The sequence below is a fragment of the Pelecanus crispus genome, chromosome 7 (genome assembly GCF_030463565.1).
Source record: "Pelecanus crispus isolate bPelCri1 chromosome 7, bPelCri1.pri, whole genome shotgun sequence".
Taxonomy (NCBI): domain Eukaryota; kingdom Metazoa; phylum Chordata; class Aves; order Pelecaniformes; family Pelecanidae; genus Pelecanus; species Pelecanus crispus.
Genome location: NC_134649.1, coordinates 26083353 through 26205248, shown reverse-complemented (window position 1 = coordinate 26205248; position 121896 = coordinate 26083353). Strand labels below are relative to the sequence as shown.

The window sequence follows — 121896 nt, the reverse complement described above, 5'->3', positions numbered from 1 at the left end:
ACTGCCTAGCATAAAAAAACTAGATGAGAATAGTTGTATTTTGTGTTAGGAGCTCTAGTAGTCTGTCATCACACAAACGCTGCAACCTTTTTTTGTAAATATACCACCACAGCAGACTTACAACAGCATCTGCACTTACACATTTTAGCTGTGTGCACCGAATGCAGGCTAAAGGAGGGACTTCCAGTGAGGATGCTGCAGAGATGCAGGCTCTAAATGAATGACGTAGAGCTGGGGACTATGTGGTTATCACAGTGGTATCACAGCTGTGAATATTAAGTTCTAAAACACTCAGGGACCCACCGTCACATTACCCGTGCCAATCTTGTGGCTGCCTTTCTGTGGACCTGTCCTGCACTGCCCGGCTTTCTTGCCTCTCTACCCAATTGTCCTTCTGTTCCTATCTATCCATGACTTTCTGCACAATTTCCAGAGGATACTGAAGGTCACAGATCCGCCAGCCCTCCCAGGAGTGTTGCCCATCACTAGGATAAGATATCACAGTGTTCGGGCTATTTTAGCTTTGGATGCTGGTACTGACACAGACACGGACTTGGCAGGAAGCTTTCCATAGGCAGCTGGGGCAGTAAACTTAGTTCTCTTAATAAAATAACATAGAAACTAATTTAGTTAAAACCATGTTTAAAAGCAACCTAACCTGAGGCAAGTGAAATGTTATCTGCTTACACTTGATATTGACATTAGGGTAAGTATAGCTGTATTTAGATTGACTCAGATATTAATTAGAAGAAATATCTTGCTATACTCTGATAGGAAATCATTCTGTGAACTGAAGCTTAAACAAAGAGGACTGCTGCAACCCAAGAGACTTGCATGAGACATTCTCAAACCACACACAAAAGCATTCAAATATGCCAGGGAACATATTCCTCTCCTACATGTTCTCCTAATTTTCTTGCACTGTTCCTTCTTTCTGTAGTCTCGTGTGCATCTTCGTAGCCCCTGGTGGCTAATAAATGTGCTAGCTGATCCCTTTAAGATGGAGAAATGCACACTATGCAGTCTGTACTACCAGGCTACACTAAACTGCCAGCTGCCTTTTTGGAATTGAGTTGTTCCTAGGCTTTATGCCAAACAATCCCTGCCCACAGCAGATCCAGCTGCTCCAAGTTGCTCAACAGTCCATCCTAGTCCATTGCTGCCATTTTTTCCTTGCTGCCTCTTTAATATTCTTGCATACCTCCCTCTCTTTTTTCATTGTTTGTTTTAAATCTGCCTCATGCTTACACCCTTTCCCCCCCAACTTTCTCATTTCTCCTCCTGCCATGTCCCCTTCTCCTCACCCCCCCCCCCAAACACAACAGTTTTTCTATGAATAGGTATTTGGGATTGGACCAGTAGCTGTTTTTGCTAGCTTTTTTTCCTGCCTCCATGAAAGTAACATCCCTTCTGGAACTGGACACTGGTGAAAACTGGCCTTCAGAGGAATGGGAGAAGCAGCGATGACAATTTTGCCTCTTACAAATGACACAGATGGAAGAAGGTATATTTTGTTGCCCCTTTGCTAGCAGATGTTCTGTCAGGTTTCTCAAAAGAGCCCTGAGATCCGTAGGTACGATGAAGCAGCAAAAGTGACAGTCTCACTTTACACTTCTGGGAAGAGCCTTCCAGATGAGAATGAAGAGTCTAACCCAAGACAGCAAAGGCATCAGGAAAGGTCATGATAATAATGACTCTAAGGGTAATAAAAAACAAAGAGGAGGAGAAAAAGGCATGCTCTTACTATACTTTCCACTGCCCAACCAGCTTCTGCAACTAGATTAGAAAGGCAGAACACGAACATCATCTTAGCTCTCAGCACTTCTCTGGGCTGTGATTCCAGTTCTGATGTGGACTGTTGATAATTTAGGGGGGCTGTGAACATCACTGAGAACCTAACTGCATATTTTACTGAGTCGATAAAAGATACTCTAGCCTCAGCATAACACTCTTAGAAGAAGTGTTCTCAGTTATTCCATGCCCTCATTATTCCAATTAAAGGCTGAACAAGCTTTTAGCAATTTTTTTTCTTACAGAAAGTAAACACTCAATCTGAAAAGATATAAATTCCTATGTTATTTAAAGAAAAAAAAAAATACCCAGGCTTTCATCCATATAGCACAAATGAAAAAAGGTAAAACTCAAAGATGAAAACTTTTTCTCTTCCCCTACCATTCTTGTATTGTACCTAAAAGCAGTAACTTAAGAAAACCACAAACCCTAAAACCCACTATCGGTGATACAGCATCAGGCATGTAGTTTCATTGGCAGCCTATAGGAAGGTGCAATTCAGAGACAGGTACGGGGTGCCACCATCTCTGAAGAATTGCCAGCTCCATAACAGAAGGTGCCAGCCACACTGAAGTGCCATGTAAAAAAGCCAGCAGGTCTTAGAGTAAGATGGCTTTGTTTCTGCAACTAAAAAACAAATTACATGGTTCCTAAAATTGGATTCATTCTTTTTCCAGCTGGTTCCTAAAGTAATGTCAGCAAAGACCAAAACTGATACTCAATGGCTGCTCAGTGGCTTGCACAAACCCAACAGCAGGACAAGAACCTGCAAGAGAAAAGCAGTGCTCACATTTGTGGTGAGATCTGAAGGTTAAACACTACCTTGTCAGGGAGAACAGATGGCAGGGAGCTTGGTCTGACACTTAACAGCAGTGGCACAGTGTGGTCAGTTTTCTTTTGACTCAGCTCTTCGAGCGTGGTCAGATGCGCTACTTCATCTCCAGCTCAGCTGGGTAGCTGCTTCATCCTACAACATGACAGCATCTTCAGATACACTGACAGAATTGCACACTATTCTGAATCTGCCCAGTTACCCGATTTATTATTCAGATTAAAGCACATGGAGTCAGGAAAAAGTAAACACCAGCTTTTTGCTAACAGATCTGAAGCACAGCAAACCTCTGGCATGTCAGGCTGTAGTGGTGAGTAAACTACCAGTGCTAAACTAACTAGCAGTAGTTGCAGCTAAAACCATGCAGGTGACTTACTGCCAGCAGGTTCCTGGGCATTGGCTGTTCTGGTCATGCTTGAGCTTTCTGCTGTTTGACTCAAGTATTTGCACTAACCCAAAAAAATCCTTGCCACCCTAAGCATGAAAAGCACGTGTATACTGGCAATAGCTGATAGCTAGGAATTCTATGGAGAAAGACAAAACCACAAGGAACTTGCTTTTGCAAACCAAATCTTATTTTTGAGAGCTGTTACTAAATAACCATGTGACTACCAGCTAAAAATAATTAAGCTTTCCCCATCCTAATAAGGCACAAGTTTAGGCTATTCTTTAGATCCAAGTTAAGATCACACTTTAAAAATCTCCTCCCCAAGCTGTCAATAGCATAGGCTCGACAGTCTTCTCCCTGACAGAGAAGCTGGTCTTCTAAATGGAGAGATATTAATTCTCAGTATCTAAGACTGATAATTGGCTTCATGAAGGCTCATTGTTCATTTGGCAGTAACAAGAAGCTAATGTTCTGCTGCTAGATCAAATACTTTACTCTTTATCCCTTGATAAAGCCTTGAGCTGCATTAATTTGAATTCCAGGGTAGAAGCCATACAGGAAAATACACTAAATAACATTTGAGATTAGTAGAAGCTGCCTGAATGTCTACTCAATATAGTTTGGAATAATGATACAAACTGTCCTAGTTAGGAACAGTCTCATCACCAGAAATTAAGGAAAAATTGTGATTATGAAATTGCCAAATTGAGTGTTTTCCTTAGCTCTGAGTTAGCATGCACCTGAATACTGGGAGACTGTTTTAACCTAAAATTTCTGTGTAGAAAATAGGGAGCAAGGTTTCAAGGAGAAGGTAAAGGAGAAACTGTCTTTTTAATGTCAAGCAATATAAAGCAGCATATACTAAAATGAACAGTTGTTTTTCCTTCTCTCCTTGAACAAATATGGAGATCTGTAATTCTTCAAAATTTTGTAATTCAAAAAGTTCTGTTTGAAAAGCAGAAATAATCAGTTTCAAAAAAGATAAAAAATACTATTATTGAGAATAATGGATTATGCAAGCACTAGTAAGAATTTATTTTAAAAAATCTGCTCTTTTAATACATACAATCACTTTAAAACTATATAGTAAATCATCAGTTTAAGTTTCTCCTGCCTGTTAAGCACATTACAGTATGTTAGCATAGGACATTCACAACTCAAATGTCCGCCTCCTGGCATTTTTAAAACTCAAATCACAGAGATATTTTACAAATATAAAGTTGTTCAAAGTTCTTGCAACATAAAGAGTATTGGGGAGGTACATTTTCAGCCTTCACAGAGTGTCCTTCTAACCTGACACTTGATTCAGTAAAAAGCCATAGTATTTGCAGGTTCTGCCCATAAAGTCATTTTCAGCTTAGTTAACCAACTTTGACTCTTACTTGCTAAGCTGGTGGAAATCTGGGTGTGCATACTTATAACTCACTTCAGCCTAGCTTAATTCACTTCATCTATATGTAGCTAACTCAAGCTTTGCTTATGTATGTAGCCTTAATCAGCAACTAGTACATTACACATATTGTCCTAGTTAAATATCAGTATATATTAGGTTTTAAGTAAATTTTAAACTTTCTCTGAGGTTTTCTCCAGCATAATCACAAAAATCAGCTTTCATTACATTGCTCCCTCTTGGTATATTATCTGTACTTCAGAAACAGTTTACTTCAACATCTAGAACCAGATCCAGCTTCATTTGTTGGCTTTTTTTTTTTTTTTTAAACACAGTTACTGTCTGGATCTAAGACATTTTACAACCACTTCACTTGGTAATTATCAAATCTTAGTTAAGACTTTAGTTAAGAGCAGTATGTCCCAAAGTCACAGGGTTGGGTAAGGTAAGGCTGGCTGATGCAGATTCAATGTACAAGATCAGGTCTCAGATTACCTTGGAGATACCATGCTCAGTATACAAGGGAAAAAAAGTTTACTCTGCAGCTATGATAGCTCCTTCTTGTGGAAATTTGCCTTTGCACTGAGAAGCAGCAACCCCCCTCCTTTACTGGGGATGGATAGCAACTCACTTGGAAGAAAAGAATGGAATAGGATGAAGTCATCTTTTGAGTAGTTTGTACATGAGTGTTTTTCCCAGCAACCATTAATGAATGTTTGCTTGAAGCTTTTATATATAAACACTCAATATAATACTCAAAATAATCATATACTGAAAATAATCATATTAACTAGCTGCTTTGCTTGTTTTTGAGCTAACAGAAGTGATCTTTATAGTTTTTTCATTGTTTTTGCTAAGTCCCTGGGTGGAAAAATACCTTTTCCTGGCCCTGTAGGTCAATCTACATCATTAGCCTTTAAAAACCAACATGCCCTCCAGGCATTTTATCTTTTTCTACATGGGAAGGAGTCAAAGAAATTGATGTTTTAATTAATAGCCATTCACTAGACAAGCTTCTAAGCTAAATACTCTCCTCTTGTTTTCTTATTTTCTTACTAAAGCATTTTTGAATCACACTGTTTTACTGTTTCAACAGGTCTGTTCTTGTTCTTCTGTCATTTGCATGCATATACATTTTTATAAAATGTTTCTCCTTTAGATCACACTGCAGATAAATCTCCCATTACAGCAAATGCAAAACTATACAATCAGGGTGAGTGTCCTAGCAAATATGCTCTGCTAGTTTACTGCACACAATTCAACAAGTATTTTCAATGCATAAGTAAAAATTGCCATATTGCTCTCCAGTGATAATATAAATTATGTTGATTAGCTGGTGTAATGCAACTGACTGCTACCAGGTATATAAACGATAAGCAGACTAGTTCTAGGAATCCTACCTGTGGACATAAGAGTTGCTAAACTATAGTATAAAACCATACTTAATATTTCTAGGGGCCAATATCAATTCATCGATCCAGGAATATCCTTGTATTGACAGGGCAAACCTTAGCCTCACTCTCAGACTTAAAGCATACTCCTTCAGGGGTTTTTTGGTGAGTTAGTTTGTTAATTCTACCAGATAAACATTACCTTAACACATTCCAGAGTATGTGAGAAATTAAGATCTAAGTTCAGGAAGACTTGTCACCACTGCCACCAAAACCATTAGTCCTACCCTCCCCTTTCCTGTACTGGTACAAGTGCTTGCATGGCTATTTGGTGAAACAGATTGAACTGGTCTGATCAAGGCTAAAAGTAATCCAGGAAAATGAAACAGAGGATGGTGCTCCCCAAACAAAATAAATTTTCTAATTCTGCAGCAAACAATTTTAAGTTTTCAGTTTGTCTCAAATAAAAATTAATATTTATTTAGCTCCACACTGAAAATAGCTGAAGATTACTAATTAAAATGGCGCCTTCTTAAAACACAAAAACAAGAAGGAGAAAACGCAATTCCTTTTCTCTTTTATTGATACTGCCATTGTGACTACCTTTATGCAGGCAGATTGCTTTCCTACATTAAACACTTTTTTATTAATTTGGAAGTAATGTTTTGCTCTCTATACGTCCTAAGGTTATCCAATTAAAACACAGTTATACTTTTAAGAAGTTTGCACATTTTCTCTTTAACTGTTTTTTTTTTCCAGATCTGTGTAAAGGTTACTTAGCAAGAATACATGCATAGACATTAAATGGAGACCAATCCACCACTAAAAGGTAATGCACATAAAACTTAATACAGTACTTTGACATCATTTCAAATAAATACCCACATACAAATGTAGTAATTTTAAATGCAACAATACTTCTTATGAATCAATACTGTAACAGAAGATGGAAATATAAGTCCCCACATCTAGGAATAATAACGCTTTTTTCCAGCAAACAGAAATCTTTTTCCCACTGTCAATATTATTTCAATTTGTACTTTTTTTGAGGAGTGGGAATGCTCACCCCCAACAAGTACCAATTTAATCATTCATGTGAGCCTCAACAAACAGTAGACAGATAGGTACAGCTTGTTGATGTGCTTCTCTGTTTCTGTTTCCTGAAATTACAATGATTAGATACAACATGCAAGAGAAGATATCAATGTTTTGTTGTTCACATTTGCAAACAATACTATGGTTAACTGCATTCACCACCATACAAAGCTAACATAACATCAATATTCCTGATACGTTCTCTGTCCTGTTACCACAAATGTGTTAATACATCTTACTCATTTGTTCAACATGAGTCCATTTGGTTCCCAAAATGTATTTGGGTTTGTTTAGGTTTGATGGGTTTTTTTTTTTCCCCTCTATACCCCTGAATTTGCAAATATTTGCATGATGAAATATCATTGACTAACAGAATTTTTTACAATTCTTTGAATATATAATCTCTATAGTAAGACTACCCATTAAAAATGTGCGAAAGGGGAGTTCACTTTGCACTTATTGCTCCATGTCTTTACTAAATTCCAAAACAGCCATTCCATCTCTCCTAAGTTACAGGACCTAGACTAAGCTATTCTAAGAGTCTCCCTTAAAATGATTAAAGGCACTACTGGCAATAATTAATGACTGAAAGGCGCTGATATGTAACACCCTATCATTGACAACTTTAGAATTTTTCTTTCTAAATGTACCATAATTTGGCACAATAAAATGAAAAAGTAACAAAACAATTCCAATTTGGAATTTAACTGGTATATTTGTATAAAATTCTGTTAATCAATAATACTTCAACTTCCTAAAACCCAGGAATTCTGGAATCTATAGGTAATACTATTTTTTTAATATTTTTCAAGTGCCTATTACTGTTTTAACCAGAGCAAAGTCAAGTTTTCTTCTTGTTACATTGAACTATTCCTAAGAATAATAATACAATATGAAAAAAAACCCCAGAATTTGAATACCCTGGATTTCTTAATGAACATGGCAGTCAAAAAAAAAAATCTGTAATTTAAACATATAAAGCTTAACATTTTATAATAAAAAAGCTGCTGAAGCACAGCACACAGTTTAGCAGAGCTCCTGTTTTTTGTTGAAACCCTTTTCTAATCACAATCTAGAGCTCCCCCCAAATCTCTGCCACATGCTGATGTAGAATTCGAAAATCACAAACCCAAGTTGGAGAGACTATGAGCACAAACCACTGCATTTATATAAACTCTTCTACATAAGGAATTACAGAAGCTAAAGAAAAATATCAAAATATCAAAAGTGCACAGGTTTAACAATCAGATAAAAAATTAGCATCTGCAATGAAATAATAAATTCCCCAATCCGAACATTTCTAGTAGATCATAAACTAACATGGTGATCATTACTTTTGAAGTAGGTTTCTTCAGCACTTGTAAGGTTTCTTACTGCAGCAGCACTTATAGGTAAAGCTTGTTTGTTTTATAGCTTCATACATAAAAGGAACGTTTCAGGTATTATATAGGAAAAAGGTGTTTTCAAGAGTTAGGATCAGGTCAGTGGTTTCCATTCTTTGTGCAATGGGCTACCACTTTTAACCATAATGAAAGAAGTTAAGAAATGCTGTTGCACTGTTGGAAAGGCCTTCTCCAGGGACTACTCTACAGCTGAAAAATGGAAAAATAAAATAGCATTAGGAAAAAAAAGAAAAATCAGTGTTTATTTCTCAATTAAAGAGCTGAAAACTTAAAACAATGTGCTTCAAAAGCAGGTTAGTTGGCTGAGGGTGTCTGTTAGCTTCCTGGGGTAGAAGCAGCTGGTTTAGCTCTCATGTGCTTTCCAAGCTGATGAAACAATGCTTTATGGGTTTAGCCTGGAAGCAATAGCTTTGCAGAAAGAAGGTTTCTTACAAGTACTGAATCAAGCTTTGCTGTTCAAGCACAAGTTAACAGCAACAAGTGTGCAAGAAACATTTTCAGTGAAGCTTTAGGTTCTCCAGAAACATGCAGGTCAGTATATCATGCAGGCCAATGCAGAGAATATCATTCAGAAAAAGAGCCTGCTTGCAGAGGTAGGTGATGTCTTAAGAAATTTTCCATGCTTTATCCCAGCCCATTGAAAGTGATATGAAAGACTTACCGCAAATATACGTTTCAAGAAATTGTTAATCAAGAATTACAAGTCTCAATTGGAAATATTAGCTAAAATTACAAACAGCAGGATCAAGTCACCTTACCACCATTCCTCATTTCTTATGTAACAGGTGCTAAAAGAAGTTAAACCATAACCTTGACAAGCTCAAACAGCAGTCAGGTTTCTTGGCCTTTTTGGTTTTTTTTAAAGATCCACAGAAATGAATGAAGATGGAAATGACTACTAAGACTATTGGGCTAATAGCAAAATTGTTCATACTTGGGAACTGAAAGTGAGAGCCAAGACTGATAGTAATAGTCACTGTCTGGTAACATTGAAATCTTTATAGAAAGTTCCAGTTAATTTGAAAAAACGTAACAATGCATTCAATTTGTTTCTCCAATTTGCCTTTTTGCCATTAGTATTTTGCAAAAATACTGCCATTAGAGACATGGAAACAGTGAAAACTGTATTAAAGCTCCCTACCACAGTGGAAGGAAAATTGTAACTGTTTCTATTGGAGCAAAGGAAGTTAGCAACTCAAATGCCTGCTTTTACAAAGTATTTTTAAATTACACTTAATGCAAGAATGAGAAGAATAAAGGCCTTTTGGAAGATTGTGCAGCAAAAAAGAGAAAAGCAGGATTGAAAACTTAAAAGATGTCTCGCGTCTAAAATATCAAACCTGCTATTTAGCAATATTAAAGCTCAAATTCAGGAGAATTCAGCGTTTTCTAAAAAAAGCAATAATAGATGCACAGGGCCTAGTTTCTAAAGTCAGAATTCCTATTTGTTTAAACTTCTCAAGCAGTGATGTTCCAGCAACATATTAGACTTAAATAATTTGGGGTTTTTTTCCTCCTCTCGGTTTTGGTAAATGTGATTCTGGCATTGAACTGTGACATTCTGTTGTTTCCCAGCTTTGTAGCAGGGTTTCTACAATTCCATTTGTTTAAAGTCACATTGTATGAGTCTAGAAGTCTTTTTCCTCCCCCCTACTCTAATATCTGGGAAGCCAAAGTCCCATGTGGTTTCCCCTCACTGGGAAAACAGGCTGTGCTCCTTATTACCTTATATTAGTACTGTGATATCTCCTGACTACTTATAGGCAGAGCGGCAATGCACAGGAAGCAAGCTGCTGATCATCTATAAGATATGGTAGTGAAATGAGGCAGTACCACACCAGGAATATTAGAATGGCTTTATAAAACATCACTATCAAGCAGACAACTGTGCAGTCTCACATTGCTTTTAGTAATACTATAGGCATACAAAATTATTTGAAAGAGTACAAAATGAACAGGGCTTTACATTAAAATAAAGTTTGAGGCTAGGCACTTTAAGACTCTGGTTTAAAGAAAAAAAGTGTGCCTTGTGCTCCACAAATTTTCCACAATTTTAGAAGCAACATTTTTAATCTTTTTCTCTTACGTAGGCACCAATTATGAAGTACACTTTTATATTATCAAACATATTGTAATTAAGTGGCTAAAAAGGCCCCTTAGAAGTTCAATAGCAGACAATGGTTTGTTTTTAAAGTTTAATATGTATACTAAGCTACTTCATAAATAATTATTAGCAGGATGATGTGGTTCAGTTTCATGTGCCTATAATGTAGAGCCCTGTGAAACATATGTTTGCATAAGGAATGTAATATCTTTTGTGTATTTAAAAAAAATGATCAGAGCTCTGAAATACTAACCTGTTCAGATTCATATTGAAAGCTCAGAAAAACTGTTTTGTGACTGACAATGCTAGACTACAGTCACATTAATTCTACACAAATATGTTGTGTGGCTACAGTAATATATAAAACAGGTTCTTTCCAAAGTATTATGCTTGCAAGGAGCAACATGAGACCACAAAGATCCTTTCAGCATATGACTTTTTTCCACAGCATAACTTCTTTAAGTGGAACTGTCTACCAGGTAGAATCCCAATTCTTAAAATTTTAAGTTTGATATCAGATGGGGTAAACATTGCATATTTTTAATATAAATGTGCAAGTTGTTTCTGGTTAACCCTCTGAAGAGAGGGAAGCAGAGTGTAAATAATGTAGCCTACCAAGTTTTATTCTAGCTTTTATAGCCTATAAAAAGCTTTAGGACTTTGGTCAGTGGTGATATGACAGCAAGTTCTTAATATCTTTATCTTAATATCTTAATATCTAATAAAAGATATTATATTAATATCTTAATAGACAAATTAATTTTGGTTCCAGTTTCAAAATGCTCTGCATTTTCAAGACATACCTCTCATTTTAACATTTGCTTTTCACCACTTCTTAAGCCACAGTAACAAGGAAGGTTTTCTGTTTGTTTCTGCCTGTGAAAGCATTTATTGAAGTATGTTGCAACCCTGGTGAAAGGATCACATTTGTGCTATACAAACTACAATTAGTAGTGCCAGATATAGTACTGTATCAGGTGTACTCTTTTAACACTTACCATAAACAGCAAATCCCATACATGTTAATTGTGGAGAAAGCTAATTCCTTTCCCATACTTACTTCCTATCCCCATACTTATGAATTAGTTACAGTTAAGACCACCATAATACAATTTGTATTACCTGGATCAACAACATACTAGTACAAGTCAACTCACTGCGACATTAGATAGTGGGGATTTACGCTGACAGTCACAGCATAAAATAAGATGCATAATATGATTTTTCTACACACCTGTCCTAGTCACAATAGATTTTATACTTCTCACTACAAAAAACCTGGTTGTTAAGGACAGACCCTTCAGACCTGTCTCCACAGAACCGAATATGACTTACAGTAGGGTTACTGCTCTTGGCTTTGGAAGCAGATTTTGTGCGCACCCTTTTGGACTGCTCATGGTCTAGCTCCAAATGTTCCAGGCGCTGGGTCAGTGCCAGTTTCTGCTGGATAGCCATCCGAAGCAAGGAGTTCAGAGTCTTCTTCTCATCCTCAGCTGCTGCAAGCTGCCGCTGCATTTCATCCAGCTGTGTGACATATTCATCACATCTGCAATGAAATATATCAATCTTTAGCAATCCTGTTTCCATCTCTAAAACATGAATCCCTTGTGACCGGCTGATATTAGCAGAGTGATAGCTTTGCAGTTGCATACACACTCTTTTAAATAGGAACTTCAACCAAACCCATAGAAAAATCACAATTAGTTTTCACTGAGGTTCTTTACAATCCCACACTCAGCACTTATGTTCATGCCTTTCAAGATGTAGTATAATTAACAGCATCCTTAGATAATGAAAGTATGGAGTCTGATATAAAAGTACTCATGTCTAAAGATTAGTAAGATGTCCTTCCATAGTGAGTAGACACAATGCAGTCAAATTAATTTTGTCTCTACTTACACAGAGACCACAATGGTTCTAAACTTTAGGCTGGACAGGAAGTCTGAGGGGAACAGTAGGAGTGCTGTAAAATGACCATTACTAAAATGGCTATTAATACCATTTGATAAGCACCTGAACTTTGTAGTTTGTTACTTTACAAATGGAGTCCAAATAACAAATTCCCAGTGGTGACTGAACAGCATTGTTTAAATAAGCATCTTTCATAATTCTACTTTAACCTACCCCAATTCCTGATGTAAAAATTCTATAAACAGTGTTTTATTACTGTTTTCTCTATAGCAAGTGGCCTTTATATAATTGTTTTCACCAACAAAATTAATTTTAAAACAATTAAACAAAGGAACTGAGTGTTACTGGGAACCCTGCAAGGGAAACTGTATAAATGCCTGCAAGCTGTTTCATCTACAGTCATTTTCACTGAGCTTGGAAGCTACTTAACTTGCACAGTGCATCTTGAACAATGTAAAAAATTAACATCTTTACATGTAGATGCATATTTACTGCACATAGAAGACCAATTATGCGTATGGGTAGAAAAATAAATATTCATAGGTACCAGCTGGAATTTACAATGGCAACATCTGTAAAATACAGCTTCTTCATAAAAGCAAAAATATCAGCAGAGAACTTCCTTTTAACATCAAAATGGAAAAGCCCCTGAATTAAAGAGACATCTATCATCATTAAGTAATATAAAGCAGACTGGAAAAAAAATACCACAGAACAAAACTGCATTAACATGCAGATTCATCAGCTGTGCTTACACTATCAAGTCCCAAATTCCGCTCTCCCTGACTTCAAATAGCAGGATTAGGCCTATATTCCTAATTATATTTGCTTGGGAAGAGAGAAAGGGAAAGGAAACAATAGAATTTTATTTTTAATACATATGGAGATTAAACAATAACCCAGAAATATTCATATAAAACCTGCATGAACTAGGACTGCAATGTAGCTTAGCATACCAGAATATTTTGAGTTTAGGGCCAATATGTGAGCGAGAATCTATCCACTCAAATCTCTGTGCATCCTGCTCTTGAGTTCATCACAGTCTCACTCATACTGTGGAGCACAGTGGAAACCCATTGTGTGAGGGGTTTCTCTTTTTAAAAAACAAAACCAGGAACCTTAAATTTGCTAGAAGCCTAGCACCTGCCCTTTTCTCTTCATAGCTAGGTGGACCTTACAAGGCAAAACCAATCCGTACACCTCAGTGAGGGGAAAGAGACCAACCAGATCTTATCCAATTTACCATTAGCACTAGAGAGGAACACAGACTGAAGTGGACCTAGGAAGTCTGAAAAGACAAATCTTGCGGGCATAACAGTCCTCCCCTCTTATGGATGGGGGCACCAGCTCCAAAATGAGGGCATGGCTACAGAAATGAATAGCTCACAGCATCACTGCTAACCCTGTGCCCTGTTGCTCTGGATTGTCAGATATATATTTTCTTCACTTGGGGGTGGGGGAGCAAGGCACAGACTAAAGATTACTGGGAGGCTTGAGGGCTATGGGGTTTCCCTCCAGTTTTCAAACACACTCATGACATCTGAGGTAAAAAGCACAAGTCTGGTTATATCACAAGTTACCCTTCTGCTTTCTTTTCTACCCATGCCTCAAACCTGATTCCTTCAAAGCTCCAATACTGCAAACCAGGGGAACATCCAGAAAGTGTTACCAATTCCTTGAGGAATGTAATGCAATTGCTTCAGTGAAATATGATCTGGCACTGAAGTGACCTTTCCCCATTACCCCCATTTCATTCTCAGTATTACCCTCCCAAGAGATTTGGGCAAAGTGAAATTATGGGGAGGTTTTTTCCCTTTTTCCCAGCTCCTCTCTTCTGAAACAAAATGTATCCACTTCTCTTGTACAGAACAGGAAGTTAATTTAGCCCCAAAATTTTCACCTCAGTGAAGCTGTGTCAAGATTGCTGCTGTCTGTCTACTCATTTGACTTCCACCAGAGAAGTGCTAATCAAAGCCAGCCAAAGCAAGAGTGGCAGATTTCTCCCTTCCCACCCCTGCCCCATTTAGAAACAAGAGATGAAAAGGAAACAAAACCATTGCAATAAAGCAGAGTGGGGACTTCCCACATGGTCTTCCTCATGTCTCTTAATCCTCTTCTCTAGGTGTTTCTGGTATTGCTCAAATGCCTCTTGATCAAACACAGTCAGTTGTGCCAAACCTGATAGCTGACTGGTAACACCAACAAATGCTTGTCAGAGTCTAGAAGGCAGTAAAGTCATTTGCACATGAGCCAAGCTGTAATTAAAGACAGGATTTTGACTCCAGAAAGTTATTGTAGCAAGTCATTATCTCATCAAGCTTTCTATTAGCACAAAGGTTTAAAACATCAAGTGATCGTCCTTAGAAGTTACAAGGCATTCACTATTCCGAGTATCTAAATTAGCTTTTTTTACCATAAAGCCCTATGCAGGGAGTTTTTCCTTCCTTTCCAACAAAAAGGAAGTGTTATCAGTGGCATACATGCAGCTGCAGTTTTTACTGTACCTGAGTAACTGTTCTCTCATATATAAGAGAGGACTGGGGAGAGACAGGAGCGCTAACTGCTATGACTACACACAGTCATGCATCCTGAACCTGTTTTCCTGATCTTTAAGTCAAAGGCAATGATACAGCCTCAAAACCAAACCTTCTCCTGCTGCAAGCATGGCTGTCCAGGGTCAGACGGTCACTACACTATGCAAAATACAGCAACTGTTCATCTGAACAGGTGAGGGTTGAAAAGTTTGCTAGAAGTGGATGTAGACATTGTGTGCACAGGTGGACTGGGATCTGCCCTACTTCCTTCCTTCCTGCTGTTCACTGACTCCCAATCTAATTTTCTCAAAAAAAAAGTTAGCCTCCCTAAGCATATAAGAAGACACAGCTGCTAGCACTACTTTAGCTTAATGCAAAGGTAGTAGTAGTAGCTATGGCAGCATATTTTTGTGGTATGTGTACCTATGTTTTCACTGCTTTGCAGATATATAACAATAGAAGATCCTTCCCTTTTACAGTTTCATTTGCCATGTGCTAAGCTACTTCCCAGCTGTATATTCAATGCAAAAATCATTAGAAGGTCAGAACAGAAAATGTCTTTGTTTTAAAAAAGACCTTTGAAAGAAAATCATTGAGCTTTTATGCTTTAAAGAAGAATATAAAATTAGCATAAGCCTGTTGTACATTTACACATTCACAGTTTTAAGTGGATAGTGAACAGAAGGCTTTGATGTTGCCTATTTTCTTATGACTGGTAATTAAAAACAACAAAAAAGGAGCTTAAGCTATATTTTTAAGAACAACACCAGCTAAAACAAACAAACATCCACACAGAGGAAATAAATGTAACAATGAGAAATAAAAACTAAATCCTCTAAAACACTATGGGAAGCCAAATTATTGAAAAATATAACAATGGGTTGTCTCATTTTCAAAAGCTGCATACCACTACTTCCCACAAATGCCAGTTGTGCCTTATTTCTACATACCATTTTATTTAAGCTTTAGCATGTACTATATTTAATAATATTTATAGTTAAATACACTACTGAATCAAGATCGGGGGGGGGGGGGGGGGGGGGGAAGAAGTGATGTAACCAAATGCACCTGTGTATAATTGCAGTTTTTCCTCTGCAATCAGTGAGGACCATATGACAACTTCCAAGAAAGCAAAACAGGTGTGACTGAAGGAGGCCTTTTGTGAGAAGCATCAACTACTTTAACTTCTACCTTGAGAGATTAAATTGTCAACCTACATAAGAAATCAAAACATGAAGGATTTAAATCACAATTTTTAGGCTTTTTTAAAAACTGGGAAACATATTAGCAGAGAAGCAGTTAAAATTACTTGTAAATAAGCATTGACTGTGTTCGGCTATAAGGGATATTAGTCACCTGGTACTTCAAACTGAATCTTTATATTAGAAAGTAATATCAAAGACTGAATTTTAACACCTTTGCCCAACCTCCCTCTTACCCGAACCCCTGGTGAAAACCAGCTCATCTGCAAAGAAAGTGACAATTTTGTATTACCAAAGGAGGAATATGGGGAAGAAGATTATGGCAGTAATAAAGGTACTGAATCTCCTTTCACAAGGTGGCCTTCCACTCTGCGTTGTGTGGCAAATGCAGATGAGCCCCATGATGTACCGCAGAGCTGTGCTCCTCAGCACCAAGGGTAAGATTAGCCAGTCTATACACTATCTGGATTTTTAAGTGGAAGAACACAGAAGGTTGTTACTAGGGATTCACAGCAGAGAAGAAACTAGATCATAACTATTATCTCACCCAATCTGTCTGAGCTGGTCTCCTCTGAAGGAACTCGCACTGGGCAGATTTTTGCATATCCATTAAACCAAATACATTTGTTTTTTAAAAAGTTGTTGAAGCAGAAGTATTAAAAAGCTTAACCCCACATAAGCATGCTCCAGGCAGGCAAGTTCACCATGTGCACTAGTCCAAGTGCAGCTGCAACCAGAACTCACACAGACCTGACTGCAGGACCAGGCCCTCTGCTCGGTCAGCATCTTTTAAACATTTTTAGGACGTATACTAAGCCCATCTCTTGCCTTGGTTTGCAGAGTTGTAAACTGTGCAGATCCAAACTCCAGTAGTGTGTCCTTCAAAAATCCTTGAAGAACAAAATAAAGCACAAATCTTGAAGAAAGCAGAAGAAAGAAGCCCCAGATTTAGGCAGTTTAGGATTATAGATAAGCAAGTTCAAGGGAATATCTAGGGAAACCTTAGCCAGCTGCTAATTTGTAATTACTTCCCCAGTACGTTGCACTGAAAAGTCATCCGAGTTGTATATTTGAAAGGAATAAATGCTGTGGCCTTCATTTATATAAATCATTGTGATTTCACTAAGAACAGTTTATAACCAGCTACAGTTTTCCAGAATGTTTGTAATCAGCCATGTGTAATCAATGCCCATTAGTAAGAGCTACTAAAGAAAGTAATCAGACCACAAATCTCTCTTGTAGTTTGAAACATATGGGAAGAATTATCTCCTGCACTGAGAGAGAACAATCAGACTCACATTGCTGGACACTACAGCTCTTCTAAATTCAACCGATAAAAATAGGAGAGATCGTAAACTTCTATGGCAAATTCCCTCTGCCTAGAATTCAAAAGAAAACTCCTTTCTTTTCTATATTTAAAGATTGAAATAAACAATCCTATGCCACTAGATTAGAAGTAATTTTAAAGCTATTGCACAGGCAGGACATTTTTCCCAGATCTTCACTGAAGGGAGTAGCAAGGGGTGGAGGATCTAAGCCTGAACTCTCCATCTCTCTCTGCCCTATACCACTGAAGCTGTGCACATCCTTTTTTTTTTTTTTTACAGACTACGAGCACTGGCACTTCCTATTAATTGGCAAATTAAACCAAGACTTGACTATCTAAAAGACTACGGATACAAATAACTGTGGCTGCAGTAGCCTCCCATATAAGGTAAAGTAACTTACTTTCCCTTTTTGATTAAAAACAAAAGGGCAGACAAACTACATAACAAGAGCTGGCATTGTCTTTACTCCAAATATTTCTACGGCAGCACTATTACATCACAGGAACACCTCCTGTGTTTTATCCTCCTTAACAGTAGGCATTCAAACAAAGCACCAAGGCACACAGGAATTAGTGTTGTGGACACAGCTACTTCAAAACATAGCTAGAAGAAGAGCGCGAACTCACTGTTGCAACCAGGGCCAGGGTCTACTGACAAGGGCCACCTTCACCAAGGTTGAGTCTCAATATATCCAGCATTACTTGTAGCAGACATTTTAATTGCCAGACACATTTAAAGTCTAGAGCAGGCACATCAGTTTTGTAAACATGACTACACACAAGACATCACTCGTCTTTTTGTAGCATGTCTATAAGACAGTCAAATGCCTTTGCCCTGCCTGGATGTCTCCTTTTCACATGGGTGCTGGCGGCCCAGACATTTTTCTCTCCAGACATCATTCATCACCTCCAGATCTAGCACGAGGAATAGGAGTCAAATGCTGTTACTCCCATCTGGGAATCCCATTCTGGAAATTTTCGAAGTCACATTTTCTGTGTCTGGCTCCTCTGAGCATTTATCCTATGGGATATTTTTAGAGAAGTTGAATACTTCTACTGTGAGGAGTCCAGTATGAAGACCCTTTAGCTATAATTCTCAATCCGGTAAAGACTACACTGTTCTCTGCATGAATTTAAATTCCTTTATATTCTGCAGGCCTTTGATGTCCATGAACACAAGAATATTTTCCCAAATGCTTCGGATACTTGGAAAACTGGCAGAGCTTGTATGATTCTGAACTGACATGTGTACTCATTTGAAACGCCTTTTCTCCATTAATGAACAACAGCTAGCTGCTAGTTTCTTATGTGTAATCAAGGTTTTGTTTCTTTATCACAAGCACTATCTCATAATTTTAATCTCTTGTTACATGCCATCAGTCTTTCCAGTATGTTCTAACACCTGCCACTTGTCCCCTTGCTGACTTGTTGCAGAGTTTGTCTCTCCCTTTATTTACAGTTTAGGAAACACTGGAACATGGGGATAGCCATTATTTACATCTAGGCATATTTGTTCTCTGCTTTTCAAAGCCACCTGCTTCTGCTAGATTTCTTAGTTACTCTTCTATCTTTATTTTAGAGGGATGAGAAATGTCTGTTCTCTTACTATCCTTGCTTGGTCTCAGGCTCTTGAAAAGAAACCGAAAACATAAGCAGCAAGGTTGAGAGAACTGTGTCTCTTCAACCAGAGGAGTGAAGATGTATCCTAAGCCACTTCTCAGAGCCAGTTTAAGATTTTAAGGGTTTATTAGGACAAATGCAACTTCATATAATTATTTGGTTTTGTTCCCTGACCCTGAGCAAGTAACCCAGCAAGGAGCCCGCTTGGCTGTTTTTAGCTTGCTTTACTCCATCCACCGCAAGTGTTTGGCTGTAACCTGTCACACAGGAGGTACCTCTAAAGACAAGAGATTATGGTGTCTTCCCATGAGTGCACGTAGTACTTAACATGCAAGTCAAAGAGATAAGAAACTTGCAGGCTATATCAAAAGACAGAAAAACAGCAGAAAAATAACACAGGGAAGAGAAAGGTGAAAAAACATGTTGTACTTTCATTGTGTATGGTTTCTGCTATTTTCTATATTTAGTAGAATTTTCTAAAGGATGCTTACTCAAATTCTAGCAAATCAAACTCATGGAAAAGATTAGCATAACAAAATAAAATAACCTTTGCTTTTTAAAGTGCTAAACTGTGTTTAAACTCTCTTCTTGTCCAATACATGACAAGTTTTTCTCAGTGCATTCTTTTCTTGGCCGTGAAGTGGTGGCCATACTGGCATCCTGCTCTTCACCTAACCATCCTTTAAGGACTTCAACCTGAACTGCAAGCTGATGAATCTGTGTACCTGTGCTTCATTATCACTTGCAGCATACTCCAGAAATTGCAGATTCAGAGGTGTTCGCCAAACAACTAGCAGAAACCTACAGTCTTCTTACTCTCTCCTTCCTTACTGAAATGTTAAGCTAAAAAACCCTCAAGCTTAAATTCCAAGCTGGATTTTTCTCATCTGTTTTGATACAGTATTTTTTTTCCCCCATAATCAATTTTAAGAAACCTAAGCTCTAATGTGCTTGAAAGTTTGAACGACAAATTGCTTACAGGCAATCTAGAAACATACCTTGACTAACCAGACAAGGAAACTGTGCTTTACTCCCACCCCAAATCATTAGAAAACAGGACATATTCACTTCAAGTTCCCTCAAAGCACTTGGGAGGAGCTCTTTGTCTAGCAAAGAAAGGAACCAGTCTTTCTTCTGACAATATTTTAGAGGAAGATGAATTCATTTATCTCAAATTTGCTACTAACCCCCCCTCCTCACACTTCAGTAGGGATTTCCATTTTTCTGTATTAAAAAAAAAAAAAAAAACAACAACTTTCCATTTTCTTAACCTACAAAATGAGAGTTAAAAAAAAAAATTAAGCCTACCATAAAATATTTTCGGAGGTTAAATATTTTTGCCAGGAAAACACAGCAGCAGCTCCTGGCTCTGTGCTCCCTATGCACCACTTTGAAGTGACCTGAATACCACCAGCAGTATCTACCTCTAGTCTCGGAACTCCTCACTCGCTGCTTTTTCCTTACTTGCTGCTGTTAACATGGGGCGATGGTCACATTAAACTCAATAAATACTCAAAAACCACTTTGAAAGTAGCCCCTTGATTCACATACACTTGAACAAAGACCTGAGTGAAATGAGTTAACTGCAAGTATGTGCTCTTTATACTTTGTTGTTATAGAGATGCAGTTAAAACTCAGAGACAGTTCAAACTCTGAGAGTAAACACTGCATTTTAGAGATTTATTCTGCCTTTTGTAAATTTCCATTGAAATTTTCCATTTGAAAACAAACTAGTTATTAGTTTATACTGTCTAAGGTAAAAATTCTAACATGAGTGGTTTGTGTGAAGCCATATTTTTTCTTTTGCCAATTTGCAAGGATTTATTCTTTAAAATATAGAACATACCCACCCCAGATATTATTGTAGTTCAATGTTGCAAGCATGCTGTAAAAGTGACTGCTTTCTTTACAATGTTCAATCTCATCATGTGAACACAAGCTATTCTGGTTTAAATTCCTAAGTAAATACATTCATAACCCCCTCAAAACAGTAACCACAGTAGTGCATTTTGTATGATGAATTTCGAGAATGGTTATTTTGGCAAATATTCTTTCAAACAGCTGCTCCAGATAGCAGGTAAAGTACCAGAGCCAGACGGTACCCATAAAGAGAAAGAAGTACCACTTCACATCTTGTAATAAAGCCGAAGGCTGCACCCTAATGAACATTTGCTGCATCACCATCAGGCCTTGTTTGTTTACATTTTGCAGCACCCAAGCTGCCTGTTAGCAAGTGCAAACCTACTTGACAAAGTAAAACAAAAAAGATGTTCAGCTTCTCTTCAGATTTTAAATGGAGAAGTGATTGTATCTTTTTCTTCTGGTGAAGAGAGAGTTTACTAATGAAACATCAAAATGTTTGTAATACAGTGATACATAAATAGCTATTACAATCTAATTAAACAGATAAATTCCATTTTCAGCTCTACAGGGCTGATTTTAATCTGGTTTCCAGTCTGTTGGTACATACAACAGGGATACGTGTGTTGATTAAGAAAAATCTGGACTTTAACAGATCAGCTACTGCATGTACATCTATAGTATGTTATGCATATCTTGATTTATTCCTTTGTATGACAGCTTAATTTTAGGCATACAGAGCTGCAGCAGTCCCTCAATGCTGGACGCTGTCAACCTATGTTTTGCAAGCTTTCCTTTGTCTCTAGGCTGAGGTCTTACTGTATTTTAATTACTTACTGAAAATAGCTGGTAGTATTGTCAAATTAATGGGATTAAGCTACTTTATATACATGCCCAGCCTTCAACCCTCATGTATTGTTACAGCTCTCTTGCATCCTACAAAATGGGCCGTTTCCTGTAGAAAATACAGATCTGTGTGCAGCACTCTGCCTCTTCCCACACTTGAACACAACATCAAAACAAACAGGGCGTAAAGGCCCCATCACTTGTTACTAGTCTCTGCTGGCCTCTTGGCCAGAGAAGAAACACGACTTACTGTAGACTGTTAAGAGGTGCTCCATTAGCAGGTTGTTTGTGATGGTGAAGACAAATTGGGCTGTTACATACTTCTGACATTTGAAACACACCTAAAAATCAGACTCCAAGACAGTTTTTGAGGTTATCTTCACCAAAGCACCTAGGAACACCCCTTCCAAACCTACCTTACCTGAAACAGAGACGTAGATGAAACAACCACTGACAGAGGAATGTACTCTGCCAACTACCAAGCTACTAATCCCTCTCTGACCACAGATCAGAGAGGAAAGGGGTGACAGTACCCTACCTGCAGTAATAGGTCTTGATAGCTATTGTGGCACCTGAAACATTGGGCACACTGGGAGAAAGAAGCAATTCTGCATGCTCTGTGCAACTGCCACTACCTCAGGCTAGATGCAAAATACAAGGCCCAGCTGTTTATCTGCCATGCAACGATCAGGAATGCAAGTGCTCACAAGATGACAGGCTCAGCAGCAAACCACAGTCTCCACTCATTCCACCCTCAGCTTTTTGAGTCCTCCTTTGCTCTTGGCCCCTTTTTTTTTTCACTACAGTTTCCAAGTAAAGCATAAATTCAGAAATTATAATTGTTCATTTAGGCAGGGGAGTCTGTTGTGCATCCCCAAACAGAGCTCACTCCTGACTCTAATCACCCACAAGTCCCTGTAAGAGCTCCGGGATAGAGCTCTTAAGTCTGCTGCTTTCAGAAAAAAAAATTATTTTGCCTCCAATATCCCCATGCCAAGAAATCTTCATTACCATCTTCCCAGTAAAATGACAAGATTGACCTCTAGATAATACACCAAGAGAAAGGCAGAGAGAGAATTACCCCGCTGGCATTTCTCTGACAATTCTTCCTCTCCAAACCAGTTCACAGTCACTCACTCACTTCCACACTAGGGCAGGAAAATTAACCTTGAGGGAAAACATACTGCAGTTACATGTAATCTAGACAGCTAACTACCTGCATCTAGGAAAAAATAACTGGAAGTTAACAGTATGCTTTTTCCTCTCAGCTTCAAGCTGATCTACTACTAAGAGAGAGATGGCAATTTCTGCACGTACACTCCAGAAAAGGAGAGAGGAAAGAAAGTAGGACAAATCCAGCCTGTACAAGGGCATTCCTTTCTCTAGTGCAATGACCTGCCACAATTCAGCCTTTAGCATTCCTTGGTATCCATTTCTCCTTTCCATGCTTACCCACATGCATAGATACTGCTCAGAAAGGCTGAATCACCAGGAAGCCTAAGATTACTCAAGGAACAGGAGAGCTGCTGCAGAATCACCCCCACAAAAGACCATACAGCAAAGCCTCAGGAATCCTCATGAACACCCTCATAATTCCTTACTATGGTACTTTTTAGCAGATGGCAGAAAGAAAACCTTTTTTTGGTTTTGGGTTTTTTTGAAGTGTCCAGAAGAGGAGCAGAGAAGGCAGAGAACGAAGCAGCATACAACACATACAGACTCTCCCATCCCCTTGGGTTAGCTTAAAAGCAAGTGTCTAGGTTACGTTAAACAGCATCCTTTACAGTCTCTCTTCTCCATCTTCTTTAGGCAATGCATGGAATACGCAGGCAAATGAACGTTGGCAGGGATGTCCCTGTGAGTCCCAATAAGCTGGGACTGACAACTTTTAGATAAAGCTTTTTCTTTTCCTGTATTCCAGAAAAATCTCCACACAGGAGCCAACTGAACATTCCTCAGCTGCGAAGCAGACCTTGTAACATGATGATGTTGCTTCAACATTCCCGAAAAGGAATGCGTAGACTTAAAGAAGAAATCAATGACAGTAGCAGTAAGCAACATGCAGATCAAAACAGCATGTATCACTTCTACAGCATGTGATGTGTCAGCAGGTATTTTTTGTCTGTTAACACCACAAAGCACAACTAAGAAGCAGAAGCAAGTTCCAAAGGCATGTGCAACCCAAATCAGCTCACACAGGTAAATGAAATGACAGAAATGCCAACTGCAGGATGGACAACCTAAGAATAAGATGATGTTTGCAACATCTTTACTTTTTTCTGGATCATTACAGGTCAAGCAGAGTCACATTTTCGTTGCATAATAAACGCTCATTTTGCATTGTTAAATGTCACTCCTTCTCAGAGTTAATGACTTCAAGAACCAGGGATAATCTCACACCCAAATTAAATAAATATTGCCACAACAACTTGTTGTTTTATAGCAACATACTATAGCCCTGGCATTTTCCTCATCAATAGGAACATAATCACAGACAAACACTGTAAGCAACAAACTTGGAAGAAGGCACCCCACCCTGCCACTCTCTGCATGGGTAGGTGGGCAGGATTTTCATCTCCTCCCCCAAAAAAGCAAGGAATGACATTAGGCAGAGTTCGTATGTTCTTTACCTTGTAGCAAACATTGCTCTCAGGGAAGAGAAGGTAGCAGCATCTTCTTTCAAAGCCTTCAGCTCATTTCGCAGCTTCATCATTGTCTCCGTAACCATAGCTTTCTCATTTTCATACTTGCTTTTTAAGTTGGCAAGGGCTACCTCTGCAGTCTATTGTTTACCAAGAAGAACAGAAACGTACTAGTTAATGAACTCTTCACAAAGTGGCTGGCTAAGAGATTCCTAATCGCTGTTCATATAATGAAACATTTGCTTTGCACTGGAATGTTAAACTTCTGGTCAACTTGTATGGATTAAATGAAATTTCATTTTTTAACACTGGAAACAGATCAAACATATGGGTGTCCTACTCCCATTAACCACACAGCAGCATCTAGGAAGTTACAGAATATACATTTAGTGACACCTATCTCTAACTACTAAAAGAAACTAAACTTTACATACTTCAACACAAAGAACAAAAAAAAGTCTATTTAGTATCTCTACAGTCAAACGCATTCATCAATCATTTACACAGTTCTCTAACCCTTAGAGCATTTTGCCTATCTTACATTTTGGGACACCTTTATTAAAATGTGCAAAAGAAAACTGAAAGTATGTATATACCTTTTTTTTTTTTTAAGACAACTTCAATTTGCATTACTTCAACTTTAGAGGAGACAATGAAGCATGTCATATGGTGTCTTAATGGCAGTTATTTCCATCTACTGCACTGCTAATACGCATCAAATGGCACAGCCCAATCCCCAAAGACTAATTTTACCTTTCACCCCTGTTATTTTGACCATGTTCTTCTATCACATCCTCATCCTGAAAGGCCTTCTTTTCTTTTGAAATTTAAGAGATGAGTACATAAGTTTAAGAACTCTTTTAAGGGTAACTACTAGAATTCTTTCTAGTAGAAAATAAGATTTACATCTTCATTTTAGGTGTCTTACATTAAATATAATCCAGTATAATTCAGACAAGCAGTAGATTGAAGCTACCTTAACAAAAAGGCTCATGAGGATGCAACAAGCAAAAGTCAGTTAAAGCCCCAGCGCCCAGCTTTACATTAGGACAGCTGTGTGCCTCTAATGAAACAGCCTGCCTCAGCCTTGTACCAAACAAATACCAGCAACAAAAGCCCAACTGAGTTGAAGGTATGGCAGTATGACCGCAAAGATAAATTCTCTTGTGTTTATGACCTAATTCCCTGACACTATAACCTTCACATCTGTAAGACCTGGTTACCTGTTTGTTGGCCTTCAGCACAGTTCTCAGAGTTGCTATCTGTTCTCTCTTGGTGCTCAGCAAGGACTTCAGCTTCAGGATTTCTTCCATGAGAGCTTCCTTGTCTTTGTCCACCACAGGTCCAAGTTCTTGAGTGGCAACACGCTGCCTGGACAACTCAGTTGTTCTGTCCACAGCAGCCTGCAGGTGTTTGATCTGATCCCGGATTATAGCAATCAAGTTGTAAATGTTCATTGGTTCCTTCTGAGGATCTGACACAGGAGACGGCAAAGATGACACTGGAGAAGGGCTGCTGTCACCGCTTCCATTCTCTGCCTTTCCTAGCTCTATAGTTAACAGCCCTTTAGAAAGAAGAATGGGAGACCTTCTTCCCTTGGTCTCTGGACTACTGCGTCCGCCTTTACCTTCCTTGTAGTAATCCAGCATCACTCTGTTTGGAGTTTCATTGTTGCACATACAGACATGGTGGTATAAATTGGCCAGTTCTTCACTGAAGGTGACTAGTTCATCCTGGGCCACACTGAGGCTGCCCTGTGTTTCTCCAGCAACATCACTGACTTTCTTCAGCTCCTTCTCCAGTCTGGCCACCTGTTCTCTATCATGCCTACCAGATTTTTCTAGTGAGGTGATCTTTTCAGTGAGAGCTTGGCTCTCAGTCTCATATCTGCTCTTCTCTTCCTCATACTTAGACTCACATTCTTTGTATTTTGCCTTAAGATTTTTAAGCTCTTCTTTTAGGTCAGTAATCTCTGCCACAGCCACTTTGTACTTGCACTCCAGGATCTCTGGCCCATTGATGTCAACTTCATAATAGTCTCCATCTTCATGGCTGTCTCGGTCCTTCTCATTGTCAAGGGCAGACTGACGTTCCTTGCTGACCTGGAGCTTCTTCATCGCATTCAGGTTTTCTGTGAGTCTGCCGACTTTCTCATGCTGCTCTGAGAGGGCCCCCCGTGTATTTTCCAGCTGCTTCTGAGATTCCTGTAGCGTTGTTAACAAGTTCACCTTCTCTCTTTCCATCTGAAATGCATGAACACAGACATCTACATAAAGGGAACCGTATCACTTAAATGGTTTTATTAAGAGACAGCAACTTAGCCAAGGTCCATAGGGTTACGGAAATCTGATCACTTCCACATTGTGGAAAAGGTTATTTAATTTATTCTAAAACTATCTCAAGCACAGCGTTCCTTGCCAATTCTTTCTCATTTCCACTTCAAAATGTGCATTTTTACACACTTCTTCCATAGCTGATGGTCTCATTGTGAAAATGTCCTTTCAGCTGAAGATAAACTAAAGTTTACTCTTATCTTGCAAATTATCAAGTAAATATTAGAAAACATGCAGCTAGTCCACGGTGGAAGCTTGGAGCTTCATGAAAGACTCAGAAATACCAAAACTTTTGAAGTTTCTCCTCTGAAATCCAGCAAATTTTTCCACAAAGGCTTTTTCTTACAGAACACTTTAAAAATGCTTGACAAAGTAACTTTAAAACATTTCCAGGGAACACAAGTATGTACCTTGTTTCAAACTCTCCAATAGCACAAATATAACACAGAAATGCTTGGTACTGATTAAGTACTTGGTGCTTTGACCTAATTACAGAAAACAGTTATGGTGTACAAAACTCCTTTTCATGAAGATGACTAGAGTAACTATCAATTTTTGAACAAAATACTATCTTTCTTGCTAGTGACATAATAAATTAGACACAGCATGTACTGCACAGAAGATGCATTACAACTTTCCTCCAAACATAGGACATGACAGCTAGCTTCTCTGCATTAAAAAAAAAAAAAAAAAAAGCAAAAAGCTCTGGTTTTCCACTGACAAACATTTAACATAAAGCAATCAGAACCTTTACAGATATAGTTCATACTGTATGGTGGCCACATGAGATATTGAAAAGACTGAAATTACAATCCACATAAACTCTAGCAGCTATTTGGAAGTACACAGTTTTTAGGAAACCCATTTACCTGAACAAGCTGTTGTTTCAGCTTCTGGATTTCAGAAATGTTTAATTCACTCAGAAGATCTGAAACCAGACTTGGGGCTGGAGGGAAGCTTTCATTTTTCTTGGGTGTTGATGTACTATTCTTGCCATTGCTGAGTTTGCTGAGGCAGTTTTGTTCAAATCCATTCATGATTTCATCATTATTGGGCTCTGTGGCTTCATCACTGAACTTCAGTCCATCCAAAGAGATGTTCAGGTGGCTGCTGTACATGGAGTCATTAATGTTCATGTAGTGAGAGAGCTCTTTACGAAGATTGTTCTTCTGCTCCCGCTCTGTCTTCAGCGTCTCTAAGGCCTCCTCAAGCTGGCGTTCGGAGATCTCCTTCAGCCGTATGGCATCTTCTAGCTGGCTGTTGAGAAATTCCGTTTCCTCTTCAAGTCTTTTGATTTCATGTTTCAGGCCTTCAAACTCCACCTGGAGATATACAAATAGAGGGGGAAAAAAGTCCTACTGAAAATGTCTGCCCACAAGGCACCAAGTAATTTTACTTTTGAATGTTTGATTTCACTAAATATGGTGAGAACAGAATAATTTTTTCAGTTCTGGAGTCCAGTTTTGGCACTCTGACTGTAAACACTGATTACATAATTTACCTTCAGAGAGACCATGGAATAAAATTTCTAAGCAAACCATCAAATGATCTGATCTATTCCAGCTTAATTAAGACAGGTGGGAGATACAGTGTGTGATACAGAGGCATCACAAAACAGGCCTTCCTAGCACATTATGCAAATTCTTTCTTTGTTTGATTAACAAATTCCCTGGCCAACCTTCCCACAAATTCAAGCTCAACATTTCCAAAACTCAGCACTGCAAAGCTATGCTTCTGACACTCTGCTGCACTGCTGTTAGAATATGCCACTGGGCTTGCAACTGTTAGGATGCACCTAGCACTCAAACTCTGCTTTTATACATTCAAAATAACATGTTTTATCATTTCTGTCATAATCATTTCACCACATCTTGAGAGCACTACAATTCAGATTCTACACTTCAGACTCATAGTGCTGGCTATATGAAATTTGATGGCACACTAACTGTAAGTTTTTAACTGTAAAACTGCATTTTTTTTAAACCTCTCTTGCACTGAAATTATGAACACCAACCATTAGTGTAAAGCCTAAAGAACACCTTTTCCTTACCTTGAAAGAAAGGAAAACATAGCACATGATATATGACCCTATTGATTTTTGCCAGCTGCTAAAGGAATTTTACATGCCAACATACACCAATCTGGTAGTGCTGAACGACATCTAATTTAAAAACCAGGAAACAATCATGTTAATTCAGTTTTGCAAGTTAAACCTGGGAAAACTTTATGGCTTCTTCTAGTTATGTCAGTGGGATAATTAAAGCTTAATAAAATTCATCAAGTAGGATTAGGACAAGGTAGAAAATTAAATAATCCAATGCCATGAAAAGAATTAGCTCTTGGTTCTATATATGTCCACTGAGCTCAAATATTTAAGATTGCAGTCTATTTTCAAAGGTTCCAGAATACAAACACAGTAGTCAATAATTACTAGCAACTGACAAGACAGCATCTGAGGTTAAATTTGGCTCAACCCAAAATGACAGCATTCTTAAATATTGTTATTCTAGAATGTGAACATGGAGCTGGGAACTTTCACTTGCTCCTCTGAATACGAGTGAGGCAAAAAAAGGTAAAGAACAAAAGTAACCAACTACATAGGTTGGATTTTACCAGATAACTACCTCTTCCAGTTTGCATCTAGGGTGTAATAGCTCCTTCATCCCTAACGCATGATGTCAGGGCACCCAAAACAGCATAATTAGACCAAATATATTCAGCTGAGAACAGGTCCAACCTGGAGCCCCCTTTTGGGCACACCAGTGAAGCCAAAGTGATAAATATTGACATGGAGCTTCACCTGGAGATAAATTGAATGCATTCAATATCCCAAACACCTCACTTGTTAGGGCAGCTTTCATTCAGAACACTGAAGGAGATCTGAAGCAAATCCTAATAAGCTTTCTGCTATGTGCTCACTACAACAGATGGTATTAACACTATTGTTTTCTTCAAGAGCTTTTATTTCAGGAATATTACACCATTTTCTCAATTGAACCTTGAGTTTTATTTACACACCGAGACTGACAGCTACCTGAAGAATAAAAATAGCAAGTCCCCAAGATAAGTGAACTGTGCAAAAGACTACATCTGATCTAATTACCTCTGCAAATGATAACTCAGGGAAATTCTTGAGTTGTTCCGAAAATGCAGTTTTCTAAATTTCTGAAAACAGCTGGAACTGTGCAATTAAACGTGACTTTTCAGATGAGCAGTCACACAGGGCTGACAGCGTAGAGCAACTATAACAGTAGTCCATGTTTAATGAAAGTAGCTAGAAGAGAGAAGGAGTACAGAACTGGAGAGATAATGTAAGCACTAAGTAGCAATATAAATATATGTTCAGAAATACACCCAGTTACAGATACTGTAGAGAGGATTGATGGATGGAGAGTATTGCAAAGAGACACTGAAAAACTAGTATAGCAAAAAGACTTAAACCAAGTAACAAAGCAGACTGGTAGAGGTTGCACTTCCACCAAAGAGAGAGAAGGCAATAGAAGGACTTGGAGGTCAAAGTAGAAGCCATAAAGTTTTATGACTGCGTGTAAACAGTCAGAAAGGACTTAAACATTTTGGGGCAACTCTTGCTACTGAAAGACAGACCTTATAGTCTCAAAAGCAGTACAAACATAGAAAAGAAGTGGTTGGATGTTCAAACGAGACAGAACCATGCTGTAGCACAGGAATTAACTGGTGGTACCAGAGGAATGCTCACTATTTTGAAAAACTTGCCTGATTTTGCTTCAAGACAGACACTTGTTTCTGGAGACAGATGTTTTCCTCTTCGAGCTCAGTGTAGTCTTGCAGCAAACGCGCTTCTCGGAATTTATATTCCTTAATATCATCTCGCAGACGGGCCCTTTGGATCTCCACGTTCTGATTCACCTGGAAAAACAACCAAACCCCGAAATGATGGTGATTTGGTCAGCTACAATTAAATTTCAAAATTTTATCTTTCCTTACATGCACTAATTAATTATATTCTATTCAAACAGAAACTCTTCACACACACCCCCCCCCAAATGAAATCACAGAAAAACAAGTCATTTACCCAACAATTAGATTTTGTTCTCTTGCTTCTCTTACAAATTCTCATCCTTGACTCAAAGAAAAGTTAATGAGCAAGCAGGGAAAGCAGCATTCACACCTATGTTGTCTCACTGGCTGCAAGCAACAGACAAAAGTTTTCCAGATCAGAAGTCAGTGCCCCAGTCTGTTAACACTTAAACAAGAAGGGCCTTTTCCCAAGAGAAAGACAGATTCAGATGATTCCAGAGGTTCTTATTTGGACATGTATTTGCTGCTGCTTTCCAACAGACCTTTTCGTTACGCCCTTTTCTTTATGCCCAGTGCAATAATTTGGGAATATGTACTAATGAATCCTTTTGGAGAGAGACACTGAGTTAAAGCTCAAATGAAATCCAAGATCCCAGGTAGAAAGAAATAGCAACTGTGGTTGACTTTTAAAATGTTCCCTCCTCTCAGCCCCAGGACTTATACAAGACGTTAAAGAAATACTTTAAAAAAAAAGGAAAAAAAATCACCATTATTGTTTCAGTATAGATAAGAAGTAAAAATCAATATATTGGTGTAGTATGATCTTTAGATCTTCTGTGAATATACACAGACACTTAAATAAATTGAGCTAGCACATATCCAGCTATGTGAATGGCTTACTGTAACTTAGCTCTATTTTTCTCCGTTATTTTCCTTCAAGCCATATTTTTAAATACTTAATTAAAACAAAGTGAAAATATGCTCTAAAACATTATCAGAAATATCTTCAGAGATAGGAAAATAGACAATATAGTTGCCTATAAAAATAGTATCCGGCTATTTTAGCAGCCATACCTGTGAAGTGACAGGATCATTTTCCAAACAATTCTAAATCAAAACAAACATGAGCTCATGAAAGAGGCAGCCTATCAATTTAGCTAGTTAGGTTATGGTATCATATTTCTGTTTTCATCTATCCAGCAGTCTAGCCCAGTAAGATTCATCCTCTGGTATACAAACTCAGATTCCCTTAGTGTTCTCTTAGTGTTTCTGGTTAGAAAGAAGAATGTCAACAATGAATAAAATATGGTCTCAGTTCTCTTGCAAGTGTGCAGCCAGAATACGCAGAAGTAATACAACAGGTATCAACAGGCACCTACACAAAGCTAAGAGATAAAGGAAATGTTTGCGGCAGGAGCATATGCCAAGACTTGAATCTGGCATGTTCTGAACACAAACACAGAACCTGCAACTGTTAAGACCAATAAATTTAAATTATAGCTCCCTCACACATCAGGGAGAGATTAGACTGTATAAATTTGTCTGCTTATTTTTAGCAATGAAAAGCACTACTTTGCAGCACACTGAGAAGCTAAAATAAACATTAATTGCTGAAACCAGACACTACAGTACAACAATGCAAATGAAAAGTTGCTACATCTCATATTCCATGCCTGAGCAAGTGTTGGCTCTATCTTTGCACAAACCCAGGGCCACAAGGAAAGATGCACCACGGGTAGCTGAAGGCTACAGGCTGACATGAATTCACATTTTAACTTCTTCTTAACAACTGCAATGAAGAGCTCTTGCCTTCGGCAGAGCGAGCTTCCAGCCAGATAATCCAAACTGTTTAACAGTTAGGACTGCAAAAGGCTCTTGCATCAAACCAAGTTTCATACAAATTAGGATATCTTATCTGTAATTTTCCCCACTCCTGAGTAAGTGAGCTGCAATGGAAGACCTCCCACAAAGCTACTGGCGAGCTTCTCTCCCCACCATTCAGGTTGCTTTACTTTTCTTCCTGCCTGGATGATCTAATCTTTGCAGAGGTCAATGCTTGGAGAAATCATTGGAGCGGGTCTTTTTTGGAGAAACAATGGTTTCTGTCCAATCCTGCCCATTTAATTCACAGCAACAGTAAGAGCTCATTATTTAATGTGAAAGCTTTGTCATGCTCTGTCTAGCACAAGAAAAATCATTCTATTTCAGTATGTACAGGAAGGCCAGATTTAAAAATAGCTCCCTTGTTTCCTGACTGGGGAAGGAAGATATAACCTAGATTTATTGGCTCTTTAAGAAGCTGTACATTCAGTTTGCTTTTAGCATTTTCTTGAAATAAACGTGCATGCTTGCAAGCTGCAAGGTTAAATTGGGTGCCATGCTATCTCATAGAACTGACCAAATGGTGGGAATTTTTCTGCAGGAAAGAGAAGCTACTACATCCTTCCTTGATCAGATTTTTCTATTACCCATGCAGAAAGTGGTATTCACATATTTTAAGCCAGACACACATACATTGCACATATTCTCACAGGTGGTGTTTTACAATTCCTGAAGTCTACAGAAAAGGTGAGCAGACCTACAGATGAGTTTGAACCTTTCTGTGACTCTTGTTGCTTCAGTGGCTTAGAGGCTTCTTTCTTCCTTCATCCTCTGCCCTGAGCAACCCCTGAGCACAGGGGAGAAGGTGGAACTGGAACACAGGGGCATCCCTGGCTAGGCTCTCAGCTATACAAAAAGTCACACCTCCACCCAAAGCAAATCATACAGCACTTCAAAATATCATTACCACTGTGTGGAGAACTGATGGCCATAAAATCCCATTGAGGGTTCATCTACCTGACAAAACCTCTCAACTTCTCAACATAGAGAATATTCCCACTACACAGAAGCCTCCCATCCATCCTGTCCAGGAAAAGACTGTGATCTGAAAGTGATTTTGCCTGATCTAAAGGCCATAGACCACCCTGCTGCTGCTACTAGAGAGCTTGTCTTCAGCGTTTTCATCCTCAGCATTGTCTCAGAAGAGTTCTGCAAGGGGCCCCTCTGAGCAGCACCAGTGCTAGAAATAGCAGGGATTTCCTTAGGACCAGTTTGAATCTGCCCTTGCCTGCATGTCAAAACCACAACTACTGTCCTTCATCACTGCCAAAAGCCTGCTCCTTAGCACCTACTTTTCTAGTACACCCCAGCACATAAAGTTATGTACAATCTGACCCCAAGAATTAAATTAGTTGAGAAAAAAAATCTCAGGTAGCCGATTCCCTCCTTCGTTTTGGGCACTGCACCAAACCTGGAGTTTAGCCTCCAGGTCACCAGCCAAAGGCTGATCTTGCAAGCAAAGCTGTGCCTCTAGCACCATTTCCGTTACCCTAAACTCCACCAGCTCATGAGGTCACTGGTCAGTTCGAGTTCCCCACTGTAGTAAACATGCTCAAACCTAATTCTGCGTGTTATGATCATCATCAAGAGTCAAAACTTAGTTCACCCAAATTTGTTACTAATTCTAGGATTAGATTCAGCACTTCATGCAGTAAATATTCTAGATATGATCATTCCTTCTTGTGTTCTTCATAAGAAGGATTCACAAAAAAGGATGCAGACTCTTTGGAAGAAACACAGTGCAGTCAGAAAGGATGGCAACTCTGTTTCTGTAAGGAGAAGAAAAGCACGGAATCATTTAGGTTGGAAAAGACCCTTAAGGTCATCAAGTGCAACCCTTAACCCAACACGACCAAGTCCATCAAAACAATCAATAAAAAAACATCTCTTAGACAATTTATTAAATATCAACATGAAAATTGGGAAGACTAATCCTCAGACACTTATGTAACTTAGCACCTTCTTCAGCACTTTTTTTGAAGAAGGCTATTCAGACAATGTTTTTCTGAACACTGCCTTCATACTTGCAGCTGTCACTCCAGAAAAGCCAACCTCAAAGCTACATCACCTACACAGGGTACCAACAGTGAAATTAAGACCTCAAAATATGGACCACAAAGCTTTTCTATGTGCAAAAAGAAAATTTCAAGTCAATCTCTAGACATTAACACAACTAACAAGTTACATTATTTAGGCTACAAAGACCAGCAGTTGCAAGTTGTGCGTGAAATTCACAGCTGCCCATCTGATTTTAATTGCATTTCCTCCGCACATGTGAGGACTGGGGTCCTGTGGCAAAGTATCATATAACTGTGCTGGGATATAAAATATTCCTAGAACAGAGCCAGATTAAGAGTGTGTAAGAAATCAAAAATAATCTTCCCCTAGTTCTCAAGTTACGGACTCTTAAATAATTTTTTTTTATTATAGATATAAAACAAAACACTAATATTTGGGAGGAAAAAAAAGATAAAAAGTTCCATTAGATCCAACTGTTTACTATATATGAACAAAAGGTTTGGAAACCTGTACTTTCACTACTGCAATAAAGATCACCTGTGCAACAAAGCCATTTGCAGTCCCTGGCAATGAGCAAATGCTTTCGGGGTGGAGAGGCAGACCAGCAGCCACACATGGCCAGCAGCACCTCCTGACAATGGCCTTCTCTTTCTCATCTTCCTCAGATGCAGGAGCTACAAGAGCTTCTTGTTTTTACAATTTTGCCCACTCTGTTCTTATAGTAGAAGAACTATAAAATAGTATTAAAACATTTAGTTAGTTTGTTAGTTTGCAAAAGAGAAATGCCACAGTGGCCTGGTTCTCCTTCCTCATTCACAGGAGAACCTGCCTCCAGTCACACCTGCACCTATGTTATCATGTGTGCACACGTATTGGTGCAGCATAAGATGTTCCTTTGTATGAGGAAAGCTTTATTAATAAAACACTTGTAGGTACCATGGCTCAGGCAACTTCAAGTTGGGAAAAGAAGCAGTTTTATTTCCCATACAACCCCTGTATAAATTTCAAGCTATATCACAATTCACACACATATCCCACACATTGAATGCCAGGAAATGAAAACAAGTCTGGTGGAGGCTAAGATACAGACACAGCTATACCTATAGCTGTTTTCTATATATATAAAAACATATAACAACTACCACCCCAAATTTGTGGTTATGACATTTGTTCAGCATTCAACTATTCCCACTAACATACAACAGTCACCAAGTTACTCAAATGTAACTATCATAGCTTTTATACTTCAATTCCATTTATAAGCTACAGACATCCCTCTCTGGCCCTGCACAACAGAAATGGACCATCTTTTGGATAGAAATCTTTGTTTTTTCTAATTGTATCCAGTACCTGTGTCCTCTTCTCCAGACACTGCATGTGAAATACTAAGAAAACAGTTCTTACAAGCAACAGAAAAATTAGTGTGCTCTCAGAAGTGTTTTACAACACAAACACATTCAAAAGAAATATTGCAAAAGACAGACAACCAGTAGAAAAGTCACTGTCTGCACCAGTCAGACTGTATTTTCCAAAATTTGTAGCACATGTTTTTGGTGTCTTGTTCACACAAGCCCACTGGAGAAAAATAAAGTAGCTATTATGCTAAACTGTAGTTTGGACTCTTCTCCACTCTTTTGTTGCAAGTCATGCTGTGACATGGTCTATCTGCCGAAAAGCTGCTCAACTTTCTAAGCCTTGGTGTGACTGCAGACAGAGGTAGATACAAAGGGAAGGAAAGAGGAAGGTGGACCACTGTGGTCACTTAGAAGCAGAAGAAATAGTGTGCTTTCAAAAGCAAAGTCAAGCTTTAATCACATTTCGTACAGAAAAAAAAAAATTACTGAGCCAAAAAAACCCAAGAGAGAAGTAACTCATATCCCAGCCAGTCTCCCTTCCCAGGTGCCCCTCTGAAATAATATTTCTCCTCTGGGAACAGTGGGGGAGAACAGACAAAAAACCCCACAACACCCCACAAACAAACAAACAAACAAAAAAAACACCAAAAAACCCCCACCCAGCAGTGGCAACTGCAGTCAAAAGCAGGCAAGAAGCTTCAAGCCCACCAGTGCAGCAGTTATCCCCAGTGCTCTTGCAGAAATCCAAACTACACTCAGATGCCGCTGCAGGCAGCTCCCAGCACAGCTCAGCAGCATGATGCAAGCCTCCCAAATACAGCACCAGGAACACCTGTGTTAGCATCCTGGGTTGTTCTGTAATTAATGCTAAAAGAACTTACTAAGAATGTTCCTCACCTCACCCCTTTTGATGTTTTCCTACACCTGGACCAGGTGTACGCCTATTTTCTGCCTTTGGAGTCAAAGCCACACAACGAATCTGACCTGATTTCTCTTTCCTATCAGAAGTTGTGGTCTTACTTTTTATTTTTTGGACTAGAAGACTGTGCTGGTTTTGGCTGGGATAGAGTTAATTTTCTTCACAGTAGCTAGTATGGGGCTACGTTTTGGATTTGTGCTGAAAAAATCATTGATAATACAGAGATGCTTTATTTATTGCTGAGCAGTGCTTACACAGAGTAAACACTTTTTTCTGCTCCTCACACCACCCCACCAGCGAGTAGGCTGGGGTTGCACAAGAAGCTGGGAGGGGACACAGCTGGGACACCTGACCCCAACTGACCAAAGGGATATTCCACATCAGATGACATCATGCTCAGCATGTAAATCTCGGGGAAGAAAGGGTCATTCAGAGTTATGATGTTTGTTTTCCCAAGTAGTCATTACATGTGATGGAGCCCTGCTTTCCTGGAGATGGCTAACACCTGCCTGCCGATGGGAAGTAGCGAAGGAATTCCTTGTTTTGCTTTGCTTGCGTGCGTGGCTTTTGCTTTACCTATTAAACTGTCTTTATCTCAACCCACAAATTTTCTCACTTTTACTCTTCCAATTCTCTCCCGCATCCCACCGGGGAGGGGAGGGAGGGAGTGAGTGCCTGTGTGGTGCTTAGTTGCCAGCTGGGGTTAAACCACTACAGAGACAAGATCTGAAGATCTCTAATTCACAAGAGACATGCTCAGTGTTCCCAAGCACAGTGAGGTCGAACTCCATGACAAATATCCTGTAGGGAACAAAGCTCAGAGATGGCAGGGAAGAAGTGGAATATATGCAACTCATAGCACATTTATTCTCCAGCAGGAAGTGGGGAAAAGAGCATACTAGCTACTTATAACTTATCCATAATGCTCCCAATAGCTCTGAAGTGTTAATGGAAGACATGCAGTGTAGCTACACTGAAACTTTGGTAGCAAGTGTGCACAATTGCCTGGTTTTTGGTTGGTGTGTCATGAGTGTGTCCTGGTCCCCTCATTATCCAAACACCTACCCCATGACAAAGCATCTTACTATGGATACATATGTCTGTAATTAATGCTGGGACACCACCCTACTAATGTACTCAGCTCAAGATTTATTGATTTTTTTGCAAACCATTAAATAAAAAGTTTTGTGAAGCTGTGACATTAAGGATGGGTTTATTGCAACACTGGAGAACAAAGAAATGCACTGTCATGGATTTCTTTTCTGCACAATATTAGAGACCTGAGCTGAGACTCAGTTACTACAGCATATCCTGGAGCCATTTAAATCTCTTATAACTACTTAATCAGCGTTAAGTCTTACTACAATAAGTATGTCCTATTGCTTAATGTGCCATTTGTTCAAACATTTGATCCAATCCAGAGTCAAATCCAAAGCACATCCTCCAAACCCTTTCTTTGTCATGCAATACACCACTTACTCCTGTTTAAGTTCCTTGTATAAGAATCCAGCCCTGCTCTAGTGATGCTCTCCAACTGCAAGCTTACAACCCAGGCGAGGATAAACACACCTTCCCCTGACCCACAGGCTTTAGCTGACCACCCAAATGGGTGCTCTTTGCCCTGTAGTCCACTGGGCACTAAACACAAGGTGTCTGGCACTGGTGCAAGCCCACACAGGCAGCTGCAGTGGTGTGATGTCTTCACAGAAACAAACAGATTAATGGTGTAGAAGAAGCTGGGAGGACTGGAATGAACCTTGTGTGATCAAAAGCTGGGGGCACTGATAAGTCTCCAAGATCAGAGGACAACTTTTAAAATGGGCTATTTCGGACAGATTTAAAAACTGGTATAAATCAGTTACTGTTAATGGTTCGTTTCCAAGGAGTGATCTCATCACTTATAAAACTGAGCCATTTTTGAGCTCCTGGGGAACAAGAGGGGATCCACTCTGTGCGTTCCCAGCCGTACTTCTTCGGAGACCTGGGCTCGTCCTCCTGCAGTGCCAGGGTGGCTGGTGGGCCTGGACTCTGCACCTCAGCTCCAGCTGAGCGTGGATGACCATGGGAGTCTGGATGGAAAATGTTAACCCAAACTTAACGACAGTGTTATGAATGGCACTGTGTAATGTTATTATTACAGTCTCTCCCTTCCTGCACTGAACTGCTTGCTAAGAGCAGTTAAACTCCAGCTGCTTTTCAAATCTCAAGTCCAAACACCTGGCAGCTTTTCCATGTCCTTCACTGCCACAAAGAAAACATTTAACCCTTCCGAGACCTGCCAATAAACTTTTAGGTAGCTGTCATCTTTTACCTCCAGAACAGCTGGTGGATCCAAGCCCAGCTCTAAGAAGGATCACTGTCACCCAAAACGTCCCCAAGCAACCACCCACAGAGATGGGCAATGCTCAACAGCAGCCTCGGTCACCGCTGCAGCCAGTGAAAACTGCCTGCCTGCAGCCTCAGCTAGCAGGTTTTGAAGGGTTTTCTGTGTGCTGTGTTTGTATTTTCAGATGCTAATGAAACAAGCTTGAGGTTGTTTCAACAAACCTCCCTCAAGCTGAAAGGGGAAGGAAGAAAAGAGCTCAGTAACCGAGACAACAGACCTCTGCATTCAAGAGCTTGCCCATCATTCCTCCAGGTTTGGGAGGGCACAGGGATGTTGTTCTCTGGGGAATAGCTGAACTCGGATATACCTCAAGAAATATCTGAACTCAAGCTCCGACTGCAGTAATTCTCCCTATGGATGCAAACTAGCAAGGGATTGGAAAGATGAAGCACGCTTCCAGGAAAACGAAATTAACAATAAACCAGATAGACTGACATAAGAAGCATAAAGAGCCTTTGCTGCCTCTTCTGCAGTTTTGTCTACAGCCCACACTTAGGGGAATAAAGTAGTACCAAAAACGTATTTCAATTAGTAGCTCTAAGTCACATTTAATTAAAAGAAGTATATTGTGACATCAAACAGAATTTTATAGTTCAGATTGAGACTGCTTATTAAAAGCTAATAACCAAAATCAGTCATCCGCTATTATCTGCACTCCTTAACAGAAAACAGCAGTAAAACCTACCAGTGAGATATTGCTCTGCCTGGAGAAGCTGCGGTGGCTCAAAGGAATTACAGAACAAGAGATCACAAAGCAAACTTTGAAACAGTAATTTGCTGAAATTGATTTCAGATCCTTGAAAGCTCTCAGGGTTTCATTTCCCAACTGAAGCACATAATCTAGACCCCTCTAATGCAGCAGGTGTCTTCAGAGAGTCAAACACATGCAATAATTTGCAATAATTTGCACTGCAACACCCTGAGATCATTTGGTAGCAAACTCAAAACAGACCAATTTCCCTATCTAGAAATTGGCCTACATCTCTGGTTTCATGAAGACACTCCTCTCAAGAGCAGCCACTCTGCTGGAATATGGCTCACAGTATATCCACAACAGCCCTCATCAGAACAGGGACTTTTTTTTTTTTTTGGTGATGTGCCAGTTCACTGTCTGCTGGACCTACGTGTTGTGATTCTCCCAGTGAGCTAACCCTACTCTGGCCCTGAACAGGTGCCAAAGGGGCCACTGGGGTACGGGTAAGCCTGCTACATCTGCACGCCCCATGCCCCAACCCCTGCCAAGCTGGGAAAGTCTTGCAGAGCAGTTGCTGCCAATGCTCCCAGGTACAGCACAGCCTCAGGACAGAAGCAGTGATGAGCCGTCGACCCTGGTGGGAAAGCAGCAGGGAATCCCTTCTAATGCCCTCGGACCTTTCCTTATCACATCACAGCAGCTGATGTCCTGAACAGTGTCGCTTGTCCCTTCCCAAGCTAAAACAAGTCTAATGTTTTAGTATTTCCATAAACCACTTTTTCTAGCCCACTGACAACTTCTAAATGCTTTTCTCCCTGGTCAAGTTTCTTTTGTTGTTACTTTTGTTTTGATTTTAACATCCTTTGTTAATCAGTGAACATTATTGACCAAAACTTCACACTTCAATGATATTAGAGAACTACTCTATGCTGTGCTCTGTTTTGTGCCTCCAATCCAAAACTGCAGTTTTAGTCTGCTATGTCCCTTTGCAAATCTGTGTTAAGTTTTCCTCATCAGAAATGTCCACAAACCACATATTTTCAATAATCATTAAGTACCAGTTTCTCTTGTTAATTAAAGCCTGCCCTCCTCTGTTACAAGGTCTGTTGGAGGCTCATTTATTTTCTTACTCATATTTCTTACTCTAATATTAAAGGCGTATTTTAAAGTTTCCATTAACCATTTCCAGTGGTGACAGTCCTTCTCGGGTAGATTTAACAATAGCATACTGCGGCAGCAGGCCAGGAGCAAGTTTATGCTATTTCAGCATTAGATACCACAAATCTGTCAGACTTAAAAAAAATTTACAATTAAAGTAGCATTGACAAAATATCAAAGTTAGTACAGCTATCAAAAATTAGAGGTCCCCTACTGACTTAATCTGGCCATAACTAATTTTTATGTAAAGCATGAGGTGAAACCTTTGGCTAAATTTATACTCCCAGCATCAGTAGCCTATTTTCACAAGGTGCCACACCTCCTGGATGTGAAAAGTGCTTAGTTTACACTACCCAATCCTACCAAGATACAAAGATCTCAAAACCACTGGCTTAGAGCTCCATCACTACTTCAAACAATTTTAATGAACTAAATCCCAAAGGAGTTATCTATCTAAATTAATGATACCTCTGATACCACTTTATAAGTAGCAGAGGAGTATGAAAGAGTTTGCTTTTAGATTTAGATTATGGAGTGGTACTTCTTTATAGAAAATGCCATGGAATAAGGAAAATGCTGCAATATTAAACAATATCATATGGAAGCTTTACAGAGGCTGGATAAAAAAAAAAAAAAAAAGAGATATTTTCCCTTTACAGGCATAGTACTTCTTGTGGAGTACAGCAGAGTGAAGAAGATGCCTGGCAGCTCCAAAGGACAAGAGGTACATGGTACAAGTCATGAAGTGATGCCCAGCCCTGGTCCAACTCACACGAATGCCTGCCAGGTCCACCCATGAGTTTGGAATCAGCACCCTTCCCTGTGCTGCCTGGGGCAATCAGAAACACTCGAGCACTCATCAGCTGTAGGAAGCCACACAACTAATGAATGCAGTAAGCTCTATACTGTGATTCTGGATAAAAAACATCATAACTCTTCTTCCTGAGTAGGATCTGCTAATGGCATAGTCCTACCAGTCTTCACTCACACGAACAGCCAACTTCAGCCAGGGTCTTCGACTGTTTGGCTGCAGGAACAGCTCCCAACACCAGCGTAGTCAGACTCTAGCAGGTTCATGCTGCCAAACTGGGATCACTCAGCATTCCCAATTCAAAGTTGTTTTCTAATCTAGCAGCAACATTTTCTAGTAATGCTTCACACACAATGACTTGCACACAGACTGCATGAATTGCAAGTGTCTCTAGTGCAATTTTTTATAATGAAGTAGTTGTATATAACTTGCATTAAACTAATGGCAGAACCTCTGGTGAGAGAAAAGGATCAAGTGAAGAGGGATGGAAAGCAAGGATGGAGTAGAGGGAGATCAGTATGGGCACAACCCCAGCTGCTGACGTATCACAACCTGCATTTCTATTTTCCAACATACAAACTATAGGTTACAACAGAAGCAGGACCCAAGCAGCTCAGATTTTCTTTCAGCAGCTTCGTTTACCACTTAGCAGGACAGACTTCGTAACTTTCTGATGACTTAATATGCTTACTTTATATATAGTATGACTAAATGATGAAGTCTCCTTCCCTTTTCACAATTGTACTTCAGACAGCGTGTTACATCTAGCTTGTATACTAGAAAAATAAACAGATGTGGGGGCACAGCAATTGGATCTTTGTCAAACAATAACTAAATGCTGTTTCCAGAGATTTCCTTTGTCTCTCGACTCTTATCTTATAGCTACAAGAGGGTTTGAAAAGCCAAAAACACCACAGGGTCAGCTGTTCTGAATGTATTTATGCCACAGCAGCCTCTTCCTTGCAGGACACGCTTTAGAAGGACCAGCCAAGTTCTCCACGCAGAATACAGTACGCTGAAGTTGTGTACCAGTAATTAGCAAGGTATTGTTTTGTCCACTCGTACTCAAAGTGCACGCTCTGTGCCTGCTAGAAGGTCACTGACCTATATTTCCATAAAGTGGGGTGGGGGGGAGATCAATCTTTGGCCATATAAGAGTAACACACTGCCCTCTTTCTATAAAAAAAGGATTATTTGCTTAAGAACTGTTTCGATAAATCACACTGAAATTATACTGTATAAACATCTACATGTAGGCGAAACTGGCAGCAGCAAAACAGAAGAGTCCCTTTGTCATGAAAAAAAGCTGTTCATTGACATGGTTTTCCTCCTACAAGAGCTTTTGTCCAAGTTCCTCTGAATTCGAATGGCTGAGACGTTGTGAAGATCAAACAGCTCTGTTAGAATAACCACCAGAACATATACTGCTATCATTAAGACACAAAAAGGGCAAGTCTCCATTCTAGATTCTGCATTTTAGGACAAAATACCACGACAGTAGAAGTGGTGGCATCCAATTCTTGGAAGCAGTTGTCAGTGCCTGTGCTGACACGACCATCTATATTGCTAGTTAGCCATAAGCTGTCCCAACAAATATTGCTCCTAGACCTGCTGACTATTTTCATATTGGCTACACAACTGTAACACCATGAACTTCCTTAGATATTCTTGAAAACCAGATCCAAACCAGTTATTTATCAGATTGAAATCAGAAATTTTCAATCTCCGCAGCAATAGAGGGTCAGGATAACCCAGATAAGAAAAACAAAGGATACCTCTCCGGCCTCCAGACCTAAGCTACACCATGCAGAAGCAGCCTGGATTTCATTGCATTTCATTACTCAATACCTGGTTATTCTGTTCAGTTTTTCCCCTTCAGTCCTGTCTACGTCAGGAACAGGTCAGACCAGTGCCAGTCAGACACGCAGAAAACAGGTAGCTTTGGTTCAGGTAAATGCCAACTACCCTGCGTTTCTCTCATCTGCTCAACTTTTAGAGCAGCAGACACCTTCCTGTGGGCACCCAAATGCTAAAAAGTAGCAAGAGTTAAGGAGTTAGCTGCACTCGCTAATGAAATAAAGGGAGAGAATACTAAGCAATGTCAATTAAAAAAAAAATCTGGACACCCTCCTTTATCTGCAGATGATCCAGTGGGCACTTATGGGGAGCTGGGGAGGAAGACGTGATACATTACCATCCTAAATTTATTTCACCTAAAAAAAAAAAAAAGGATAAGGAGGAATATCAGTAAGGCACATCACAACTAAACTTGAAAAGCAAAATACAGGGTAAAAAAAAAAAAAAAAAAAAGAATGGATACAGTCACAAGGGCAGCAACAGCACAGCAACCTTATTTCTGATACTACAGACACATCCCCTAGCTGGATTTGTGCCCAAGCGACATTTTGTCACAAGCCACGTTCTTAAAACCTACTATATGTGACTTGAAAACAAATCTCAGGGTGCAGTTCTGAGTCAATCTATCAGCACAGAACTACTAAGTGAAACAAGGGAATTTTTTTCCCAAGCATATTACAGTACTGCTTTGAGGTATACTGTAGTACACACTTTTTCCTAATTACAGAAAATGCCAATCTGACCCAAATCTTGCTTACATAGATGGCCACGGGTCACCTACTTTAATGGAAGCAGTGCCAAGCATAGGTGAAACAAAGCAATCTCCCTGCTTCTGCATCCTAAAATCACGCTACCAGCAAAGCAGTTTTCACAGGGGGGTGTGGGGGGTGGCACAGGTACAGGACACAAACCTCTTTAATTAACAGTTTGCAAAATAACTTCAAGCCATTGAAGTTACTGATTGGAGCGTTTCCAGCTACTCTTTCAATTGTGCAATAATGATTTTACATCTGTTACAAGATCACAGCTGTATAAAAGACACGTTCTCCCTCCACTGCTCATGCTAGTCAGAAACCCTGGGCAGACTAAAGGTAGTAATGAAGGTCACGAGGAGCTGTGACTAAAGAGAAAGACCCATCCTGCTATTACTGCAGCAGCAATAGGCACCCAGCAATTTAATTAGAACAATGAAAAGATCCCCCAGCAAACATGCTACCAGGTTAATTCCCAAATAATAGAGTATCGTGGAATCTTAACTGCTAATTGAAACTTTGAGAATCATATTTAGAGTTTTATAATGTCAGAAGAGCAAGACATTATTAAATATTATTTAATATTAAATATTAAAAATATTTCTTTAAAATCTGAAATCTGAAAATACAGTGTTCAAATGGTGACTTTCAACATACCCATTTTCAGTATTAATTCTTTTTTGGACACTGAGTTTCTAGGCAGCAGCCGTGACAGCAAGAGAAACACCGTTGTTAACATCTTTCCTCTCAATATATCAGTGCACAACAATAGAGAAATCACGAGCAGATGCCTCCTTGAATACGTGCAAAGCACATCAACTGAATTTCCACAACAATTCATCTTTGGAATGGATTTTTATTATGTTTCAAATGGATACAAATGACATGCAGTACTTCCTTTTTGTAAAAATACTCAGCTCCCACCATTCTTTAAAAAAAAAAAAAAAAAGAAAAAAGAAAAAAGGAAGCTTGCGGTATAAAAATCAACTTCAATGAAAATAAAAAGGTGGGAAGAAAACAGCTGCCATCTGCAGCCATCTGCAATGTGCTGAGCCAGCATGCAGCAGCGTGCCGCTATTGTACTGTTATCACCGCCTTTGAACTTCCTTCACTGGACAAAAGACAGGTCTGATTTGGGGGGGGGGGGGGGGGGGGGCGGTTTGTTTTTTAAATAAAACAAAACTATTCACACTGTGACCCTTCTAATTCTTTCAACACATCAGAGGACAAGAAATCCAGTCCTGCACACTAAATGTGATGGACTCAGTGCCTTCAAGAAACAGGCTCATCACTGCTTTGCTTTTAGAAACAGAGCTTTACCAATCCACAAACAGCCACTTTTACATTTGGAGCACGTTTAGCAGCTGATTTCTAGCCACACTGCTCACTTCAGACATAACTCTTGCAGTGTATTTTAGCATTATTTAAACATTCTTCCATATGTACAGTTCAAAAAAAAAAAAAAACCAGCAATGAATCAAGGAGTATCTTCTATATGCTGCTGTGTGGTATTATTTGAGCATTACACCAGGGCCCAGAATGGCCCTAAAAATCCACAGGTAATCAGCTCTGCAAAAGCCTTTGTGCTCAGAGGCTTTTCCATTAGAAGTTAAGGGTTGCCACAGGATCCTTGAACAAAGAGATATGGGGGAGAACCATCTTTATCTCCAGAGCATTACAATGAAAGCTGTGTCACACTGCTGTCTCACTCCCAAATTCAGTGCAGATAAACACATCAATTTCTATGAGCTTTCAGGGCAAAAAAGACAATGTGCAAATGCACCTACCTCCTGCAGCCTTTCCCGTACAATATGTGGGAATGGCAGTAAGTGATGTGTGATATCAATCCTGCAGCCACTCCTGTAGACTGGACAATCACAACATGACCGAGCAGAGCAACCCTCAGAAGGTCACACTTTGCAATTCACCAGGCAGAGCCGGGGAAACACTGTGCTTTTTACTGTTTTTTTTTTTTTTTTTAAACAAAATATCCTTTTCTCCATGACTCACCAGCCTGCAATCTGGTTTTATAAAAGTTTATGCAAAGTGCTCATCTCTCTTACACAATTCTGCTTGCTTGTATTTTTTTTTTCCAGCAACTTGGCTGTATAACTAACTGGTCTACCTCCCTCTGTGTCTACCTCTTCTGCTCTGGCTACCTCTGGATTGCACTGGTAGTTATACCAGCACTTAGGCAGCTTCATTTGGTATATAAGGCTGTAGCATAAAGCCACCCACAAAGCCCTGCTACAGAGGCTTTCTAGCAAAGCTCACCATATTCTGTAATGAAGACATGACTTTTTTTGTTTTAGCTCCTTAAACAAATGGAGCTCGCTCCCTGCCCTTTATCAACATCTGACCCCAAACCTCTGTTTTCTTCTCGCCTCTTTCCCTAGATCAACAACCCTGTTCTTGTTTCTCTCGTGACCTTGAAGAGTTTACCCCTCAACTCATTCTGCCTCCATTGGGTCTCCAATTCTCTGTACCTCCTAGAGTCAAGGTTTCTAGAAAAGCCCTTATTTACACCTTCCTTCAGTGCAACCAAAACTCTTACACTGCCAAAACTCCAAGCTCTGTTGCTCCACAGCAACCAATTCTACCATCAACTTTCAGAGCTTTTCAGCCCCCTTCACTCCAATTAATCCAAATATTACCACTAAAGTCATCTTCCTTCCCCTTGCTCAAAGTCATATTCTCCATGAAAAATGTGCCTTTTCCCCACTTTCTGCGTTTGACACCATTTTAATGGCATTCACATCTCTGACCTCTTTTTCCATTCTTCACACTTCTCTTCCAAAAGCTGCAAATCCTCCTCTGCTACTGTCCTTTCTGCTTGGAAAGAACTCCTCTAGAGATCAAGTAATTTTTTCTTCCTTTCTTCTCTAAGATTCTTACCATGAAAGACAATAAATCTTTCAGCACTTTCACTTCTCTAAGCTGTTCACCTGTATATGCAGCATTACAGATAATGGGGAAGGTCATTTACACCATTCAAGTGTGTACAGAAGGTAAGTCTACAAGCATATTTTTGCTATATGATTAACATTACCTCAAGTTTCTTTGACCTTTGCAATATATCCAGAATATTTTAGCAATAGCTGTGAGAATTTCACATGATTTCGTTGCATCAAAAATGCATCCCCCTCCTTCCTCCATTCATTTAAAAAGGGAAGAAAGAGCCCTCTTGATTTGCTACAGAAATATGGGTCAGACTACATGAACCACAAGACTCCAAATCTAGAATACACTGCAATAAGCTATTTGAACACACTTTCGGCCACTTACTAGTAGCGCACAGTCAGTAATTTAGAGCACAATAAAATGATGTTTCCATGTATTCTCTGCTATAATAAAACCTGTGCCTTCTTTAAGCATGACAGCTTTTAGGGAATGCAAAACATGGGGGCTTTCCTTCCTTTGGCTTCAGGGAAGATCTGTTGTGCATTTTCCTGTATGGGTTACCAGTGTGTTCAAGAGGGAGAAACAGAAAGCAACATAAAGGAATATTCAGCATCTTAGCTATAAATCCTAGCGGGAAAGAGAAGTGTAATCATAACTTTAGGAATACTGCTCCTTCACTGATGATGTTAACGAAACCTGGAGAACTTCAGCAATCTGTGTATTATACATATATAAATACATATAAATACTGTGTATTTATAGAAGAATTGTCAGCCATCATCGCTCTGAGTGGCCAGGGTCACACCTAACAAACAACTTAATGGCCTACCATGGTGAAAACACTGGCTCTGAAAAATAATTTCTGGGATTCCCAGAAATGTCTCTTCCACCTCTGTTCACATATTTTAACTGCAAGGCTCAGAAAGCTGATACAAACAGCCGTCATATTGCTATGTCCAAGGATGTGGAAATATGACTACAGGCAATTGCCTTACTGCACATGTAAGGCAGTCATGGTTGAAGTGGCCTGATCTAATACAGTACATCTTACGTTTCCAGTGGCTGAAGATCAGCTTCCACTTGAAGCTGTTCTCAGAGTGCTGGCAATTATCTGTGTGTCCTTCAGTGAAACATTTGGCTACCCACAACCAGAGACCAAGTTCTAGGTCTTCACTGAAGAATGAAGATGTCAGAGCTGGTTGGTTAGTTTTTCAGGTTTAGTCTGAGAGTATGGGTGGGCTTCATAAGCTGTAAACTTAGGGAAATTATTTACAGGATTTGACTAAAGCATGAGGGTTGTTCGAGTCACTTGAGACTATGGAAAAAAACCTCATGACCAACTCCTCCAATGTGAGGCAAGAGAATAGGATAGAGCGATAAAACTGACAGATCTTTATAGAGTTCTACGTGCTAGGTATCCCTTTTCTCTATGGTTAACAACAAACAAAATAAACCCCAGGATAAAAAACTGTGTCTGTGTTCAACACAGACCTGAAAATCCCAGCATTATGAACAGAAAAAAAAAGAGGGAGAGAGTCCCCTGCACATAGCAGGGCCAGGTAACTGCATGGTGTTCATTATCCTTCAGATTGACACACACTTTCTTGATAAAGCCTATTAGATGATAATGCAGAACAACAAAGTTTCTTCAGAACAAACCTCAGAAAAACAGCTTCCATTTTATAACCTTGGGGGAATAAAATTACTCATTTGTTACTGATAACTTGTGGAGGTTTTAAAACATGCTATTTAGTACATATTATATTGCACCATGTCACGTCAGCTTTTTTTCTTAATGTATAAAAGCACACACCTTAAAATATATTTCCTTCTTTGGTTTACATAATCCGAACACCTTTAGCTTTCCTGGGAAAGAAACATTTATTTTTCAGCTTTTCTATACTGGGCATGGCTACCTCATGACTTCACAGCCAAATCACCCTATGAAATCTGTTTTGATGCTACTAAAACACAGGAGAGATGAAAGAATATTAAAAAGGAATGGCAATTAGCAATTACTCAGGAGTAATTACTCCTTCCAGTGACTCTTCCAGGACACAGGAGCTGCTGAGCTAGCTAATGAGAGCAGTAAAACTCGTAATCAGTAACCACCCTGCTGGCCTGTCTCAACAGGCCAAAGCAAGATAATTCAACATTAAGTGTCAAAACCATTTGTGTCTGCTACAGCAACCCCAGGTGTACCAAATGTCACCCTTCTCCTCCCCAAAACAACTCATTGCTTCTGTGCAAGTGTCCTGAGAAGACACAAAAGGAATGACAGCCTCTTAAATGTGCAGTCTTGAATGTGCTTCCAACCAATGCGGCTCAACACCTGGTTTCAACCCACCACCACCACTATGGCCAGCAGTATCTCAAGAGGAGCTGCTGCCTGATGCACTCAACCATCCTCCTTGTGCCACTACTAAGGACCAAACAGATTTTTTCAAGAAAGCCCCAGCAACAGTAGAACTGTGTATCCTATCAGATAGCTACAAAACAGCAGATAAAAACTCCTGCAGCCAGCCCTGACAAGCAAATCTCCCTTAAAAATAAAGCAGAGATTCAGCCTCAGTTGATTTCCTGACCTTCCCCCCCCACCTTAAACTTCCTTTTAGTTTTGACAGGAGGAGCCCTCTGCCTGGCCAGAGGACACGCAATCAAGCATTTTCCACATCCTTCCTCTTAACTGGACCAAATCCAGAACAGTTGCAATGGAAGTAAAGTTTCCCGTTCCCCCAGACATCTTGCAAGTCAGTTCTCTCAATAGGAAATAATACAGGACTTCCAAAATACACACTATAAAGACTACATCTGCCTACAAACATTTTCTATAACTAGATGGAGAAGAGCCACAGTAGTTTTTCTTTCATCAGCAGTCTGAAAAAAATGAAGGAAGGAATTTCCACTATGTCTCTGAGGTATAAAACAGTAGATCATATTTCACCTTCATCCTCAACACTTTCAGACTACAGAAGAATTCTTCACAGCACGGAGTCCCCTTGGAATAATATCAACATGAAACTTTTACCATGAGGCAGTCTAAAGCTAAGCACAGCAACAGGGACTGCGGAAAACCACCCTGCTTATCTTGCTCACTAGCTTACAAGAGCCACAACATGATCTCCTTGATTTCTCTCACACAACACTTTCAAATTAAATTTGCTATTAGATCTACAAATCATCACAGAAAGCCTGTTCATATCCTCCCTTTTCCACTTACCTAGACAACAATGGTCAAATATCAACTATTTGAACTTCTGCCACTTTCTGATGCATCGTACAAGAGAAAAGCAAAGTCCCTCAAGATGGTCATGTTGACTTGGCTTTTTTGTGGGCCAGGAGAAGGCTGGTATCTCTGTTCATACACCCTGCCTCACTGTTCCCTACCAGTAATTGTAAGGCAATTCAAACCAAAATGCAATACACAAATAGGCATCTTCAGAGGAAAAGAATCCCAAACCACACATGGTCAAGTGGCCCAGATGTTTTCATTTTAACACTAAACCTTGCATGCCATTTCTTTTTCTCCTCCTCACCCTCTTCACCCCACCACAGTTTACCAGCAGCAGAAGAGCTAGGCTAAAAAAGGGAAGGAAAGGAGAATGCATGCACTGAAATGACACAATGTGACATGCAGAGAAAGCCCTAACTGCAAGGTTCCAGTTAATTACCACATTAAGTTTTGATTTTTTTCTTTAACTGAGTGCAGTTTCCATTCAAAGTTTAAATTCAGTCACATCCAGTTAATTATCATCAGCCTTTATTTCTAGTCAAGTAACTAAATGCATCTTCCCCTGTTCAGCAGAAGGGAGCTTAAAAAAAGTCTTTAAAAGCAATTAAAATCTTTACAAGAAACATGACATCACCCACTTTCCCTCTTCCTGCATGGTTCAGTTCTCACTGCAGACCATCTCACACTGCGTTTGCACACAATGGTGCATGGGTGAGGTGGAAGGACAAAGCACAATAAAAACACCACCCTAAAACCTTGCAAACTGACAGCTCATCTGAGGGTTGTGTAAAGCAAAATGCAGCTCCAAGCAAAGGTAGGTGAAACATGGCAGTATCTAGAAAGAAAAATCACCTTCAGCTGCAGTGACATAGGGACCTGGATTGAAATCTGCTGATCAGCACACTTTTGAGCAGCGTTTGGAATCCGTTACAGACATGATCTGGGGTAGGGAGCTTTTCCTTTAAGCTGTTCTTAAAGGTTAGGAAATAAAGGACTCTGTGTGTGCTTGCAGGGCCCGGTTCCTTTCCTAAGCAGAGCACATGGCCTGATTCCAGCTCTGTTATCCCACAGCCAGGACCCATGAAATTAACGGAGAGCTTGACTGGCCTGTTTGATCACCTCTGACAGTTTGCCCTACAAATCTCCTTCTCTGTTGTACCCCAAAGAGAGGTCCTACTGAACCACCACATCTCCACAGAAGTAACCTACATTTCCTCATTAATTTTATCACCAAATATTATCCACATATTTGTTACTATGTCCTAAAGAAGTTAAATCAGACACTTCTGATTTTCAGCTGTGGCCATGTAGAGTACATTGAGATTAAGACGTGGGCTCTTAGATAACCTCCCCTCCTGGCAGGGGAGGCTAGTCAATTATCTCAGGGCCAGCTGAGACTAGTACCCAACACTTCAAAGGAAGGTGCAAGAAAGCTCATGAGTAATAATTGTGGATTGTTTACCACATCCATCTGTGGTTTACAGTCTCTGTAACTTTTATCCAGTCTAAATTTGAGCAATGGTTTGAGCTATCAAAACAATCTTTTCTGCATTGGTGCCATAGAGACTCCTGCTGAGCTACAGACTTCATAAGTAATTAAACTTTTAAAGTCAATTTTCCAGCAATTATTTCCCCTCAGAAATAGGCAGTTTCAATACTACAACAATAAAAGGTCAAAGGTACTTTGAGGCAGTAAGTTAAGCAACCTATGAAAAAGTAAAAGCCATCATTTTCATGAGAGAAAACACAAGACTATGAACTTTATTATTACTCCTTTTGTGCAATTCAGTGTTTTGTTATGCTCCCACATCCTTAGAAGAATGATAAAAGGGAAAATATGCCCCAGATATTTTGCAGCAAGAAAATCTGTACTGGGAGTGAGGCAGAAAACATACATCCAAAGCGTCTCTGTGCTTGGACTAAACAGATTCCTCTGCTTTTTAAGGCAGCAGTTCTCGGACTGAAGGTATTGATGTGCAGTACCCACAGCACCAGCATGGCCTAGACATGCAGTCATGTCTCTGCCAAATGAGCTGGGACACAAAACAGCGGTTACTGCAGAACTAGTAGGTATTTGAACAAGGCAGAGTGAATTTGTACTGGGTCAGAACCATTGTGGCCATGACAGGCTGGTTCAGTGGATGGAACCAGAAAGCTGGATTTACTGTACTGTTGAATTACAGCTTCAGCTGGATGTAACACCTTGCTGAAGTCTCGGAGAGACAACCCATCTTAGCAGCTGCCAGTATTAAGCAGATATCAATCAGCTCAAGAATCTTCCTTATTTTGGTTACACAGCACAAGAAAACATAATCACAATACAAGCTGTGGTGCGCACTGTGCACCTTCACTCACCTCTTTCAGTTCCTGTGCAACAGAATTAAGGCGTTCATTTTCAGACTGGGTGTTGGCAAGGACATTTCTGAGCTGCTTCAGTTCTGTCTGCAACTCCATAACCTTCTTCATGTAGTACTCTTCCTTGGTAGCCGATTCCTGAATCAAGGTCTCCTCTCTGCTCTCTCCATCTGCTGCTACCTTCTTGTGGTTGGTATGGGCCTGCCCAAAAGCCTAGGACAGTCAGAAAACAAATCTTTTATTAGTAAACCCAGAATTTTGCATAAGTAACTTCCATTTTAAATAGTTGAAACTATTTAGCCTCATACTTCTTTGATGCAAAACAATGCAACCTTTTCCTACACCCTCCTCTTCTGGGATCAGACCTTTAAGTGCTATCAAGTGGCCAACACAGGGCCCTTGAAAGTAACACACAGCACCCAAACAGTGTTTTGTGATGCATAGCATACTTACATAGAACCTCATATAAACCCTTGTGGGAGGGAACAACATTGTATTGATTTAAGTCTGCTGTTCAAGCAAGACTTTGGTTTTCAACAAGATGACTGCAAGATGACCAGACACTTTTGCATGCACATCTTCTCTATAGTTGGGTCAGACTCACTTCTGCAAAAACTGAATCACTGAAAACAGATTCAGTATTAGCAGCCTGTTCCATTTCTTAGGCTGGGAGCACACTTACTCTTCCTCATCCAGCTGTACCAAAGAAACACATCACCACTGTCAGCTGCTCATTGCTGCAGATTACTGCTCCCTCAAACCTGCTAACCCACTGCAGCCATAAGCAACCAAGGTTAGCAGGGCTACTCCGTAACCAGGTTAAGCTAACATGGGTCATTCTGACTGAAGTAGGTCAGCGGACGCTCACCCAACCAGCTCTGCTGCCTGCTCTCAGAGACATCATCTCTAGCAGCATGTCAGTGAAGGGACTTAGAGGCAGGTCACAGAGATCTAACCTCTTCAGCATAGCATGCCTTTGTTTAGACCTGTCATTCTCATTTTTTACCTCCTCCTGCTTCTTTTTGGAGGTTTTCATTTTGCTTGAAACTTTACCAGGCAATACTCCTAGCAGCAGTGTTCCCTAACACACAAGCAAACGGCCCGCCCTAGTCACTGGACCGCAGCGTTTAAGAAACCCATCAGTGACTTTCACTAATAGTTGTTGTAAAGCAAAGTTTAACATTTTAAGTAGGTATATATTTGTAACACACAGCCTGGCAGATGCACCAAAGTAAATGGGATTAATGAATGCTATCTTTTAACTGCTGCATGTGTGTGCACCACAATCCCAAACCCCAAGATGTATTTGGAGCTTTCAGGTGCCACAGAATCTTTCGGGATGCCAGTGTCCATACGGCAGGTTTTCATAGACAACATTAATACCAGGCATCAAGCCAGGTCAAGGAGAGATAAGCATTTCATAAAACTCCTTGTCTACTCATGCATTACATTTTCGATTAATCGTCTTTTGCTAGCTCCTCAGCAATATACTGTCAGCACAGAAAAAAATCTGCTTTGAAGAGAAGCAGATTTCATTATTTTATTACTTCTGTGTATTAGACCAGATGCATTAATAGTGCAGTAATAACTGAATATACCAGGGCTGAAACAGATGATGGAATGTGCTAGCTCTGCCCACAGTTAAAGACACCCACATATTGCTCCAATCAGACTAAATTTTATTTCAGATAAGCAAGTCAGAGATACAGGAGACAAATATCCACTGAAGAAATTCTAGCCAGATTCACTGAGATCACCCAAGGGAAATTAAAAAGCATCACATTCCAGACAGAAAGTAAAGCACCATCTGCGCAAGTCCCTGTCAAATGAGTTTCAATAAAGCAGCTTAAAAGCCTAATACCTAAGATCTCCATAAATGTTAAAGGGATAGCAAAACACATGCAAGCATCTCAAACACACTATCTTTTTTTCCATGAGGAATTAAGATCCACCTTTTATAGACCTGCATTTATTACAAATCTCTGACGCAGACAAAGGGATTCTGGGTATCCATTTACCCAGTGAAGTGGCACCATTTTCTTGGTAGTGGGATGCCAACACAGAGCACACTGAGGCTCAGGATACTCAAAGCCACATTTGATCAGCCAGACAGCGGAGTCCAAGCATGATTCAATTCAGGAACTCAGTAATACTGCTAAGGGAGAAATTCTTGAGAATAATCACTAATTTGCTCTTAAAAATTTCGATGCAGATGCTAGGCCTTGGGTTTCTTTAACAACCTGTTGTGGTTTAGCCCCAGCCAGCAACTCAGCACCATGCAGCCGCTTGCTCACTCCCCCTACCCCGATGGGATGGGGGAGAGAATCGGAGGAGTAAGAGTGAGAAACACTCCTGGGTTGAGATAAGAACAGTTTAATAATTGAAATAAAATAAAGTAAAATAGCAATGATAATAATAACAATACAATAATAATAATAATATACAAAGCAAGTGATGCACAATGCAATTGCTCACCACCCGCCGACCGATACCCAGACAGTTCCCGAGCAGCAATCACTGCTCCCCGGCCAACCCCCCCAGTTTATATACTGAGCATGATGTCATATGGTATGGAATAGCCCTTTGGTCAGTTTGGATCAACTATGCTGGCTGTGCCCCCGCCCAGTTTCTTGTGTACCTGGCAGAGCATGGGAAACTGAAAAGTCCTTGACTGGCATAAGCAGTACTCAGCAACAACTAAAAACATCAGCATGTTATCAACATTCTTCTCCTACTAAATCCAAAACACAGCACTATGCCTGCTACTAGGAAGAAAATTAACTCTATCCCAGCCGAAACCAGGACACAACTGAAAAGAGAATGTTATCATTTTGCAGAAGCCACTACTGACAATGAGTATTTAAACACAGAAACTGGCATAGCTGATGCGGCCTTTTTTTTTTAAATCCAATATCCTGTCTTCTACACAGGTCAATGCCAGATGCCTCAGAGAAAGGTGCAATAAACCCCATAATCTCCCAGAGTTGGGGATTGCCTTAAGACTTGAAGCAGAATGCTTAATGTAAATTTGGAAGAGCTATTAACATTTAGTTACCCATGTAAAATATCCCCTTATTTTGCATGGTTTTATGCATTTTTGGCCTCAATAAAATCCTACAGCAATAAATTCTGTATTTTAAATCATACTCTTACATGACAGTTTTTTGATAGTTTACAGGTTTCCCATGTTTCATAAAAGAGAACATATTTTTGTTGAGAGCCTTGAAGGTGTGCTGTTATTCCATGATCCCCTGTCAATCATTCATTGTTTTTAGAGACTTCCATCACACCCCTCTATTCCCTGGTGAAGGTGAGGTGAAGTTCAGTAAGCTCTCGGCACTTTTATATTTGAGACGTTTTTTCCATGCCCTAAGACAAGTCGGAGTCCCTTTTTAGAAACTGCCTTCTATTACAGCTTGTCCCGAATGGCAAGACTAACCCAACCAAACAGGAACTGCAGATGTCAGCTCACATAGACAACTGCAGAAACAACCTCATGGAAGCTCACATAGACCAACTGCGGAAACAGCCTCATGGATCACCCCTACCAAAGGATGCTGCTATTCTTTGTGGACTCCACTTATTTCTGCACAGCAAGGTTGTTATTTGTTCTCAGCCAGCAAGCTTGTGAAGTTTCAGCAGAAACCCTACCATTAGCTTGATGGGATTACTATCCGGGGTCAGGAAGCTGAGTACAGAACCATGAGTAAATGGACTCTGACACTACACAGAACACAAGAAACCTTCTTAACAGACACAGTCATCAGGACAGGCAGCCTGGACAATTCCATCTGGGTGGATTTATAAGGGAACACTTAAAAACCACCTCCATTCCAACCAAGCTTCATTATCTCTCTTGTACGTACTTAGAAATGACCTCATACATTCATGTTACAAGCCATTTTCATAATTGCAACAACCTGTGTGGAACAGGAAATTTAACTTTAACAAAATTGTGCAAAATTACAGGGCAATGCAATTCGGTCCAGACCTGTTTTAAATCAAGCTATTAAAAGGAAAGCTGACTTTTTACTGATATGCATGAAACCCATAAACCTTCACATACCCATCCACTTTTGCTTTAGCATTATATAAAACCCAGAAATAAAAGTCAAAGTTACTCTGCTCTTCCTCTTCCAAACCCTCTACTTCTATCTATTAAGGTACCAAAATAGGGAAGAAAACTGTTCACAGTTATATCAGGATGATACTCTTTGGAGTATAATCTCTTCACAAAATAAATGAGTTTCTGACAACTCATTTGCACACACCTTGCTCGATTTGAGGGCTGCAAAGCATCATGTTCTGCTGAACAGCTGCCTCAAGTAGTTACAAGAAGACACTAATATTAAAGGACTAAAGTTCCCTTCTTCCAGATTTCCCAAGGTCAGATCAAAAGCAAAATCAAAGAGTTCATGAACCAAAATGCTATCTTGCTATTTGCTCAGCTAGATGCGCTTATCAGTACACTGGAAAACACTTTACACTGCTAGATAAAGGTACGATTAGCTTCCACCTATCTCTTCAGAAAGCTGCATGACAGATGGAAAGGCCTCCTTTGGTTTTAACACTACCTGAAACTAACTAAAACCAACCCCCTCCTCAAAGACACAGAACCTCAAATTCTGTATATCCATTTATCTCTGGACCAAGTGAACATGAAACACTTCCCAGCTAGGGTGCTCGCAGTTACGTGGTGTGAGGGCATCACACCCCACAAGGCAGCAAGGAGCGCACACTGAGCCCTGAGAAATGAACCAAATTATTCGGATGCTAATTATCACTTATTGCTAATAACCTGCTGCAAAGCTGCAGATCAACTGAAACCCTGACAAGTTTTCTCTTGTCCAGCTGCAATCCCCTACCAGCCCTACCAGTACATGTGGTCTTTCAGCCCTCCTCCCCCAAATACACCAGGGAATGCTGCCCAAAGGCTAATTATGGCACCCCTGAAGCCAATGGGAATTTTACCATAATGAGCTGACAAAGGTTCACCAAAATAAGTATAATCAACCAAAATGCTATTAAATCAACTTTCGTGTTTGCAGCATTACTTACATCAGCAGACTCAAAGCAATTAGAAAACACATGCTATCATATTCTTAAATAGCCCAGAAAATCTAGTTGCTAGAAATCAAGATTTCTATACATTTAATCTTCAGCTGATAATATCTTAAATTTCAAGAATTCAAAACTCTCCACAGTAATTACAAATGGGAAAAGGAATTTGGACAGCAAACAGATGAGGCAAACTCATCCAATAACTGAGATGAGACATCAGTTTTGATGATTTAATATAACAAGTAACATAATGTCGAGGCCAGTTAGTAGAGAATGAAATTTACCCTAGGACAAAGTGTTAGATAAAGCAGAAACTTATCACTCACAAAGAAATACTTGGGCAGCAGAGTACGGAATTTGACGCGAACTAGAAGAGTAGATGAGCTTTAAATGAACTACACTCATCTGCACAGAAAAAACACACCTCTCTGCGAAAATATTCTCACCTCCACATGAAAACCCTTACCCACTGCACCTGCGCAGTGAAATTATGGAACACTGGGTCTTTAAATCAAAGTGAAGAGACTAAGAACCAATGATGGTACAATATGCTGATATAAAGGAGTGAGATATAGCAACATAAGTATAAATATGTTAAAATATTACTGCAAGAGTGTGCTAGCTTTGTGGAGTTAGCACCTAGCACCCATCTCTGCACAGAAATGAAGTAAGTATCTCAACTCAGTGTGTGAATTGGATTATTGCACACCAGGTAACAAACTCCCTTTGTGAGACAGTAAAACCAGCTCACTTCAAATGAAGCCCTGGATCAAACTGCATTTAAACCAGGTTTAAAGTACCAATTTCCAAAAGACAGACTCAAGGTGAAGTTGCCTCTAGATTTGATGATTACACAGATTCATATGTGTATTTTGCAGGAGTAATCTGATCTCAGTCATCTTACAGATCAGCAGATAGTTTTTGCATTAAACCCATCACACTGAAAGAGACTTTCATACAAAACTCCAAGCTTTGAGAAAAAAGTATTCCTGATTCCTTGAAGATTAGCATACTTGTTAAGGTATCAAGTACTTCTTAACAAGCCTGTTAAGATTTTAAACCTAACCTTTTTGAAAAAGTTCCCTCAATGGGCAAGTGTTCATCAATCACATGAAATATGAAGAATCTCTGAAAGACACTTCTTGGAGAGTATCAAATGCTGCACGTCTCTCAGCCGCTGTGATACAGGAGATGCAAAAATTGATCTCAGACATGCTCAAAAGCAAGACTCTAGGCCTTGTGGAAATCCAGAACAGTGCTGCTTTGTTTGCCTCTTTCTTTGATCTGTCACTCCAGACCTCTACTTAGGCAGACACAGGTCCTAAACAGATGCACCGACAAGGAAGGAGTCACACCCTATCTCCCCCCCACCCCCCCACCTCCCCCCCCCCGCCCCGTGATGTTACAGAGGAACAAACAGCAGAAATAAGATCACCCTCTTAGTCGAAATGATGGGGAGGTTCCTGTGCATGAAAGAACACACCCAAGAGAACAGAAAACAACAAAATTATTTCAGTGAAGGAATTTCGTAAGATAAGTTGCTTACAAATTCATCTGTCATCTAAAACTGAACTAAAATGTTCTCCATTAAAAGAACCAGGGACCAGGGAAAGACAGCTGCTTATACATGATTTGAAGGATTAAGAAAGAGAGAGGAAAATCTTGAAGGGGCTAGGGCTCCACAATACACATCGACTTCTGGACAGTATGTGTCATCCTAGGAACGTACAAAATTTGACTCCTTCAGATAAAAAAAAAAAAAAAAAAAAGTACTTTGGCTGGTAACAAACATGAAAAACTTTAATGGGCTTTTTTTCCCCCACAAAAATGTTTTTCTTCAGCCTGAACACAAGCCAAAATGATCTTTTTAAAGAAAAATCTACCTTTTTTTTCCTTTGGTCAGCTTATCTCACATTCTTTGGTTGCTATGATAGAAACAGTTGAGAATCAACAAAAGAAAAACCCAACATACTCTATGCATCAGAAACCAAGGTCAGATTTTCAGAAAGATGCAGGCATTTGCTTAACCAGTTTATACATAGCCTAGAGCCAAGTACTAGGCATTGGTTATCATTCTGAGACAACCCCAATGAGCTTGCTAATGCCTCATCGTACACAGGACAATAAAGGATCATTTAGTCCTTTTTGAAACAAGCTGTCTGCTGTTTCACCACAATGCTGAAGTAGTACACAGCTTGTTCTTTGAAAAAAATAAAAACTCCCACATACTGATTGCTCACCCCAGTCAGTCATGAGGTACTGAATAGCCATCTCAGCAGCAGCAGGGGAAAAAAGCATTACAACTATTAATGATTTTAACGTCTACTCTGTAATAGCTTAAAATTTGCATTTACATATACTCATGAAATGAAAGCATTGCAAATTTGAATAAATCCTTCTTAGACTACAAAAGTCCTAACAAGGGCCCATAAGAAACCCCACATACAACAGTAAATTGCTTTTAATACTTTTAAATGAATGCTAGCCAAGGATATTTTCGACCTCTCTGTGGCTTTAACACCTGACTAAAAAACAGCTCCTAGGAGGGAGCCGGGGACTCCCCATGCAGCACGCCATCATCTCCTGGGCAGGGTAAGGCTGGAGCTTGCGAGAGGAAGTTTTAATACACCATCCTTCCGTGCAACGTTCAGGGATGTTATGACACCTTTCTTCCTCAGCATGTCAACAATGTCAAACGTTTCTTCAATAAACACAAAAGTTTTGAGTGTTTCTAAAGTTTTCCTCTCCATCTGCCGGTAGAGAGGACAGATGCCTTGGTGAACAGGGACAGCAGCATATCTTCCAGTGAATGACACTTATGCTGCCAAATTTTCATAGTGTTTCATGAAACCAGTTCTGTTTCCTTAAATGAAAACAGTTCAAGGGCAAAGAAGAAGGGGGATAAGGTAAAATTCAGGTAAACCATCAAATTTTTCCTTGTGCGCAGCTCCTGCTTGCTTGCAATCCTTGGAGCACATAAATTTCCAAGTTGGTAAAAACAGACATTGAGCAGAGTCTAAACGATGGGGTTGTTTTTTTTTTTTTGTCTTGGATTTTTTTTTTTTTGCATTACAGTATTTACAAAATCCTTAGGTGCTTCACAATCATATGCATGTGGTACTATACAGAGCATGTGGTTCACTGTTGAGAAGCAGGACACTCCTGGCAACCAAGCTGTATACATCCAAGGGACAGCAAGGAGAAAAAAGACTAAAATACAGTGTGGTTTTGTTCCTGATGCTTCACAGACCTAAAAATTAAGCTGCTGTTTCTAATCAAGTATAAAGAAAGCTTGAAAAATACCAACACATAAAATACCAATTAACATTTGAATCAAGAAGAAATCAGAAAGAGCAAAGCAGCATTATTCAAGCTTAATGTCATTAGCAGGTAGGCAGAGACAGAATTCAGCTGAGAGGTCTGCATCCTGGGCTCTGGAGGCAGACACATCTACAGGCTCCAAACCCAAACTCCCAAGACAGAGGGCTATGTGCAAGCAAGCACCCCTGCATCTCAGTGACAGAGGTGGATCCCATGGTAATGTCACTAAAAATCAGAAATCCATGCAAAACCTTGTACTTCAGAAACCTTCACTGGTTTACAAACACAGGTTTCAGTGGGATTTAGCTACAAAAAGCCTCCAAAAGAAAGGCTGCATGCCACAGCATCACAACAGAGAGAGCAAGGAAGAAGCAGTAGCAGAAGGTAAATTATGGCCATCCAGCTAGTCTTTGACCTGTCCATCAATCAGTCATAGACCTGGTTAGAACTGAGGGTGCACAGCCCACCTTCCATATGGGATAAAGGAAAGATGCACCTATGTGCCCCTTAGTGTCCTCTTAAAAATTTGCTGCCCAAAGCAATAAGCCTGTGGTATTGCCAGTCCAGAACTACAGTTGCCTGAGCCACAGGATTTGCTAATACTGAATACAAATACAGGATGTAAAAGGTGTCACTGGTTGCAGCTGCTTATGTATCTGCAGTCATACAGAAGAAACAGGAAAATAAGATTCTGAGCATAACACTGGGAGCAGAGGACAGACACCAGCTTTACAACTGCAATGCTCCAAGCTAGACAGAAACAGCAGAGAAGCAGTTAATAGAAAAACAAGACTGTGTCAAAGACCACTAGCATTGTCCCCAAGTTATCTCAGATAGGAAAACAAAACATCTAACCCAAAGCCTTCACATACTGATCAGGATCATGGACTCAGAAGGAGCCACACAAATGAAATCAGCTGAAACTGCTGGGGACATAACAAACACCACCGTCCTTTTAGGATTCATGCCATTTTTCAAAATGCTGGGTAACTGGATGCCTCTGCTACTAATAAAAGTTCCTATTTACATTTACACCTAATTTCCCTTCTTTTATAATTACATCATAGTAATGATGTCTGGCCCTGGCATCCCCCACTGACAGGTAGGGTGCTACCTCCAGCAATCCTGGTTTTTCAAAAAACCTTCATAGACATGCATTACAAACAACACAACCATCCAGCACCTACAAGCTCCAGCTTGCTTTAGACATGACAAAACTCTAGCATTGCAGGTTTTAAGATTATATACTTCTGAGACCAAGACTTAATTTTCCCCACTATAGAAAGGCTAAACCCAGAGATGCTCAACCTTCCTTTGGTTCCCCAAACTGCTCTGTTTGAGCCGCCGCCTTTGTACCGTAAGTTATTTTGCTACCTTGAGGGGTCAGGTTGCTTTATTCACATAAACATGGAGCTAGGAAAGCAGATATAGTTATATGCTCTCTGCTTATCACAGATTCCCAGCCAGCATTAATGTTTGGTATACAAGCTCTGGATAAGATCAACAGCATAAAAAAATCGTAAATCTCTTGCAGACATTTCTTGCTATTGATACTGAATTGTGAGGATGTTTCTCTGCTTATTCCACAAACCTGGTATGATAAAAAAAAAAAAGCAAAAAGACTTAAAAAAAAAAAGTCAAAGATCAATTCTTCAATCCTGCCAGTTATCTGTAACTGAAAACAAATCGGGGAAAATAGAACTATCACTGCAATGGAAAAGAAAAAGAAATGTGAATGTTTAACCACAAATCCTTCAACTGCAGGAGAGTCAAAATGTTAGTAATGTATTTGCAGTAAAGCAATTAACATTTTCTATCCAGCTTGGAATCAAAGTTATGTGCATTTCTGGAGTGACTACAAATTTGCTTTTACCAAATGCCTAATAGATAAAAAAAGGAAAAGACAAGTATTTCAATAAAAATATAAAGAATAAACCATAGCACATTGCTACAGGACATAGAAACAGATCACTGGGATGAAAATACCAGCAAGACATTGGCCATTTTTGCCCATAAAACACAGAAACAACACACGAGTGTAGAAGCAAAGGTCCAGACATTTTGGAAAAGTTGTTAAAGTTCAGGCATTAGGGCTTAAGATGGTCTCTAGTCATTAGGGATTGCTACCTTTTGCTGGTGACATTACTCTGCGTCTTCCAAATGCCTTTTTTCAGATGCTGGTCATTGGCAGAAACATGCTAGACTGAAGAGATGACAGATCTGGTTCAATATGGCAATGTATTCATATTCCCTTACCCCTTCCCACACTCAACAGCATCCTTGACTTTTTTTTTTGTCAGCCACCAGCTGCTCTTAAAATCTCATGCCCAAGTGCCATGCAAAAAAAAAAAAAAAACAAACCCAAAAAAACCCAACAACCAACCAAAAACAGGCACAAGAAAGGACATGAGGAGAAATGCTTTAATCAAGCCACCCATCCTGCCCATGGTGACAACAGCCACAGAGGGGCATCATCTGCATGAGAATTCTCCAGCACAGTCTCCCCCCATCTCTCCCCAGCCTCTAGCACCCCTGACCCTTCTTCCCATTTTGTGATTTGGGAGAGTTTAATCTGTATAGGGCAGTTTTGCCTTCAGAAGTGCAGACTGCAGCTTTTCTGAAGAGCTGTGTGTAAATCTACTTGCAATTTGAGTTTAAATATGCCTCTCTATTTTATTCTGAAAAGCATTCCTCATCAGGAGAGCTGGCCAGGTAACAGACTGGCTACAATTACCTTTGCAGGCAGTTTTCAAATGGTACCATGCAATACTGGTATTCTCCTCCCCCTATGTGAAAATCCCACATTTTCGTATTTTGCTCCTAGCAACTTCATTTTAATTATCAATATGTCTCATCAACATTAAACTAATCAGGATATGTTAATACGCATCAGAAGATTAATTAGCACTAAAAGCCACTGGAATTTTTGTTCGTTTCTGCATTGTCAGCCTGAATTTAATTACAAAATTTTAGCACCAGTTCAGCTCCTAATTCTTTCTGCTTATCAGATTGAAAATAAAAGATGTTTTCCATGGCTTCACCAAGCATTGCACTTTTTTCATAATAAATTCATTATGACCATAACGATCTAAAATAGCAATAGCAAAGTGCAAAAACACTGTTCTGAAGAGATTGACACCTCTTTACAGGGAGCAAGGAATTTAATAAAAGGAGGCTTTATATTCCTCTTGTGCATTGCATTCATATATTTTCATTTTAAATTTTCTTGTAAAGTGGCCATTTGTGCATTCTTCAGTTAATAGACCAGCGCTTTGACTAACAGCTTCTCCGCAAAGTTCTTAAATGAACGCACTAGACTTGTATCAGAAGCCTAAAGCCGCAGTGACACAAGCATTTTCATGTGCTCCCATAAACATCATAATCCTTTGATCATGACCTAATCCTACACTCCCACTGACTCAGTCCCTCTTGGCTCCCAGCTCCTTCAGCTGGGTGACCAGGGCTGAGGGCAGCATTGGCATGACAGGGGGGATGGAGGGAGGCAGGTGCACAAACAGGAGGGGCCAGAAGACACTCACCCCTCCTTCCAGCAACAGCCAGATCAGCTGCCCTGCTGAGACCAAAGCCCTTAACACCAGAGAGGCTACTGAGCTCCTTCACATTTCTTCTAAATCACTCCAGTACCTTTTAACTGGAGCCTTGCTTCAGCTCAGAGACCTCACTACTGTTCAACCCTCAGCAGCACTGGGGAAGCTGCAGCCTAAACAGAACAGGTATTTTGTGCCATTATATCACTAGAAGAAAGTGCCCTACAGGAGTTAATGCTTTTAAGAGACTGAAATTTGAGAGGAAAAAGAAAATAAAACCTCCCAAAAACAAACATGAGGTTTTGATACCACAATACAAGATTCAGATGACTCCTTGGTCTTGTGTTGGATGAATTATTCCCATGCAGGCTCCTATTTGTTCTCCTCAGAGATATGAGGGCAGCATGGCAGAGAAGTCCACCGTACAGTTTCCTTGCCCCAAACCACCAGCCACAGCAGACCAGAAGGGATGCTCTGGCAGTGCCAGAGAAGAACAAGCCAGGAAGGACAAGCTGGCAGCAGTGCAGTCAAGCTCCAGCACTCCTTTGCCTCCATTCAAGCTGAGCCAGTGTGATCATCAGACTTACACAGGATTTAACGAGGTTTCAGGTTCAGCAGGAAGAAATGCAAATGCCTTATAAGATCACTATGTTCTCCCTCACAGATTAGAGGGACACCGGACAGATGATTTAGAGGGATTTTTTTTTTTTTAATGGTAAAAAACACACTGGAGCCTGTATTTAGAATATATTGCTTCAGTGCACTGCTACTGGCATGAAAAGATTTGATGATAAAAGTCTAATTTAGCCTGTCAGCTTAGTTATCTAGACACTTAAAACTGTATTAATATGCACAGTCCAGAGGGCTAAATGCAATTGTGCCTAAATCAACAGCTAAGCAGCAACTCTACATACTGTTACAAGAGCTAGTGGCCAGATGTTGGCCATACTGGACACAGCTGGGAAGGGCCTGTAGCCTCCTCTCCTCCCTCAGTAAACACTTTCATATAACCCACCAAAAAAAAAAAAAAAAAAGAAGAAGAAAAAAGGTGACAGATAAAACACAGGCTAAATGAAGGCAGTAGTGCAAATGGCTCAGAGCAGTGCAGGAGAACACTCCACATAATCATCAGCACTTGACTTCTTTTGTTCACAGGCATGAGTGCTCCATTTCCATTGCTTTTGTGATTTGGTATGTAGGATCCTCTTACAGGCCTGAAACAAGAGGTCTAGAGGCTCCAAAGGGATTACTGAAGCTGAGAGTTTGGCTTCAGGTGTGGAAATTGCTGAAGCAGCTAAGAATCAGTTTGCTTCCAAAGTGAATTCATGTGAAAAGGTGTTAACATGACAGCTCTTGAGCCAGGAGCTTTAGAAATATGCACAAGATTCAGCATGAGGAGCATCGACAGCATTAATTTCTCCCAACACCCTCTCCTTCCCCTCCCTTGCAGATCACAGCTCTGGTGTGATGGAGAGCTGCTTCTCTGCCCATTCTTTCCTCAGCAAGGCTAGCAGCCTCGCCAGTGAGTCAATCTGGAAATTATTCTCAGCCATTTCAATTCTTGCCCTTCCGCTCCTTCATTCAGCAATAAAGCTTGGGCTCATTAGCAAGCAGAGTGTTAGAATCGGGACCACCTTAAAAAGCCCAGGCAAATCAGACAGCATGAGCTAAGCAAGTGCAGGCAGCAGCAGTGAAGGCACAGTCTTTTCACAAAACATTCATCCCCAGGTACAGAAGTTCAAGCTGACAGCTGCTTGGAGGGGAAAGAAAAAAAAAAACCCACACCACAACTGCAAACCCAAACCCACAATGCAAAAATGATAGCAAAAAAATAGTGTGAAGAGTGCACTGCAAAACAAACCAGTCATGCTTTTTCTGTGTTTTTTACGCGAAAAGGGTAATAGCTAGATACTTCAGGACTAGAAAAGTGCAATTTTGAGATCCCCCCCCCCCCCCCCCCCAAGAAACCAGAAATTTCTTTGGACACTTGTAGCTGTGCTCCTTTGGCACCGATTGCCCACTATTCTCAGACATTCAAATTTATTTCTTAATTTCAAAGTGTTCATGATATGGACAATAAACTATAAATAAAATAGTCTCCATTTACTATAATATATACACATAACACTAGTAAGGATTTACACATACGTCTTGGATTTCTGCCGCTCTCAGAAGATACTGGAACAAGTGAAGTGACAAGCGATTTACTGAGGCTTTGTATGTTACCTGTCACGTTTTTACACTCTTTCTCATCCTGGAAATTCAACTCTCACAGAAAAGAAGAAGTGTTAACAGGCCATTTTTCATGAGGGAGACTGAGACACAAGGAGGTTAAAGGCCTTACCCAAGGTTAAACATCAATCAACATGAGAGAAGGAACAAACCCAAAGCCTGTAGAGTCTCCTGACTAGGCAACCTTCAGCTTTATTACTCTGCCTCCCTACATCGAGAATTTATTCCTGTTGGCACACTTTATCACATGGTAGTATCTAGCTATCCTGCCCATGCCTGGTCACCACAGCATTGAACAGACAGTGTGTAACATGCAGAAAAGGTGGTGTATCAAGGCATCTGTGAGGGAGTATCGAACAGGTTTCACCTATTGCACTCTTCCATTATATGAACAAGCAGGTGAAACCAACCCAAGCACTAGTCCAAAAATGTACTTATCTCAAGAAAAGATTTATACACCCAACACAGGAGGAAGGATAAACTTCATCAAGGACAACGCCCCAGCACTTCTATGCTTTGCAGCAGTTTTCAAAGGCAATCCTTGCATTAGTAAGTTTTCTTCATTTAACTTTGTTATAAACTCAATTTTCCAGGAAGAGCACCTACTTGTGGACTTCGTAATGAACGCGAGAAGCTTGTGCTCACTCCTGACTTGCACCCTGAGTCATGACTAGTATTTCCCACATATTTCCATATGATCACACCACTGGCCAAGGGTCATCTCTTCAGAAGCATAATGTACAGAAGGAGCACATTTACGTTATTACATCCAGAATGAGACAATAGAATGGAAAGCAATTATACAAGAGTATTTTTTTATTCCAATTTGATCTTCTGTCCTGCAAATATCACCAAGATGCTCATGAAAACTAATGCATTTCTGCTATTCTTCAGACAATTACTTCAACAACCAATTTTCTGAGATAAAAAGTTAATCTTCAGAGAGATGGGGTGAGGAATGGGGCATCACTGACTGCCTACAGCCTACACACCCAAGTGTGCGTATTTTTTTCCTTTAACCTTTTCATAAAGGAATCGTGCAGAAAGACAGGACATGAGTGTCCCTGGTGCTCACTTCCGCTCAAGTGAAACCTACATCATCTGTGCCTGTCCTCCAGTGGTGTTAACCCAGCCAAGAAGCGCATTTCTCCCCATTTTCCAGGCTGCACATCCAGCCACACATAATGCTGAAATGTCAAGCAATGAGGGGCATGCTGCCCTTTTCTCTGCAGTGAAACACTGCTATATGAAGCTAATTGTACTCAACAGATCAACCAACATGAGGCATTAACCCTTGCTTTCACTCACCCAGAGATGTTTAATGGCTGAAGCTTGTTATCACAGTCACATCACCACAAGCAGCCTGGAACATGCACAATGTGTTCCTCCAAGAGGAATTAGTTTCAAACTCATTGAATAGAAAAGCAGGCATAGATACGGAAGAAAGGTGATAAAAGGGAGCTTGTCTGAAAAAAAAAAACCAAAACCCTTGCCTTTCTCAATAAAGCTCGAAAAGCACAGCAATGTCTGTGTGTGTGCATGCACCAGGAAAGCAGTATCATGTACGTACCGTCACTGGAGTAAACACACAACAGAGGTGCTTGTTCGCAGTTTGGGAGCACTCCAGTAGATGTGTTTCAGCTTCTTCTCTGCTGAAAATCAAGAAGGGTTTGCAGAAACTGCTCCTTTTAGGAGGCTATCATTAGCTATTCTTCCAGTGAAAAAGGGTTTTATCCATCAAAAATTAAATAGAACCCAAACCCTCAATAAAAAAAAAGGTGCAGTTAATCAAAAGGTCCTTTTTTTTTAAAAAAAAAAAAGGATAAAAGCCATGAGACCAAAAATCAAGGCATTTTCCTTCAGTTGTTCTTTACAACTCAAAGAGATTCAAGGCGTTTTTCCCTTCAGAAGGCTTTATATTGAATAGCAGAGAACACTACACATCCTACCCTCCTTCAACTACAGGCACAGAAATATGCTCAGAGTACATGCGCTCTCCTTTTGGTCTCAGTGAGCAAAGCCAGCCCTGTCAGTACTCATTAATGTCTGCTCTGACTTCCAAGGAGAGGGACTGGAGAGCTTGGAGTTAAAAGCCAAAGGACGTCAGTCACAAGGCATTTCATTCATTACTGTTCCCTCCTGCCATGAGGGGGAGCAGGCACGAAACACCCTGCCCCTGAAGATGCAAACACAAGCTAGTTTTGTTACACAGCTCATCCTATAAATCAGCATTCATATCTTCCTAAAACGTGTTCTGTGTCACACACAAGCACATGCAACTCCTGACATCAAAAATACATTTACTAACAGTGTGGAGCACTTCCTCAGCCTTCAGTGTCCTGCCCAGAGGACAATTAACAGGATGGTGCCCCCATGACCACATCAGAACCTGCTGCTGCCTCCACCATTAGCCATCTTCCTGGGAAAGCCACCCTGCAAGCATCAGGCTTCAAAGCCTGCCTGTGACTATGTGGCTACCCAGCAGCTGATCTCATTGATCTCAGCAACTGGAATGGGCATTCATCCCATCATTTGGGGTGTATTTTTGGTTTGGTGGTTTGATTTTTTTTTGTTGTGTTTTTTGTTTGGTTGTTGTTGTTTTTTAAGAAAAATTACTGTAAATGTAGCAGGGGTGGAAAATTAGAAGGCCCCAAATGCATTTTGCTGAGCTTAAATTAGAGAGTGTCCTGGTTTCGGCTGGGATAGAGTTAATTTTCTTCCTAGCAGCAGGCATAGTGCTGTGTTTTGGATTTAGTAGGAGAAGAATGTTGATAACATGCTGATGTTTTTAGTTGTTGCTGAGTACTGCTTATGCTAGTCAAGGACTTTTCAGTTTCCCATGCTCTGCCAGGTACACAAGAAACTGGGCGGGGGCACAGCCAGCATAGTTGATCCAAACTGACCAAAGGGCTATTCCATACCATATGACATCAGGCTCAGTATATAAACTGGGAGGGGTTGCCCGGGGAGCAGCGATCGCTGCTCGGGAACTGTCTGGGTATCAGTCGGCAGGTGGTAAGCAATTGCATTGTGAATCACTTGCTTTGTATATTATTATTACTATTATTATTATATTGTTAGTATTATTATTTTACTTTATTTTATTTCAATTATTAAACTGTTCTTATCTCAACCCAGGAGTGTTTCTCACTCTTACTCCTCCGATTCTCTCCCCCATCCCATCGGGGTAGGGGGAGTGAGCAAGCGGCTGCATGGTGCTGAGTTGCTGGCTGGGGCTAAACCACGACAGAGAGGAATGTGAGTTTTGGTGCACATACATTTGTGCTTTGTTCTTAAAAAAAAGAAAAGGAGAGCATGTGGGAGCAGGAAGGTGAAGGGGAGCAATACAGAAATCAACACAAAAAAGTCCTCTTTTCAGGATAATTTCACGCCTGATGAGTGAAGAAAAAAATAAAAAAGCTATCCTGAGGCATCTTTCTCTCCTCTGCATCATAACAGATCAATGAACTAATGGTCTTCTTGGCTGCCAGCAGACATCTGTACAACTCAAGACCAGGCCTCAAGGAAAAGAAAGATGCTGCCGTAGACGGAGCTGTGCAGGATAAGGAGTTAATGCTGCTGAACATCAGCACTGTTTAGTAGTTTCAGAGCAGGAGAGGCTCTTCTGCAGGCACTCAAGCTGAGCACCTGTGAGGACTAGCATAAAAAATCCTTTTTGTTTATATGTGAACATCTGCAAACAGTTTGACTGCAGTCTGGGGCATATGCACTGAGAATGTTTGTGGCCTTGCTAGAAGCAGGTGTGGCCAAGTCCCCCCATGGCAGCCTCTGATCTCCAACCTAGCACCAACACCAGTTTCCTCCAGAGCCCCAGCCCATGCTCAGACTGTGGACAGCCACCACGCAGGTGTCATACAGCCACATGGACCTCAACTCCTCACTTGCTCCTCACCAGTGCGAAAGTTCTCACATTTCCACAAGTTTGGGAGCAGGCTCTTTCTCCCACACTCAAATATCCCCAGGGGCCAAATGCAAACCTTAGCTAAGCAGGAGTAGATTCACAAACACCACCTCACTGTCGATCGAGTACCTATGGGGAAGTCATGAGGCTTTTCAAAACAACACATCACTTCCTATCATGCCAGCCCACCCCACACATGGTCACCAAACTCATCTTCCAAGGGGTGATGCAATGGTGAAGATTTGTGCACACACCAGGAAAGAGTCCAGCGTTGATCTAGCTTCGATTTTGTTAAAATAATGGTTTATGCTTTCTTCAGTGAAAGCCCAATTAATACACAAAATAATTCTAGATTGCCTTTCTATAAAATATTATGGTTTGAGTTGTCAGAGTCAGGAACATGGAGCAGAATCAGTCCTTCCGGAGCATCACAGCAGCACAACCCTGCAGCAGAGCTCACTTATCATTAGGTTTCTGTTAAGTAACAGACTGTAATTTTGAGGAAATGAAAGGACATTGCAGAAATTTGGGGTATCAGGCTCCTCATCTACTCCCATAAAAGCCTGCTGAATGTCCTTCAACTTGATGGGTTAACAATTGAGAGATGTTGCTGCAATATTATGAACTACTTCATAGAAAAGTAGTTCACAAAAAAAAGCATAAAGTTGGCATAAAAACAAAATACAAGACATAACTCCTCGTTCTCACACGAGAATGATTACTTATTAAGTATGAACACAACCTGCTTATGCGACCAATGTTTAATTGCGGAGTTCTACAAGGTCAACCAAGAATTTAAGTCGGCACTGAGGGAACTGCTCCCTGGCTCAGCACCCAGGCCCAAGAAATTAGACTTAACCTCTCTCTTACCTCCTCTGCCCCAACCCAGCTTTTGCAATTAGAGAACTGAGAAGACTATTGTTTTAACTGTGAGCAAGTTTGAGCATTTAGGGATGAGAAGACACAGCCTTCACTCACTCTTTAATTATTGGTAACCAAAGGAACACCCACGTGCACAGACTACAGTATTAGAAGCCTCGTTCCATTCTCTTCAGTACTGAGACTTAGGTGCACTGTGGAAGGTTTTACTCCCCAACAAATGATCTTTTATTTATACAGCTAACAGTGAGCATGAAATTCTGCAGTAATACTCATGTAATTTTTTTTTCTTTTTTTTAAATACAATAGTTAATGGACAGTAGCATCTCATTGAATGAGGAATCCTCCTGACTAAGAACAATGCTTGCCTGCTGAGTGGGCACACCCACTCGAGAAACAACAAGAGGAAGTCACATCCTGCAAAACATATTTAATGTAACACTCATTACTATGCTGCTTGTTGAACAGGATAGTGGCTTCCTCTGGTGTGGCAATAATAGAGGCTTTCGTGAACAAACCCTGGTCCACAAGGAGTCAGAAATATGGTTGCATAAACACAGCCCAGCATATATAAATACCTGTGAGTTGTTACTACCAGAATGAACCAAGACATGAGGCACTTTGGGGGAAAATAACAGGAAAAAAAACCCTCAGACTAATTATTTAAAATATCAAAGCACACTTTTAATCACTGAAGTAGTAAAAGGAGACTGAATGGTAACTCTGGAATTGCTTACTACATATGTTAAAGTTACCTGTGCTCATGTGAACTCAGCTGCTCATTTACCTCGTACACAGAGAGATTTATAAAAACCAAACCTAGTAGTCAGGCTTTTTGGTCTTAGTGGTCTTCAACCATTCTGACACACACACACAAGACAGCCCAAGGCATATCATCAAATATACCATCAGCAATTTCTGCACTACAAAAGCAGACTTTTTCTTGTTATCTTAATAGCCTTTTCATTAAAAACTCCTTACATCTGAAGAGCAAATTTATTTTCCACTTAGAACCTGAGCAAGGGCCCCAAGAATTTGATCCAACTACAGTTGCATAATCTTTTGTCCAGCTAGTACAGCATTTACAACAAACTCCAGATGAGTCTCTTGATTCTGTTTCACATTTCTTTGCTTGCAGCCTACATCCAGGCTTCACACTGAACTACAGCATATCCTCTTACCATTGCCCATTATGGTTGTATATTGCTTAAAAAAATAAACATTAGACACAGACACATTTGGGCCTTTATTTTAAGATTTGAGTTTAAAAGCAAGAAGGGAGGGTGAAAAAAATGCAGCCGTCTCCTCATAACACAATTTCTACAATCATACAGTAGACAGCAACTGCCAGCTGCGATAGCACACATGGCCAAGTCACTGGTGTGCACCATTTAATACAAAACACACAGCTGAATCAGCGCTCAATACAGCTAGAGGGAGTGCTGTTGGCATACTTGCCACTGCACTCAGATGTCTAGCTGCTAGTGATACCAGTGTCAGAAACTATTCAAGGGCAGGCTCTTTCCATGATTAAAAAAAGGTAGGACAAATGCATTTCAATCTACACAACTCCCTTTCTGGAGGAAAGGGAAGGATTGGGGAAGAAAGAACTACAAAATACAGGAGAAAATGAAGCATTGATGCATTACTTCAACACTGGCAAACAGGAAGCAAAGGCTTCCTTTATAGCCACATCCCTCCCCACAGGTCCCACCAGCAAACCATGCAGGCAAGGAGGAAGCAGCCCCATCACATGACATCCCAAACATGCTAATAGCTATTTTTACATAGCCTGGTCAGGGTTACAGCAGTTGCTGCTTATTTCAGAGCAGAATGCCTGTCAAAATACAGAAATAACATACACTGTTCTCACTGGCAGATGGAAAGAGCAAGAGGTTTTGCTAAAATGGATAGCACAAAAGACAGACCTGCACACAATCACATACATGCTGAAGTGATTAGGGATCCCACCCCTTCGTTCAAGCCCACTTCAAGCAGCATCCACAGTACCCAAAGAGACTGCACCCAGGCCCATTTATCCTGGGATGTGTTACTGTTCTGTAGCCATCTGAGGGGTCCTAAATCACCAAATTCTCATGACGCTATACCAGCAGCAAAGCAAGTGCCTCCTCTTCAAACATGTAAATATTTCTCATACTTCTCATGATTTAAGTTCATTTTTGTTCTCCACCTTATGAGCAAACCCACAGTCTCCAAAACCCAGACTTGACAGTGCCATAGGCTGGTTTGGCACCTCTTATGTAGATTCTTTCAAGTACCATATCGATTTAATAATTAGAAAACATCTGCAATTACTATCATTAGAAAGATTATGTCCCTGGACCACTCCTTGGAATAGTTAGGAAGTAAATAGTTATTCTATACTATAAATTAAAAAAAAACAAAACACAAAACAAAAAACATTATATCAGCTAACATCCATTTTCCTCAGTTTTGTAGATACACGATCACTGTGTACCCACTTACCTTGTGTGCAGACCTCAGACTTTATCACAGGCTCCACTTAAATAATAAATATGTCCGCATTTGGCACTAAATAACAAGTAGTAGCTTAATACCTGTTATCACATAGGCAACCACAAAAAATCCAACCTTCCAGCACCAGGCTCTGCTCATTAACATTGGATTCTTCAAATAGCAATTCTGTAGAATTTTAAAGAATTGTTGAGGAACACCAAGATACTTTAATACGTTGATGAAATCAACATTAACACAAGCCCATTCTTTTATTTCCTTGACATCAAGGCTTCAGCACCTTGACATGTAATGGCATCAAAAGGAGCCACAAAATTCCACGTGAAGCCAGAACAAAAGGCATCCATAACATTAACTACCTTGACATTCCCAAACAAGACCTGAGGTCTTTTTTTAAAGCAGGGATAGTCTGCCTTCCTTATTTGTGAATTCCTAATGAATGTCAGAGCCACACATTAACTAGTTGTGCCATGGTATGAGAGAAAGGCATCTTTCTTCTGCCTACTGAGTAACTCCAAAGCATCACAGGAGCAATTTAAGGACATTTGTAGTTAACTATTGACAAATAACATTCTTGCCATTTCCAGCCATAATTGCTGCCTCAAAAATACAACTTTAGAGCAAAATCTTTCTTGTTCCCACTACCTGCCCTAAATGTTACACCAAGGGCTTAAGTTCTGCTTTCATTTACAGGAATGTAAGTGGAAGATGATAAAGATTTAGACTGAGAAAAACAAGTACAGAAAATAGACCATATCAGAAGAGATACGTAGCCTTCATACACGTTACGCCGTTAGATTCTGTTTGTATCACAGAAAGAAACAAGCAGTCAGTACATTTGAAATCTTCCCCAGATTTGCAAATACGCCATTCTGGTAATGATTTCTTGCCACTTTTTTGTACCGTTGCTGGTTTTAGTAAGACAACTTAAACACACCCAGGAAGCCTCACTCAATACAGATGCTAATTTTTTTCATGGTCAGTGCTAAAAAAAAATTCATCAAACAAAGTCTTCATTCTTCAGCTCTTAATGATTTTAATAAGCATCATGTGTTGTTTAGAATTACAAGAAATTACCACTCACAGCTGTGAATGCAAAAGTCCTGCTGCTATGAATTACAGATCGCCATTAAAAGCATTGATCCTTTAGCATTTGACAGTCTTCCAGCTATGCAAGGCCCTTGTGTTTAAAATGCTGAGCATCCTTAAATTAGGACTCTCCAAACGACTGAAACCATGTCGCTTTATAGAATCTTGTAGCCCCTTTGGCCAATTCATTTTTCTTCAATTAGATCTAAATTTAACACAGAGTCTTACAAATTTTCAATTTATCTATTACCCCTAAAGGGTAGAGCTCTCCTCACAAGGCTTTAGTCTAACACGCACGCACACACACACAAAAAAATTGCCATTATTAACAGAAGGGAATCTTCACTAGCACAAAGCTGCTGCAAAAGCAAAGCTGAAGCAATATGAAGTCACCTGCTACAATGTCCAGCTTGTGCTCTGCACGCAGGATGCCTGTGATAGGAGTCCACACTGACCACGCTGAGATCAGCAGCCAAATATAGCCCAAAGGCAGCCTCCCTACGTCCTCCTCCCTGACAATACAGCAGAATGGCATTGATCCAAATTGATTGCATTAAGACATTAGACCTTATGTTATTTTATGTACCCTGCCTGAACTGCTAGGGAATAAGGTTGTTGGAAACAAAAACAGGTTAGAGTAAGAATACAGGTGAACAGCCAAGGAAGCTACAAGCTAGAATGCAAAACACACAAAAAACATGCACCCAGGTGCAGGGTGCACAAAATAGTAAAGACTTTAGTAGGTATTGGATTTCTATTTATGAAATATAGCTACACCAGGAATAATCTTGTGCAACAGCAATCAGCTGGCAATCATCAAAAGCACAAAGCCTTTCAACAGAAGAGCAGAAAAAAGGTGACAGACAAGTTAGCATGGAAACAGGAATTAAAATCAAATCAACAATCAAAAAAATTTAAATCAACATACTCCTAGAAATTCCATGACCGAGGCCACAGAGTCTTGCGTTTGGGAGGAATTAAACAGTGCATGCCAACCCAAAGATCACCAGACCTATGATTATTCCTGGCAGCCACTTTTCAGAGCTGCTCTTCCCCATATTTATAAAGGAGGGCTTCATGTCTCCCTGAAGTTCAGTCCTATAAATACAGACAGCAAATAACAAAAGTGACTTCTGGCACTTCAGGTGGAAATAACGGTCTTTGCTCAAATTGCACTAAACACCATAATTAAAACTGATGAGAAAAAACAGATCCCATTCCTCAGAAGTGGCCAATTTCTCAGCCAAATACGAGTCAGAATGTGCCTGCACAAGTTGTATGGCAGAATTAGTTCTTTTACCTACTTCCCCCTCCCACCAAAAGATGTCAGCAGGGGAAAAAAAAAAAAAAATCCATCTTCTCAATGGCTTTCCAAATTCCTTTTATTTCTAAAAATAAAAGGCAGACCAGTCAGCATGGTCCATGCATTGGAAGTTCGAGTCCCAGAGTTTACTCAGCACAGTTTATTTATATGGATGTGACTCCACTGATCACACCAGACACATTGCAGATTTGCCCTCATGCAAGTAAATGCCAGATCATACATGTAAGACAGCACACGCCTTCCATGTGATGGGCTCCTATGGCAAACAACACACCATTGGGATTGGCAATGAGGACACCGCAGTTTCCACTTCTGGCAAAACAGCGCGCTTTCATTGCCATTGCTAAGTAGCTAATTAGGAGAATGTGATTTAAGGACAGACACAAACAAGGATTTACATGTTCACACCAGATTTGTGCATGCCCAGAATTAGTCATGTTCAAGTAGACTGTGAAGAGGACTGAATGGTAAACTACTTTTATAACAAATGAGGCATGGTCTAAGCTTCTACCTGAGAGCAGCTACAGCTCTAAGAAAACTGAAAGCCTGTTATGTATTTCAAAGATTTTCAAAAAGAGCAGTTTAAAACACAGACTTTTTTTCATACAGAAGTTTCTCAGTTCCACCAGGACAGATTTAAGCTTTGCCCAGGGGAGGGGAGGAAGTGAGTAAGTCTCATCATTTGCAAGACAGAGCTGCTAAGTGCATCAGGAGACTCTTTGTCTAGCCACCTTATCACACCAAGGCCCAGTGTCTGAAATCAGGATGAACTCAGAATTCTCCAGACTGGATGTAATCTGAGAAACCCAAAGATGGCCTGTGAACATGGTCTATTCCTGACTTCAAAAAAATTTCAGAGGAATTGTCATTTAAAAAAAAAAAAAAGAAAAAAGAAAAAAGAAAAAAAAACCACACCCAACCAAACAAAACCCCACACCAAAGCCCAAAATGGGTCTTCAGGGAAAAACAAAACAAAAACAAGTCAGTCAGTAGCCTGTCCTTGCCAGCAATGCAGCAGCAAGCAAGCAAGCAACAGGGAAAAGTCAAGAAAAAGCTGTCTTCAGACTGCAAATTACTTGTACACAATCACAGGCTACTGAAGAGACCAGTATTATTTACAATAAATGACTGAATAATAACAGGAAAAGAGCCTGATTATTTTTGGTAATGCCAAAGGGGGGTTTTTGTTAATTAAAAGACTATGAAGAAAACTCGTGTAGGTTTTTAAATTATTGGGTGAATTCTAAAGTACCTCAGCAGAAAAGGAAACCATTAAAAAAAACCAACCAAACAAAAAAAATTCTTCAAAGTTAAAAGATGCATCAAAACTTGCAGGATTCAACACAGAAAAGATGGAATTATTAAACTCTTCAGAGAATTGCTCAGCAGACATTTAATACCCGCAAAGAGCAGTTTAACTACAGTTAGAAATTAACAAAAATATAAATCATTACAACAAGTTCCAGAAGCGTGTCTTGAAAACCTCTGTCTTGGAAGTCCAAAGCCAAGGTCTGAAACCTGAAATGACACTAGTGCTGCAGAGGATGCAATGAAGAGCAATAAAGATGTTCAAACAGCATGATGGATTTGCACATAGTGAGAAACTGCAAAAAACATTACAAAGAAAAGGAGTGGATCAAGCTTTAGCAATCTGTTCAAGATTATCAAAGAAAAGAAACCTGAATAATCTACATTGTTACTTTATTCCAAAGCTCCAGACATTCAGAAATAAAAGGCAGTAAATTAAGTCTGAATTTTGGATTCTCAGAAAGCAGATCACCATTAGAGCTCCTAAAATAGCTGAGGGAACACATCTGTTTATAGCTAAGTGAAAACATAAATGTATCTTGTATTTCATTAAAGAATTAATTTCCAACTAACAAGACTGAGACTTCGTACGTACATCTAGTGAACTGATCTTCTTCCCCATCCAGACAAATTTAAAAATAATTACAATATGCTTCATCATTTCAGGAGATAAGACACTCAATTTTGCTGCCTTGCTCCATGGGTAATTGTTTCGAACTCTTAAGTTTATGTACGAAGTGCTACTTATCCAGATCCGGTATGGTTGTACAGCTACTGTGTGAAGGTGTGCAGAACTCTGTGGTTTGCATGGCAGACAGTAAAAACAGTCATGATGATAAACTTAAAATGCTGACCACAAATAGCAGATGCGAAGTTGCTTGTTAAACAACACAAGACAGAACTGCATACGCAGAAACCCAATAAAAAGAGGTAAGGGCTAAGTTCAGACTATCTCTTTTTAAGCAGTACTAATGAAGTGATGGCAAAGTAGTGTTTAAAAATAAAAAGGAAGTACTTTTCTTCCTCTGAATGGATCTAATTTTATTTTCTTGTGTCACAAGTTCATCACACCCCTGATTTCGGCAGGGCAGGAGACTGCAGCAAAGCAGAACAGCAGGAAGCATGGAGGAATGTTTACATTCCTCAGCAGTGCTCTCACCGACTTCCATACCACTAAAAAGAAACAAATGTCATTATCAACTTTAACAAAATGCATACAGGAAACTTGATTTAGGATTTTGGACATGTAAGGGAACTTCATTTCTTAACTGCTGCAAGGACTAATTCAAAGGCCACTTTTCATCAGCACAGCTGTTCAGCCAGCTCTTCAACTTTTCTTATGTTTTGGTTTTCTATGAAGGAGTGACTGCATCAGTGGTGTCCTGGTTTCGGCTGGGATAGAGTTAATTTTCTTCCTAGCAGCAGGCATAGTGCTGTGTTTTGGATTTAGTAGGAGAAGAATGTTGATAACACACTGATGGTTTTAGTTGTTGCTAAGTACTGCTTATGCTAGTCAAGGACTTTTTCAGCTTCCCATGCTCTGCCAGGCGCACAAGAAACTGGGAGGGGGCACAGCCAGAAGAGTTGATCCAAACTGACCAAAGGGCTATTCCATACCACATGACGTCATGCTCAGTATATAAACTGGGGGGGGGTGGCCAGGGAGCAGCGATCGCTGCTCGGGAACTGTCTGGGTATCGGTCGGCGGGTGGTGAGCAATTGCATTGTGCATCACTTGCTTCGTGTATCATTATTATTATTATCATTATTATACTGTTACTATTAGCATTACTATTTTACTTTATTTCAATTATTAAACTGTTCTTATCTCAACCCAGGAGTGTTTCTCACTCTTACTCCTCCGATTCTCTCCCCCATCCCATCGGGGTAGGGGGAGTGAGCGAGCGGCTGCGTGGTGCTTAGTTGCTGGCTGGGGCTAAACCACGACAGTGGACAAGGGAAAAGCAATGGATGTCGTCTACTTGGACTTCTGTAAAGCGTTCGACACAGTCCCCCACAACATCCTTCTCTCTAAATTGGAGAGATATAGGTTTGATGGGTGGACTGTTCGATGGATAAGGAATTGGCTGGATGGTCGCATCCAGAGGGTCATGGTCAATGGCTCGATGTCCACATGGAGACCGGTGACAAGTGGGGTCCCTCAGGGGTCCGTACTGAGACCGGTGCTGTTTAACATCTTCATCAATGACATAGACAGTGGGATCGAGTGCACCCTCAGCAAGTTTGCAGATGACACCAAGCTGAGTGGTGCGGTTGACACACCAGGAGGACGAGATGTCATCCAGAGGGACCTGGACGAGCTGGAGAGGTGGGCCTCATGAGGTTCAACAAGGCCAAGTGCAAGGCCCTGCACCTGGGATGGGGCAACTCCCACTATCAATACAGGCTGGGGGATGAAGGGACTGAGAGCAGCCCTGCAGAGAAGGACTTGGGGGTACTGGTAGATGAAAAGCTGGACATGAGCCAACAATGTGCGCTTGCAGCCCAGAAAGCCAACCGTATCCTCGGCTGCATCAAAAGAAGTGTGGCCAGCAGGTCGAGGGAGGTGATTCTGCCCCTCTACTCTGCTCTGGTAAGACCTCATCTGGAGTACTGCGTCCAGCTCTGGGGCCCTCAGCACAAGAAGGACATGGACCTGTTGGAGCAGGTCCAGAGGAGGGCCACAAAAATGATGCGAGGGCTGGAACACCTCTCCTATGAGGCCAGGCTGAGAGAGTTGGGGTTGTTCAGCCTGGAGAAGAGAAGGCTCCGGGGAGACCTTACTGTGGCCTTTCAGTACTGAAAGGGGGCCTATAGGAAGGATGGGGACAATCTTTTAGCAAGGCCTGTTGTGTCAGAACAAGGAATAATTAATTTAAACTAAAGAAGAATAGATTTAGACTAGACATAAGGAAGAAATTTTTTACAATGAGGGTGGTCAAGCACTGGAACAGGTTGCCCAGAAGAGGTAGTGGAGGCCCCATCCCTGGAAACATTCAAGGTCAGGTTGGATGGGGCTCTGAGCAACCTGATTTAGTTAAAGCTGTCCCTGCTCACTGCAGAGGGGTTGGGCTAGATGACCTCTAAAGGTCCCTTCCAACCCAAAGCATTCTATTATTCTATGAATGTCTGTTCAAGATTTTTACCATATCTCCAGCCAGAGGCCCTTCACATGGGTGCAGCCCACTTTCTGAATCCTTGCTACAGATAGCAGCTGCTAATTGAAACCCCATCTTTAAACAAGTAAACACATCTTGACTCAAGTTCTGAACTCACATTTAGTAGGAACATAATGCAGGTTTTGTTGCTGTTAATTATAATCCAGACATCTGTATAAAGGTTCAGTTGTCTAAAGTCACCTGCCCAAGGTTATGCATTTGAACTCATCTGCCAGCATCCTAGCAAGAACCACCAACTCTCACATTTCAGTGAGACCAGGCTATTTCAGGAGTCATCTAGTCCTGGAGCCTGTATACACACTAAGACAGACAAAACCAGGTCTGATCTTTGTAGGAATGCTACAGACATTTATATATCTGATCATAAATGAACACGAAGAAAAAAAAAATCTTATATAGCAATAGAGGATTTTATATAATAATATTTTATAGTACTACAGGATTTCAGATCCTATTGCTGGAATCATCCCACTGAAATTCGCTAAATGATTTGTTTTCCCCAAGGAACTTGCATTAAAACATGGAATAAAAGGAAGCTTCTGGATATGTTTTGGAGTAGCACATTTACTGATGAGGTGGGCACCAATTTGTGCCCCCATTCTTGCCCCCTCCCTCCTTACTACTCAACTGCATTTCCTTATTTAAGAACATTTTTGAAAACAAATCCACATATTCATAAGCTAAGTTTTGATTGCAGCTTGCCCTACAGACACAGTAGTTCACCTAAAAAGAGGCTTAAAAGCCTACTGTTAACAAGTGCTCAAAAGGCAGTTCCCTCCTTTCCCCGAGGGTGAAATTTGTTGCATATCATGTTTATTAATCCAGATCAGCAATCCCAAAAGAGAGGTCAGAAGTTAACCCCCCTCCTCACTGATTTATGTTGTGGCAGTAGCCTTGTGTCAAACAACAGTGATTGAAGCTACAGTTTCACCCACACAGTTGTCTTAGATTAAAACAAACCAACCCATGCTGCCAGGACTGTTTTCTTTGACATAATGCTTACACCATACATGGCCAGTGACTCATGAGGCTGCCAGCACCGACCCAGCACATGGGTCATAGGGATAGTCATCTCCCCACCACCATGGCAGCCAGGATAAGGATTTCAGCAAGCAAAAACTTCTCCCAAGTTTCAAACCAAATGCAATACAAGGAAGTGGTAAATAACTAATCTACTTCTCCATATCCCCCATAGGGGATTTTTGAGTAGGATCTACACAGACAGACCGACCAAAAAGTTTGAGTCCTCTCAACAGACAAATTATCCAGACCATTGTGGTACGGGTCGGTTGGACAGTGGCCCAAACAATAAGCTGTTTTTAGAAACCCGGGGATTCATCCTCTTATGTGGCATGAGGGAGGGATTTAGCCTTAATTTAGCGCCATTTAGAAAAGATTACCCTTTAATTGCAATAGGAGTTGGCAGACACAGGCAGCAATGAAAAGCTTCCAACAGGCCAGCAACAGCTCCACGGCCAGAAGCAGAGAGCCGCTCCGGGCTGTCCCCAGCCAGCCGCGAGGCTGGGCAGGACGGCCATCCCGGGCCGCCAGGACCCAGCAGGGGCGAGGGAGGGGAGGCAAGGGGCACCCGGCGGCGCTGCAGCTGCTGGTGCCTCTGCAGAGTCAATGGCGTCCACAGAAGACACAAACCCCTCATTCATCGGCATGCAAATCAGGAAGAGCCTGCGGTGCTGAGGGGCAGAGAGGCTGCGACAATGCACAGGGAGGAGCCGCGGCCTTTTCAAGGGCTCAGATGTAAATAAAACATAGGGCTGAGACGGGCACTGGCTCAGCTCGGGGCCCTTGGCTGGTTCAGGCTAGATCACTTATGGGGGGAGATGCCAATTTCTTCAATTTTGGTATCAGTCTGGCCACATCAGCAGAGGCACCTCCCCAACAGACCTCGGCTCGCCATGCCACTCTGCCATTGCCTGGTGACAGGGTGAGGCATCAGGCTGTATTTTCAGGCAGTGCTCTCACAGTGCTCTCATCTGCTGGAGCAGATGCACGACATGCCTCAGGTGTAGGGTTGCCAGAGCCCTGCCAAGATCCAGTAGCTCATAGCCACTCAGGAGCCCGTTACAAATGTCATCTAATTTGGAGCAATCGTAATGCTCTTCCAGAACAGCATCCAGGAAAATTTAATTCTTGTTCAAACAGATTTTGCTGCAGCAGTAACCTCTGCTCAAACAATAAAGTGGAATAATCCCAGTTTAGGCTGGCATAGGACATTGCAGAGCCTACTGCACAGTTTAATCCAGCTTTATTTTTAAAAATTCAATGACAAGTTGTAATTTCTATGCATAGACAAGGCCCTAAGCCAAGGTTAAACCTCCTCCCCCTCCACTTCTTATCCATGCTTGACAGTGCCTGGCATTTCTGATAGCCTCAGGCCTGAAAGATGATGCTACTTGCCCAGCTGGCTGAGCCATGTGAACATACTGGGAACCAGGGAGGGGAGAAAGAGGCTTTTCAGCAAGGAGGCTGGGAGCTGGAGAAGCAAATTGTCAGGAAAGGACTGATTAGATGAGGAGCCACAAGAACTACTAGTGTCAAGGGAGAAAGCAAGTTTTATAAGGAGGAGGCAAAGAGCATATGTCCACAGGAAAAGATAAGGGAAGACAGTCAAGGCAGTGGCACAGGATAACAGCAGGGGGATGAAGGGAACCTGCATGGCAGAGACTGCAATGGACTTAAGGGGGAAACCAAGGAAGAGGAACAAAACCAAGGGCGGGAGGAAGTAGGAGTGGGAAGGAGAGACATGAGCCTGTATGCTCGACCACATTGCCCTTCAGCTATTAATGGGCAGCCAAGTGTCCTCATCCCCTTTGTGCGGTAACTGCTTCCAACTTCTTTGCCTAAGGCTAAAGTTTGTCTCCCATGCTGGTATCCAAGGTAAAGATCAAAAAGCACAGCCTCCAACAGAGCTGTGTGAGAGTCCTTAAAAATATCACACATTAACCAAATGTAGCTAACCAGCAACTGTCAGACATACAAGTCTATTCAAGACATTATTTCAGTCTAAGTCTTTACATAGGACAGGGAAATCATCCTAGCCAGGACAAGGAACAGTGTTGTTTTAAATGTACCAGTATGCGAGAACTACACTTCCTGTCTAGTTTTCACACACGCAAGCAGATAATTTCTGACCTTCTTTCAGCTGCATCAGAAGCTAGAGAAGAGAAAGTGGATGACCAAACTTAAGTTTCAGCAAGTAAGCACGTACTAGTTTGAAATACTGTGGGTTATTTGAAAACAATACCTGACTTGAATAATTGTGTCATTTGCCCTTAAATGTTCCCTAAACGTTTAAGTTCCCTTCAACACCAACTAGCCTGGCACTGCACTCAAAAATGCCTTGGAAGACACTTTAGAGGAGCAAGCAGTAGTGGGATTTTGACTTGCTTGGCTTTGTTTTTTAATGAGTGATACATTTTTGCAGTTATATATTCAGACTGCTTGTGTAATATTTTCTGACTGAATAAATGACTGCAAAGTACCACGTTCTTGGCACGCTGATAAAATAAGTTAATTGCTCTGCCACTCTCCCCAGGACTGAATGTGAAGCAATTCCACAAGCTCTGTTGCAATTGCATGGATGCTGAAGGTATTGCCAACAGATGATTGAAAGCATCTAACTACATTTAAGATGTAATGTGCTAATAGACATGCATTACACATAGACAGAGAGTGGGCCTGGAAGGAAACCAGACCCCAAATATTCACTGTGTATTTAATGCAGCCACACAGCAGGGACGCAGAGATATTTACAGTGCCATGGAGCGTGTTAAGCTACACCTCTGTGTTCAGCTTCATGAGTTGCTGTAGGACATCTCCATTCATGTTTGCCCTACTCTGGTCACAAAGAGGTAATTTATCAAAGGTGCATTTTCCCAGATTTAGAAGTAAGCAAAAGACTATAATAAAGAGCAAAGTCAGGACAGAAGTAAGTTTTAAAGCTACATTCTTCAGTGTTTCAGAATCAAACACATGGCTCTTCTTAAGGGCACACTTAATAGCACGCTACCCACCATTCCTTAGATACTATTACACTTCTTTGCATTTGCTGCCACTGCTGCTGCTCTGTTGTTCATTCTCAAATGAACACTGGGTATGTCTACACAGGACTAATGTCTAATGAATGATTAATTCAAAACCAAACTACAATCCCAACACAGAGCTGAGAGAAGCAGAGCCCCATCTTGCGCTCAGTGACATACTGAAGCAGATCAGTTTTATTTTTTAAGACTACAAGGAAAAATTCTCTGTCTCTCCAAGAGCTCATTTCACATTTAGAGCTGGAATTTGAGCAAGTTGATTTGGTGCATTATAAGTAGACACTGTTTTGAAGCACATGAAGGCCCCAAAGAAAAACTAAAGAAAGGGAGTAAGAGGAATTCTACCTGTCCCCACAGATGTTATTCAAATTCCTCAAATGTAGCTTTTCTATTATTACAGAAGTTTTCTGCACTTCAAGAAGAAAGAGAAATAGAAATTTCAATACATTAGATCAGTAATTCCAATGGGAAAACACTATAATTACGCTCTGCCGCAACACCAGTTCCAAAGGCAGCATTAAGACTGATATTAAAACACAAGAGGAAGAGTTAAACAATCAAAGCCTGTGCACTGGAGAGCATTCGCGTGCACACAGATGCCAAGTACTGGGAATAGCTCTGGCAATCTTTTACAAGTAAAATCTATCTTTAGAGCCTCATTGAACCAAGAGGCAATGGAACAAAACTCAGATCTGCATAAACTCCACATCTTGTGGAGGCTCTATTCCCTTGTAGAGCACTGTCCCACTGAAGATGAAGGCCACATTCTTCATACAAAGCCTAATACTACATGCTGTAACACAGAGCTAACACATGACTAACACAGCATAGTACGATGCAGCAAATAGAGCCCAGGGCAAGGGAAATACTTTCATCAAATTAATCACTTTCTGTGGAGATGACCTTGCCAAAGAGGAGAACAATGATAATAAGGTGAGAAAATACATTCCTTGTGAAGCACACATAGAAATACAGTGTCAACCTTAATGCTGTTTCAGGCCTATTGTGAGTAAGTACAGGACAGGCCTGTTGTGAAAATAAGGGCATACACAACCACGCTGATGAAGAAGAGGCACAGTAGACCACAGGGTCAATAACCGCTCTTTGAGGCTGGTTCTCACAATTCCCAGAGCCAAGAACCTTAAAACTGAGCAGACACCTTGCAGGGGGTTCACCAGCCCTGAAAGCCTCCCCAGATGAGCCAAATTCCAAGAGACATTCCCCAGCTGCAGTCCCACAGGCTGAGGAGCATGAAAGGAATGAATGCCTTACTATGCTCCCCACAGACCCTAACAATGGGGAGGTAAGAGGGAACATCAGACTGATTTTCATGTTAACAGACTTTGTGTCACATTAAAAAGGTCCATTTGCTTCAGTCCCAATAACTCATTTATATTTTAAGGCACTTGGCCACACAGGCTAGATTAGAACAACCAGCTACAAAAGAGCATAGTAGCTAATGTAAATCCACACAGGTTTTGTTCTATGCAGATGTACCTGCAGATATGAGCAGCTCTCTGTCACTGCTACATTTCTTACTGTACTCCTGTTGTTTGGTTTCAACTTGTTTCCCCAAGTCAAACAAGTAGGCAACAAGGAATCTTTAGAGCTATTTCTCTTCCTTGTCTCCTTCCACAGAGGATAAGATCAAGCTGATTTATTAGTAAGTCCTTGGGTGAGGGTTGTCTCAAACATGAAACTGCCAGGAAAGCTATGGTCTCCCTACCCTATATGCATGGGAGACTGAAATACAGAACATTTCGATGGGAAAGTTTTCCTCCAAAATTCCAGGCCAGCCCGACATTCAAGTCCACTGTCTCAGCAACCCTGATGCAAAGCCCACACCACAGCCCTCAGAGGCTCTCTCATCTTCCTAAAAACCTCCCAGAATTCATTAAAGAGGAGTCACAAGATCCATACTTCAAGCCTGATTCTACTGGCCATGGACAGTCCTAGGTAGTGTCTTCCTCCAGTTCACTACTGTGCTCACCTCCACTGCAGACCCAGGAGGACAGGAAAGTATAATCAACCATGGCTCACTCGAGTCAAAATGAATCCTGGAATACAGGATTTTTTCCATCCCAGAACCCCACAGAAGTTAAAGGTAACCCGTAATTCATGCATACCATTCTAGGAGTTAAGTAGCAGTTTGCAGGGATAGAGGGGTAGAACGATGTAGAAGACATGCAGGGGTGAGAGGAGGGCTTCAAAACTCCTGAACATGAGAGTGATTATTAGGATCACTGCAAAAACTTAAATCCAGGAATAAAACTATGAAGCCTGTGAAAGGCCAGACACTGACAGAAGACAACCCATCTCTGCATTCCTTTCCTAAGAGATAATCCTGCAAGTGTCACAGCAGTCAGCATTCCTTCAGCCCTCCCGAAATCCAGTTGAACACCTAACATATCTCACATGCTCCACTTGCGAAAATCTAGATTCAGCTACTCAATCCATCAGCAAGTATTCACTGCCTAAAAATAGCTGGAGGGGGGGAATCATGAAAGTAAGTTCAAGCTTTTGAACTGCATCCTAAACTACGGGGCATATTATAAAGCACAGTATGTTAAAAATAAAAAAAAAAAATTAATATATATAAAAATAAATAAAAGTAGGGTAACAGAATCACAGAATAGTTGAGACTAGAAGGGACCTCTGGAGATCACCTAGCTTAAAACAGCGTCACCTACAGCAGGTTGCTCAGGATATTGTCCAGTTGGGTTTTGAATGCCTCCAAAGATGGAGGCTCCATAACCTATGGGCAAAGAATAGAAAATGAGAAGATCAGTTAAACATGTCACATTGTGTTTGCGGTTACTTATGTATGTGTTATGGTTCAGTCTTTAGTTTTTATGGACTGTTCTGTAGCAACACAAATACACTAGAGGCTGGAGCTAAACAACTCCACATCTGGATTTGTTCCAAGTGACTCAAATGTGCTCTTAAAATGTTTCTGTGATTACTGAAGGACCTTAGAACAAGACTTCATTGTAACCAGTGGGGGAGGGGAGAAACATTTTAAAACACCCCTACTCCCCAAACACTGCTCTAATTTAGCCAGTTAAGTGCAAGCAGTCTCATTTCCCAGGGATTAGTTTGGATATTTTGGCTTCAGCCCACCTTTAAATAGCTTCCTAAATTGGACTCACAGAACATAGGCTGCACTCCTGCAAAAAAAAACCTGCTAATTACTAAAAGAAGAAACTTACATTAATAGTTGCCGGGGGTGGGGGCGGGGGGGAAGGAAGTGACAGGTATCAGGCTGCAACACCCTCCATCACCACAGGTCCAGGAAGGAGGTTTCTGTTGAACACAGTGCTTGGACAGTCATGGGGAGTGTTTTGATAATACTCAGCATAAATGAAGATTTAAAGTTACAAGCTCAGATCTCATTTTTGCCCTTCCTTGCCCTTTCCCCCCACTCAACTGGCAGCTGCCAAGATCTACATAAGAGAATTATTTACACATACTTTCATTATATATATAAAAAAGTGAATTATCATAAACATCTTTCAACATACATTCTTAAAAAGAGCAACAGATTGAAGGTATTTTCTTCTTGTGTTTAGCTATTGTATGCAAAAAAGAAAGACTAGAGCTTTTTCAGTCTTCTCATAATGCTAGAAATTTGCCAGACATGCATATGTACACACAGAAAAGGAACAAAAATACAAGTGGCTGCCTCCTTTTGCAACATATTCAGTACACATCTATGCTTTATTAACTTCCAAGGTAATACAGAAATCTATGTTGTGTTAGTTGTGTGTCATGGGGAAATTTGTGTTTACAATTAGGTTTGATGTGTTCAAAGAGATTTCTCAATGCATTTCACCAAGGTCACATTAAATTAGCCAAGTCCATCCATTCAGCATTTAATTGCCTGTACTGTAGCACCAATGTGAGAGAAAATGCTAATCTCATATACTGTATTTAAGGGAGTTTTATCAAGAATTGCTTAAGTACATTAAGTTTCACTTGAAAAAAGATTTTTGGAATTTCAGGATGTATTTCCTTTCTCAAGAAGGGTATCAAGAATTAGAAATTCTAACCATAAACAGAATTAAAGAAGGAATGAATGTTAATTTAAGATTAAACTCCAATAGCAAAGCATAAAATCTAAAATCCATTTCCTTCGATTTACTTTCTCACAAATTTAATGAGGGAAAGATCCTTAATAGCCTTATTGACACAGCACGCAAACTTGTGATCCTGTAAACTAAGGATGCAAGAGGACAGTTTAAAAACTAAGTCTGCTGTTTCTAAAAACGAATGAGCTATTCCAATTCCATGAGGTTTTTTGCCATTTCCGAAAGGAGAGAGTTCAACACCCTTCCACTGGTTTAAGTTTATTTAAGACAGCTGCACTCACAAACAGCCATTCCTATTTCCTGCCCATAAAACATTCCCAACCCATTTAAAATAAAGGAGGGAGAAAAACCAAGACAAAAATCTGGTGCTGCAACTGCAGAACAAAATCCAAGTATTTACGAGGGTATCTCACTGAACTTCCACGTTGCAGCACGCCTGCTCTCCCACCAAACACTGAGGCACAGCTCCAAGGGAATGTTAGCACATAATTTTCTGTTGTCGGGGAAGAGAGGTCATTGCAGTCCTGGTCATTAGGTTTCAGGGTCCATCTGCATTCCCATTAAAGCTCCATTTTGTAAGTAATTACAGCACAACACAGACTACACTTTTCTGCTGTTTTTAGAAAAGTTGCAACAAAGGCTCTTTGAAAGCACAAGTCTTAGCTCACATTAAACTCAAAGCAGCTACAGAGTTAAGGGCATGATTTTGTGCATGCATTTGTTTATATTAGGGGCTTAGAGGTACAAACATCTGTACAAGGTTAGATGCTCAGTTAACACTTCAGACATGCAAATACCAAACCACCTCATGAGTATCACAGGTCTCAAATTGGCATTTAGAACTCAACTACTGGAGTTATGTAATTCATCCTCTTCAGGAGAGAAGGGGAAAATGCAGGGGCAGTTCAGGTACTCTCTAGCCTCTGTTGGTGCACAAAAGAACAAGTCAACCTCACTCTTAGTTCCTCCTTCCTCTATCCTCACTTCAAAAAAATGTAGGCACGGGTTTTTCTAAAGGCACAATTCCTGATATCTTGGCATTTAAGACTGGCAACACTGCCAAAAAACAGGCAGTGTGCAAAGCCAAGATTTTGGCTTTCTTGAGGCTAGCGGGGCAGCTTTTTCAGGTTTGTCTCCTCTGAACAGGTTTGCTGCGCAACTATGGGCACAGATCTCGGTGCATCCCGTGCAAGCCCAGCACATGGCAGAAAAGAGGTCTTAATGTTTTCTTAAGTCCCTCTCACTTCAATTCATTTTTCTGGCAAGACTGTCGTAACTGACCTATGAAACAAAGTCATATTGGACTGGTCTCTGTTCCCAGAGGATCTCATCACAACTGAGTAATCAAACGTTAGAGGGATCTTACTAATTAGGAAAAGTTATAATTCTGCCCTCATTGGCTCTATGTAACTGTTGCAGTTGACATGAGGAGACAGGTAAGTGCCTTCCTGCCCACCTGAAATGGTTTTATCACAAAAATGCCAGGAGACCATTATATGCTAAACACAAGCAGACTGAAAAATTCAGAAATGTTTGCTAAAACCAATGACAGAAAAAAATCAGATAAGTTTGGATTGAAAGTAAAATTCTTATTAAAGATACACAAGGAAAGAAATTGTGAATCAAGACTAGAAATAAGTCCAGTGTAATACTTGAAATAGCAATCTACTGTACCTATCTTCTCCTTCCCATCAGGAAAGAAAGGCCTCCACATAAACACACAAGCAATGCCAAATAAACCTGCCATAGCAAGGGGATTTTCCAGCTTCACAAAATATTCTGGTTTTAACGTGCTTGAAGTTATAACTCATTTACACTATTTAAATGCAGATTTCGTGTAGCTATATGGTATGTAAAGATCCCCCTTTCACATTAGGCTTACTTGTTATGTACACATAAGACAGATTTTTACATGACAGGATCTCATTCATCTCAGAAACCAACTAGTCATTCAGATTTAAAAAACACCATCTATATTGTTATGAAAGACTGGAAAGATGGCCAACAAAAGCTAGAGCAGTCAAATTTATTTAACACAAAGCTTATCACAAATAGATCACAAAGCTTATCATTCCATTATAATTGGGAGAAAAGAAAATCAGCGTAGTTTTCTAGAGGACAAGGCCTGGACAAAGCCTTCTTAAGGGTACTAACGCTTCAGAGGGTGCACAAAGATTTGCATTTTCTTACACATTTCGTCACACTAAATATGTTGCTGCATTTGAAATGCAAATTCTTCTTTAAAACCCTCTGCCTACCACCACAGCTGTAAGATGTGGGAGAATATCCCAGTACTGCTGAGTGACAGAATGAAAACCATTACCAAATGTGTAAAATGGACTTTTGTAATGAGAAATGTCAGAGATTGAAGCCACAAAAGTTTGAGGAAAAAAGAACCACACAGAAGAAGAGGTATTTGATGAAGGGAAAAATGACACCTCTTGTTATAGCTCAAGCCTCACTGTAACTGACATTACAGCTGTTAAATTATGTAGATTTATATAAATTTGAAGGGGACAGAAGAAAATTTGAGCTGGAAATGAATAGATCAATCCCTGTTCCTCACTTCAAGAGGAGTTATTTTTGTGAAAAAATGATTACCCGATTTTAACAGCTGAGAACATTTGAGTTTAATCACTTCTTGGTTAAAAACAAATACTTTATGAAAGCATCACCAAAAAGGAGCCAAGTAGAATTGCTTGCACAGCTGTTGAACACAGTGAACTAAGATGCAAGTCGGACTGGAGCCTTTATTCGCATAAATACAAGTCTCAGAAAGCTACTGGATTAACCTGTGCCAGAGAAAAGTTTAAATCAGTACCAATGCTGAATTATTTCAGCTAAATCAGAGACCAAAATTTATTTAGGGAAGTATGTTTTGGCAAAATAACCTTTCTTCTTTTGATAGTACGTACCAAAGCTGAGGGCACATGCTACATGATACTGCTTTTTCTGTTGATTGCCTCTTGGGGACAGTCACATTCATCCTACAATAGCTGATCCCCATTTCAAAGGCCAGAATGTCCCCTCCAAATGACATCAGAGCAAACCACAAAATAATTATATACTGACTGCTTGAAAATGCATTCTCTCTGTTTCCTTCCCAACATCATACTGTCACAAAGTTTCATTCACAGCTAGTGGCAAGGCACCCACTGCCAAGCTCTAGAAAGAGCTAGGGAGCTGGGCTGGACTACTGACATGTCATGATGTTCAGCCACACTGGGCATCACAACCAAATCTCTCCTTCAAAACACACACAGCCTTGTGTGCAGGGAGTACAAGAAAATCCCTTCTACTTTAGAGTCATCAGTTCATGCAACAGAACAAGCTCCAAACAAGCATGATCCATTGATCACTTGAAAACAAAAAGGATTTTGACCTTGAAAAGAGACTAAAATCGAATGTAACAAGCTCTCTGTGCATAGGAAGCAATGAAGCTTGTTTGGCTTTGGCAGGTTAGATGCCCGTTCAAACATCTTTTTAGTTTGTATAAATACTGAAGAAATTAGCTTGTTCATCCATTAGGTCAATACACTTCTCTGCCTTGGAGCCAGAGCTAAACTACAGGACCAGTTCTGCTCAGCACTGACAGACAGCACATGCAGAGAGACTTCCTAATGAGTTTACCATAATACTACCTCATGGCCTACAGCATAGTGCTCAGCACCACTCTATAAGCTTACTAAGATCCAGACTGTACATTGGCAGCAATGAAGGGGTAAAAACAAAAGATTTAAGGAGACAAAGGACTGTGGCATACCACAGAGGCCGGGCTATACAGCATGAGTGCAGCACACCACTAGACATGCCATTTGTTTTTCACTAAGAACTATATAGGTCCTAATGTGGCATGGTCTTCCCTGATCCAAGGGCCAAACATGGCCACAGGACTGCAGAGAAACCATATCCATTCCCATGCCATGCTTCAGCTATGTCTGGGCCAAACATTCCAAATCAGGCTCATGTCCAGGCACACAGACTCCAGAGCCAAGCAGTTTTTTGTGTAAAGGACCCTCTAGACGCTATGTGGATCCCTGCTTCCCCAAAGCCCCAGGGTCAAACCCATCTGTTTTACAGGCAAGACAGCCCACACCTTTTAGGGACCTACTTGAAAAGTCTGCACCTACCCACTCCAAAGTGACATCTGTCTGCAGGGCGAGCCCAACACATGTGGAGGCAGACCAGTGTGTATTTCAGCCAGAGTAGGGAAGACAGCTGGGGAGAGAGGAAGGGAAGGAAAGCAGGAGGTGGAAAGAAGGAAGACAAGAGCTCGAAGAAGGGGAAAGTAAGAAAAAAGTGACAGTTCCACAGCTATTACACTTAAAATTTCAGCTGTTCTCCAAAATGGTGGCTCCTGCATTCATTTGGATGGCAGAGTTTATTTATGTCACTTCCCTCTGCTAAGGTTTTGTGGATCATATTTCAAACCCACGTTATATTCCTCTGTTGCTGGGTTACCAGATCTGTACAAACAATTCTCTGCAGTCTGCCAAAAGCAGAGAAAGCAAGCAAATGAATGCCTGGAGGATGCATCACCCTCTGGAAGTCATCTGATGGCCCCATGCTGCTACAGATTAGTCACAACCTCACATACAGTAGAGCAAAAGAGGAAATGGTGAATCCATTAACTCTGGGGCAGCACACAGATCCGAGAACTGCTATTCCCACACACTCAGCCCCCTCCTAGGGAAACCCGGCAGTTTTCCAAATCATTAGAATTTTCTTTCAGATTAGAAGAAAAATGGTCGTAAATTCAAAGAGATAAATTGGGTATTAACACCCCTGAAACTAGCGAGTTTCTTCCAGCAGATGTTGAAATGGCAAGCAAGAATTGCTATTTGAAATGAGTAAACTGGGTGCCACGGTAGCAGAACTGCATGAAAACCCCCCTGTGACAAAACATTGATGACTGTAGGTTTGAGACTTTGAGTTTCCAGGCAGGATGTCTGCCACATCATGGGCTGCACAAACTTCCGCTTCAGGAATGTAGGAACACACAGCCATCACCCACACAGCGTTGCCCAGAAGCCCTCCAGGTTCACTCAAGCCCTCAGTAACATTGCTTTGAAGTAATCTTCCCCTGCAGTACCTGTGGAGAGAGGCTGCCAGAATGCAGTAGTTGATCCGGTGTTTCTCCTGCCAAGACTGCCTGTCCCCTGCTGCTGACCCCATTGCCATGCTCTCTGAACACCCAGACAGCCCTCCAGCCCACATGCAGAGCCTCAGCTGTAAAGCGCCCTCATCCAGGACTGCGCACTGAAGGATGCCAAATGCGACAGTGTATTTGGGTAAAGACAAAAAGAGTTGCAATAGAGACTACATCCCAGTATAGACCCCTACCGTAACAGCCAGCCCAACAGTAATGCTGTTGCCACTGCAGCATCCCCAAGACTGCTAATTCCCAGCAGTCAGGCAAGAAGGACCCCACAAATACTGTGCAGGCTATGGTTTGTGCTGTTCAGGCAGCAGTTTCACCATTGAGCTCAGCAGCAAGACTAGCTTAAGATGCTCCTCTCATCCCCTATTTGCTGCCGCTGTAACACACTCTCGTTGAGGTGGTACCTGCACAGCCACGTACAACGCGCCTGTGACCCAAATTGGGGCACTGACCTAATTCAAAACCAAAAAGAAATTTGCTAACCAAAAAAAAAAAAAAAAAAAAAAAAAAAGAGGAAAATCTGGTTCAGTTCTACAATACAGTTCACTGTATCCCCTCCACCAGGACAGCAAACACCCAGTGCTGCCACACTTCCAGGGGAAAACAATGTAGTAAACGGGACTACTGCTGCCAAACTTTTGTTTCATGAAAGCTTTGGTTTAATCTAATGTTTGCTGGAGGGTCAGGGACAGCCCTCATTCTGGGCCAAGGCACAGAGAGGCATCACAAAACAAAAATAAAACATCACGTTTCACCAAGACCCACCTCTCAGCTGAGACTATGGCAGTTTAGGGAAAACCACTACTCCAGAAACATGGGGTGGTTTTAATAATTTAATTCCACCTGAAGGTCCTTACTACTCACCTGAATATTTATGGACATTCTATTACATATGGTGTAGTGAATTTTATCAGAAAAGGCCCAAGAAGAAACTTTGGCAATTTCATAAGTAATCTGAAATCATCACTTTAAGATTATTATTATTTCTGATTTTTAAGAAAGGCAGTTCAAGCAACACTGGCAAAGAAAATGAAGTTGGCAACATGAAGCCTTACAGGTTACTATTTCTAGTACAGCAGGAAAAACCGGAATGTTTAACTTTTCAGGCTTTGTCTTCTCCAAAATAAGGACATATAAGAAAAGTAGCTTTTCCAAAAGAAAATAAGCACAGCAGCACAATTAGTAACATGCTTTGAAAGCAGATAAATCCAGTGAGGAAAATCACTGCTACTTCAATAACTAGCTTATGTGTCTGTCTATAAGGCAGACAGCAGTATATAAGGCAGACAGCAGTATATAAGGCAGACAGCAGTATATAAGGCAGACAGGAAAGGGAACAATTTCTCCTTCACTTTTGAAGGTGTACAGTTAAAACATTACACCAGTCTGGATGAAGTATCATGTATCCAATTAACTGTTACATATGTAAGTGAATTAAGCAAAGCAAAACTTCCATCAGTGATCACAGATACTGTACACTCCACCTGAGCAGTACATTCAAATAAACAGCACAAATACTACAGCCCGGGCACATATCTCCTCAGTTGCGTAGTACACCCCACTTTAGCATAATGGGAAATGAAGCAGCTCAAGATGTTTGAACATTTCTCTCAAAGACAGCTTCCAAGTCTACCCAGGAATCCTCTACAGAGAATTTATGTCATGGCATAAAGTCAATACACAATCCTTAAAGGCAAAAAACAGAAACAAGAGCCACTGCCACCCTACAGAGAAATGAAGAATCATGTACAGATCATTGCCACTCTGCCTTGTAAGCTTCCTCCCCTCCCCCCCTTTAAAAACCATATACAACAACAATATACATCACATTAACTGTGATGTGCTGACACATGCTTTTAGACTTTGAAGACAGACACAGTCTACCTGCATACTTTTACATTATTACAGAAATTAATAATTCATAATATAATGCCTGTGTTTTCCAGGAGATTTAAACACAAGTCTACCACCACTAATACAACGTAAACACCTAATCAGAAAGAAGCTTTGGACAGCAGCCAGTTTCATAACTGAGTTAATAGCTAGTTACAAATCTAACTGACATCCGTCTCAAAAGCAACTTGAAGGTACTGAGTGAAGCAGATAACCCCTTTTCCAAGCTAACCTTCCATGCCACATTCCCCTACAAATCATCGGGAATACCAATAACTGAATCCTCAGACAATCACTTTTGTGAGCTGGAGCGCACAAAGAGCTAATCCTACATATCTTCGCTGTAAGTACAGAAATCCTGGCTCAGGCAGGTAGGCAGCCCTATAATTTATACAATTAGCGCCATCGCAGACAAAGGCTTGCAGGATGACTTACTAGTTGAACACAGCCTACAGAAACAACTCTTTATTACTACATCCCCTAGAGGGGAAAAAAAAAAAACAATAAAAATTATATGTATGCAATGTGATGTAGTATTTCACTACAAGAAAGCCAATATCTTATTTCTCTGAACTAGGGGAAAACTGTGTTATTTAACTATAGTGTTTAATAAAAATTTGAAATCAATTCCCTTTTACAAAAGCAAAGGTGGGACTCAAGATAACCAGTAAGTTCACTTGGGGAGACAGTTTATATTTAGTTCTCTCAAATGAAAATGATAGAAGAAATGCAGCACATATTACCGTGAAACATATGAGATCAAGTCAGCATGCAAGCAGGTAAAAGGAAACTCAGGGAAGAGTCTAAGAATTTATCAAGGACCCTGACTAAAGAGAGGTTGGTGTGGAGCCCCAGTGCAAGGTCAGGACAGCTCCCCAGCTTCACCAAGAGGACCTGAACTGCAAATACTGGGTGTATACAGACATCTTTACAAAATGGGGTACAGCTCTGGGGATGCCATCTGCACTCACCAAAGGGATAAATCTGTGGAGGTTAAGGCTGTGACATTCTGCCGCAACTGGTGATTGTGTGCAGGTGGGAGAACCTGACCAGAAAGCTATGGAAGATCGGATGACTGTATCAGAAAAGCCTGTACTTTCAACAAACTATATTACAAAGTTCTCATGCTCAGAGCCCATTTACCTATGGTATGAACAGGGCCATGATACAGGGTTTTTCATAACATTAAACACATTAAAGTATATCCAAATCTACAGCACCCAGCAGGACAGGAAATTTTGCTGTATGCCTGCACAGCACTCGGCATAACATGGCCTTGTGCTATTGAGGTCTCCAGATGTAGTAAAGAAGAACAGAACAAGATTTATAGAGACTAGAATTGCTGTATTTTAAAAGGCTGCATGAAGTCACAATTAAGAAGCAAGAGATGGAAAGAACTCCTGCTCTACTCAGACATACCACCGTCAATCCCCTGCCTTTCCCAAGAACAAACTCAGGTAACTCAAGGTGGAGTCCCTTTAGGTTGAAGTGTGGCAAGTCTTGTATGCAAGGCTCCTGTAGCTGCGCCTTGGAAAAGCAATAAGTTGCATAAACAGCAAAGAAGATAAACTCCTCCTCTGAGAGCATGCTTCATGCATCTGCTAAAGGTTTACAAGATCTAATGCAGACCAGATTCCTCCACAGCATCTCAAGAAAGCTAAAGGAGCAATGTTTTTTCCCTGTGTAGGCTAACTAGAAGAGTCCTCAAGCTGTTCCCAGAATTACCTACCTCCCAGGTTTTCACTTAATTACAACAGGACATGCACACACAAAGCAAGTCCTTCAGAATGTTAAAAGCAAAAAGGAGCAAATCATTGCTGATCCTGCCATTTTCATTTTTTTAAAATCTCTTTCACAAGCTTCTGAAGTGTTCCAGCCCTAAAAGAATGAAAAAAAGTTGTCTTCAAGCCTTTTTCCACCTGAAAGCAAAACCATGTAATGCCCAAGTGTACACGGCACAGCCCAGTGAATAAAGCGCTACCTGTGACTGAGGCAACCTGGCTTCCATTTGTGGGTCAAGCGCTGGCTTGCTGAATGAGGTTGGGCCAGTCCCTTCACCTGTCAATGCCATGTTTCCCATCCGACCTACCAAATGGGTTTACTGACTTTTCTTTCCCTTTAGCACAACTCTATGGCTCTCACCTTCTTTTCAAGACTGCCCCCATCCTTGACTTTCACATAGCATCTCTGCTACTGCATGCTGCTGTGCTGGTCTCAAGTAGCTTTAGTTATAGCAGTACATCACTTCAGCTTGCATATTAGTTAGCAAGTTTATAGCCATGTAATTCAAAGTAGTAATTAACCTCTTTTGTTTATGCTTGTTTAACATCATAAAAGCAGAATAAAGCTTTATTTACAAAACCAAAAGACAGATAGGATGCAGGAAGTGAGGGTGTTCACAGACTCAGCTGAATTTGTACCGGTCCATTTACAAGTATTTACTTTCCCTTTGAAATAGCGTATTTTGATGTTACTTCAAATCGATTTCAAGCTGAATGAGCTAAACCAAAGACCCATCAGATACAATTTGCACTGGTCAAATAAATCCACATATATTCACCTCTTAGGCTGTATCAGATCTTTTGCAATCAAGGCAAGGCCTAAATCAGTTGAAAAGCAGCACAGGGTTTGCCTGCATGGAAACAGTCACCAAAATAACCACAGGTACAGGCAGACAAACAAGTTCCCATGGGACACACCACATAGTAGACTGGCAGGGGATCAGCTATGCTCTCATAAGGAGAGCTAACCACGTGTCTACATATCCTGGCAAGTGCCACTCTGTGCACGGTCTCTTCCTGAGACAGCACTTTTCCTGTGTTCTAGACCTGGAGAAGATGTTACATGAGAAAAGCTTACGCATCAGTTGACCTACAAAAACAGCATTTCTTCTCACAAACCTTAGTCCATGTATAGATTAGATGTGATCTGAAGTTTCCTTTTTTTTTTCAAAAAGGCCAACAACAGGGAACTCCACCAAAACAAAGCTGTGTGAACTAAAGCCCATTATATTATTTTCGTGGTGGTCCACATTAAGGAAGTCGTTAACATCACTGCAATTATTTCTCCCTCCACACAAAAGCTGCCATGTGACAGCCGTCAAAGAGGCATACTGGCCCCCATCAAAACCCAGATCCCCATCCTCTGCCCTTGCCATGCACTGCCTGCTAGGGTCCCCTCTCTGAGGAGGAACGCGGTGACAGCAGCGAGCAGCCCCAGGTCGGGAGGCAGAGCTGCACTGGTTCACTGGGGGCAGCCAAGAGGCTCCTCTCCTGGCTGCGGCCCTGAGGCCGACCTGCTACCAGAGCCTGAGGCAAAATGGGACGAGAAGAGAAAGAAAAGCATTCACCCGTTTCCCTCACACATCCCCCTGGCACAGGAGAGGGGCTGGGGGCAGAAAAGCCTTTTTTGGGTTTTTTTTTCCCCCTTTCGTGGTCTGAAAGGTAAAGGCAATCGTCTCTGAGAGCTGTCATTTTGGAGAAGGAAGGCTTTAACCGCGCAGCCTGGAGCAAGACTGAGGCCTGGTCGCCCCGCTCCAAATTCTGCCGGGCGGGGTGGGGGGGGGGAAGGGGGCTGACCCTCCGACTGCCCCACAGCAGCCCCGGGGCCCCTCAGCCCACCACCCTGGGCTCAGCACCTGTACCGCTCCCACCTTCCCCAAATCCCCTTCGCCCGCCCCCCCAACCTGCAGCGGCCGGGCCCGGGCCGCCCCGCAGGGCGGGCACCTGCCGCCGGGCCCCCCACCGCCGCCTCACCTCCTTCAGCTGCTCCATCTCTGTGCGGATGGTCTCGTACTCCAGCTCTAGCTCCTCGTACTGCTGCTTCAGCTGCTGCTTCTCCTCCAGCACGGCCAGCCCGTACTCCGCCGCCTGGATCTTCTCCCGGGTGGTCTCGCCCAGCTCCTGGAACAGCCGCTTGATCTCGCTCCGCAGCCACTCGGGCTCCGACTCCATCACCAGCCTGGCGTACTCCTCCTCCTCCATGGTCAGCGACATGTCGGCGGGAGCAGCCGCCGGCTCCCAGGCGGCGAGGCGGGCGGACAAAAGTGCGAACGCGCAGCCCTTCTGCCGCTCCTAACAGCGCCGCGACCCGCGGGCGGCCATGGCAGAGCCTTTTCGGGCTGCCATCAACGGGCGACACACCCGCTGCACTGCGTCGCGAACCCCTCACGCCGCGCCGCCGCCGCTGCGAAACTCGCCCCAAGCGCCGACCGCAGTGAAATCATTCAAAAGGAACGGCCGGCCCGGCGCCCCGCGGCACGCTGGGGCCGGTAGTCCGCGCCCGCCGCCGCCCCGCGGGCCGCGTCGCCCGCCGGACTACAACTCCCAGCATGCACCGCGAGGGGCGGTGGCGGCGGCGAGGGAGAAGAGCGGCCCCTGCAGGGCGGCGACGGCCGTGCCCGCGGAGCGGCGTGAGTGCACCGCTGCGGGGGGGCGGCGGTGGCAGGAATACGTCCGTTGGGAAGGGCTGAATATAAACTTTAACAGTCTGATCTGTCAGCTACGGTATCAAAAGCTAACCCTAATGTAGCCCAAGCGAGAGTGCAGCAGAAAATGCACCACCACGCACACATCTCTGGCGGCTAGCTCCTTGCTAATAAGTACTTTCAGGACGGTTGGAAGTCAGGAGGCGTTAGAAGCAGTTGAATATAAAAAGGTGAGTACTGTGCAAGGGAGATCTAACAGCAGCCACGCGTGGGGACAAAATCATGGTTGTGGTTAGATGGTTCCCATTTGCCGGAATGGACAGTATCATAGGCTATGCCAGCATGGAAAGAACAAAAGGTTAACATGAGAGGTAACTGGTGTCAGCCCTCCAGTCCAAGAGCTACCAGTATCTCATTCGTTACCGGTGTTCCACCTCTCCAGTGCAGTTCCTGCTTCGAGTAGTTCTCCATCCGCTGACGGGGAATAAAAACTGTGTTCCCTAGCTTCATCCTGAGGATAAGCACATCCACGGGACAAGATGCTCACCTACCATCGGACTGCCTGATAGGAGGGAAATGTCACAGCAAGTTCAACTGGCATAAATCGTTGTGAGAGAGTAATACTTGGGCACCTTTACCATGCTGCTTGAAAAAGGAGTTGCCAATCTGGTAGGAAAATGTGATCAGCTGTTGCTACAGGTTACACCATTGGGCAAGTATGGTGGCAAAGGCACAGCAATTTGGATACTCATTTCTCCACCATGGGTAGAATTAATTTGTAAAACATAATGAAGGCTGAACAGAGCCAAACACCTCTCTTAGCTGGACCATTATAATTCCTAAGCAGCTCCATAAAGGCAATGTGAATGTGCCCCTGCTTTACACCTGGGCAGGGGAGAGGACTGGATCACCTCCCCATCAGCAGGAGAGTTTGTCTGGCTCCCCTGCTGCTTCACCCTCCTTTAGTGTAGCAAATGCAGCTCAGAGTTTCTTGCAGTATCAAAAATAACTGGTAATGAACTGGTAAGCAAATGCCAAACATAATAAAAACAATTATGTGCTTGAGCACTCCACAAGGTCTAGAACATAAAGCAATGTATTTGCTCGCAGCTGCAGGGTTTTTTCAAGCTACCTTCAACTTCTGCCTGTGTTCATCACACTCTGCCCTGGTACATAGAAACCCTTATCCCTTTAATATGCTGTATAATGGCTGAATACAGCCTCTTAGTCAGAAACTGCCTCAGCCAATTTTTCTTCAGGGCTCTTACACTGCCTGGAGCTCCCCATGCCTCATGTGCAGGGATGTGTTTGTCTTGTAAGCACGAATGTTGTTGTCCCAAATGGGGCTCGTTCACCCAATGTGCAATAAGCCAGTCTTCACACACTGAGACAAGATACTGTTTATTCACAAAGTTGTGCAAGTGTGGGTGCTAGGTGGCTTTCCACAAAGCTAGCACACCGAATCATCAAGTCAGCATCTATTGATACACATTCATTACCATATTTAATTCCCTAATACATATGCAGTGCTATGATTGGTTAAAATCTCTTCATCTAGTATTTAAATTAGTGAGCATGTTCACTTGTCCTTCAATTTGAGTCTGGGGTGTAATTGTGGTAGGGGGCTCATGAGTCAGTGGTCACGATCCCCTGCTGCTGGAGTTACCTTTCCCCTAATTTCCTTCTTGGCAGATCTCAAGCAACTTTTCATGGTTTACTGATCAAGTCAGTAATACATCACCTAGACTTCTGCTCTCAGACAATCTGTTCACTAAACAAAAGCATAGTTAGGGTACAATAGACATCTATAGCAACATTGGTTTTGGAGAACAATGTTACACTCAAGTCACCTGGATCTAAGAAGTAGCAAGTCGATGTCCTCAGCCTGCAGTGCGTATGTGAAATTCCTTTAGTTTTTTATTTTCAGAATTCCTCAGGGAAGGGTTGTTTTTTTTTTTAATAGCAAATAAATATCTGGTTGGCCTAAGCCAGAAAATACTTGCATACCCACTCTGTAATCAATGTTGGTATCAGTACGGTGTCAGGTTTTTATGTTCCTCTGAAGCCGTGTCAGCTGCATGTGCCAAAGCTCATTTAAAATTGGCATCTGTTACTTTTAGGTACTACCTGGGGCTGCCTGTCCTCTTACATAATTTTCAAATGGTGCAAAACACACCATTGTCCTCAGTAGATTTGAACCATACAGCCTATATACAGACTATAAAAACTCCAGGCAACCCCATTTCATGAGAAACTATTGAAATATGCTTCTCCTCCATCACCTCCTAAGAGAACTGGTAGGCTGGCAGCAGCCAAGGACAGGGAGAAGACCATCTCTGCTTCTCACTGCCCCAGCCATGGACTGATGGAGAAGAGGGGTGGCTGGTGGGCACAACTGCCACGTCATCTTTCTGTCCTCATTTCTAACTTCTACGCAAAACCTGAGACTTCAGCTGGTTTTTTTCAAGGAATGTGCTGCATTGGCAAATTCTAGTATTACACCCCAAAGGGATCCATTAAAACCCAGGCAGTTACTTCATCACGAATTGTGCGGATTTGGATTTGGATACTGAGAGGTGCCTCTGACAGGTGTTCTCAGTGGGAGAAGATGCATCTGATGAAGAACAGATTAAAGAGATAGGCAGAGTGTCACTGAGAGTCACTTAAGTCTTATTTCCTCAGAATTGCTTTTAATCCCTCAACTCAGGTGTCCCTGGGAATTAATGTGCCATAGGCAACACACTAGGAAGGCAGACAAATATATCATAAATGAAGTGTAAATTAACAAAATCCTCTTCTTCCAACTCAAACCATACTACAGCTCTGTGGTGGGAATCTTGCACCAGCTCAGAATACCTTGAAACCCACCAGGGAGGTGAGGGATGCGGAGGCAGCCCTGGGCCTGGCAGGGGACCTTCATTGGACCTCACCCCCTAAAATCCTGCCCCAGGGACACTCAGCTGAGGTGGCAGAGCCGTCTCCTGCTCCTGGTCTGCTCAAGCTCTCGTGGCCTTCAAAGCAGTGCTCCCCCATGGAGTTATCAAGAAACGCCCACATTAAAATGGCAGTAGCTGCAACTCACCATTTCCAGATGAGATTAATGTGAAAACAAAACTTTAATGCTATTTCCATAAAGCTGAATTCTCATGTAAAGGCATCGTCACACTCTTGCACTGGATTTATGCTGCTGTACCACCACGACCATCACTGTGCAACCTAGAACATTTTTAAGGAGTCTAATCATCCTGATTCCTTTTCAAACCCAAGTGAGGGAAATAAAAACATTGTATCTCAGATTCTCCTCCACACTATATTTTTAAGTATTAGGATTTCTTCTCAAAGCTGTTGCCGATCATGTTTTTCTTTTGTCTGCCCCTGCTAGGTAGCATTGCTAATCCCACACTTTCTGAGCCTTCACTGTGCTCAGGTTTTTCTCTGCAACTTCAGACTAGAACAAATTAGCTACCCTTCAGTGCTCCTCCCCTTCCAAAACTGAAATCTGCATATAGTGTCTTGCTCTCAGGACACAGAGCTTCAGTTCACATCCTGAATATTGCTGGGCTTACAAGTAAATTGTGAGACCTGACCAGTTTTGGGGATTAATAGAGATGAGCTGATCAACTCGTCATAGCACAAATGACTTCATTGGTTAATTATTTGTTTTCTAGGTAATTTTTAAAACTAAGATCTGTTGCTAAGTTTCACACTTTGTTATTTTGATAAACTGCCCAAGATGCAAATGCAGCAGCGATTATAAATATTATAATATTATAAATATTGCAATAGCAATAGCTATTTCAAAAACATTTCTGCACAGTTTTAGAAAACTGGAGTGGCCTGTCAAAGCTAAGGCTCTCATCATCGTTCAAGGTAATGATGCAGCATAATAAAACCGTGTAATGAGTGCACAAGCGCAGCCTGGTCCATGCCCATTGCCTCCTCCTGGGCACAGCCAGAGGCCACTGCCCATTTCCGGCACCGTTCACTGTCCCCAAACCCCATTAATGCAAAGGCTTAGCTGTTACCACACTGATTCAAGGTGTCATGGCCAAGTGCATTTACGGTGCTATAAGCCTTACACAATAGGTGGAGAAGGCAGACTGACGGTCTTTTTTTACTGCTGAGATTTTAAAGCTAACCACTGAGCATAAGGTGGTAGAATCACACAGGAACCATCTTGAATACTAAAATAAAGTTGGGTAGTGTTTCTTCTTGTGGGAGTTAACCCACAGAAAAATTTTTCCCCATTGGAAAAATCACAGTAAAGGCAAAGCCCTGCAATGCTAGTTTTATTTAATCTGAGTCCAAACCCCTAAGCACATAGGCACTCTAATCCAATGCTGCAAAATATTCAGGTATCTACAGGCATGATCAGCTTTGAAAAAGCTGAATTTTCTGATAATCCCTGCTGAATGAATGTGGAAAGCCAGCCTAACCTGTGCCTAAAATTGGGATGACTGCAGACATTAAAATCCTCAAAAACACCTTTCTTTTTATATCTTACTTTGGATTAGGTCAAGTGTACTGACATAAGGTGTACTGACATCATTGTTTCATTCTCCTTTTATCCACCTCATTTGTGTACAGCTCAGCTATAGCAAATATCAGAACAAAACATCTTTAAACTGGCCCTGAAACAGCCATAAGAAACCCTGGCAAGCAGTCCTCAGTTCCTTCTCTAGTTTTCTATTTTTTTTAGTTTTTCTAGTTTTCTAGTTTTTCTATTTAAGAAAAAAAACCCAACAAAACTTTAGGGGTAAGAACACTTTGGGACTGTCTAGGTATGGTAATGACTGTTCTTAAACAAAACATGCTTCAAAATAAGAACCTGAAAGGCTCAGATGGCTTTATTTATATATTTATTTTCAAGAGTCTGGTGAGTTCCTGGCAGAACGCTGCTGGGGGTAACATCCACATGCAAGAAATGAGCAGAGGAATTAAGAGACGTTTGTCATGAAACTGAGTTTTTAAGACGTCTAAGAATCAGGAGAAAGAGGCAAACTTAAACTTGGACATTTGATGGAATGCCTGGGCTGGATTTGGGGAGCATACAACAACCATGGGGATTGCTCCTTGACCTGAATGGTTGGATATCCAGCCTGATAAGCACTTGGCTTACTGCCAGAAGCTGCAAAGGAAGAATGGCTGGAGGGTCCAAATAACAGCATGTCTGGCTCACTCTCTGCTAGGTGTAGCAGAGAGCAGATGCTCAGGATACTTCCTCACTCTGCCAGGAGGGAACAAGCCAGAGAGGAAAAAAACTCACTCCCTACCCCCCAAACATCTCCCTGTTTTCTCCTCCTCCCCCTTGCACTGCAATCAAGCCCAGCACCTCCTTCAGAGCTACCTACAGCTTCTCTAGACCATGCTGTGCCCTCTTGCTTTTCAGCATTTTTCTTCCTTGGTCTCATTCACCTGAGAAAGACTCTCCTGTAGGTCTGCAGAAAGGGACAGGTCATTCCAAGTGGTTGACCTCTTCTCAATTGAACTGCAGTAAAGGACCATGTTTATGCTTCATGCTGCTGAAAATGTTCCTTTTAAATCATCTTTGCAAATCTGATTGACAAGCAATAAATGAGCTGCCATTACTCACTCTCTTTTGATGAGGTAAACACACCCTTATTTGGATTTAAACCAAGCCTGTTTCATTTTAGATAAATCATTTAGGCACATGTTTAAACTGAAGCACAAGAGCCCTCACAGCAGGGTGTACCAGTATAACCAAGCAGATCATTGCAATGCTATTTCTCTCTCTCTTTTTTTTTCTCCCATCTTCATTTTCCTATTATAACTCAAAAGGTCCCAGGTGCAAAAGGTCACCTATGAGGGAGAAATACAGTTATGCAGACACACAGAAATGCAGCACATACTTTGACAGGACAGATTTTGCTTTTCTCTGTACAAGTAAGAAATATTTCTACTTACTTCCACCAGTGTGAGAAAAGTTTGTATATTTTCCCTCTTCTCATAAGCTCTGAAGTGAGACAGGCGTAGCCAGAGCCTGCTTTTGGCTGCACTGTTACACACAGCAGGAATTTCACTTAAGTCAGTTGAATTACCCCAAATTGATGTGACATGGGTAAAATCAGTGGGTCAGAGTTTTGGCCCCGGAGAAGATGCTCTTATAACACCAATGCGACATAACAGCTTTGGTGCCTTTGAAGAGCGTCTCTGCAACCCTTGCAAAGTGCCAGAGTCCCAGGATTCTGCTAGCACCTCCTCCTCCATCATTTTTGCTGAAGAGCTAATCTGGGAGAAACAGCGAGGCAGACATTTCTGCATTCGGGTGGTTTCTTCACGGCTAGAACATCTTCTTGGCAATGCCAGTTTTCCTAATATAAAGCAAGGCCCTGGGAAGTGCATCAGATCTGCTGTCGATTCAAGGCAAGGCTCACGTAAAAGTCACTTTCAGAAGTTTCTCTCTACTTCCAAGCAAGCACATTTCTGTGGAACCTTACGTCTGGGCCAGAATTTATCTATTTTGAATGACTTAATGTCATGCAATAGATGATGCATAAGTTTAACATAGAGCATTTTCCCCACATCAGGGAAGCCAAACTGTAAATTTCATCTCTTGCTGATACATTCACATGCCCATTGCACTGCTAAGCAGCTCAACAAGGCAAGAAATGGCTGTTAGTCCTTCTCTACTCATTTTACCCTGTACTAAACATAGTATTCCTCAGTGCCAATTTTCTAGATTAGATTAAGGAAAAGCTTAAAAAAAACCCCAAACCTAACTGGGGCATCAATTTCATTATTTAAAAGCTATTCAACTAAATAATTCACAGTAGGTCTGAGGTCATTGTTATTTTCCTCTGTTATATAAATATAAGAGTCCTCAATGACAAAAGTATCAGGTTTAAATAAAGAAAAATCAGAAGGCTGGTGAAGCTGTGTAGGCTGATAGCGAAGTGAAGTTTCTGCATTTTGGAAAGATGTAGAAGCACATGGAGAGGTCACACTGTGCAGGGACAAAGCTGCCAGCCAGCCAGCTCAGTGGTATGGTAACAGAACCAGGGTGTGATCCAGAACCCAGCTGAATTAGTGTGTGCTTTTAGCACTGAACTAATGAATTATGGAACAGAAAGGTATTGCTTTTTGGAGAATGTTATTTCCACTTATGCATTTTGGGAATTCACAGGTTTCACTGACATCTGCTATAATTCCTGTATTAATTACTAATAACTTGAATTCCTATTAAATTCCTATTATTCCTAACTAAAATGTTCTATGAAAGCAAAATGTATCATTGCGGTCAATGTCAGCAGCTGGTAACTGAGGCAGGGCTCAACTTTAGCACTTGGAAATATTGCTGTGTGGATTTAAGATTTTAACACTAGGTTTCTGCTTAGAAATGAATAGACTTATACCTTAGTCTTTGTCTTTTGATGTCTATCCTTCTGCTCTGGCCTTCAGATAATGCTGCCTTTTGAGAACTGATTAAAAACACCTGCTATTAAAAAAAAAACTACAACGAAACCCCAAAGTCCAAAAGAAGGCAACCCCAGGCAACTGAAAAAGCATCACATATTTTTCAGGGATAACTCTAATGTGTTGATATGGGCAGTGTTTTCACTGGTTCATATAAAATCTACAATTAAAATATAATAAAATGCCTCATTGCTCAGTACAGAGCCACCATGGGAGGTTTCAGGAAAACAAGGAAACAGAGAGCCAAGATAATGGCACCTTGTGAAATGTAACCATTTAAACAACTAGACCTTAATGGAGTACTTTCTGTAGCTACTGCAGTTTTATGTCTGAATTATTTTCCGAAGCAGCTTTTGTGTATCGGCAAAGCAGATGCAGGGGTGTATTGGTGCAGGATGTACACTCACAGGCTGCATAGCAGGTGTCATTTCAGACTAGTTATAGACAAACAGAGCTGTAGTGTCTTCACTGGAGATACTACTGGTGCACAGTCAGGTCCCTTCTACAGAGAGACCTGCTTAAAATGCAAGAATGAGCCTACATTTACACTGATAAAAAAACAGAGGTGCAGAAGCACGTTTGTACCCAGCAGTCAAATTCTTTGCTGCTATAAACATAATTAATTCCATAGAAAGATAAAAGCAGACATGCCGCCGCTTTTCCTAAGCAAAGTCTGTGGGACTAGATGCCTTCATCCATAGTGTCAGCCCACCAGACTGGCCACTAGGACCATGCAAGGGAAGAGGTGTGCTTTCTTCTTAGCACCTGCCCCATTTCTTTTGGTAGCTGAATAGGGCTCCGCATATGATGGTGGGCTGTCAATAACAGTTAAAAAAAGAAAACTGTTGGCAAAAATATGAACAAAAATAGAATTAGATTTTTGCTTTCTTCTTCTGTCAGGAAATACTATAGGCTGGTCAAAGCATAAGCTACAGCTTTCATCACCATATCTGGAAAAAGACTTGTACTGGAAGAGCTGGAAGCCAGAGATAGCCTGATGTGAAACCACATCCAAACAACTGCAACCTTCTATCACCTTGTCATGAAGAAATTCATACTATTATACAGGTAACATCATTCAACATGTATCACAAATAAACGTTAATGGTCCTGTTGTTGACTGGAATACCTACAATTCTTATAGATGGTAATGAAAGCAAATTATGTAGTAATTATAGCCCACCATTACAATGAGAAGGCCCACTGACAAAGTGCTACCATAAATGAAAACCCACTTTGCATATGATGCCAAGAACATAACCAGCATTCTCCTGTTTCCATCTAAGGATACCTTCCATGCAGATATCCCATATATATATCAGATCTTTCACACTTGAAAAAGATGCTCCACGTATTTGTCACTTCACTGAAACTAGCTGTATTTTTTATGTCATTGTGGCTGTTAGTTTTTAAGAGTACAGCATTTATCAGTATTTCACCGATGTGTTTTGCTTTTGCAGCCTCTGTTTCTTTCCCATCTTCCTGAGCTCTTCTTGCTTCCTGTCTTCCCCTGCTCAGCTCAGCGTAAGGGACCAGGTTTCAGTCATCCAGAAAGCTCCTCTTTATCTCAAACATGCATAGTCCCTGCCACAGTGCAGTGCCACTCACAACATTTCTAAATCCATCAGCCTTGTCTTTACCTGTCAGCACTGAATATTAAACACCTAGTGCTGTAGACCTTTTGCAGATCAGCAAGCAATGTCACACTGCTTCCTGAAGACATTCTTATGGAGAGAAGAGTAAATCAAATGTTTTATTTGGCCAGCTGATTATGTACTGCTATGTAACATCTTTAAAATGACAATTTATTCTAAGTATGGAATCATAGAATCATTTAGGTTGGAAAAGATCCTTAAGATCGAGTCCAACCATAAAGCTAAAACTGACAAGTCCACCACTAAACCCTGTGCCTAAGTGCCACAGCTACATGTCTTTTAAATACCTCCAGGGATGTTAACTCAACCACTTCCCTGGGCAGCCTGTTCCAGTGTTTGACAGTATAATTCAGTACAAAGAAATAAACATTAAGAAAAATTAAATAAACCAACTGGAATCATCAAGTTGGGCTTTGAACATTGTATTGGGTTTGCGTGGCAAGGTTTCGGTAGCAGGGGGACTACAAGGGTGGCTTCTGTGAGAAGCTGCTAGAACCTTCCCCTATGTCTGGTAGAGCCAATGCCAACCAGTTCCAAGACAGACCCACCGCTGGCCAAGTCCAAGCCAATCAGTGACAGTGGCAGTGCCTCTGTGATAACATATTTAAGAAAGGGAAAAAGAAAAAGAACCTGTACAACTGCAGCCAGAGTGAGGAGTGAGAATATGTGAGAGGAATGACTCCGCAGACACCAAGGTCGGTGAAGGAGGAGGGAGAGGAGGTGCTCCAGGCACCGGAGCAGAGATTCCCCTGCAGCCTGTGGTGAAGACCATGGTGAGGCAGGCTGTGCCCTTGCAGCCCGTGGAGGTTAACAGTGGAGCAGATATCCACCTGCAGCCCATGGCGGACCCCACGCTGGAGCAGGTGGATGTGCCTGAAGGAGGCTGTGAGCCCATGCAAATCCCATGCTGGAGCAGGCTCCTGGCACGACCTGTGGACCCGTGGAGAGAAAGGAGCCCATGTTGGAGCAGGTTTGCTAGCAGGACTTGTGAACTTGTGACCCTGTGAGGGACTCACGCTGGAACGGTTCATGAAAAACTATAGCCCTTGGGAAGGACTCGCAGTGGAGATGTTTGTGGAGGACTGTATCCTGCGGGAGGGACCCCATGCTGGAGCAGGGGAAGAGTGTGAGGAGTCCTCCCCTTGAGGAGGAAGGAGCAGCAGAGACAAGGTGTAACGAACTGACTGCAACGCCCATTCCCCATCCCCTTGCGCCGCTTGGGGGGAGGAGGTAGAGAAAACCAGGAGTGAAGTTGAGCCTGGGAAGAAGGGAGGGGTGGGAGGAAGGTGTTTTAGGATTTAGGTTTTATTTTCTCATTATCCTACTCTGATTCGACTGGTAATAAATTAAACTGATTTTCCCCAAGTTGAGTCTGTTTTGCCCGTGATGGTTAATTGCTGAGTGATCTTTCCCTGTCCTTATCTCGACCCATGAGCTTTTCGTTATATTTTCTCTCCCCTGTCTAGTTGAGAAGGGGAGTGATAACGAGTGGCTTTGGTGGGCACCCTGTGTCCAGCCAGAATCAACCCACCACAAAGATGTATTTAGGAATAAGGAGATGTCAGAAATTAGGCCCAAGCTAGGACCAAAGAAAGCAGTTTTGACTGCAAGTATCTGTCTCAAACTGCAACGCTGATTAGGCAAACCACAGGCCAATTTCTGCAAACGGTTCTGTATTTGAGTAACTTCAAAGATCTTATTGACATGAGTAAAATTCCTTACCTAAGTGTCTGCATGATCATGCAGGTGCTAGCATGGCTGGAGAAGTGTTTTATTTTGCTCCTTAACTATTGCTAGTCCAGTGCGGAGGGCGATGCAGTCTCCCAGTTCAACATAACCAGATAAAAGCTCATTAACTTGTCATATGTCATGGCATTTAATGTAAAACTAAACCAGCCTAAATGAAATTGTATAACTTAGTGTACCTTCTTTTATTACATCGCACACCCAAATGAAATGTCACTGCAGGACTGACTTTTTGTTGTTTGGATGCCAATCTTGTGCTCTTCACAGCATGTCCCGTACATTGTGTTCTCATATAAGGTACCTATGTAGGGAAGGGTTGTTCTTTTTTAAAAGCAAGAAAGAGTCCCTCTTACCACATAGGAAATTTGGTTTTGAGTGTGGTGGGTGAGTATATTTTGTCTTTTGTGGAAAAGGTGAGTCAGACCCATGAAATACAAACTGCAGGTGAAAAAGCCCTGAAAACAAATGATCTGCTGAAAGGTATGCTTCACATTTGTGTGACAGTCTTCAGATAAGGTTCACAAAACTCATAATGATTATTTGATATAGATAACTGCTATTTATATAGCTTGATATCTATATGGATAGCCATGTAACAACTATGAAGTATAACACCTTTCACATAGAAGTATACATTCATTTCTGGGAATGGCTCTGCATTCTAGGTGCTTTGTGTTTTGAATTTCCACTCCAGCTCTGGATGTTCAGTAGTGCTAAACCTAGTGGGAGCTGCAGATATACAGTAAATCCAGCAAACATAGGGACATGCACCCATAAGCCAGGTACGGAGAACCCTCTTTGAAACTGCTTTTTGGCAGGTAGTCACAATGCACTCAGCTAGGAGGAGGTCCAAGAAAATCACAATTTCCTATTCTAATCTCTAGAATACTCTTCTCAGAGATAGATGTATTTAAAAAAAAACAAAAGGTGACTTGTTTCAGGGGCAAGGCTAAAATTTAATGTCATTGAACCCTTCAAATAATATAACCCTTATCCTCTCTAGTAGTTGGATGACTGACTGCTTTGTGGAGAAGGAAAAATACCTCCTTTCCCTTCTCTACAGCACAACACATTCCCCACACAAAAAGATTTTTTTACCTACCACTTTTTCGGTCTGGTGTAAATAGTCAAGCAGTAACTCAAGGTGGTGCTCACCAACAACATTTGGGCATTGCAGCCTGGTTATCTGAGGGGAAAGCTGGCCAAAGCCAGGACCCTGCTGTTATTTGTATTGGGTGACCCAGACACCCCTGGAGCCTGTACAGTAAGAGAGAAAGATTTCAAAAGTAGATGGAGAAATTGGACCTTGTGAAAATCTCTCCCCAAAGGCATAACTCAAAAAGCTATTAATGGGGTAGAGAAGCATGTTTATTGCATCACTTTCCCCTGAGGAAAATAGCACCCAGCTGCGAAATGGAAGGCAGTTAATGGATTGCAGCAGCAGGAGCAGGAACTAAATATATTTTCTCCTCTTCTGTAAGTACAAAATAAAGAAGAAACGGGCCAGCACAGGCACTACCCATAGAGGCTAACTGCTGCTCTAATTCCCCAGACACCACAATCAGTTTTACAGCTTCTCACAGAACTTTGCATGTTACCAGTGCAGGTGCTCTGCTCTTGGAGGAGGATTGTTCCTCCCTGAGTAACACTGACTGAAAGACTCACACTAAATGGCTGTGCACAAAGATATCTGAACAGGCTGGAGGAGACTTAGTGGTCCAGGGATAGAGGACTTTGACAGACAGAGGGTTTGTGGGATGCAGCCTTCCCCTCTAGCCTCTCCTACAGGCACAAGACCTGCACCCAACCCTGGGTCACGGAAGGGCAGGTTGGAAGTATGCACCTGGGAGGACACAGTCCAACATCCCACTGGAAGATCAGGTCTCCCATAGCTTGGTTCAGCTACTCCCAGCCTCTCTGGATAACCTCCCACTTTGCTGCTTCCCCCCTGTTTAGGCAGAATCACTAGCATGCAATGGCCTCTCTACCAATTGCCCAGCTGTGACTACAGATCGTCTACATCCTTGTTAAAGGCACTCTCAGGCAGCACATTTCATTTCTTCAGCTTGCACTGTGTAGAAACCTGCCACCCCACCACCCCAAATTGGCCCCTAAGATAAGCAAATCTGCCCCCATGCACAACAGCTGAGCTCTGGCCATTAACGAAGAGGCACACCAGGATGGAGGTTTACAACTGAACTTGCTTCAACAGCTCTTGCCAGCCAACTCTACTGCCTGTTGACCTAACAGGAAAGAGCAAACAGAGGAAAGAGATCATTATCCTGAGCCTGGCACATATAATTTCTATATCTTGTTCTCCATAGCTTCTTTCCAGCAGAATAAAGCCAGGATATCCCCTATCTGAATTATTCATGCAGCTGTGACTGTTATGCTGATGCTGTGGCACAAGCAAACAGAAAGGAAACACTGAAGTGGCAGTGTAGGAAGGAGAAAGGAAATGGATTCCTCACCCAAGTCTTGGAAGGTAAGGCAAAGCCAGAAGGTTTCCTGCTTTTAGAAGACTCATATATATTTTTAACAAACTAGCATACACAGGAACTGTAATTAGGTATCTTGACTTCTTCTGCTGACTTAGAAGATACCGACCAGAAGGTTGCAATTTGCATAGAGGTGCTTGCATTTATCCCCTTTAGAAAAGAGCTGAGATTTGAATCATGAACATCTTCAGCCTGGGAATCAATGCCGCTCTGAAGGAAATACTGAAGGATGAGGTAAAAGACAAATTGATTGAAAAAATATAAACTCCATGGCTTTTTTATGCAAGGTTAGAATAAAATATAAAAATGGGAACATAAGCTGTGTTTATTACATAGTCCAAACACTTACCATGTGCCAGAATTCTCCACACAAATAAAATATTTGTGGGGTGAAATGAAGAGTCTGTTTGTTTTTACTGCTTCTGTAAACAAGGAAATACATTGTCACCTCCAAGCTCCCTAGGGTATATGGGCTGGCTATAGACAGCTATGTCTGCACATCACTGTTATAGATTTTCCTATGCCAGTGATTCACCTTGGACAGAACTGAAATTTCCACATTTCCCCTAATACTGATAATATAAACAGCAAAAGAAAGGGATGATTCTATGATTTTCCCCAGCTTTTCTGCCTAGTTCTGTAGCAAGCTCTGGCTACAGTATAATTTCCTGATGAGAAGAACTGAGATGAGAGTGAGAACTAAGAAAGTCAATTAGAAAACTGAGATTTGTGAGGTAGCCTGGGAGACATCTCAATGAGACTTTATACTGTGGCCTCCTTATTCCCCTACTTCAAGAGTTTGTACTCTACTAAACTATTTGCAGTCTAAGTAAACTAAGAATGAGTGGAACCAGTGTGATTTGAGAAAGAGATGCTGAGGTTGCCCTTTCTTCCTTCTCCACTCCTGGCAGATAGATGATGTCTCCAGTGAGACTGATCTCATGCAGCTATATTTGCAGGGCTGAATTTCTTTTCTATTAGTTTTTTGTGGTTTGTTCCCCCCTGCCATTCCCTCTTGCTGCTTGCCTGTCCAAAACCTTTAAACCTTTGAAAGGCCCAACCCCACCTTTAGATTAAACACTTGCAGCTGACCACAACCTCCTTTACTAGAGCTTTGTCATAAGGGCTTTTGACCTTAATTCAACTCCTGCCATAATTCTTTCTCCTGCATGGTTACATTCTTTATATTCCCACTTCAATCACTTCACTGCATGACCCCTGCTTTGTTACCATACCTAGGCTATATAAATATCTCAGAGTACACTCACTTTTTGTAGGTTTTCTGTCTCCCTGTCACTGGATCAGCAGGAGCAGCTGGGCAAGCAGGGCTCACCCGCTCCAGCTTGCTTTTCTGCAGGATCACTGCAGCCGCGCAGCACTGTGACATTTTGAAATACATCCTCAGCATTTTGCTTGGGCAGCACAGGGGGAATTGCTGCTTTGTGCTGTATACAGTCAGACCTTTCAGACTTGTGCCTGTGGACAAAGTTATGTTTTCAAATCTTCTGTGCTGCCGGGAGCTGGATTGTCTCTCTGTGTCATGTGGCAGCCATTTCCTACTCTGCTCTCTGTCCCCTTTTTTCAGTGTGCTGATGCTACAGCAGGAAAAAGGAGGAAAAAGAGAGAGAAGACAACAATTTTTGTGCAGACTGGGTGGCCCAAGAATTTGGGCAGTAATTAGGAAATCTATAAGATGCAGCAACTGGTGGTGAGAACTCACCTATTTCCCTTCGTAACTGGCTACCTTGCACATGCTCCTAAAACCCTTTTGCTCTTGTTAACATTCTTGTTGTCAGTGCCAGAGCTTCTTTGTTTGACTGTTATTCCAGCTAAACCCTAATCATCCACTATCTTATATTTGTTATGATATCTATTTGGAGATACATGTAGAGTGACAGCAGTTCCTGTCTCCCTGAGACCAGCCAGCCCCAGCTGCCAGGACAGGTCTCCCTGAAGCTGCTGGGTAATCCAAAGTACTGGAAAGTGGGAAATCAAATGTCAGACAGGACAAACCCTGGTGTTGCATGCTTGGAGAGGGAAGCTGCAGCTGCCTGGGAAGACCTGCCATCACAAAGGGAATGCAGGTGAAAAGACAGGGCTCAGCCGAGCAGCGTGGAAGTGGGAGGACCTGACCAGTAAGCAACAGCTGCATTGGAACAAAGATGCCTCCACACCTACTTTGTCGAAAGCCAGTAGGTCTTGCATCACAATAAATGGGTTTAATCATATATTCAAGTGCCAAATGATTCCTCCAAATATTTAGTTATTTAAAAAAAAAAAAATCCAAGGAAAAAAGATTGTGGGTGTGAGGTACTTCAGAGCAAAGTGACTGAAGTTAATTCTCACCAACTGTGATGAGGACAAGCCTTTTTTATCAGTACACTGTGAGCCTTCAAAGTGCTTTGCTAACATTTTTGACCTATTGCTTAATGCTCCTCTCTTAGTTGCATCTGTCCTGCCAATAACTAAGGAAATAATACCTATGACAAGAAGGCTGCCTTAGACTGATGATAGTGTCAACTGTATGTGGGTATGGCTCTTGATCCTATCATTGTTTTCCAGTCATGGCAGTTATATTTTATTGTTTCAGTCACAGTTTTAGCAGCATGTGGTGTTCTGTAGTAAAGAATCTGATGCGGCAGCTTGCTGCAAGCAGAGATTTTTGGGTTTTTTTTCCCTAGATTAAAGACAGCATAAGATTATAAGGGTTTTATCCAGGTTTTGGACAAAAATAAGCTTTATTTGAGACTGATTTTGTAAAGGCAAAAATGTCATGTAGTAATCCTTCCCTCTCCCTATAGAATCATTAATTCAATACACATTAACCTGGCTTCTTGAGAACGTTATTAACTGTAATTTCTTCAGAGAAATGAGATCTAATCATCCCTTTCATAATTACAATACTCCCTAGCTGCAGGGCATTTCCAATTAAAGGTAAGCATGATCAGACCTGAGACAAGAGTGCAGGAAAAAGAGGGTGTGGAGATAATTAACAAGGAGACAAAAGTAGGAGCAATTGCTCAAAGAGCCGAGCTTTTCTGGAAGGATTATCAAAAAAGAAAAATAATTTCAGTATGGGAACACAGAACATGCCAGGAGAACACAGGGCAGTTATGACAGAAGGAGTAACTGTGCAGTTCCCAAAGGTGGCTGTAATAATGAAGACAATGTTTATACAGTACTTGATCTTTTGAAAGACAAGAAAAAAAAGAGGGCAGGAATAAAGAAATAATTGGGGAGAGAATGGCAGAAACAGACAACAGGGAAAAAACAGTCTCTTGGTTTTCAGATGATGACTGTAGCAGGAAAAGCTGAAAAAAATACTGTCTTCTGTTTGGTTTTCACGGACTGTTGTCATTCTCTGCCTTCGCTGTTCATGCAGCACTGCCTGAGTCTCTGTGCAGGTCTTGTAACATAATACTAGGACAAAAAGAACCGCAGTGTGCCAACCATGGGCAAACAAGTGCCTTAAATGCGGTGCAGGTCTCCCTCGCTGTGCTCTGCTCAAACTGGAGCTGAGTGAGGTGGTGGCAGAGGAAGGTGGACAGTAAGGGACTTTGAGACGGATTTTTGTTGCTTCTCAAGTCCATGTGATGTTTCTGTCCTTGCAAGGGGTGATCTGGTACATCCCCCGAGCAGGGACCTGATAACACTTCCATCTAGTGGACAGTCTGGCAGATCTATGCTATTTTGTACCAAGGTCTGGGCCACACAGGCTGTCTTTGCCTTCTCACCATTTTATAAAAAGTTCCTTAAAACAGTGGTACCCATTTATTCTGCATCAGTATGGTGGGAATCAGCTCATCTGGGAGAAAAGCTCTCAGGATTCTACCTGGGTATCCAAATTTAAAAAACTTGATTTGATAGCGTAGGTCACCATGGTTGTGATGCCTTGGAACACAGATATTTCATCCAGGAATGCTAAGGTGGAGTTTAGGTAGGGCTGATAGGCTTGAATAGGTTTTAAACTTAAGCCAGATTGTTTCCCAAACCTAATTCCAGTTCCATCGAAGCTAATCAAAGTTTAGATGATCAGCGAAAACTCATGACCTACAGTCTAGGTAAAAATGAGCTTAAAATCTTCTATGCTATTCAGTATATGTAGCCTATGTCAGAGAAAAAAAACACTATTTTTCAAAGTGCTAAAACTCATTCTGCAGAAAAAAAGGAACTGCCTGATCACCTTGGAAATACCCAAAGGGGGTTTTAGGAGAAGTTTCTCCCATCTCTTCTACACAACAACCACAGTAAATCCCAGGGAAACAGTCTGTCAGCATCAACACACTTAATGCAGATTGCAAGAATGAGTTGGATGATTCCCTGTTTATGACAGCTGTGGGGATTAAAATTTAACATGCTCTTGCTAGATACAGTATGTATTTCTGAAGTCCTCTTCTGTTTCAAGCCTCTATACACAGATTGTCAAAAGAAATTTTAAAAAAACCAAAAAAACCCAAACCAAAAACCAAAATATCCAAGTCCCAGTCCATGAAGGAAAACAAATACCAAAATCCCAGTCCCTGAAGGGAGCTAATGTCTCCATCCTCTGCTTTCCAAACAGGCTTTTATAGAGTGAATCTGACAGTTGACTTAAGGTGACCTCTATCATCTGCAAGGAAAATTCCCAAGCAAAGAGTTGAATCAGCTGATGAATTAGCACAGAAGCTCAGATTACTCTGGCTTGGGGGGGAGAGGGAAAGGGAGAGGAGGAGGAGCAGACTCCTGTCTGCTAGCGCCTGCCAAAGTTGTATGTGTAGACTGAACAAACCCACTTTCCATACCAGTGAAGAAAGCATGGCTGAGCAAAGTGAGTAATAAGGCTCCTCAAAATTTTTAACTTACTTTTGCTCAAGTTTTAAGCATCTGGGTAGTGTGACATATTCAGAGCCCATTTCTGCTTGATCAGAAGCCGTAGTGGTTTGAGAGATCACATCAAAAGCAAACCCCCTAAGCCTAGGTTTTTTTTTTCCCAGCAGAAATGATCAATTGAGTTTTAAACAGCTCCAGACTTCAGCAAAGTGTGTATTTGGCCATTATTTGGCTTCAACCTCTAGGTACAGAGAAGTCTGGCCTTATACCCAAGCAATGCATTCAGCTAGCATCCTGTTTCATCAATATTCACTACAGCTCTTCCCTTGCTCACCAGCATTTGCCCAGACATTGAAAAATTCTTTTATGATTACTTAGCAAAAATACATTACTTCATGTGTTTAAAACCCAGGACCTTTCAGTATATACCTGCTACTGACAATACAGTTGAACACAACTGTCTTCTGCACAGTAATTCCCAGTGTCTGATAAGCCCATGAGTGGGCAGGCCATGCTTAAGGGGTGGGGACCAGCATCTTTCACTGGTGACAAGTTCTTGTTATCAGATAATCTGACTGTTTGGCATATGTCTATAGGGCCATTTAGGTATTGTCTCCTTTAATGTATAGTGTATGCCCTAAAACCCTTAAAGGCTTAACCAAAATCCTTCATGCTTATGCTCCGTTTCTCCATGAGGCTGCTGAACACAGATAGCATTGTTGTGTTATCAATTATAAACCTGTTAAAATGAAATAAACCATTATTTTCAGTATTATATTATTTAAAGCTTTTCCCATTTTCATTTTGATTGTTTGCTAAAGGTCTTTTGAAGTAAAGACAGAAAGGAGGAGAAAGGGCAAACAGCAATACAAACAACCAAAACATCTCCCCATCCCTCCTCCCCAGGGAGGCATCCTGGCCCCAGTGAAACAGACATCAATTATGTCCATTGTTTCAAGCAGATGCTTTTCCAGACTTAGTCTTTATGGGCGGAATCAAATTGTAACTATTCAATAAGTATAGAAAATTACAGCAAGTTCTCACTCTTTTTGAATGCCTGATACTAAATTTCATTATCTTTAAAAAAAAAAAAAAAAAAAGATTTGTTTTAAGATCATAAGCTAACATAGCTAACACATATTTCTCAGATTCTGGCAGAAAAAAGATTTTATATCTTGTCTCTCTACATCTTATCTACTATATCTGGGTCATCCTTGCCAGTCTACGTGCTTCCCATTCAATCCTTGCTCTCTATTTGTGGTTAAAGCATCTACCTGTAGGCACAGCCATCGAAACATAAAGCAACTTGCATTTGCTCATATGGTTGGCTGGAGTAAATGGGAGAAGGACTGGACTAATCCTAAATAGCACAGCACTAGTTACAGAGCCAATGTGCTGCTATGTAAGGGTACAGAATGAAGCAGTTCAAGCCCTGATTTGAGCTTTGTTCTGTTAGTTATTCTGAAGTTGAGCAGACATTATCAAGGTCTTTCTAAGCAGGAATATTCAAGATGGTAATTGCAGATGAGCCATCATTATTAACTCGATGGCCCTTAACCATTGCTTGAATTAACATGATTAGCCACAAGAGCTTGAATAGAAATAATGTAAAACACAACTTTTTGTTTTTAGGACATGCAAAGCTGATTCTTAAGCGCTGCTGTTCCTTTGCAAGGTTATTTGCAAGTTTTATTGGTACTGTGACTCGCAAAGGGGAACAGCGCTTTATAATGCCCGTGTGCCTTTTGATAAGCTTATTCTGTGGCTATTGTGTTGTTCTAATTAAATTTTGTTGAGGTTAATAATCCAGGAACTGTGGTCAAAGGGAAGTATCAGTGATTTAACTACATAGTGCAGAAGTTGTCTCTTTTTAATTATCATGTGACATGCCCATTTCTTTATCTAGCTGGCCATAGATTCTGTTCAAAATCATGCGTGCATAAACATGGAGAGCAAAATAGTCACCCCTGTTATGGATCATGAAAACACCTATCCATTAAATTTGCTGGATTTGATATTTTAAGAGAGAGCATCTTATCAAGGACAGGTAAGCAAGGAACTGAAACATCTAGCGTAAAAACACAGTTTTGGCAAAAATTGGCTGGTGCCTACCCAATAGCACACTTTAATTATGGCCCTTCATTCAGTTCTCACATAATGCACGTGCATTACTCTTTCCCCTTGTGTGTCTTGGATCTTTCTCCTGAAGTATAAGGAGGTGAAAAACAAGCTACTTGTCTGCTGCAGATCTCCACTGCAGGGTCTGTGCTGCATTTGCTTGCCTGTACGCTTTTAAATAAGAGGTGAACTCTTGCATATGCTGATTTAGGTATGAAATTATTGCAGAGGGAGGAGATCAGAACCCAACTCTAGCCACATGAGTGTGCCACGCCCTCTTAAAGCTCATGTTTCTCCCGACTCAGGTGAAATTTGATCGCTTTGACCTTCTCCAGCCCTAAGATGCAGTGGTGGACCAGAAAAGTAACTAGAAATCACAGATACTTAGAAAAACAGAACAAGGGACAGATTTTTTGGGTTCCTATTTCAGTCACGCTGATTTGCATTATAGTAGTTGGAAAAAATGGAAGTCTGTGTTGAAGCAAAAATAGCTTTCTACAGTCCCTATTATCATCCCACTTTTATTAAATTATCTCAGATATTTGCATAAGGATTCACAGCTGTGTGCAGTGCTATGAAACATCAGCGGTCTCAGGCTCTTTTCTCAGGTCTCTGCTAACACCACTGACATCAGTGGTTTGCCTGAGGCTGGGTTACAGCCTCGCTATAGGGCTGTGTGCAGAGACAGGCAGAAACTCATAGAATCATAGAATAGTTTGGGTTGGAAGGGACCTTTAAAGGTCATCTAGTCCAATCACCCTGCAATGAGCAGGGCCATCTTCAACTAGATCAGGTTGCTCAGAGCCCCATCCAGCCTGACCTTGAATGTTTCCAGGGATGAGGCACCTACCACCTCTCTGGGCGACATGTTCCAGTGTTTCA

General features: G+C 41.2%; 1 protein-coding gene across 2 annotated transcripts; it reads right to left on the bottom strand.

Moving 5' to 3' along the window:
* Positions 1-8441: 8441 nt before the first annotated feature.
* Positions 8442-100323, bottom strand: BICD2 (BICD cargo adaptor 2). 2 transcript variants are annotated; one of them, XM_075713700.1, is made up of 8 exons: positions 100084-100323; positions 52770-52982; positions 30405-30557; positions 27539-27991; positions 25560-26579; positions 24325-24476; positions 11730-11940; positions 8442-8479 (listed from the first exon to the last, which is right to left on the bottom strand). In XM_075713700.1, exons 1-8 carry the CDS (start codon positions 100321-100323, stop codon positions 8474-8476), a joined length of 2448 nt encoding a protein of 815 aa, XP_075569815.1. In that variant the 3' UTR covers positions 8442-8473. The 2 variants fall into 2 exon arrangements, with proteins under 2 accessions (XP_075569815.1, XP_075569814.1); XM_075713699.1 differs by lacking the exon at positions 8442-8479 and having other exon boundaries at positions 11634-11940.
* Positions 100324-121896: the final 21573 nt, after the last annotated feature.

Coding starts and splice junctions, on each gene's coding strand:
- BICD2 (XM_075713699.1), bottom strand. CDS start 100,323: ATGTCGCTGACCATGGAGGAGGAGGAGTACGCCAGGCTGGTGATGGAG. Junction 52,983..100,083: donor AGATGGAGCAGCTGAAGGAG/GTGAGGCGGCGG, acceptor TGACTGTCCTAG/GCTTTTGGGCAGGCCCATAC. Junction 27,992..30,404: donor CTGTCTTGAAGCAAAATCAG/GCAAGTTTTTCA, acceptor GTATATCTCCAG/GTGGAGTTTGAAGGCCTGAA.